At 44.4% G+C, this 144,179-nt stretch overlaps 2 protein-coding genes across 3 annotated transcripts in view; one reads left to right on the forward strand and one right to left on the reverse strand.

Moving 5' to 3' along the window:
- Nucleotides 1-20,568: 20,568 nt before the first annotated feature.
- On the reverse strand, nucleotides 20,569-87,437 carry MLXIPL (MLX interacting protein like). Its single transcript, XM_066599728.1, has 17 exons — nucleotides 87,166-87,437; nucleotides 65,079-65,185; nucleotides 63,853-63,935; nucleotides 63,605-63,694; nucleotides 60,199-60,243; nucleotides 57,936-58,113; nucleotides 57,340-57,420; nucleotides 36,126-36,262; nucleotides 33,700-34,186; nucleotides 32,156-32,217; nucleotides 29,956-30,184; nucleotides 29,512-29,585; nucleotides 29,311-29,430; nucleotides 27,265-27,392; nucleotides 26,042-26,165; nucleotides 22,429-22,558; nucleotides 20,569-21,351 (listed from the first exon to the last, which is right to left on the reverse strand). The coding sequence occupies exons 1-17, from the start codon at nucleotides 87,396-87,398 to the stop codon at nucleotides 21,230-21,232; spliced, it is 2,430 nt and encodes an 809-aa protein (XP_066455825.1). The 5' UTR covers nucleotides 87,399-87,437; the 3' UTR covers nucleotides 20,569-21,229.
- A 55,592-nt stretch (nucleotides 87,438-143,029) lies between these two features.
- The window catches only part of VPS37D (VPS37D subunit of ESCRT-I), a 21,712-nt gene continuing 20,562 nt past the window's right edge, over nucleotides 143,030-144,179 (forward strand). For both annotated transcript variants that reach the window (XM_066598616.1, XM_066598617.1), the window contains exon 1: nucleotides 143,030-143,351. In XM_066598616.1, coding sequence (XP_066454713.1) covers nucleotides 143,094-143,351 — 258 coding nt within the window. In that variant the 5' untranslated portion in view covers nucleotides 143,030-143,093. The remainder of the gene's footprint in view (nucleotides 143,352-144,179) is intronic.

Below are 144,179 nucleotides of genomic sequence, written 5' to 3' on the forward strand. Positions count from 1 at the left end.
TCACTCTGCCCCCACTAAAAAATTTAAATGACACCCTCCCCCCCACCACAATCAGGGCTTATTCACATGAGCGCATATATGGCACGTTTTTATGCCCGACTGTATATACGCGACCATCTGAGGCATTGGTTTCCAATGTATTCGTTCACATGGGCGATTATACAGCGCGTGAAAACGGCGACCTGCTGAACATAAAACATAATAGGCGCCGACGCATATACAGCCAAAACGATAGTTCTGAAAGTATGAACAGGCAAGAATACGCTAACTACCTCTGTCTGTGATCGCCGGACAACGTCCATTCCGGCGATGATACGCCACGGGGGGAACATAATACACTCATATGAATAAGCCCCTAATCTGTATTGTCCCACATAAAAAAATGTACAAGCTGCATTTTCCCACACAGTAATTAATAAGCCGCACTGTCCCCCAACTACAGAGTTAAAGGACTTTTCCATGCAAATACTATTGATGATCTATTCTCATAGGAACTCATCAATAGCTGATTGGAGGGCGTCCGTCTCTCCGGACTGATGAGCTGATCGGTCACCCGCTGTCAGCACCACAACACACCGGGGTCGGAGCAGAAGCAGATGGCTCCCAGCCCGGTGTAGTGGCCGGGGCTTGTCATTGCAGGTGCAGTTCTCATTAATATTAATGGTGTGAGCGTGTCTTACACGGAGCAGAGCAGGCGGAGTGTCCTGGAGCTGCAGCATAGAGCCAAGCCAACTGAGCCATTTAGCCGTCTTATCTACAACCAAAACTAAGGATTCACCCGGAGGAGCCCCCTCAGCCGAGGAGGAAGCAGAGGAGGCCTCTCTGGAGCTGTCGGGGGAAATCCCATTTGTGGCCTCCTGCGAGAGCTGAACAGCGGCCTTGTTTTCGGGACGAACTTAGTACATTGCGCCCCGACAATAAACCAGCTGCAGCTGCTCTCTAGTGCACAGGAGGGGTGAGTGAAAGCATCGGGCTGTAAGAGAGTAACCCACTCATCTGACACCCAAATAAGGGTTAACTGCAAGACCTCCAAAATCCCCCTGCCTCCCCCTTCCCATTGTAACGGGTCTGCTGCTGATACTCAACCTTCCTCTAAGGAAACCAAGACTAAATGAAAAGAAGATAAAGACTCTTAGCTCTTTTTCTGCAGTGAGTTCTGACACTACGGTGTCTTTTATGCTTTATTCTCCTTTTCACATATTAGCCATATTTAAACAAGAAGACCTAAACCCCGCCATATTATTAGGAACTTGAGCTGTGAGCCGATTCACATCCAGTCTTCCTAGAGAGGCCATCATTTTCTTGGATTTAACCCCTGATTTACCTATACCCAAATACCCAGCTGCAGCAGTATATGACCTTCTTGCTATACATTCACGTATAGACTAATATAGAAAAGTTCAAAAATCACTATAACTTGTTGGCCTGCCATCCTGGGCTGCCATCTGGTGGTGGTGCGGCAGCGGGTCACTGGCATTACTATATTATGTCTGTACCCCAACAGTGAACAGGCATAAATGTGGCTGCAGCATATACCACAGCCCCTCGCTAGGAAGTCATCTACGGCTTACTGAATTGCAAGTCCAGCACAAGGAGGGAAACCCTGCAAGACGACTTGAACCACGCGCCCCCTGGGAAGGAGCTTGTACATGGTGACAGGGGTGTCTGAAGTCCTTCCTTAAACTATGCTCTGACTCCGTCCAGGATCTCAAAAGGGAAATTTATCACGTAGTGCTGCGATCAAGTTCCTGGAGACACCTGTATTAACAATTACCGGAAAAGGCGACGGACAAGGCAGATTATCACAAGCTACCACACAGAGCACTGACGGATTGTTTTGCAGATCATCTAAACGACAATCATAGCCAGATGGCTCCATCTTCCAAAAGCCCTATCACCGACATGGCAAGCTATTTTGCCGCAAGCGAGCGGCCAAGCAACAGTACTCTGCCGTCACCCGCGGTCGCGATGTCCTCCTTACACGATGCATTGCTCACTCAGATCCAAAATATACTTAGGGAAGAGCTCCAAACGTTTATGCGTGACCTCTCTAAGGAAATAGGCAACCTGGGTAAACGTACAAATGACCCGGAGCTGAAAACAGGCAAAATCATTGATGCCCGTGATCAAGAAAGAACAAAGTGGGACGACTACTCAGCTAGGGTGGAAGCCCTCGAATTAAAGTGTGAAAACCTAGAAAACAGGAGCAGGAGAGCCAACATCAGAATCAGAGGCCTCCCAGAGAACATCAGCAACTTGGAAGAAGCTGCCACCAATCTGTTCTCTGCGTTATTGCCCCATGTCGCCCACGAATCGTTCCGCATGGACAGGATCCACCGCACCCACTCGAAGCAGTCTACCCCGAGGAGGCCACGAGACGTCATTCTCACACTTCATTATTCAGAAATGAGGAACCAAATCCTTGCAGCAGCACGAGATTTGAATACGCTCCCGGGGGTTCCTTCGGCGGTGCAGATCTTTGCAGATATTTCACCATTGACACTAGCTAAGAGGAGAGATCTACGCCCAATCACGAGTGCCCTTCAACAGGCTGGCATCAGGTACCGATGGAACTTTCCGTTTGCTCTCTCGGTCTGTATAAATCAGAGGTCATTCCTTATCCGATCCCTGGAGGAGGGACGACGCGTCTTGGTCGAGATGGGAATCCCCCATAGTTTGAAAGGCGGAGGATCCACCAGACACCAACAACCGGCCAGGGTCCGGTCTACAGTTTGGAGATGATGACAAACATCGACCTGAGATCTGCTTCGCCTGATATGTAATGTATGGTCGGGCTCGTGCCTCTGCCCCCTCCCTCTCCCCGTGTCCGCCAACGGATTGTCGGCTGGGAGGGGGAGTGAGGGGGGGGGGCAAAGGATGCAAGACAATCACTTCTTGAGATTGTCTTTTGACTTCATCTACTCTTTCCTTCCTTTTGCATCATTCGGTCTTCTCCCCTGAGGGCACGGCCTGGCTTCTCTTTCTTATGTTGTATCCTGGGAGACAGTGTGAAATTCTTGAAATCCCATAGTGATTTTAATGTTGTTATTATTGAACCCAGGACGGGACAGAGAGACTTGATGCTCTCCCCATTCCAGAACTCGGGTGCACTCCCCATAATTATAGGGGTGCATGCTCGACCTGGACTAATCAGGGTTTCTTTAACCCAGTTACCTCCTGTTTTCACAATGTTTACTATGTTGTTTTCCAATACCATATCAAAGGTTAATTATGCTTATGTGTTTACTAAGTATTCTAGGTTGACCACCAAGCACTCATACCTCCCACTCATAATATCCAAACCGTCTCAGCTAATACTCTCCCCACACAATGGTTGTCATAATCTCCCATAATGCAAAGGGATTTGATTTCCCTGCCAAGAGGTGTAAAGCCTTTTTACAGTACCTCAAAGAGAAAACAGATATAATTTGTCTCCAGGAGACGCTGTAATGGAAATATTTTAATGGCTATTTTGTAGCCATTAATCCTTGATTCTATATGTATATACATATCTGAACAGGCTTTAATATATCAAGTAGGCCCCACATTCTAATGAACTAACCCCAGACCTGTTCTACATGTTTATCATGTGTAAGTAAGAGAATGGTTTTGATGTTTGTTATAACACCAATCAGTCTGTCTTTGTGGAGCCAGCCATATACATATCTATTGTCTAGGAGGTAGACCTTGTCTGACTAGATCTTATCACTCTATAGAAACTGGCTACTTCAGATGGTGGGGGTCTCAGTTTGATAACATCTTGGTTTGCAAAGCTTGGAGAATATGGCCTATGACTCAGCAAGTTATACTAGTATAAAGGACAGGAGAGGGTTTGAGAAGCAGTAGCTTTTGGAATGGAGGAGTAGTAGCTGTTGGAATCTAGGAGGAGAAGCTCTTGGAATCTCTGGAAGGATGAGAAGCTCTGGGTAGTCCGGACACTTCAATACCAGATGAGAATGTCATCTGCTGAACCCCTAGAAGAATAGGGAACCTTTGGTGATGGTAATATGTGATCTGTAATCTTTTAGGTAATAATGTAACTTGCTAACTTTATACTTTGTTATGTAACATCTACAACCTTTATGCTTTGTATATAGCTATTATCATTTGTATATAGATATTATCCTTTGTATATAGATCCGATAGTTTACAAACGTAGGACAATTATTCACCATTATGCTCAATTATCATTTGGTTTTAATAAATTCTTATTGTTAAACCTTTTATAGTGTCTTACTCTCTTTAAAGCGTAATCTGAACTAAGTCTTGCTCCTTGCAGCAATACAGACGCGTTTCTCCTCTAGTTCCGCCCTAAGATAACTCCACTCCAAGTACTCCAGGGTTTTCTCGTCTGTGGCCCCTGAAAAGCATCAGAGAGTATGACCAAAACCTCATTATTAATTCATATGCCCCAGTTAACTGCCCCTTTTAAACTCTTCTCTCATATTGCAAACAAGCTAAAGGTTTCCCATAACTCCGATATATATTGGATGAGCGACTTTAATATGACACTCACACCTACCCTAGATCGCTCCTCCCCTGGGCCTGACAAACTCAGCATATCTCAAAGAGCATCCCTGAATGCTACTATATAGAACTTGGCTTTAGCACATACCTGGATAGAGGTGCATGACCCGCAGAAAGGTTACACCTTCTACTCGCATCTACATGGAACATACTCCTGTATAGATTTGTTCAAACGACCAAAAAGGAGTGATAATCGTTACATGTAAACGCGGGCATTGTGCACTTTTTGTTTGAACGATGATTTTAAGGTGAACCTAAAATCCATCGTTCATCCATTGAGAGATAAAGCAAACATATTTACCTCTCGGTAGACCGCACGCTGTTATCTACGCGTGAGCCAGCAGATAACATTGTAACCTGCCGACAGCCACGACAAGAACAATGCAGCTGGGCGTGTGATAAATCACATGCTAGGCTCTGTAAACAGCTCCTAGAGGCCCTTTACATGCAAATGAAGATGATAAAGTGTTAATGGCTATTAGCACTTTATGCAAATAGATTGCAAAATCTTTCAATCTTTCAGTTGTTTAAAATATTCTTTGCGTGTAAATGGGCCTTTAATCTCCTGAGACACACCAGATAATGATACCAATAGCATCCTATATACAAATGAGAATAAATGTTCTTACAGATGCAATAATGAGGGGAAACCTACAGGATATGCTTCATGTTTGTTTTGTTGTTTGTTCAATTTATAGTCTTAGGATTGTTTTTACTAAAGTCCCCCCTGTGAGGGGTATTCTTCAGCTCTTTATTTTGTAAAGTTATGTAAAAGTCAAATAAAATCTTTTGAAAAATTTTAATGAGAAAAAGTGCCCTCTTCAACAGCCTACAAGTTTGCATGATTTATAGCACGTGTCAAACACAAGGCCTGCGGGCCGAATTCGGCCCGCTGCCTTGTTTTCTGTGGCCCGCGGGGTCCCGACAGCCGTTCACTACTGAAGCGATTACCAGCTGGGGTGCCACAGCTCCCCGCTGGTAATCACTGTTACCGCTGATCCCGGCGCACACTGATGTCAGTGTGCAGCCGGGATCCTCCTCTCCTAAGTCCCCTGCTCCTCAGTTCCGTAGGAGAGGACTCGAGGAGAAAGCGTGCCGGGCTACACACTGAAGTCAGAGTACATCCGGGCTTAGCGTGAGCAGAGAGGGAGCGACGCTGACAGCAAGGAGGAGGTAAATATATGGGTTGGGGGGAGGGAAGTTTAATATTGCTGAGGGGGGGGAGGGGGAGAGTTAATAATGCTGAGGAGGGGGTTAATATTGCTGAGGGGGAGTAGTTATTATTGCTGGAGGGGGGGGGGGAGTTTAATATTGCTGAGGGGGGGTTTAATATTGCTGGGGGGCTATTACTACTGGGGTCACTGTGGGGTACCCTGTTACTACTACGACCACTATAGGGGTCACTATTAGGACTCGTTCACACGGGCATAATCTTTATTTCGGTCGCACAAATACGCTGCGTATTTGCGCAATCGAAAATTGCTTATGCCTGCATATTTGGGCACGCAAAAAAGAACGCAGATGGTGAAATGGTGAGCAAATATGCAGTGAATACACAGGTTTCTGCGCATTTACCACGTATTTGCGCGGCCCATTCACTTCAATGGCCTATTGGGGTGCGTAGTACGCAACAAAATAGGTCATGCTGTGTGAAAATATACATCATGTGAATAAACTCAATGAAATCAATGGCTTCTGTTCACTGCATATTATGTATGCAGGTACGCTTGTGTGAACGAGCCCTTACTATACTGTCTTACAATTGGCCCTTTGAAGGTCCCCAATAGCCTGATATGGCCCTCGGTGAAAATGAGTTTGATACCCCTGATTTATAGGCTGTTACAGCAAATGTGGACCGATATGCTGCAGGATACAATATAGAACCTGTATGACTCCATGCCTGTCTGTATTATATCTTGTATCCAAGCTAGAAAGCTAGAGGTGGCCTAATAGGTTACTAGAGCCTCCATGCCTGCCTGTATCACATCTTAAATCCAAGTTAGAGGTGGCCCAACAGGGTACTACAGCCTCCATGCCCCGCTACCCACCTGTATCACATCATGCATCCAAGTTGGAGGCGGTACAACAAGGTATTACAGCCTCCATGCCCCCCATATTAAATCTTACATCCAAGCTAGAGGGGGTACAACAGGGTACTAGAGACTTCATGCCTGCCTGTATCACATCTTGTATCCAAGCTACAGGCGGTACAACAGGGTACTAGAGCCTCCATTCCCGCCCGTATCACATCTTGCATCAAAGCTTGAGACGGTACAACAGGGTACTAGAGCCTCCATGCCCGCCCATATCACATCTTGTATCCAAGCTACAGGCGGTACAACTAGGTACTAGAGCCTCCTTGCCGCCCATATCACATCTTGTATCCAAGCTACAGGCGGTACAACTAGGTACTAGAGCCTCCTTGCCGCCCATATCACATCTTGTATCCAAGCTACAGGCGGTACAACTAGGTACTAGAGCCTCCATGCCCGTCCATATCACATCTTGTATCCAAGCTACAGGCGGGACAACAGGGTACTAGAGCCTCCATGCCCGCCCATATCACATCTTGTATCCAAGCTACAGGCGGTACAACAGGGTACTAGAGCCTCCATGCCCGCCCATATCACATCTTGTATCCAAGCTACAGGCGGTACAACTAGGTACTAGAGCCGTGATGGCGAACCTATGACACGCGTGTCAGCATTGACACGCGTGGCCATAGTCGCTGACTCGCGGCCGCTGTCGGCCGTTCACCCCGTTAGTGAATAATAGCAGGGGCCGCGGCTCCCCTGCTGGTATTCACTAACCAGTGCTACTACAGGTAGCAACGCTGATCCCGGCGCACACTGTCAGTGTGCAGCCAGGATCCTGCTCCCCCTCCCCCAACGTCTCTTACCACTTGGTTCCATAGGAGCGGCCGGGGGAAGAGGAGTACAGCAGCACACTGACGTAAGTGCGCGCCGGAGATCATTGCTGCTAGCCGCGCGGAGGCCAGCGGAGGAGCAGAGCTTCCAGGACGTGGATGGGGTAAGTACGTGGGTCTCCGCTGTGGAGGGCCGCTCTCACTGCTGGGGAGGCGCTATCGCTGCTGGGGGCCGCTGTCGCCGCTAGGGGCTCATCATTACTAAGATAAGTGAGGTGGAGAGGCGAGGGCCTGTGCTATGGGTGCTTTGGGTTTATTAAATACAGTTAGACATTATAATTATACATTTTTGTTATTTAAACTATAAATATTGCAAATTTATGGTTTTTTTCTCGAAGTGACACACCACCCGAGTTATGCTCGTTTTTTTGGCGAATTTTGGCACACCGAGCTCAAAAGGCTGCCCATCACTGTACTAGAGCCTCCATGCCTGCCCATATCACATCTTGTATCTAAGCTAGAAGTGATACAACAGGGTACTAAAGCCTCCATGTCTGCCTGTATCACATCTTGTATCCAAGCTAGAGGCAGTACAAAAGGGTACTAAAGCTTCCCTTTAAGGGTTCAGTTTTCCGCAATAAATTTTATCTTTTTGTTCTAATATTGTAATCAAGTTTAATTTGATTTCAGCAACTCCCTCTAGGTACTTGATTGTGCAATACACACCAGTATGCATAGTACTATACATATTGTTACACCAGATTCACAATAGGTGATAGACACAACTCGCGGCCTCCTCCTCCCTGCACTATGACCTCTGCACAGGTTACAGAACATGCCTAGTAAGTCTCCCATAGAAGTGAATGGGTCCCCTTCCGTCCATTGTGTGAAAGGCTGCTGTAAAGCATATCTCTGTAGCAAAGGCAAGATGGCAGCCCCCATAGTCACATACAGAAAAAGAATTACAACTGGAAAATTAATAACACATTAGAAAGGTGGAAAATGAATCACTATCAGGTTTTAACCCTTTCCAATCCAGTGTCAGACCTTATCGGACATTCACATTTCCCTGCATAGCTCCGATTTTGTTAAATTCAAAAGCCCACCATTATTTTGGACTACATGAAGTCTATTGGAGGAGTGGGCAGAGCTGAGCAGTACTGAGGATCCTACAAATTGTGGAAAAAGGATTCTTCTGCTGATGGAAGTTGCAGTTGTGAACAGCTACATCTTTAGTCCTTAAATAAGGAGAGGGGGCCAAAAAATGACGACCCTCCTTTTGTACAGGAAAAACCTCTTCACTCAGCATGTGGGCAAAGTGAGGAACACGAATAGGAGAAAAGAGGGGGAAGACCATCAACGTCGGAGGCTGAGGAAAGTCTAAATGGGAAGATGCATTTCCTAATGCAAAATGAAAAAATTGCTGCACAATCATCATCATGCGTTGTGACACACACAGAGCTACCCGTCCCTGAGGTGATCATTTTTAGAATACTCAAAGACTTTTTAGATACTATGAAGTACTGCAGTAACATGGTACCAGGCTTCTCCTTCACTGTTGAATATGTTAGCAATATCAGATCCGTTGCTTGATATCTCCGCCATTCAGTTATCTGAAGTGCCTGTTTCACCGCATTCGAGCGCCATACATTTCATAATGCCTGCGCTTGGCATAGCAGTTTATACCCATTCACTTGAATGCGACTGAACTGCTCCAAGGCCTTGTGACCGATGATCTTGAAGGGGTTTTGTCATTAAAAAAAAAGTCTATACTCTCCTATTCCTCCCCACAATCTCCTTACCACATTTTCTCCTGGCTGAGCTTCTGCAGTGTCCCAGGTCACCTCACTGCATGCTGGCCATCTTGTTATTAAGGCTGCATTCCTTCCGGCCAGGTCAGTGAAGGTCAGGTCCCTGTGCTGTAGCTTCGCTGCCTAGGAAGGAATTGTAATCTATTCCAGAGTCAGCTCGCATGAGCAATCTCTGAGGCAGATAGGCAGTCCCCCGGCTGGCCTGTGAGCTGTGACATAACGTACATTGGTTGGCAGGCAAAAGACTGCCAACCAATGTACGTAACCTCACAGGAAGGAGAGGAATCAGGCAGCTCAAGGTAAAGTGACCCCCCCAGACTAACGGGGAAGGAATAGATAAGTATAGAATTTTTCCTTTTTAATGACAGAACCCCTTTAACATCACAGGCCTGAGAAAAGGCCTGGTGCTCTGCCAAGTAAGCTTATCTCCTTGGGTCCTGAGTGGCAGATCCCCACTGATCTGATATTGATGATCTATCCTGAAGATAGGTCATCAATATCTTAGTCCCCAAAAAAAACCTTTACCACGGTACGTGTCAAGTTCAAGTTAGCTACATCTGTAGTGTTACATGGCGGCCATTCAGATTACTAGAATCCTCCAGAGTGTGAGCTACTGCTAAACATCATCTTTGTTTAGCTCTATAATATTAACAAATGTAAAGTGTAATATTGATGTTGTTATATGTATCCCCAAACCTGCAATGGTCGTCCACCCTACTTTACTTATGGTTGTAGACCTGGTTTGAAGAGTCTTTTATTACATGCATCAATGGAGTATTCCGTTTCTTCCAAAGATCCAAGTAAGGTCTCGTTCACACAAGCACTGTCTGCATGCAGTATAGGAGCATGAAGACATTGTGGCTATGCTGCACTAAAGATCGCGTGAACGGGTGAATTCCAGCTATTTGAAGTAGCCCGTTCACATGTTCCGAGGTGCGGGGTGCATGCTTTCAGCTCCCAATAGGAGTCTATGGAAAGGACACACCAAAGATAGGTCAGGTCCTATCCTTTCTACCAGCACGGACCTTAGACTCAAGCATTGCAGTCCCATGGCCTATCTTTGGCAGCTGCGAGTATTTTGCGTGCCTAAAATTCCTTCATGTGAACGTTTCTATAGGAAACCATTGGTTCTGATAGAAGCGCGTTCTGTGCGCGCCTATACTGCATGCAGACAGCACTCATGTGCACGAGGCCTAAGGACTACTCTCTCTTTTAAACCTTACTCTACATCTCAGATATCTCGTTTCTAATTCTTTCAGGTCTGACGTAAAAGTTGAGATTCACGTTCTCCTACCTCTCAAAGTTAATAGCTATAAATCATGTTTATTTGCCGATGAGAGTTTTGATGTTTTAACAGGCCTTCTTTGTGCTGCCATGCAGGTGAAAGATAGTCTGTAGATGGGGAGGAAGGGCAGGGGTGGAAGTGGGTGCAACTGTTCTAAGTTTTTGGAGAGGGAATACCCAAAACTAGAGATGAGCGAACGTACTCGGATAAGCACTACTCGTCCGAGTAATGTGCTTTATCCGAGTACCGCTGTACTCGTCCTGAAAGATTCGGGACGCGCTGCGGAGCGGGGAGCTGCAGGGGAGAGCCGGGAGGAACGGAGGGGAGATCTTTCTCTCCTTGTCTCCCGCCCGCTCTGCCCCGCTCCCCGCTGCGACTCACCTGTCAGCAGCGGAGCGCCCCGAATCTTTCAGGACGAGCACAGCGGTACTCGGATAAGGCACATTACTCGGACGAGTAGTGCTTATCCGAGTACGTTCGCTCATCTCTAGCCAAAACCATTGGTTATGAAGTCTTCCAGGAAGGCAAAAATCATTGAGCGGAATGAGTTATTGGCACCAAGGGACAGGGCACACAAGGGGGACTGTATTCCTTTTGTATCTACATTTACCCCCTTTAGTGGTAGGATCTCTAACATACTTAGAAGACACTGGTCTTTAATTGGAAAGGGATGTACCAACATAGACAATTTATGATCCCTCCTAGGAGGTCTTCTAGACACGACTCTAATTTGAAGGACAGGCTTGTGCGATCCACCCATAAGATGGCTGGTACATTGAAACGTTCCCTTTTGGCACCTATTAGGACAGGCAATTTTGCTTGTTTCAGTTGCACATGCTGCAATAATCTTTTGAAGGGGGAAACATTTAGTCATCCTTTTACAGGTAGTTCATTTAATATTAGGGGTAGATACACTTGCACATCTTTGTGTGTAGTATATGCTATTACAGGTCCTTGTGGCTTCATTTATGTGGAAGAGACAACAATGGAGGTTTGCTCCAGGATAGGGAAAAACAAGAGCACTATACGTGTTAGGGCTCTTTCACATGAGCGTATAGACAAGGGGCGGGGAGGGTCAGGAGCTTAGCTGCGTCTCCTCCCATTGCAAACAGCCAGAGGGGAGAGCAAAGGTGAGCCGGCGAGGGAAAGGGAAGGGGCAACGGCATGCCATGCCATCTGAAGGGGCTCGCAAACGTTAGATTTGTATCGGCCGGCTCTGAAAATGGCGGCCAATATATGCTCGTGTATAAGAGCCATTAGGTTGTGCAGCTGGGACCTGTGGTTCTACGAGTTCCAGGAGCACAGCTTCACAGGTGTGGTATAATTGAACTGGCTGGGTGTGAAGTTTCTCCAGCCAGCCAATCGCCACAGGCCTGTTACATATAAATAACAGCCTCTCTGGCTAGAGGGAGCTGGCTTCCTCATTCATGCGTGTAGTTCTATTGGTGTGAACAGTGATGTGTGTCTGTGCAGGGTGCCGGACATGTAGTGTGATCAGTCCTGTTCCATTTTGGATGCACTACAGGATGTGTTGATGTGAACTGTGTCCTGTGTGGCTGAATCGTTTGCTATCTTTGGGTGAGCTAGATCCTTAGGTTGCAGCGCGGGGCCGTCCTTAACGGGACGATCGCCCTGCTTGCAGGCAGGTATCATATGGAAGTTGTCGCGCTAGAGTAGGGACCCGCGAGACATTGAGGACCCGTGACATGGGCTTAAGTGGCCAATTCACAAACTAATACCTAGTACTTTTATAGCTATTCTATGTGTGCAGGTATGTATGGTGTCTATTTTGGTTGTCAGTTCAGTCCTTATCTTAGGTCTGCCCATGAGTCCAGTATGCAGTTCACTATCCCTTGGTGTTTTGTGTGTGCGTTTGTGTAGTATCACAGGTTACGCAGCGAGCGTGTCTCGTGCAGACGGGATAATACGTACTGGAGCCAATGATTTGGCGGTCCCCAAACCTTTTATTGAAAAAGGGCACTTGGTAAATCATTTGCGTTTTCGTGTGATTGATGCTGCTCTGAAAAAGAAGGAATGAAAATGGATTTTTCTTGTGGTCCCCAACCTTTTTGGCACCAGGGACCGGCTTTAAGCAGGACCATTTTTACAAGGCCCAGCAGGGTGGGGTGGGACATGGGCAGGGATTTGGTTATATGGGGCGGGGTTATGAAGGGGGTTGGAGTTTAGTGCATACTTATTTAATTATGACATTTAGAATGTCCTGGCAGTACACACATAGGGCAGTATAATATATCACCCTCCCCCCCCGCCTGGCAGCACACACACACAGAGCAGTGGGCAGCATATAATCTATCCCCCCCTCCCCCCAGCACACATATAGGGCAGCATATTATTTATCTCCCCCCTCCTCCCGGGCAGGATTACCTTGAAAACTGATCAAGGTCTAACAGGTGTACAGGTGCGGCGGCGGCTGCTGCTGCTTGCACAGAGGCGGCTCTTCTTCCTACTCCCGGGATGCTCTGTTGTTTGGTGCCACAGCCCTCAGCGCTTTAAGAAGACGCTTTGTGAATGAGCTCTAATAGTGACCCTGATAGTGTCCCCAGTAAAAAATAATGACCCCGCAGTGGCCCAATTAGTAATAATAACCCCCATAGCAACATTATAATTATAAACCCCCCCCTCAGTTATAATAAGCAGCCCCCCCCCCCGAGTAATAGGCAGCCCCCACTCCTCAGTAATAAGCAGCCTCCCCCCCCCTTTAATAGGCAGCCCCCCCAGTAATAGGCCCCCCCCCCAGTAGTAAGCAGCCCCCTCCCCAACCCATATACTTACCTCTTCCTTCCTGTCAGCGTCGCTCCCTCTCTGCTCACGCTGAGCCCGGGTCACACTGACGTCAGTGTGTAGCCCGAAACGCTTTCTCCCTGAGTCCTCTCCTGCGGAACTAATGAGCAGGGGACTCGGGGAGAAGGATCCTGACTGCACACTGACGTCAGTGTGTGCAGGAATCAGTGGCAACAGCGCGATTACCAGCGGGGAGCCGCAGCACCCCAGCTGGTAATCACTGCAGTGGTGAGTGGTGTCAGCACGCTGCGGGCCACATAACACGAGGCAGCAGGCCGGATTTGGCCCGTGGGCTTCGTGTTTGACACGTGTTCCCGGCGGTGCCGCGGACTGGCGGGAAACACCTAACGGCCCGGCCCCGGTCCGCGGACCCCTGCCCTAGGGGATTAAATTTGGAGTATAATGTTTATCCATATAAGATTCTGTCTCCCTTACTGATTATCCTCAGTATATGTTTTATACATGGATTTAATATTATGTTAGGGCGCCTTCACACTGGCGATTGCGATGTCGCTACGAGAAAAATTGCAGTTTTGTTCATGAGATGTTTGAGCGTCAGCGATGCGTTTTCTTGCAAAAACAATCGCTGCCACTTGCAATTTTCTCACATGATTTTCTCAGGCAAAAGTCAATAGGACTTTCCATTATTAAAAATGCATTGCACAAAAAACACAAGTTTGTGCTTTGCTATGCAATAAAAAAGGAGGCTCCAGAGGGATACCTGGGAGAGAAAAAAAAACGCAAAAAGATAGGACATGATGCAATATTTTTTTAATTTTTCCTCCTCGCAACATCACGAGTGAAAACATCGCAAATGTGAAGAAAACCACTGAAAAATCACTGGTTTTGTAATGCTGCATTTCACTCACTCTCGCATCACTTGAAAGTCGCGCTGTTTTATCGCCAGTGTAAAAACGCCCTTAGGGCACCTTTACACTAGTGATTGCAATGTCACCACGTGAAAATCGTGACCTTTTTTACAGTGATTTTTGAGCATCAAAGCTGCTTTTTCTTGCAAAAACATCGTTGCAACTTGCGATTTTCTTGCACTTTTTTTAGCGCGAAAGTCAATAGGACTTTCTAATGTTAAAAACACATTGCATGAAAATCCCCATTTCCTGCTTTGTGAAGCGAAAAAAAAAGGAGGCTCCAATGGGAAACATGGGAGATAAAACACAAAACGCAGAAAGATAGGACACAACGCAATTTTTTTTTTCTCGCAACATCACCTGAGTGAAAACATTGCAAATATGAACCATTGGTTTCGTAATTGTGTGTTTTCACTCACTCTCGCATCGCATGATAATTGCTCCATGATGGGTGCGCACGCTGAGACTGGAATATTATTTGCTATGATGTAAGTCTATTGGCTCAAGATTTAGTGGGGTGGACTTGCTTGGGTGTGGCTCATTGTCTTAATTAGTTTGCACCACTATTTATATGTGTCATTTAACATGTCTGTATGCTTGATAAAACACATGCAAACAAAATTCTGCTAAAGATCATTCAAAAACATACGGCCTCCTTCCTTGAAGCTGATTTTCAAGCTGGGTGCCGCATGGGTCATGGCAAAGAGGTGTGAACACCACAAGGACATATACCTGTGATTTATAGACTACAGCAAAGCTTGTGACAGTGTTGAACATGACAAGCTGTGGAAATGCCTAAAGCAAATGGGAATATCAGAGCATCTGGAAGAATTGATAAGATCACTTTATCAGAACCAAGAAGCCAGTGTCAAGGCTGCCTTTGGTAACGTTGACTGGTTTGATTTTAGGAAAGGCGTCTGACAAGGCTGCATTTTATCCCCAGCCCTGCTCAACTTGTATGCCGAAATGATCATAAGGCGATGCAATCTGGATGAATCCCAATTGGAGTGAAAATTGGTGGAAGAAACAAACAATCTTCGATATACTGATGACACAACACTACTTACAGAAAGTTAAAAGAACCTTGAATACCTAATTTGAAGAGTCAAAAAAAGAAAGGGCCCACATGGGACTGTATCTCAATATTAAGAAAACAAACATGCTGACAAGAGCAAGCAATGTTGTACCACACATAACAATCGACAATGAAGAAATTCAATCAGTCCAAGATTTCACTTTCCTTGGATCCAAGATTGACTGCAGTGGCGAATTGGGGCCTGAAATCAAATGAAGAATCAGCCTTGGCTGTAGTGCAATGCAAGGAATGGCGAAGATATGGAACAGCATCAGCATTACAACAAAGATCCGAATACTCATTTTCCCAGTAACTACATATGCATGCAAAAGCTGGACACTCAATAAAGAAAACATAAGAAGGATGGAGGCCTGTGAGCTGTGGTGCTGGCTGCGTATGCTGCGCATAACATGGACAGAGATGGTTACAAAGAAGGCGATCCTAGACCATGTCAGACCAAAAGTATCACTAGACAGCAAAATGACCAAAGTATGAAAGCTGTTGCTTGGTGATGTCATGCAAGCCAATTCTCTGGAAACAACATTAATGCTCGGCACAGTCAGTTGGTCCAGAAGAAGAGGACACCAAACACCACGCTGGCTAGACATAATCAAGGTTGACACGAACAGGACTGCGAAAAATCTAAAGGAAACGGCCAATAACAGGGAAGCATGGCGCATGCTAATCCACAAGGTGATCGAAAGTTGGCAATGACTGAACAGCTCAATCATTATCAAACTACTAATGAGCACTTGACCTTGAGTATGTATGTTTTGTGTGTGGGTGCTTCGCCCCTGGTGACATCATCTCAGGTCCTACAACATATATAACACACAGAGCCTGACTGACAGAAGAACAACAAATTTAGGGCTGTTGGAAGGGGAGGACAAAAATAACAAAAATGAGAATACAATTAAGCAGTTATTATTTCAGACACAACTCAGTGGTCCTGACAGAAGACACCGACCTACTTCCACCACAGAGATCTAGTGGGCTAAAGGACCTGTGGTGATATCACTGCTGTGGGAGGAGTCATTATGCAGTTTGTAGAAAGTACTATATACTTGATAAGCAGGCAGCAGCCACCAGGACCTGTGATAACGTCACTGTCATGTGATCACCTGTTTGGGTGGAGTCAGGGATCACATGACCAGGGGCTGATCACTGTATCCAGGAGTCCGCTGAGCTGGTGATGTCTAGAAATGAGCATGAATGTACGACATCTGTGTGTGTGTAAGTGAATCAGGATGCATGTAGTAGAGCTGTGTGTGATTTGTGGGGATCATAAAAGATGTACCATGTAGTAGAGCTGTGTGTGTGTTTGTAATGTGTATGAATCAGGATGCATGTAGTAGAGCTGTGTGTATGTGATGTGTGGGGATCATAATGGATGTACCATGTAGCACATTCGTGTGGCGCATTGCGCCATCATAAACACTGGTAGTATAATTTCCTAATAATTACTAGTCATTCTTGATAAAGACTGTCTGTTACCTCTGTGAAGTCAGCACCCCATCTTTAAAAAAAGTTTATTTTTTTTATAAGTTCTGGATGCACCCCAAAGAGTTCTAGAGTTCCCAATTAATTTTAAAAATAGTTCTAGCAAATTAGGCGAAAAAATCAACAAATGTATCTCTGCGGTGCTAACTTCCAAAAATGATATTACTAAATCAGCGAGAACTTTGTAAATATTGGTTCTAGAGCTTCGAGCATTAAGAGTTTTCTTCAGAACTCTTGAGGTGCTACCCAGAACTCTAATAAAATCGCAGGATTTCCCAAAAAATTATTTACACATAATAACTGAATTTTTTTTGATCCGGCATTTGAAAATCAGCGAGAACTTTGTAAATATTGCTTCTAGAGGTTCGAGCATTAAGAGTTTTCTTCAGAACTCTTGAGGTGCTACCCAGAACTCTTATAAAATCGCAGGATTTTCTAAAAAATTATTTACAAATAATAACTGAAATTTTTGGATCAGGCATCTAAAAATCAGCGAGAACTTTGTAAATATTGGTTCTAGAGCTTCGAGCACTAAGAGTTTTCTTCAGAACTCTTGAGGTGCTAACCAGAACTCATAAAATTGCGTGATTTCCCAAATTGTTTTTTACACATAACTGAAATTTTTGAATCCAGCATTTGAAAATCAGTGAGAACTTTGTAAATATTGGTTCTAGAGGTTCGAGCATTAAGAGTTTTCTTCAGAACTCTTGAGGTGCTAACCAGAACTCATAAAATTGCGTGATTTCCCAAATTTTTTTTTTACACATAACTGAAATTTTTGGATCCAGCATTTGAAAATCAGTGAGAACTTTGTAAATATTGGTTCTAGAGCTTCGAGCATTAAGAGTTTTCTTCAGAACTCTTGAGGTGCTACCCAGAACTCTTATATAATCGCGGGATTTCCCAAAAAAATATTTACACATAATAACTGAATGTTTTTTTGATCCGGCATCTAAAAATCAGCGAGAACACTGTAAATATTGGTTCTAGAGGTTCGAGCATTAAGAGTTTTCTTCAGAACTCTTGAGGTGCTACCCAGAACTCTTATAAAATCGCAGGATTTAAAAAAAAAATTTTTTACACATAACGTTGAAATTTTTTGATCCGGCATTTGAAAATCAGCGAAAACTTTGTAAATATTGGTTCGAGAGGTTCGAGCTTTAAGAGTTTTCTTCAGAACTCTTGAGGTGCTAACCAGAACTCTTATAAAATTGCGGGATTTCCCCAATTTGTTTTTACACATAACTGAAATTTTTGGACCCGGCATTTGAAAATCAGCGAGAACTTTGTAAATATTGGTTCTAGAGCTTCGAGCATTAAGAGTTTTCTTCAGAACTCTTGAGGTGCTACCCAGAACTCTTACAAAATTGCGGGATTTCCCAAAAATTTTGTTACACATAACTGAAATTTTTGGATCCGGCATTTGAAAATCAGCGAGAACTTTGTAAATATTGGTTCTAGAGCTTCAAGCATTAAGAGTTTTCTTCAGAACTCTTGAGGTGCTACCCAGAACTCTTATAAAATTGCGGGATTTCCCCCCAAATTATTTACACATAATAACTGAATTTTTTTGATCCGGCATTTGAAAATCAGCGAGAACACTGTAAACATTGGTTCTAAAGCTTCGAGCATTAAGAGTTTTCTTCAGAACTTTTGAGGTGCTACCCAGAACTCTTATAAAATTGCAGGATTTCCTAAAAAATTATTTACACATAACTGAAATTTTTGGATCAGGCATCTAAAAATCAGCGAGAACTTTGTAAATATGGGTTCTAGAGCTTTCTGAGATTTCTGAGATTTCTCAGCTGTCATTCAGCTGAGAGCTGCCCCTGATTGGTCCCTGCGCTGAGCCAATCAGAGGCAGCACTCACTCACCCATTCATGAATGGGTGTGAGAGCTGCCTCTGATTGGTCAGGCGGGGATTTTAAAGTCCCGGCTGCTGAATACTACTCTGAGCAGTTCAGGAAAACTGCCGGCCGGCCGCGGCTGAACTCCGTCTGCCGGGACCAGGTGAGTATATATATTTTTTTGTTTTTACACATTTCTGGATGAATTTCAGGGAAGGGCTTATATTTTTAAGCCCTTCCCGAAAATTCATCATGAGATCGCCTGCAGCTCATTGCTTTCAATGGAGCCGGCTGCATTGCCGGTTCCATTGAATTCAATGCGCTGGACAGCGCTGAACTGCTCCGGCCCGTTTCTATTGAAACGCGGCTGGGAGCAGTTTTTGCGGGCGATTTTTCGGCCCCGGTCACGCGATTTGCGGATGCGCATCTGTCTTGTGATCCGCAAATCGCGGGAAAAAAACGCCCGTGTGACCAAGGCTTGATTTTCAAATGCCGGATCCAAAAATTTCAACGTTATGGGTAAATTATTTTTTTTTGAAATCCCGTGATTTTCTAAGAGTTCTGGGTAGCACCTCAAGATTTCTGAAGAAAACTCTTAGTGCTCGAAGCTCTAGAACCAATATTTACAAAGTTCTCGCTGATTTTCAAATCCCGGATCCAAAAATTTCAGTTATGTGTAAAAAAAAATTTGAAAAATCACGCAATTTTATGAGTTCTGGTTAGCACCTCAAGAGTTCTGAAGAAAACTCTTAATGCTCGAACCTCTAGAACCAATATTTACAGTGTTCTCGCGCATTTTTAGGTGCCGGATCAAAAAAAATTCAGTTATGTGTAAATAATTTTTGGGAAATCATGCGATTTTATAAGAGTTCTGAAGAAAACTCTTAATGCTCGAACCTCTAGAACCAATATTTACAAAGTTCTCGCTGATTTTCAAATGCCGGATCCAAAAATTTAAACGTTATGTGTAAATAATTTTTTTTTTTAAATCCTGCGATTTTATAAGAGTTCTGGGTAGCACCTCAAGAGTTCTGAAGAAAACTCTCAATGCTCGAACCTCTAGAACCAATATTTACAAAGTTCTCACTGATTTTCAAATCCCGGATCCAAAAATTTCAGTTATGTGAAAAAAAATTTTGGGGAAATCTCGCGATTTTATAAGAGTTCTGGGTAGCACCTCAAGAGTTCTGAAGAAAACTCTTAATGCTCGAAGCTCTAGAACCAATATTTACAAAGTTCTCACTGATTTAGTAATATCATTTTTGGAAGTTAGCACCGCAGAGATACATTTGTTGATTTTTTTTGCCTAATTTGCTAGAACTATTTTTAAAATTAATTGGGAACTCTAGAACTCTTTGGGGTGCATCCAGAACTTATAAAAAAAATAAACTTTTTTTAAAGATGGGGTGCTGACTTCACAGAGGTCTGTTTTGGTTGAAACGTTGCTGTTTTTTGACTTATGGAGGAATAAAGACTTTTTCTACTTTTAACCAAAATGCCATCACATCTTCTCTCTATTTTGCTCTAAGGATTGGTCCTTGGGATTCTGGTTCCTGGTGACTGTGCATCAAATTTCCCCACTATATCAGTGCTCAGGATTGTGCTGCTGGCATCATGTTTATTTCTACTAGTATGATGCTTGTCACACAATGTATGTGATGCTGGCCATGAACGCTACGAGAGGAACATTCTGTTGAGTTCTTTAAATGGCTTGGCCGACTTATAAATTCCATGTTTTTGTACCTGCTGCTGCTTTATAGTAGTGTCAATATTCAGTTTTACATTTTTGCCTTCCTCTGGATCAACATTGAGTGGGGTGGGGGGGGGGGGGGTGAGGGTAATAGGTTGAACTGGATGGAAATTTGTCTTTTTTCAGCCTTACGTACCGTGTTACTATGTTCCTTCCAGATTGGCCCACTAACATTTTTAAGCAGCAGCTCACATAGAATATAATTATTGGTCCAGGATATACGACAAACACATAATCAACTTTAAGCAAGAGAATATATATTTCACAATTCACAGGTTGACTTTCATACAGAAAATCTGGAAAAAATCTGCAAAATATTAACACTGGATGTATACTGAATGGGGTATAAACACTGAACAATGGCTCACAGAGCTCACTATGACATCGGGATCTTTCAGATTGTTGAGGTCTTCATTATAGGACCAAGAAAGAAAGTACAAAGTTAAAAAAAATTATAAACAGCCACTAAAAACATTCACGCACAGACAGAAAAATTATCTTAAAAGAAAATCAGCCACACTATGGATAAAGCCCGGGGTCCAGAGACTCAAGCCAATGGACTTTATGCACCATGTGTACAAAGGTCTTCCTTGATTGTACAGCACTGGACATTTGCTTTACTGTGCCTGCCCAGACGATTTGACATGTCGTCTGGGCAGGCACAGAGGCGTGAAACATACAACCATTGCCATAGAGGGGCACAGGATCCAGAAGTATGCATTTCCTCAGGTAGAAGCAGGAGCTCCGGGGACATGGAGAACCTCACTTCATTACTGTATAAAATTCAGCCATGACCAATCTTCTGTAAGACATGCTGGACATTTTCAAATTTGTATGTTACAGGTTAACCGTATACAAGCCAACTTCTTAGACATTCAGCAGTCTCTTATGTGGATTTAGAAGCAGTCGTTTCCATTCTCTCCCTGTGTGACTGCTTGCATTGCCTGCTCCGGCATCAGGGACGGGTCCGTGAGAATGGACGTTGAGGTACTGAGCTGGCATAATGAATTTAACACCGCTAGATTGAAAGAAAGAAGAAAAAAAATGCAGGTTATTTAGGATATTTCAAACAAATAACACCATTTTAATGGTCTGAATGTAGTTGGTGTGCGCTCCTAGCATACTCCTCTGGAAGCTGCAATTCCTTCTATTTCCCTTCATACTCAAAAGCCAGACTTGGTTCTGGGCCCCCTTCGATGTGGCTCCAGGTATGTCAAAAACAGGGAACTAGCATTAAAACTTATCACTGCTAGTTATAAGGGGTTGGCCGAGAGGTTTTTCTTTTTTAAAACCATTTTTCCAATGCAACATAAACAGACATATACTCACCTCTCCTGGCTCCCTGTATCTTCCGTGCCTCTGCTCGGTGCTCCATGCTTGGTGTTTCCTTATAGGCTGCAGTCAGCTTGTGTACAGGACGTTTCAGCCAATGACACAGCTCTGTGATCAAATGCTGAGCTCGGACATTGGCTGCAGCAGCCTGTGATGTTCCGTAAACAAGCTGCTGCAGCCCGTGAAGCTTATATCAATGCTGGACACAGCAGGAAGCCCGGAGAGGTGAGTATATGTCTGTGTTATGTTGTTGCATGGGTACATGTTTTGGAAAAAAAGAAAACTTATCAAACAACCCATTTAACACTGGGGAAAGCGCTATAAGACCCATTCATGCCTTTAATACACTTTTTAACCTTTTAATGCTTAGTGTTACTCACCACCACCTGTCTTTAATGAAAATGACCCCCGTCCCAGTTAAAAAAAGACTGTAGATCCCTTGGTGTAGAGCAGTGTTTCCCAAACTCCAGTCCTCATGGACCCCCAACAGGTCATGTTTTCAGGATCTCCTATAGTAAGGACACCTGTGGCAATGTCTGAGGACTGACTATAATTACATCACCTGTGCAACACGGAGGAAATCCTGACCTGTGGGGGTCCCTAAGGACTGGAGTTTGGGAAACACTGGTGTAGAAAGAGTAGAAACAATTACCGCACCCACATGAGAGGCTTGCGGCTTTGAGGTTTGCATGAACCCTAGGTATATCATACAGTATGAGCACTACATGGCCAATAGTAAGACAAGTGCTGCTTCCACACTCACCAGGTCTCAGTGCAGGCAGAGAGCAGTGCTGGTCCAGCCACTCCAGTGATGTGTCTCTTAGATCTGTCATACTTGCTGTAGAAACCATATGGTTAAAAGATTCAAATAAGGGACGGAATAGGATGCTGAACTACGGCCAGTTCAGGAAAAACAGTGTCATTCTTTTTTCTCATTACAGTACATATAAACCTAAAACTTCCAATACTTATCGCACACACTGCGCCTGGGCTCTACTGTGATTAAGTGCTCCCAATGTATACTGCAAGGTTTGCCAAGAATATACCAATGTAGAGTTGTTTTGTGAACCCTTTGGAATTATCCGGATTTCTGCATTGATTACCACTAAAATGTGGTCTAACTTAACCCTTTCCAATCCACTGTCTGATGTCTAAAGACATTCTGATTGTAGACTGTACAGCTCCGATGTCAGAAGACATCCAGCAGGGTATTCTTACTGTATATAACTGGACGCTCTGTTGTCGGGGGCCACTCCAGCATGTCACATACCGCAGTACTGGCTCTAGCCAGCAGATGACGCCATTGTATAATGGCAGAAAGAGAAAGCCCCCTAGGAAACCCTGCATCCAAAATTGGATTGCAAAGGGTTAAGGTTGGGACATTGACACAAAAATATCGATAGTATTGACTAATCGCTGAAAAAACTATTGATTATTGTAAAATATCGGTGGAAAACTATTGATATTTCGATATATCGACTTTTAAAAATGTTGTATAAAAATAAAACAGGTCTAGGGTTAATAAAGCAACAAATCAACAACAACAAAAATTATAGTTTTCTTTAAAACTTTAAACTGTTGAATTTATTATTAACTTATAACTATTAATAACAGGAAAACATATTAAAGGTACAAATGAAAATAAAAAATTACAGATGAAACCTAGAATTAAAATTAGTTATATGGAAAGAAGTTTTTTTATCATTGGCCCCAATAATTGTTATCTAATGAGCCAAGAAATATTAATTTGCTCACATGCTCTCCCTTCACAATGCTCCTTCCAGCAGACATGACCGGGAGTGCAGAGAGATGATTGGAGGTAAACACACTGAAACAAGGTACTGCCAGCTACAAGGAAGCCAGAAGATGGACACTGGACCTGACGGGATGTGAGCATGATCTCTGTGTGATTGTGGGGCTGTGTGCCCTGCATTTTTTTCAAGTTGCCACTGAGGGACCAACGGTCTCCATGGCAACTTGTAAACAATGCAGGGCCTGGTAATGCGAACGCAGTGCCCCGATTGCAATTGTAATTGCATTAGATGGGTCTCCTATCTTTTCTGTGGGCACTGCGTTTGCGTTAGATGCTGAACGCACGACATGTCGCATCTCCTTTTCTGGACGCGACCTTCGTGCGCTCAGCGCAGCTCTTCATCTGCATGCGGAAATACTTTCATTTAGAAAGCATTGCCCACAGCCATCGCGTTAGACACAAGCGTTCAGAGCCTGCGTTTAACGCGATGAACAAACGCATGTGGGTAAGGGGCCGAAGACCCCACCTTTTCTGAGAGTCGTTTGGCCTGGAGCAAACCTTATTGGTGACAGAGTCCCCTCACACTTTCCAAAAGTTTATAGAACTTGTTTGTAAGTTCATTAGTGCCTCGAGCAAAACTACACCCTGTGCCAACACAGAGGAAAGGGCAGAACGTAAAGAAGGACTATCTGGTCACCGGACCACAAGACACGTTCTTCTTTACAAAAATCGATATTATGTCGCCTTAAACTATCGATGTTACCGATATATCGGTTTTCGATGTCCCAACCCTGGTCTAACTGTTATTTAAGTCATATTTATAGTCAACCACTATCTAATAATACACTAACAGTCTTTTATTGAGCCCGCTGAGTGAGTACAGTCCCGTGCTGCATAAACCACATGCAACCGAAACACAGGCCAGCCATGGCATTCAACAGCTGGAAGAGTTTGCCAGTACGAGGGCAGCATAACCAGCAAATCTTCCAGCTACTGGTGCCGCAGGAGCGTGCAAAACCTCGGCTACTTATGCAGCATCTGAACCGCATGCTAAACATCTGCAGCGTAGGGACAAATTGATTCTCCAAGAACAAATTGGCAACAGTTGTTCCAGTTAAAGGGATTGTGCCAACATGCAGAACCGGTTTTAGAATGTGGGGCCCTCGGCGATCCACTGATTGCCCAGAGTCCTACTCCTGGCACACAACTAACTTTGCTAGTGGGAGCTGTAGCCAAGGAGGCATATGCCTGCAGCTGCCACTGAGGGATAAATGTGGTATTACAGGACAAGACTCCGTCCGGCCAGGCAAACCCAAGAGATATTCTGGCCATGGAGGGGGAGTCTTAAAGGGGTTGTCTCGCGGCAGCAAGTTGGGTTATACACTTCTGTATGGCCAAATTAATGCACTTTGTAATATACATCGTGCATTAAATATGAGCCATACAGAAGTTATTCACTTACCTGCTCCGTTGCTGGCGTCCCCGTCTCCATCTAATTCTGACGTCTTCTTGCTTTTTTAGATGCGCTTGCGCTGTGCGGTCTTCTCCCCTTCTGCTCGGTCCAGGCACGAGCGGCGTTCTGGCTCCGCCCCCTTCTAAGCGTCATCGCGTAGCTCCGCCCCATCACATGTGCCGATTCCAGCCAATCAGGAGGCTGGAATCGGCAATGGACCGCACAGAGCCCACGGTGCACCATGGGAAAGGACCCGCGGTGCATCGTGGGTGAAGATCCTGGCGGCCATCTTGGTGAAGGAAGAAGAAGGAAGACGTCGCAGAGCGGGGATTCGGGTAAGTAATATGTTTTGTTTTTTTAACACATCCCTTGTGGTTGTCCTGCGCTGAACGGGGCCTATGGAAAAAAAACCAAACCCGTTTCGGCGCGAGACAACCCATTTAAGCGAAGGACCCTACTATATGACATTCTTATGACTTGACAGGGCATATGAACATGAGATGCCATCTTGGCACAACCCTTATGGGGAGATGAGAGTACAAGTAATTGCACATTAAATAAAAGGAACAAAGGCCTGATAATTCCAACTAGTTCACTTATACAGAATGTGTCAGGTGATCTGTATGTGGATTTACCCCAGTGAACTAGGCTAAATTTGCACGCGGATATACAGCTGCTACAAATGGTAATCCGTGGCAGATATTCATGTTAATTCTCAATCAATAGAACTGCTATGGGAATGCGTGCAGACTACATGCAGCCAGCGGTCTGGCTGCACGGTCCGGGCTGACTTTCAGGAGCAACAGCACTGGATCGGGGAGCTAGGTATAACAAATACCTCCCTGGACTCCAGGGAACCTGCCGTATGAGCACTATAAATCAGTTTATGGTGCTTGTACCTGGTGACAGGTTCTCCTAAAAAAAAATTTTTTTTTGGGGGGGGGGGGGGAAGCTTAATTAATTACATGGTCAGTGCAGAGATTATGGCTGCATATCTGTAGCCATAGTTGACTGTATTGCTCTATAGACTCATGAAATGTCTACATTTGTAAGGTTCCTGCTGCGCTGTCCAGCTTACCATCTGCACAAGTAGAGCATGGTTAGTGGAGTAAATAGTATCATGGATGTAACGCAGTAGCTTATTACCAGAAAGCCAACATATAAGGATACTAGCCAAAACTTCCAGTTCTGTAGGGTCCTGCTCTGGACATAGTTCTGGAACATCTGACGCATGTGCTGGAAGCGTTGATGTGTTACGGGAACGCCGGAAGCTGGGAGCTGCTGCTGGCAAACGCTATTAGAAGGAAGGGGGGGGAAACAAAACATACTATAATGATGCAGAAAGACAAGACATTAGGTTTTATTCTATGGCCCTAACCTACTAACCCCCATAAACTTTAACATATGTAACTGAGTACCACACTGCAAAAGCTGGGCTCCCTGAGTGGTAATTAGTAGAGCGTAACGGAAATCCCTCATAAACAATGCTGACAAATTTGTTAACTTTATAAACGGTTAGTAAACAGATCAATCATTTCTGATGTCACTAGGTATATAATAATCACTCATGGAATAGTCTACCGCTGGATATATTTTTAGGGTGGTTTCATATCTGCACTGGGGTAGCAGAAAAAGGGAATCCTCAGCGGCCAAATGTCTAAGTCTTTGGACGAAACCAAACAGCGCTGGACGGACCCCATTGACTATAATGGTGTCCCGTCCGCTTTCCACCCAGCTGCCCGGCTTTTGGATGGAAGGTAAAGCCCTGCATGCATTTCTTCTAATATCTTGAGCCGGATCTGACGGAACGTCCGGCTGGAGGTTCCAACACAATTGTGAAACCGGCCGTACGATTTGGTCACTAAATTCCCATTCTAAACAATTCCAAACAGCAGAATAAAATCAAATTTCTGCCACTACAGAATGATAAAGACCACTCAGTGGTAACGTCAAATTCCTGGGTTCTAGTGCCAATTCTACTGTATATCACAACACACTAAGTTACCACCATACTTCAGGACTTCACCAATAAGTTGGGGCTATACAAATAACAAGTCCCTCCCTCCTTTTTTTTTTTTTTTCAATTCCTGCTTTCCCGCTGTCAATGGAAGCCGTCCATGCGGGAACGGCACTGAAATGGAGCATGCTGCGATTTGATTTCCGCATCCAAGGATCCACAAATCAAATCCACATGCTTTAATTCAGGTGCGGACGCCAATGTTTCCCTATGGGTGGCTTGATTTGCGGATGCCCTATCAAACCGCCCGTGGACATTGAGCCTTACAGTTAGAAATCAAAAACATTTTTCTTTATCATTTAACGCAAAATACGTGTAACTGAGAGCTTCTTATGTTGATAACTTATTGCTATACGAATGGTTGCTTCTTGCTTACGTGATGGTGTCACTGAGCTCCTGTACCTGACCGCGCAGGCGCTGGGATTCTTCCTGTAGCTGCGCCCTCTCCTGCTGCAGCTTACTGATATATTCACCCGTCTTCTGCAAGATTGTGGCCTTGCTGAGCTAAGAAGATCAGTATTGTGTCACTGACATAGCTAGAGCCAATAAGGCCTTATTCATACATTTGTAAGCCAAAACCAGAGGAGTGGATCCTAAACATCACATGGAAATATAGTGAAAAACTTAGACTTCTTTATATCCACTGCTGATTTTAGCTTTAAAATACAGATACAAAATACTGATCAAATCTGCAATGTGAGAATAAGACCTAAAAGCCTGCAGTTATCACGAAGAGTCAAACAAGTCGACACATTGTGGCCATGTTACAGGGGCTGGAAGGGTTAAAGTCTGTCACTTTTATTATTTTTGATATTCTCACGTGCAAATAACGCAGCGATGGCCAAGCCTGTACAAGTCCCTTATTACCCAACACAACTCTGTAAGGCTACAGTTAGGCAACAAATCTGTAATCCTGCATCAACAGATCCATTTTCATTGGCGACTCTAGAGACAGCTGGGAGAAGTTGCTTTTCATTCGATGTATGAGAAGAGGGGGCATTTGGAAGTAATTAACAGGGTTCCCTTTTGCAGGCACCACCAGCATCCAGCTGTAATTATGGGGCAACCAGGCAGCACCTCTTCAATTTCCTTGCAGTGCCCCCACAGGGAAAATGAAGCATTACACAATTCTTATTGGCATGGCTGTCCATGTGTTGCATAGATATGCTGTCTCCTCCAGGATTTAAAGGGGTTTCCAGGGTTAGGAAGACATGGCTGCTTTCTTCCACACACCCTTGTCCATAGGATTGTGTCTGGTAGAGTAGCTAAGCTCTATTGAAGAGAAAGGGAGCTAAGCTGCAGTACTAGATACAACCAACGGATGAGGATGGTGCTGTGTTTAGAACAAAGCACCCATGTTTTTCTAACCCTGGACAATCCCTTTAAGGACATTAGGGTCACATGCTGCAATACCAGAATGCACTGCCAGCTACTATGCCATAGAGGGCAGCAGTGAGAACGAAAATACAAGTGTATCACATCTGCAGTGCATCTTTTTAGATTTTTAGTTTTGTAGGTCTACCATGAATGCCCCCCTTCAAAAGTTTTCGAACGTGAACTGTTGTATCTAAACGTGTCACATTGAAGATATGCGGATTACAATAGAATTGTTTTTACGGGGTTTGGGGAGGTCTGTTTCTAAGTTTTGCTATAGGGCCCCATGATTTCCATGTATGCCCCTGGCTGGATAGACCCCAATGACTATAATGGGGTCTGCACAGCTTCCTTCCTGACCACTGGCATCTTCTCAGATAAAATAGTGCAGCATGCTGAGCTATTCAGTTCATGATTTGGGGATGGATCTGCACTGAAGGCCCCAAACAGCCACCAACAGAGACGTGAACAGTGTAAGTAAGGAGTGTAAGTTTTAAAAAGGTAAAAACAATAGCAATGGCATTGCTCTATCTATCTGGAGCTTCAGATCGGCAATTATGAATAAATTAAAGATTTCCACTGATGAAGTAAAATTGTCCAAAAATAGCAAATCAGCTGTTAAAGCAGCAGTGATTGGCCATTAAGTTTTTGGGCATTTTACCGTTTTGTGGTCATTTTTTCAACAGAAAGTGATGCCATATTGGTTATTATCACCTTTCAATTAACATATATTAACATATATAAAAATTATGGCAAAACTTTCACTTTGTTATTAAATGAACGTGCTAACAAAATGATAATACTGAAACAATATGGCAACATTCCTGTCCGGGTTCAAAAATCTCTGTGATAGGAAAAACATACATACCAGACTTTTGGGTGCTGTTCTAACTTCTGATATACTATTTATGGCCAAGTTTATGTTTTAGGTGGAAATCATCTTTGATCGTGCCCACATTTTTACTGGAAGCTGGCCAAACACTGGATGGGGATAAGTAGTGGAAGGTCACACACCGGCACTATGTGCACCAACAGACGCATTTGATACCTTGTTGTTGTGCTGTCCATGTAGATTCGTCACCAGATTCTGCAGTGTGTCAAAGCCCAGTTTAATGTTACAACGCCGCTTCTGCTCAGCCGAGATATGCGTTATACGTCGGCTCTCCACCTAAGACACACAGCGGTATTATAGACATCGTTAGGCCATCATTTTTCATCAACTAGTGTTGAATAAGGAAAGTCTACTCACCTTCTTACCGCCGGTTCTGTTCCAAGAGTTAGCCTGTGCACATGGTACGGTCAGAGAATCTTTGCGGTCATCACCTTAAATGTCAAATAAGGGGGTGAAAACGTGACTTAAAAGGGTTTACCAGAAAACACTTTTATGACCTATCCATAGGACAAGTGATAAAAGTAATCTCCCTCTAATGGTGGCTGCAGAAAGCAAATATGTTATCATTTACATCCACGTCTATAGGAGATCTGGAGCTCTGTGATCGGAAAAACAGCGGTGATCAGATATTTTAAGAAAGTAGGAGAACCACATTTTAGACCCAAGACAACATGATAGAAAGTAGAGATTAATGCTAATGTATACCCTGGAATTATATAAATGGCTGCAATACTTATTAGAATATCAAATTCCGAGAAAGAATGTAAATACCCTGGCCATGTATCAGGACAATGTACTCACCACAGGTGGTGGTCGGCGACAGTCTTTCGGTTTTAGGCAGCAGGGGAGGACCCGTCACGTTTGTGGCTCCAGAAATTGTTTTGTTGCTTGAAGAACAGAAAACCGGGCTAAGAAATATCGCTGTAGGGGCAGCAAAACTAAAGACTCCTCTGGTGGAAGGTGGAGGTTGAGGTGGAGGTGGAACAACAGCAATGCCAGGGTAAGACCTTTCATCTGATCTGTCACCTGTCTGGGTTATAATAAAAACATTGTAATTTAGTATTATTCCTGTTCGGCAGGGATTTCTGTTGGAAGTAAATGATCTTTCTGTCCTGAACGCACTAATTAGGCTAAAGAAATACATTCTGAAACCAATCATCCTATACAACCACTTTATTATTACTCTTTTGTCTTCTTTAAATGGGCCAAACAATTATGACCCAAGTGTATTACCTAATAATAATTTTCCCAATCTAAGCCCTCAAGGAGGTGGCCCTATACAACTATGCAGTGAACACTTCATAGACAACTGACCCTAGTACCATCACTCTTTATGTAGCCCCACAGCAACCTACATCCCATTTTCCCGAAAGGGTGGCAGTCCAGCAGTGGGACGGTCACCTATCGGCAGTGTTTGCAATAGACTCTGGTAGCTATTGAGTGGGGCTGTTAAGGACCAGGGCACCATTACCTTAAAACCAGGTGCTCGAAAACACCATCAAATAAATACTGCTATGGCATATACAGCAGCCAGATATGCAGTGTCACATATCATCCTGTTAAACATTTTCATACAGCATGAAATCGTTTTAATGTGTCTAGAATTTCTAGCTAAATATCCAACTTCTCCAGATAAATATTGCATACTGATAAATCAGGGCAACCCAAGAACAAGACAAACTGTTGTCACCCCATCCTCCTTGCTGGATTAGGGAAGTGAAGGGAGAATCTCCGACACCGGGCTTAGGGCTTATTCCCACGAGCGTATATCGACCGGTGTTTTCACGGCCGGCCGATATACGCTTCCACCTAGGTAGTCCCCCCTTCTCTCCCACTCACCGGCTCTGTGCTTCTCTCCTCCACTCCTGCGTTTGCAATGGGAGCGGGCGGGACTGGAGGTCGGTGGGGGCCAAACGCTGCTCTGTCCCGCCCACTCCCATTGCTGGCTATAGACAAGTGGCGGGAGCTTAGCTCTGCCTCATCACCCCCACTCCCACTGCAAATTGCTCGGAGGGGAGGAGAGAAGCAGAGAGTCGGGGAGTGGGAGGGACAGCGTATATCGGCCCGGCGTGAAAACCCAGCCGATATACGCATTTCTGAATAAGCCCTTAGTATGATTTTCCCCAGAGCACTCAATACACAAAGAGGTGCCTGCCTCTTCATGTATTGAGCACACCCCCGGCATCACCGAACGTCTGCTCAAAAATGTATGCCAGGTCCGACTTCATATTGTTCGAGATTTTTAAAAGGATATGCATTCAGGTTTCATTTATATGATGCTTACTATATATACAATAAAAAGGGACATATTAAACTTATTCTGCAAGTCAGTACAATTACAGGGATACCAAAAATTTATATTTTTCTTCTGTTTTACTACTTTTTTGGATTTGCTTTGTGTCACCATAAATGTATATTTCAATTGAGCTATGAGAGGGCATGTTTTTTGCACTTCAGGCTGTAGTTTCTACTATATGTTTTCTGGTGTTCACCATACAGGATAAATAGTGTGGCATGTTAAAGTTTTGACTTTTACTGAAGTGGCGATACCATTCTTTTTTTGGTATTTGTATTTTTAAGTACACAATGGTAAAATGGTTTTAGGCTTTTAATTTTAAAAAAGGAGCTAAATATAAAAAGTAGTAATTTTTAAAATATCTTTGAAAACTTTTATTAAACTTTATTTTTTTAAGTCCCGTTAGAGGGCTTTACCATATGATCACTTGTATAATACACTGCAATACCTCTGTATACATTGCCTTGCAGTGTGCCTAAGATGTCAGACCCAGGGGCATTCATTAGGCTACCTTTTTCAAACCCTTTGGATTGCATGGTCGTTATTGACAGTCACAGCAGCAGAGTGTCAGCTGCCATATAAAGCGGACTAAGCTCATATTGGAAAGGGTTAAGTGGGTAAATAGATTGGAATTGTAACACTTTGTTAAAACCGGTGTTCTACTTTAACAGGCGGCTAACCAACATCCAACTGCAGAATAATTACCTTTGCATTGAGTCCACTGGGTCCACAAGATGACATATTTGAAGAAGCGTCTGTGTTAGGTGCTAAAAAAATAATAATATTCTGAGAAATAGGAACTAGAAAGATTCCACTTCTTCCAGACAAGCACATATATTTTGTGGCAGTTTCAATTTTGTATGAAATGTGAGCAAACAAAATAAATATAATGTATAGTAGTTGATTTTCTGAAACTAGTCATTGATTTCCAAGTAGGAAACTGGACATACACATAAAACAAAAAAAAAAAACATATTACAAAAAAAAAAAAAATCGCTGAGTTCTGTTATTGGCCGCACCGCTTGCGACATCCCGTAAACCGGGGCGGGGCTGTAGACTGCAAACAGAGCAGTGGAGTGAGCAGCGGCGCGGGGAGAGGCGAGTATAAGCTTATTTGTTATGTTACTGCATGGTGAATGGGATTTACACAGGAGCTTCTCTTTAAAAAGGTTGTGCCTGCACCCATTTTTTTCTTTTAGTTTACTCTGCACACGCGCCCTCCTTTGAGGGTGTGACAGTTTTTGGGTTTGGCTGCAGTTTTTCAAAAACAGTTTACACAACCAAAATTAGCGTTTTCCTTCCTACAAAAAGGAAGACAATATCTTACGAAGATTCTTGTTTATAGACTTTAGCTTCCTAGGAAGTGCTCCACCCCTTCTTTTCATTTTCCCCAAAAAATTTTTTAAGGATATGTGTGTGTGATGTTACCCAGTACCCTCTTTTACTCCTGTACATCATTCAATCTGCCAGTCTCTGGTAACCGGCTCTGCTGACCCAAGATGGCTGTGCCACTTATTAGACTACCCGATGCACACTGAGCACCGGTAGTGCATTAGTAGTCTATGGCATGGGTCAGGGAGGGGTATCGTTTCTCCTTAGGGAGAGCACCTAGGTGAGTGAGGAGACTAAGAAGGCCATCCATGCTCCTCTGGGAAACAGGAAAGGTGGGACAATACTCCTGCAGCGCCACCTATTGTCTAAGGTATGACATGCTGCTTGGGTTGGCCAGCATGCTGCTCAGGCGGGCAGCCCTAGTCAATCAGGTAGTAGCATATAGTGTGCATCGATCAGCAAAAAGCAGCACTGTGGCCTTCTTGGCTCATCAAGGACCCCAGGGATCAGCGGCTGTATGGGAACAAAGGACGGCACCAGGCAATATAACCCACCCCTCAGGTCCTGGGACAAAATCTTCAGAGATTATCGACGAATAGACCAGCATTCAGGAGCTTCTTCAAAAAATATATACATCTTTATTCCTCAGCAAAGAGTAAGCTGCAACGTTTCGACCCCCCTTAGGTCTTTTTCCAGCATGCCTTGAGAGTCGCTTCAATTGTAGCTGGGTACAACTGTTTTATACAGTTTTTTTCTTTAGTTGTTTTTTTTTTTTAAGTATAAGGCACGTCACCAGGTGAGATTTATTTTGACCTTGTAGCTATATATGACCTATTGTCTGTTCTGCGTTATTCCTGGATATTTCACAGTAACCATCTACCAAATAACATCTTTCTTCTGTATGGGCTTGCGCTTACCTGTAATCTGCTGCTGACTGACAATGGCGAGAGATCTTACTGGTGTCTCGGCAGAAGGTCTTCTGGGTTTATTAGATGCAACATGACCATTAGTTTTGGGGATGGGAAAAACATGGGGAGCGTCAATAGGTGGTGAAGATTCTGTGTAGAGAGGGTAGACGTCTGCATGGATAGAGGGAGGGGGAGCAGGATTTAAGATGGTAGCATCAGGGGCCACAGAATTATAGGGATGTTTGGGGCATGTCACTGGTGGGAACAACAGCTCTTGATCTTGTACTGGTAGATTTGGAGAAATGCAATGAATGGGTAAAGCTGGGGCAGAAGGGAAGGATTCAGTGGTGTATCTGTCACTAGATTCTGGGTAGTGGCACAGTGGTTTGGTCTCAGTGTTTGTAGGGGCACATGGTATGGAGGCAGCGCCATATCCAGTTGGCAGTACTGGGGTTGGATAACAGGAATCCGACCGGGAGATATAAGAGCTGTTGGGCTGATAAAATAAAAGCAGTTAATTACACATATCAATGTATATCATATACACACACAGTACTGTGCAAATGTTTTAAGCCACCTTCCCACATGCGTTCAGAAAACGCAGCTCAAAAATCACAGCATTTTTACTGCGATTTTGAGTTGAGAGTTTGAATGCGCGTGACAACGTTTGACAGCGCTTTTAACATCACGCACTTTTGTTAGCCAACAACAGGTATCATATTAACAAGATTATAGTGGTTTCTCTTGCTGGGAACAATCACATTTACAGCGCTTTTTAATGCACCCCATCAAAAAGTGTTAAACGCGCGAAAATAGAACAGAGCGCTTGAAAATTGCAGCGTTAGAAATGCTGCATTTGAGCGCAGGTCTGCGAGGCCCCATTGAAATCAATGGGAGCGTTGTACCACGATCAGCACAGCTCTTGGGATGCTGCGCTAATCGCTGTAAAAAGTGATATGTATGAGATTACCCTAAGGCAGATGTGGAAAAAAATGCGGCAAAATAAGAATGCTTACAAAATAGAAGTGTTAATAGTTTATTTTTGTCAGTTAACAAAATGCAAAGTGACTGAACAAAAGAGAAATCTAAAAATCAAAATCAGCATTTGTTGTGACCTGACCACCCTTTACCTTCAAATCAGTATCAGTTGTTCTGAGTACACTTGCAAAGTCAGGGATTTTGTAGGATTATAGTCAGGTGTAAAATAAACACATTGTAGCAAATAGGTGATAATATTCAGCATTTTTATATTTAGGTTGAAACACTCCTACACAGCTGAAACAGAAACAGCTGTGTAGGAGGCTTAAAGCTGAGTGAGGAACAACTACAAAGGTGAAGTTGTAGAAGACAGTTTCATGTCATAGGTCATACACCATGGCAAGACTGAGCAGAACAACAAGTCACAAGATGGTTATACTATATCAACAAGGTCTCTCCCAGGCCAAAATTTCAAAGCAGACTGGGGTTTCAAGATGTGCTTTTTGAAGAAGCACAAAGAAATTGGCAATGTTGAGGACCGTAGACACAGTGATCAGCCAAGGAAACTTAGGGCAGCAGATTAAAGACACATCATGCTTACTTCCCTTTGAAATCCAATGTTGTCCAGCAGTGCCCTCAGCTCAGAAGTGACAGAAACCAGTGGGACCAGACCAGGTACACCCAACTACTGCTCAGAGAAGTCTAGCCAAAGTGATCTTCATGGATAAATTGCGTCAAAAAACACATGACTTCCATGTAGAAACAAGGCCAACCAAACTGTGCAGAAAAACATAGGATCTGGGGTACAGAAACATACCAGCAGGTGCTCTAAACTGATGAGTCAAGATCTGAAATATTGAGAGCAGTATAATAATGAATTTCTGCAGACAGCAGTGAAGCATGCTGGGGGCAGTTTGCAAGTTTGGGGCTGCATCTCAGCAAATGCAGTTGGGATTTTGGTCAGGATTTATGGTGTCCCCAATGCTGAGAAATACAGGCAGATACATATCCATCATGCAATACCAACATGGAGGCATCTGACTCGCTCCAATTTTTTTCAGATTTTTCTTTTCTTCATTTACTTTGCATTTTGTTAATTAATAAAAAATAAACTATTCACAGTGCTATTTTTGAAAGTATTTTTACTTTGCAGCATTCTTTCCACACCCACCTACCTAAAACCATTGTACAGTACCATATACACACATATGTCTATACATGTATGTAGGTGTTTGCACGTGTAAAAGTTATATTTAGTCACATAACAAAAGACTGTCAAAGTACGAGGGTGAAGTGAATAAGAGGAAGGATTCAGACAACGATTATAATTTGTGTAGGAGGAACTGGAAAGGTTGATCGGTAAAAATAATCAAGACTAAACGAAAGTTAAGAAAAAGCACATGCAGAAAAAGTGTTCACATAAAAGGTAAAAAAAAAAGAAGCAAATATGTAAGAACCTGTGGGATTCTTGGGCATGTAATGGTAGAATTTGGTTGACTGGAAGTTCCCTCATTATATGTTGGGTAACCTTGGGTTTCTTCATAACAAAGAGGAGGATGTTGAGAAGGAAGACATCGGGGACCACCGAAGAAATCTTGGAACATAAATAGAAAAAGACTATTATTAAACAAGACTCAAACTTCAGGCAAATAAGCCACCAGTGGGAAACATTAGGTTATATTGTATATACTAAAGCACATAAGGTGAAGGAAGCCTAGAAATCCACTTTAGGTCTGTACATAGAAATATGAAGAAACACAAAACCTAACAATGAATGACAAAAGTAAACAAGACATAGTTGCGCCCTTAACATTTGTCAGTCTGCTCAATTTTCTGTACGACCTTGAAACAGACCGACTCGTAGAAATCCTGCCGAGAACTCAGGGGTCTCTTGCTGATCCATTCCAATTTCAGCTGGTGAGCGGATGAGGGGTTGGTGCTTAATGAAGGGGGTAGAGCATACTGCAGACAGAGCAGAGGGGGGAGGCTCCTGCTGCAGCCAGGTATCTTACAATAAAAGCTAGGCCAGTGACGAGGAGGAGGGGGAGACATAACTGATTTCAGGCACAGATTTTTTTTTAAACTTTTTTAGTGTTAATTGTAATAGGAGATAAAATAGAAATCAGAGACAGGAAAAGATTAAAGGAAGGAAGTGCTGGGATACATTTTTTTAAAAAGTTTTCGGAGCATTTTTTTGTTTTTAGTGTTCCTCTAAAGACCTACATGCTTGTCACGGTTCAATGTTAAAATAAGAAATGGAACCCTTGAGGGGCTTCTACATGGCTTTAGAAGGCAAATCCTATGCATTAGTGTTCACCCTGATAATACGGTTCATGCAATTGCTAATAAATAATAGACATTGGCAGCAAGCAGCCTAGATTTCAAACCAGTCAGCACCCACACGCCAGTCCAAATAGTTCAATAGTTTTAACATTTGTAGCAATAGCACCATTTGAGTAGTTGGGTAGGAAGCAACAGTCTATAAAGGAAATTTCACAAAATATGCATATTACTGCTAATAAGCTGTTTAGCAATGTGATTACAAGCGTGTACTTAGTATATGGGCAGCGCATGCTGCTGCTATAGGGCTCTTAGAGTGAGGGTGCCCAGCCAAGCTTGGCTGCATCCTTCATTGCGTTTTGACAAACCTGTGCAAGGATCCTTGCTTGTCCAACAATATTGGCAAGCATTCTGCAGGAAATTAACCAAAGGATCTAGGAAAGGAAATGCGGCAATTACGAACAAAGTCCTACTATCCCCGTTGGTTAGGGGTGTGGTAAACAGGATCAAAAGGGGAGCCCCATTTCAATCTTTGCTATGCGGTCCCTCACCTCTGTTTACACCATAGGTGCTCTACCCTAGTCCATTCTTACCAACTACATATACTTGGGGAGGCTCAACCTACATTCCATTAAAGATCAATGCTCTACAGAGTGACCCATATATAGAAGGATGCAGTGCAGACCTTGTGCCTATTTGTCCAGATTTCATACAACCTCCATCTAAAAGAAAGTTCTCAACATAAGTATCCTTTTCGACCAGCTGAGTTTTCAGCTCAACCTAATGAGTGTTGATTGAAATAAATGCAGATTAGAGCTGGTTTTATTTTTCTTCACAAAGGCGGAGAATCAGCTTACGGAACACACATTATTAGTTATGATTGCAGGTTCCTATATCCTGGCTTTACATCTCTCCGTCCACATGGGGAGATGTACAACTCATGAGCGAGTATTTTAGGCGCACTGAAAATGAATGAGCAGTCAATGAATGAGTATTCACTCACTCATCAGATGATTCTTTTACATGGTCCAATTGTCTGGCGAGTGAGGATTGAGAGGGGTACGTGAAGGACACTGATGAACAGCCACTCAGAAACCCCCGTTATATTAGGGGTAGGAAGGTCTTCCAACCTGCAAGCCATACGCGATTAGCATTGCGTATGGGCTGCGGGTACCCGCGTCATAGCTTAGCGACGGCGCAACAAATACAAACATTGAAATGAAGTCAAAACTGTACTGCGCACGACTGCCTGCGAGCCGCCACAGTCATCCGCAATACAGAAAATGCAGATATGCAGGATGACCGGCCATGATCACAGCCAGAATCCGTGGCGGACCTCCGGCATGCGAAATCCAGTCCACCCATGCGAGCCCGGCTTAAAAGGACCATTAGATTACAGATTCCCTACATAAAACAAGAAGGTATTAGCACAGAACTCCCAGTGTGTAGTAACTCCGATCTAATGAATGGTAATAGAGCAGCTAAAGTTCACATGTCACAGAACATTCTTTTTATGGATTGTTGGTAAATAGTATCTGATGTAACATTTGTAAGAGTTGTGAAATCGAAAACTTCCTGCTCCAGTGTTTACGGTCTAACCTTGGGGAAGGAAGACAGAGGAACCTGACCATATCACATGAAAAAGGACATCTGTTAATGTCAAACTGAGTTAAAGGGCCACTCAACTTGTCTAGACATCATGTGCTGTAACAGGAAAAGTAAGTTTCATTCAACTACAATATACAACACAATTAAAACAAAAAAAATAAATAAAAAGGCACGGTATATGCCAGATCACAGGTCATTGACACAGATTTCAACCAATGCCACCCAACGAGACCTCCCCAAAGTGCAATTGCCAAACTCCTTTTCAAATTCTGAGAAACAGGTTCTATAGCTGATAAACCAAAATCCGGACGACCAAAAGCTATTAGCTGATGAAGCATCAGGAACTGCTAAACGTTTGGTTTATTAGCAACATAACCCATTGTTTGAAGTCTAGAAAGAAGTTTGGCAACTTCACTTGGGTAATGGGAGGTCTGGTTGGGTGACATTAATTGAGATCTGCAGCGATGATACGTGTGCTTGGACATAAAAGATGGTCTCCACAGGTTCTGCTTGAGATAACGTCATCATCATGCTTGCATGAGAAATAATATTTTGTTAAAATGAAGCACAGCATTATTTCTCTGCCAGTTTGATATATTACGCACCTACCTTTCCAATGAATAAATGAGAATTGTATCCAAGATGACGGCATTCAAAATGGCCGTCACGTGGGTGACATATCCTAACAGGTTTCTCCCTTCTCCTGCAGCTTGTATGCGAAATGGGATTACCCTCTGCCAAACCTTTTTTTTAAATTCTGTATGGGTATTTCCACACTTTTGACATACCCGTATATTTTTTCTATATTGTAATGTTGTCCTGTGTCTACTGAACGATAAGAGGCCCAATTATCTACAGACCATTAGAAATCCTTTTTAATAAAAACCTCTTATACAACCACTATTTGGCCATTTCACTGTTTCAAAACCATAATGAACAACATTAGTCATAGTTTATCTACACAAATACAGGGATAACTAGTTTTATTTCACTCATTGTCTGCTGTCTGTAGTCAAAAGGCTCCACACAGATCAAAAGAAGGCAGCAAGTGCATAAACGGAAGAAGGATTATTTTTTCTGGGTATTGGAAAACTCAGTTCTGCATAGTGAGGGCACACTGTCAAATAGGACAGTGGTGTTCTGATTGGGCATCAATTTTATCTAGAACTTGGGATGTGTGCCAACACTAGAGGGCAAGGAGCTGTGGCAATTGATTCTTTAGTTTAGTTTTTTTTTTTATTTTGGAAACCTGGCACTTTGCTTACTTTTACTGGTGTAAAATGTAACAAACACATAATCTAATAACACTTTCCAAATTGATAGGCAGCAACAATTGCTTCACTAAGATTCTTGCTGATCTTAACACACGCCTGAATTCTCCAGACCAGCAAAGTGCCAAAACTGTTTTTACAGAGGTGGTCAAACTTGGTGGTAATCGATTAATCAAGGACATTTGATTTATCAGCACCTGGCTGCTACTTACTCTCCTAGTTCCCATATTGGCAGTAAAGGAGTACTTAATTTTTCACATACTACTTTTGCATTTTGACTTAGCTTTTGTTAAATAAATAACAAGGTGCGATTTGTCATGTGGTGGTGTTCATCTGAGGTTATATTTTATCTGGTTTTAAGACCTTCTAAGGACCAGATATTTTTTTTAATTATGTCTTGATACAAAAAACCATAAAATTCAACGAGGGTGTACTTAGTTTTTGTCATAACTTGAAAGTTATTAATAAATAAGTAGCATACGATGTGAAAAGGTCACTGGGTAACTGGTAGGTCAGCCTAGGCTCCCTGGAAGTCAGCTACCCTCTGAAAGGATGCAAGTTAGTCACATGGCAAGGTGGAGTAATGTTCAAAAGAAGGAAATCAAAGTGAAAGTCATTCCCTCCCAGAGGAACCAAGCTTGGGGTGTACTGGAAAATTAAAAAGTACCCTCCAACTCCCAAAGTGTTTCAAAACCGATTGCTCAATGTCCAGATTTCTAGAGAACATTAACTAATTTGGAGGTTTATTAGATAATAAAAAAAAAATAATGTGATTGCATAAACAAAAATATTTAACTGCATAGAGACTGTTATTACTCAAGAATGTACAGAATCTAATATGTACCGGACTGATGGATTTACAATAAATGGATAAAGTTATGGTAAAAATGGATGTAGAACCCCAGAGAAATAATACAAAGATTGTGGATAGGAATCTTGACTTTAAAAGCTGTACATGCAGATGTAGCAAAGCTTAACTTGACACTTACAGTAAATAATGGCCCGTTTAGATGGAACGATTATTATCGTTCAGAAAATAGTTCAAACTAGCAAAACTGAACTGTAATTGTTCAGTTTAAAAACAGGCAACAACTGAACGACGAGCGAGAATCGTTAAGTTCTCGCTCGTTGTTCAGGCTCAGTTGGCATTAAAAACAGCACTGGCTCAGGCACTTATCATGCTGTTTAACCCTTTAACACTACAGCATGTACAGTTACGTCCTGCAGCTTGGGGGTATGTATGAAGGGGGATCCTGCTCCATATAATGCAGATGCCGGCTATTTCTTACAGCTCCGATAAGCCCCGCTGCTCAGAGTTGTTAACCCTTTAAATGCCAACGTCAATTCGGACAGCAGCAATTAAATGCCACGACTGATGTTCGGGGGTCCTGCACTGCCCCCTGCGATAATATCTCATGTTGCCGTGTGGGTGTTATGGAAGCCGAGGGCCTTCTGAAAGGCCCTAGGGCTGTCATTGCAAATTGCCTATCAAGCCATTTTCCTGGGGTGGCTTGATAGAATGCCTGTCAGATTGCAATTTAATATAATGCTATGGCATTACATCATACTGCAGGAGCGATCAAAGCAACACAAGTTCTTGTCCCCTCTGGGACTAAAAAACAAAAAAAGGGAAAATAAGTTTGAAAAATAAGTTTTACAAATTATTAAAAAAAAATAAAAAATAAAAAGTTAACACCCCCTTTTGCTATTTTTATAATTAAATGATCCAAAATATAAAAGAAGATTACATATTTGATATTGCTGTGTCCATAAAAGTCTGATCTATCAAAGAAACATTTAACCCGTGCAATGAATAAAGATAGATAGATAGATAGATAGATAGATAGATAGATAGATAGATGAGATAGATGAGATAGATAGATAGATAGATAGATAGATAGATAGATAGATAGATAGATAGATAGATAGATAGATAGATAGATAGATAGATAGATAGATAGATAGATAGATAGATAGATAGATTTCGTTGCAGTGAGTATGCTGTAGAAACAAGATGCACACAAGGATGTCGGAATTTTGTTTTTTTTCCATTTCACTTCACTTGGAAGTTTTTCAGTAGATTATATGGTACATTATATAGCACCACTGAAAAATACAACTCATATCATAAAAAACAAGCCCTCAGACATCTACGTCGATGGATACATAAAGAAGTTATGATTTTTTAAAAGTAGGGGGGAGGAGGGGAGGGAAGGAAAAAACGAAAATGAAAAAAAAAAAAAAAGGCCTGCGTCCTTATTGATCGTTCACATAGGAATATGAAACGCTAAACGACTAGTGAATGAGAATTGTTGTATCACGTGAGATAAAGTGTTGCAGCATGTTATTAATGTTAGGTACATTTGCCATCTCTGTATTTAAGAAGGCATAATAAATTATTCTCAAAATGAACAAAACTTTTTCTTTTTTTTAATGTGTGTCAAATCTGTTATGGGAAAACCAGAAACTACTAGATTCGGACCAATTTTGAGGTTTGGGAGCTCCTGTCTGCCCTGGATCCTATTCTCTTCAATGAAGAGTGATGATCAGGGGGACTCCAGAAACTGTATTTCCACTGATTTTCTCACACCGAAAATGTTTTAGTGGCATGTTATTAATCTTTCCCTACACAGGTTCCAGTTAGTTGACCATATACATATAGCAACTTGCTCTATTCAGGATAGAAGTGACCTAAAAAAATCTAAATTATGTATAATGTGACCTATTTCTTCTACTCCACTCATCCTACAAGCAGGTCTTCAATGTAAATCATTCCTAAGGACTCTGGTTTTCTTGTAAGGAACCTACGAGTCTTATAAATCACTGTTTATAAAATGGTTCTATAATTGCCTTATACATACAGCTACATCACCAAAGTACATAGGATTTCCTCTATATGGGTTTCTGGAGGTATTCGATATCATTGATCTGCATTCTTGATCATGGAAGGAAATGGATTTAGAATCTCCTAAGGGAATGAGAATAAGGTCTTATGCAAAAGACCACATGACGGATCCACAGGGGTACATTCTATGGGCCTGTACTGGATTACATGGTGTAGATTTGCTGTGGGAGAATACAGTGCCTCACAAAAGCATCATATGGCGACTTATGATGCGAGGACTTCGTGCGCTGCCACACACAGTCCGGGCACATGGCATTGCCAAATACGTGAGCTCTAAGAGGGAAAGTTTAGATATTGTATGGATTTAAGATTTGTAGGATTCTCCTAAAGGAATAGAGGCTGTATGAAAGTGATGGAAAATTCCACACAGCACTCGAGGTTGAGAAACAATAACTAGCATGAGCTCAGGGTTATCAAAGTTTAAGTCTGTTAAAGGGACCATGACATGAAAAAATATTTTTCAGCAGATTAGAAGTATTCCTCTTTGCATTTTTAAAGACTATTTTTTGCAAGGATGAGTATTATTTGCAGCAATGTAATAATGGATAACAAGTAGCTGGGAGTTAAAGAATATTTGGTACTGGTTGAAGGAAACATGTGGGAAAGTTTACTACAACTCTACTTTAGATTTCCAGTCAATATTCTAAAGTTGCAACAATACCGCAACTTGAGAGCAACTTCAATGTATCCCTATATTAAATAAAGTTGAAAGCAACTTTGTAAAAATAATGACCAATTAATTATGGTTTCTTGAGTTGTGGTAATACCATGAGTGATTCTGTTGAGTCTTAAAGGGGTTGTCTCGCAAAAGCAAGTGGGGTTATACACTTCTGTATGGCCATATTAATGCACTTTGTAATGTACATCGTGCATTAAATATGAGCCATACAGAAGTTATACACTTACCTGCTCCGTTGCTGGCGTCCTCGTCTCCATGGATCCGTCTAATTTCGCTGTCTTCTCGCTTTTTTAGACGCACTTGCGCTGTGCGGTCTTCTCCCCTTCTGCTTGGTCCAGGCACGAGCGGCGTTCTGGCTCCGCCCCCTTCTACGCGTCATCGCGTAGCTCCACCCCGTGACGTGTGCCAATTCCAGCCAATCAGGAGGCTGGAATCGGCAATGGAACGCACAGAGCCCATGGTGCACCATGGGAGAAGACCCGCGGGGCACCATGGGAGAAAACCGCAGTGCATCCCTGGGAAAGGACCGGCGGCCATCTTAGGGAGAAGATTTTTTAAAGTCCTTATTTCGTCGGATCGGTAGGTAGCAAGCGGTTTAAAAACCGCTTTAATTTGCTATTTTATGCCGGGGGGGGGGGGGGTGACAGGGGGAATGGGGTAAGGTAAAATTTTGAGGTTTGCCGCAAGACAACCCCTTTAAGGCCCTTTTACATGCAACGATTAGCTCTCAGAATTTGCCCAAATGCCCGAAAATAAGGAATAATAATAGTTACATATAATGCAGGCATCGTGCAGTTTTCGTTTAAACAATGGATTTTAGTACACTTAAAATCCATCGTTCACACCTCTGAAAGACTGAGCAAATACATTCCATTTGAATGTACTTCGCTTTTCTTTCAATAGGCTGCAGGATGTTCTTTCAGCGACAGGTTTACACTAGCCATGAGGAGAAGAAAGGGATATGTCGGCAGCCGTTTGCACAGCTAGGAGTCTGTTTAAACACATACTGGGCTCTGCAAACAACTCATACAGGTCCTTTTAAATGCAAATAAAGATGATAAAGTGTTAATGACCATTAACACTTTATGTAAATAGATCGCTAAAACTTTCAGTCCTTTGAAACATTATTTTTGCTCAGTTTCAACCTGCATAAAAATCATTGCTGGTTCGCTCACTTCTTGTTACATCTAAACACTCCCTCCTCAGTGTTTCACATAGGCGTGTGAAGCATTAAAGGGGTTGTCCCGTGCCGAAACGTTTTTTTTTTTTCAATAGCCCCCCCGTTCGGCGCGAGACAAACCCGATGCAGGTGTTGAAAAAAAAAAACGGATAGTACTTACCCGAATCCCCGCGCTCCGGTGACTTCTGACTTACCTTGTTTAGATGGCCGGCGGGATCTTCACCCTCGGTGGACCGCAGGTCTTCTGTGCGGTCCATTGCCGATTCCAGCCTCCTGATTGGCTGGAATCGGCACACGTGACGGGGCGGAGCTCTGAGGACCGGCTCTCCAGCACGAGCAGCCCCATTCAACACGGAGAAGACCGGACTGCGCAAGCGCGTCTAATCGGGCGATTAGACGCTGAAAATTAGACGGCACCATGTAGACGAGGACGCTAGCAAAGGTACAGGTAAGTGAATAACTTCTGTATGGCTCATAATTAATGCACGATGTACATTACAAAGTGCATTAATATGGCCATACAGAAGTGTATACCCCAACTTTGTTTCGCGGGACAACCCCTTTAAGTGAGAAGTGAACAATTCTCAGCAGTGATCTGCCTGTCTAAACATTCACTCACTCGTGCGCTCGTTTAAACGAGAATTATTAGACAAGATGTGCCATGCTAATAGACACCTACCCAAAAAAGACTGAACGCTGCCATAAAGTTGAAGAGTACATCAACTAACTATTAATTTTAGGTTGTGAATATCTATACAACCACATTATTTTTTTAATTTTTCCACCCCAAAACACTTCAGTTTGTTTTTCAATAGAATTGAATAGATAACGGGACACATGGATGGTGGAAATAAATCCGAAATTATTGAACTTTGTCGGATTTTTTAGCATGATAAAAACATAGCCTTTTAAACAGGGTGTGTGTAGACTTTTCATATATAATATATATATATATATATATATATATACATACATATATATATACATATACATACATACATACATACACACACACACACACACACGCACACGCACACGCACACGTTAATTCCACAACTCTGGACATTGTAAAACAGGTGTTTAAATACTTTACATAGGGAGAACTACAGGAACAATGAACATTGACTTAAGCCCCATTTACACACACAGATGACCGCTCAAAATTCGTCAGAAACTGACAGTTTTGAGAGATCATTTTGCATTAGCTTCATTTGCATGTATTTAGAGAACAGCTGGTGGTCTGTCCTCTAAATACAATTACTTTGTTCTGCCGAAGGCTGCTGGCTGCTTACAAATGCTATCAGCGCTGCCCACGGAGAACACAGCATGCCCTGTTATCAGGGACCAAGGATTTTATGCTGACTTGAAGTTAGCGATGAACGAAAACTGCACAGTAAGTGCACAATTAGAACGCATTTACACGCAATGGCCATTGTTCAAAAGCCGTCGTTTGGATGAATTTTGAGTAATAATCGTTGCATGTAATCAGCCCTAACTAACTTACTGATTGTACACACTGATACAAAATGATAGAGGATCCTGCTCACAAGGGTTTACAATCTGCAAGGGAAGGAGACAGTAGGGTGTCCAATCTAGCCGTCTATTCTATGCAGCTCTTTTCATCTCCCCAATTAAAATTGTTCCGGTACTATCATTCTTCATTCTACACTTATTAACATAAAAATGTCCTGAGACACCCCAGTCATCCTGTCTGTACACGCTGCATCGCAGTCTTTCCTCAGGAGGTAGAACGTTGGAAAGTTTTCCTGGTATATACCTCCGACAGAAGGCTCCAATAAATGCCACTATGTAGCCATACTGTAGCATAACTTGTTCATTAGCAACAATGTTAAAAAATGGAATACTTTTAATACACATAGTCCTTCATCCGCCTCAGAAGCATCAGTGCATAGAATATAGCCCTACACAAATATTCACCTACTTATGGGAAGACGAGACGATGAGTTTGCAGCATAAAGGACTAAAGAAAGCAAAACCCAAATGTAGGATGCCATATAATAGTGACTGAGTTTTGTTACCTGTCACTCCCATTGTAGTATCTATGGACCAATTCTGCAGTCCAGCCATCTGTCACAGTGAGACAATCCTTATTCCTTTCTTTTCTCTGTCTCTCTGTGGTTTCTCTCTAAATTCCTCCTTCTTCAGCTTTAGTGTCACACACTTTCACAAATCTCAATCTGTTTCTTTTCCTGCAGGGGTTCCTCATTTTTTTGACTTTGAACCTATGGCATGGAGCAGACTTTTCTGATGTAGTATGTGTGTACATATATGTATATATACCTTGCTCCTAAGGAACATATGATGTACCCAAGATCGGCTTAGAGAGGTCATTGAATTAATTCTTTGAGTCTTTCATTTCACGGCAGGCCTTATTTCTAAGACGACTAGTAGGCTTGTGAGCTCCAGACTACTGTAAATTCTGAGTAAATGGGGAGAGGGCTAAAAGGTTTGCTTGGGAATTTTGACATTATTTTAATGGCAGGTTGTTTCAGTCACATAGATTAAACAGAGCATTTCAGGTAATAGGAGCCTAATACATATATCCTGTATGATCAATTCCCAGTATAAATGCAAAGGTTCTGTATTCACACAGGCGATTTTTCTATACGAGTTCTGCCCAATTCTGAGATGGACAGAACTCGGATGGTGAGAAGAAGAACCCATTCATTTGAATGGGTTCATTCACAGAAACAATTTTTCTCTCGAACCAATAGTCCAAACTAAACAAAAAGTCGCTGCATTTCTTATGCAATATTACGAAGCAGTTGGACTTTAACCTTATCACGTCAGCAATACAAGATGAGAACCGTGAGCCTAGTGTGACTGCTCTAGTGGCCAACGTGAAAACTAAAGAAGAAGAAAAAAAAGCTTAAAACATTTTAAAAGTTTCAAATCACCGCTATTGGGAAGGCATTTGGAATTACAGAAGAGTGATTAACAAGTTATATCCCGTTTGGTAGAGACTTGAGAGAAGAACAGATGCTTTATTCTTAGGCTGGGGTAACATGGAACAGAAATCCCGCAGAACAACCCCACCGAAAAACTTTGTTGCCTGCATTTCCGCTGTGGCCGTCTCTCCCCATAGAGAGGTCGCTGCGGAAATGAAAAAAAAAAAAAAATTGACATGCTGCATCTTTGTTTTCCACGCCGCATGTCTGTTTCTGCGTGACTTGGCCACAGCGTGTGGACGAGATTTTTTGCAAAATCTCACCCACTTTGCTGGCAAATCCCGGGATTAGGAGCTGCAGGCGGAATTGCCTATTGGACATTTCGCACGGAAATTCCGTGGCAATTCCGTCCCATGTGAACCCTATAATAACAAATTCCACAGCACAATTGTGCACATAAAGGGAAAAAAAAACCAACAACTTTTGATTATAAGAGAAAATAAAACCTCAAACAGAGGACAGCATCAGTTAGCAATACATAAATATACCAGAGGCTGTAGAGGAAAGCACCACTAATACCTCAAGTGAGCTGAGACGCTTGCTGATCTCAAGAAAGGAGGTCTCCTTTCCCCAGTCCTCCTCACTGTGGCCTTACTGCACCCCCCACAGTGAAGAGGAGTCCGAGTGAAGCACTTGTTGCGCAAGCGCATAGATGCTCCATTCATTTTCAATGCAACTGTTGGAGATACTTGAGTTCTTGCCACTTGGCTATTTCAGTCAGCACCAGTAAAATGGAGTGCCAACCATAAATGTTCACCCAGCTCTTCACTTATTCTAATGCCACTGCAGGGTGGAAAAGAGACCCCATAGTGACAGGCAAAGGGGGGACATGGGTCCCGAGACCCCCCATCAATCAGCAATTTATCCCCTTTGCTATGCAAAACTTGGGAGTCTGGTTCAACACTCTTTTTAGGCAAAAATCCCCCCCCCCCCCCAAAAAAAAACCCCACCAAAAATTTTAAAAAAATAAATAAAAAGCCAATTTAATTCCTTACTGCCGCAGCCGTTTTTGGCCTTTATAATGCTATGGTTTTGTTTTTTAGCATCCCAGTTTTGTTTTTGTTTTTTTTTATGGGGTAAGGAGAGGAGGAAGTTGTAGAAAGAACAAGCAATTCTGCAACGTTTTTTCTCTATAGTGTTCACTGTGCAAAGTGGGTAACATGTTAACGTTAACCTGCACCTCAATATAATTACAACAAAAACATATATATATTATTTTATTATTATTATTATTTTATATATACTATATACATATAAAAACTATATATATATATATATATATATATATATATATATATAAAAACAAATATATATTTTTTTTATTACTTATGCGCAGCAAAAAAGGTTTTTGTATTTATCATTAACTAAAGAATAAATAAACTGCTTGTTGCGCTGCCACATTCTAAGAGCGAACTTTTTTTTTTTTGCAGGATGAGCTGCAGTTTTCACTGGTACAATTTTAGTATATATGTAATACTTTGTGCACTTATTTACTTTTTTGTGAAGGACAAAACGGTGTCGCCGCAGTTTTTTGTTTTTCTGTCAATGGAGTCGTGTATAGTCTTGATTTCGTGGAGCTGTAGTTTTACGAGTGACTTTTTGGGGTACATATAGCTTTTTGATTGATTTTTAATTTTAGATTTTTGAAAAAGGTAGAATAAGCAAAAACAGCTATTCTAGCATTTTAAAATATTCTTTAAGCAAGCTTAATAAAAGTGATATTTGTATCATTTAGGTAGTTACAGACACAGTGCTACCAATTATGTGTGTTTTTAAAAAAACTTTTTTACATAATAACGGTAGGAAAGTTTTTTTATTTTGCTTTTTTTTTTATTTTTAAGATATTTTTTAAAATGCTTTATTTATGCGCAGTATAACATTCTGCTAGAGAGACAAAAGACCAGACTGGAGCTGTTATCTTAGGACAAGACGATAGGTTTATACCAAATTTTGTAGAGGATTTGCGGTTGTCTATGCCACGATGAACTGCTGCGGTTCTGAAGACGAAAGGATGCCCGACACTTGTCCCTTTGTGTACTCGCTGTCATGCTGCTGCACAGGAGCAAGTGTCACTGGCTCACTCAGCAGGGGGCCGGGGCGGCTGGAGGAGATTTCTCTCCTAGCTCTCCCCCGCCCCTCTCCAGTCAATCAGCAGCGTTCGTTCAGTACGGAACGGCTGCTGTTCACCCTAAACGATCATCGTTCAGGGTTTTATGCAGCTAAAAAACCTGAATGATGATCGTTAAGTGAAAACAGCAGCCATTCAGTACTGTGTTAAGGGAATGGAGAGGGGTGGGGGAGAGTGAGGAGAGAAATCTCCTCCAGCCGCCCCGACCCCTGCTGAATGAGCCAGCAATACTCGCTCCTGTGAAGCAACACGCGAGCAAGTCCACACAGGGATGAGTGTTGGGCATTGTTTGCCCGACATTCATCCCGTGCAAATGGGCCTTTAGAAACAAGTGGAAGATAAGCAGTCAATGTAAAATTTGACAGAATTGCATCAGCCAGGCTTCTGTAACTCTCTTGAAATGGAAAAGTTCCAGAGAAGGTTGGGGAAGGGAGGGGGGAGGGTCGTGTCTGGAAGGAGCTATTTCTTCCTCTCCTCGAGTACTTACACTCACACAGCCTCGTGTTCCTCATATCCTCTTTCTTTGGGTGTCATGTAATTTCTACAAAATGTGCACTTTGAATAGTTGACCAAAATAGAAATGCTGCCCATAACTTCTGCTGCGGCTTTTCTCTGCAGGCAGTGCTTTCAATACATTACTAAAATGATAACCGAAAATAGGAATAGGAGTGGAGTGTAAATATTGTCCTTATGTGACGAGACACATTTGCTGCACTGTTCACAGCTACAAATACAATCCCTACATAATAAACCCTGGTAAAATGTGTAATAATCACCCTTCTGTTGCAAGTTGGGTTATGATCATGTTTCTCTAATCACAAACTCTGTATGCTTAAAGGGATTTTCCAGGTATTTTTTATTGATGACCCATCCTCAGGATAGCTGATTGCTCCGACCCCTTGTAGTGGCCGGCACTACAAATTGCAGGCGCAGAGCGCATTACTATTAATGGGTTCTGTGCCTGCACTTACCAGCGCTAGCCACTACACAGGGGTCAAAGCTATCTGCTTCTACTCTATATGCTGTGTGTTGTCGCGTTGACAGCTGGTCAGTTGGGATTCCGTTTGACGGACCCTAGCCAATTAGCAATTGATGACCTAGCCTGAGAATAGGTCATCAATAGTATTGTCCTTGGAAAACTTCTTTAACGCCATAGGACGCAAGTTTACATCCTAGCAGGGTGGTACTTAACCAAACAGGGCGTAAATGTATGTTCTGTGGATGGCACGAGCTTAGAAGTGAGCCATTCCGATTGATAGACGGCCTCCTGCTGCAACAGCAGGGATTGATGAAAACAGCGATCCCTGCTGTTAACCCCTACATACCACAATCAACGTATTCGCGAACGGCCAACGTCCCGGTCTGTGTTGGCTGGCAATTGTGAATGTAAGTGATAAGGCAATGCAGTACAAAAGTACTGCAATGGATTAATAATAACGATCATAGCTTTTATGGTTCAAGTCCCTAACAGGGACATAAAAAAATGGGTTAAGAAAAACAAGCTCGTCATGTAAAAAAAAAGGCCCTCATTGAGTTCTGTACCCCGACAAATAAAAAAGTTGTGGGGCTTTGAATGCAATGATGTAAAAATAATAAATAATTTTTTTTTTAAAAATGGCGCACCTTAATGCATGTATTAAAGAAACACAGGCAAAATTCTCCAAAACATAGCATTATTGGATGGAATTTCAAGAGTCCACGGAATGTAGAACCTTGTTCAAGCGCTAACCCCGATGCAAATCAAATTTATCTCTCTCTCTCCAATTCATCTAAGTAATTTAAAAATTGTGTTTTTTTTTTCTCATCTCTCTCGTTCCTCTTCCCCTCCCTCCTTTTCTGCCTTTTCGCTCCTCCCATACCATCATCCTGTGCAGTCAAAGTGGTTACAAGAGAAAAAAAAATACCTTGCTTACAGTATTATCGAGCACTTAAGGCTGGGTTCACACAGGGGGGATTTCACGTGGTTTTGCTGCGTTTTTTCTGTTACGGTTTTGCCACAGAACGGCTTCTGTGGCAAAACCGCTTTAAAGCTGATTTTTGTTTTGTGTATTTTGTGCACTCTTTTGGCTCGGAAAATCCATGCTTTTTTCCGCAGCGCCTTTTACTTTTTGCAGCATATTTTAGTGCGGATTTTGCTGCGTCCATGGAAGCCTATAGACAAAAGCGCTGCTGAAAAGTATGAAGAGTTGACATGCTGCGTCTTCAAAAACTGCGCTGCAGCAGCATTTTTACACTGCCGCAGTGCAGAAAAATTCCATCCTGACTTTGCCTTGTACTGTAAATGCTGCGTTTTTTCGCAGCTGCAGATATGCAACTGCAAACCGCAGCAAAACTGGAGCAAATCCGTCTCGTGTGAACGGACTCTTGTATTTGAAAGTGAAAATATTATTGTGCAAACATGGAAAAATTTTAGAAAAAGAGTTAATAATTTTGGTATTGTTGTAATAATACCGACCCTACTGTTGATCGCATGTTGTATAGTATGTTGGGCACCGCAGGGCAATGGGGTTGGTCCACCTCCCTCTGGCCACTATCTGTTGGTGTTATTTTAAGTAGCTGGCCTGAAAGGCCTATGAGGTACAAATAGGGCAAGATGGTCACAATCACTCTGATTTGTCCTTGTTGACGTTGGGAGTGACTGGAATGGCAAGAGTGGCTGGCATGGGCTGAAGAAGCTACTGATGCAGCCTAAAGGATATTGTCCTTCCAATGAGTGATGGAGACCGCCATTTGACTGAGCCGTTGAGCACTGTATATATCCAGAGGGGGTGCAGACGAATGAGTGGGGTGGGTGAAAATCTAGAAGAAAAATAAAAACCACTACAGAGGGAGTAGGGACATGGCTGTAAAGGTATATAGCCCATCCGGCTGTTCAGAGGATGTGACAGGTCCTCATTAATGTGCAAGCATAGGTCCTCCATTTTAAATAACTGGATAACCCCTTTAACCCCTTAGTGACAAAGCCTGTTTGCGCCTTAGTGACGGAGCCAAATTTTGGAAATCTGACGTGTCGGTCAACATAGCATAGCTCCGTAAAGGCTTTACATAGCCAAGTGATTCTGACATTGTTTTTTTGCCACATGTTGTACTTCATTTTGGTTGTAAAAAGAGACCGATATAATTTGTGTATATTTATTAAAAGTACCAATATTGGAAAAATTTTGAAAAAAATTGTCATTTTTTCACATTTTCAACTGTAATATCTCAAATATGTCCAAACATACTGCACGAATTTTTGATAGGATATATATTTCCATCTGTTCACTTTATTCTGGACACACATTTGAAAAACCATTGGATAACGTCGAACACGTGACTAGGAACCGCTCACCGCGGCCCCCCCATGAAATCTCCAGGCTCTCGGCTAAGTTTTGTAGCCAGGAGCAGGGAGATTTTAAATTACCCTGACAATCCACTGCTTTTGCGCATGCGTCCGCCATTTTGACGGCGGGCGCGTGCGCAGAAGCTGGGGTAAGGTCCGCGCATAAATCCGGAGGCCTTAGGTACGTACTTTGGCAAAATCCATAAAGGAGTTTAAAAGGGGACTTGATGTCTTTCTGGAGAAGAAGGATATTACAGGATATAAATATTAGATTAAGTGTCAATCCTGGAATATAGGCAGGTAGGAACTATTAGGGGTTGATCCAGGGAACAGTCTGATTGCCACTAGGGAGTCGGGAAGGAATTTTTTCCCCAAAAGGGCTAATTGACTTCTGGCCTTGGGGTTTTTTGCCTTCCTCTGGATCAACACAGTAGGATAGACAGGCTGGACTAGATGGACAATGTCTTCATTCGGCCTTACATACTATGTTACTATGTTACTATGTTACTTTCATCCTCCCTCACAGATATGATCCGTGGGGGGAGATGAAACGTAAGCTTTTTTTTTACTTTTTAAAACTTTTTACACCTTTTTTTACTTTAAATGATCACTGTTATCCATAGGAGAACAGTGGTCATGTCCCTGGTGACATCCCTCTGCTCCTGGCTACACATGGCAGCCAGAAGCAGAGGGATTTTGAATTTCCTGGGGCTCGAGCCCCTCTGTGCACGCGCCCGATGATTCACATCGGGCGCGCATGCGAAGAGGGGTGACTTCGGGTCCCGGAAGACCAGGACCTCACAGAGGAGCCGAGGTGAGTATTTTCACCTCCCCTCATGGATCCGATCCATGAGGGGAGGTGAAACTGTCACTTTTTTAAAAACTTTTTCGCGATCGCCGCTATCCACTGGATACCTTCAGGAGACGGGAGCCAGGAGATTTTGAATTTGCCGGGGCTCCCGGCCTTTTGCGCATGCGCGTGACGTCATACGTCTGGCGCGCATGCGCAGAAGAGGGACGCCGGGTCCCGGAGGACCCTTTCACCGCGGCACACATCGGGGAAGGCAGGTGAGTACTTTCAGCTGCCCTGATGGATCCGATCCATCAGGGCAGCTGAATCTTTAACTTTAATTACTTTTTTTGAACTTTATTGCGATCGGCACTATCCAATGGATATTGCCGGGGGAGACTGCCCGTAGCCCAGGATGACAGCTTCATGCTGTCGGCTACCTGCGGGCACCGACAGCATGGAGCTGTCACGTCCTCAGCCAAGTGGGCCTTAATCCTAGGAAGATGCATGTTTCTACGTCCTCTAGGATTAAAGCCCACTTAGTGAGGACGTAGAATCACGATGGGGCCGTCACTAAGGGGTTAATGCACATACAATCAGGTCTTCAGATAGTCTATACTTAGGATAGGCTATTAGTGTTTGACTGGTAGAGGTCAAACTCTCGAAACCCCCGCCAATCAGCTGTTTGAAGGGAGCATGGGGCTCCTGCAGGCGCTAGGACCCTTCATTCTTTACACTGGTCTGTACTGCACGCTACCATACTTTTAGAAGTAGCCATGCTTGGTTTAGCAGCATTATACTCTTTAACCATTTTAGGACTGTAATTGATTCAATCAAATTTGAAACCATTTAAAAGCATGGGACAAATCTGTCCTTTAGTTCTCAAACAAGACCATGTCTGTCCATTGGCTGTCTCTGGTATTGCACTTCATTCCCATTCAAGTGAATGGAGATTAGCTACAATACCAGACACAGGCCATGGACAGACATGGTGCTTCTAATTCTGGACAAGCCCCTTTGAAGTGTTTTTCTGGGCAAAAATGATTGATGATTTATCTCAGGATAGGTCATCAATAGATAATCGCCAGGGACCCTCTGTATGGGATCCCCAACAATCACCTGGCTGTCAGTGTATCATAGGAGACAGAAGTGGAAGTGAACTAGCTGGCTTCAATCCCATTGAAAGCAGCGGAAGCGGAAGCAGCCATTACACTTCTGCACCAGTCTATGGTGTCGGAGGCGGAAGTGCCAGAAGTGTAATAGCTGGTTCAGCTCCTGTTGCTTTCAGTGGGAGTGAAGCCAGCTAGACCACTTCCCCTTCTGTCTCTTATGGTGCAAGTACGGTCCACTGCACTGACAGCCAGGCTGGGCGATCAAGTGATCACTGGGGATCAATACTCAGACAGTACCCGGCGATGTAACTATTGATGACCTATCATGATGACAGGTCATCTAGATTTTTTGGACAGAAAACCCCCTTTAATGAGGGTTCCAGTGTTAGAGTTTAAAGGGATTTTCCAATTAAAGACCTTTAGCCCCTTATCCATAGGATATATTTGGGATCAGTAGTGTGCAACTGCTGGGACCCTCAACAATCCTGATACTGGCGCACCCCAATTTCTCATGTGCATGGAGTGGGGGGGGTGCATGCATGACCACTGCTCTATTTACTTCTATGGGATTGATGTGCTTGGCATTCTCTCTCTGTCCCATAGCAGTAATCACACATGCGCCCCTCTGCTCCATTTACATGGGGCATTCATGTACTCTAGTATTGGTATCACTAAGGGTCCAAGCAGTTGTACACCCAACGATCAGACATTTATTCCCTTTCCTGTAGATAGGGAATAAATGTCTAATGGGAAAACCTATTTAATGCTAAATGTCCAAAATAACGTTCATACAACAGTACAAAAAAAGTGCTCCAGCAGTGACACCTAGCATAACGTCATTACAATGCTACATATTTCTAGTGGTTCACATGCAGTTGCCCAATTTCATATAACCAATAAAGTCAAGCTCATAGAAACAGCTGTATAAAGCTACCCGACAGTAGCGTTCAGAAATTCTTCAAGGTAATTCACATATTGCCTTGCCAAAAAATAGTGTCAATGCAGTGCGCCCTGAAAGTAGACTCGCATATAGTGAGCAGAATGGCTTTTACCCTATAATAGATACTTGGTGTCTTGAGCATATTGGTTACTTCGGGGTAAGCAGCTGTTTTCTTCTATAGACGGCAAGAAAAATGTCTGCCTTGTATCAAGTGAAGATATTAGAAGTTTAACCAAAGGCAATATTTCTTGTCTGTGATACAGCGTCTATTAGTTACCTGTGGCTGTCTTCACTTATATTGATACATTATACTGTCTTTCAAGAGGACAAATCTCATTAGGAGCCCCTTTTTGTACTGTATACCAGGCACCATACCTTGCATATAATACAAATCTAAAAGTATAGCGAATTACTGAAACTTTGAAACGCCTCAACTAAGTAACTTCCCAAAAGACTTCTCATGAAGATCATATATACACCTTTAAGGATAGGGTCAAATGGTACGTTAAAGGGTACGTGTGTTGCCTTACCCTCTCATTTGCTGCTGTATACACCCAGTTTTAGGTCTGTAAGTTATGATTTTTAGATGAGCTGAAGGTTGCAAGTTCAATCCCCGCCTGGTTTAGGTAGCCAGCTCAACTTTAACTCAGCCTTCTATTCTTCTGAGGTTAGTAAAATGAGTACCCAGTTTGCTGGGAAGGGGGTGTAATAAATAAATAACCTGAAAGCGCTGCAGAATAAGTTGGCGCTATACAAATAACAAGTCTTCCCCATTTTTCTGCTGTTCTACTGTTTAAAATCCACTTTCATGGAGGGTGTGTATAGCAAGCCTAGCATTTTGCCAGTAGTTCACTGTCCTGAATTTCCTTACCATGACTTTCTATACTGCATTGCACAGTTTGTGATTCAATCCACAAGAAGGAAGTATTTGAATGCCCTCTCCTCTGCTTTCTTAGCACGATTCAGGCATTTAGAGACATTATGGCGAAATGGTTAGCAACTCACTCTAGCATGTGCGCACACACAGAGTGTAACAGCAGGAGAGGCAGAGATTGTGGAGATAGTTATCATAGTGTCTTCAGATCTCAACAAGTAGGTACATGGAGGTCAGCATTTCTAAAATGTGCAGGCAGAAAGAAACAATACACCACAAAAGCAACATTTTGACTCTGCAATAGAGTTTTTTTTCAAAATGTCTGAAAGTGTCTAGAAACACATAGTAAATGCTCCTCTCCTGGTCAGTACTGGATGCAAAGTCCTGACCTTTAGACAAGCCTTATATTTCTATACATTGTAACAAGCTAAAGCCAGGTCTTCTCAGGTGTGTGCCACATAAGTATTCTCTAACTAAAAAAAAAACAACTGAATTTATTCTGAAAATACAATTTTTGGGGTAAATTTTTTGGTTTAAAAAAAGAAAAAAGTTTGAAATGGGTGGATCATTTTATCTAAAACAATAAGAAATAAAGAACACATTCCCAACATACCTGATATGTCCATGAAATCATCCAGGCTAGGCTGTAGCGTCGCTAGCTCTGGTTGGATCATATCTGCATTCCCAACATAATCTGTAAAAGAATTTACAACTGAATAACTAAAAACAACTACAGAGGAAAAAACAAAAAGCTGTTAAAATTTGGGACATTCACTTTAACCCTTTCCAATCCACTGTCTGACCTCTGAAGACATTATGATTTAAGGCTGTACAGCTCCAGTATTGGAAGACGCCCGTCTGGGTTCTCTTACTGTATATTGTCAGCCTCTCTGCTGTTGGAGCCTATCCAACGTATCACCTCATGCAGTACTGGCTTTAGCCAGCAGATAGCGCCATTGTATAACAGCAGAAAAAGAGTAAGCTCCCTAGGAAAACCAGGATGCAAATTGGATTGGAAAGGGTTAAGCGTGAAAAAGAATTACATTCTACAAATATTTGGGCATGACATCCTATGGGTATATTGGGGAGAAAATGAAAAGTAACAAAATGCAAAAAATCCCAAGTGATGTTTACAATGTAGAATGGCTCCTATACTATAAATTCACCAAAATACATCAAGAGACATGAAATGCACAAAGCAATACATACCAAAATCTGGATATTGATAAGAAGGGGGCAGGTTTTGAGTGGTGGTGAACAGGGTGTCAGAGATATCAGTTAAGAAATAATCCAGATCATACAGCATATCCTCCTCCTTTCCACGTCCTTCTTCCATAAGTGGGCACACAGCAAACATCTCTCCCCCTCGCCATGCAGAAGCGCCATGCTGCCAGAAAATGGGATCTCGTTATTGTTACTTTTCTACACCACGACAAATGTTATTACATCCATGATCTCCTCCCCATAATTCTATCAGATAACAGTTAAGCTGGTTTCACACCCACGTTGGGGGTTCCGGTTTCCTGCTCCGTTCAGGGATCCACGGCTCGGACGGCTTTTATTGACTTCAATGGAAGCCGCTTGTGCGGGATCCGCAGCAAAATGGAGCATGCTGAGTTTTCTTTTCCAGACTATGCTTGAATGCATTTGCGCACAGCCTATGTATGCCTATGGGCGGCTTGATTTGCGAATGTTCTGCATGGGTTACCAGCGTGGATTCCGCAAATCAGATCCGCCCGTAGACATGAGGCCTAAGTCTGACCATTGTCTATGTGTATAGCACCCCTCACTCTCCACCTCGCCATACCGTACACATCTCCAGCCCCTTTACCTTCTGTATCACCCCATTACTTGTAGTATGTAAGCTCATTGGAGCAGGACCCTCACCCCTACTGTCTCCACCAATTGATTACTACACGTAACAATGTTTTTCTTGTATCTTTGTTTTTTGTCTCGGTTTTCCCCTGTTACTTTATGTATACATTATTAACCCGTTAAAGACAAGAAGTTTCTCAAGTTTTTCTTCTCAGTTTTTTTATCCCCACTACTTTTCTGTCGACATGGCTGCATGAGGGCTTGTTATTTGCAGGATGAATTGTATTTTAGTTCTATTTAATGCTCCACATAATATATTGAAAAAGGTTTAAAAATTTCTAGAGCAACTCATCACCTAAATTTGGTCTATAAATACATACAATATACTGTTACTTATGCACTGTAGTATGGAACCAGGAGTTACCTTTATCTTCTTCCCAAGTGTTTCCTATGCGAAAATATTGGGCAATAGGTTTCTCCCGCGCTATATACTAATGAGCTCTGGACCGTCCGATGGATGTTCCACCTCTACCAGTGGTCCAGCTCTTTTCCAGCCATTTATTTCCCCCTTTCTTGCTGAGTGACGCCTACAGCATAACTATAGGGGATGCAGTTGCACCCTGGCCCAGGAGCCTTAGGGGGCCCATAAGGCCTCTCATCTCCATATAGTGAGCCCAGGACTATTAATAAAGCAAGTTACGCCTCTGACCTTCAGCTCTTCACGCTGGAGATGTCATGCGTTCGACCTTGCATACGCCTGTGCGGCACTGTGTGTTCAGGCATATGCGCTGCGACTCATTTCCAGGCGGACTGCGTGACATCATTGGGCGCACGGTTCCTTATTACAGCGTATACACAACCATGTATTGTGTTTATAGACCAAATTTAAGTGACAGACTTCCTTTAAGTGGGGCGTAATAGGGCGAAAAACCCACAAACGTGCCACTGCAGTAAAAATAACACTTTAACTTTATTCTATGGTTGTCTGGAGTGACGTCTATTGGGCATAACTGAACCAAACTTGGTAATCGTACTATTCAGGGCATGCAGAAGCAATCCATCCAGAGAGTTAAAAGAATTTCTGCAAATCTGTCAAATGCAAAAGAGGCCCAATGACACCGAGTGCACTTAGAAGGATGGTGGCGGAATTCAAAGAAACAGGAAGTGTGGGAGTCCCACCCGGAAGAGGACAGAAACCAATCCCTCATCCACAAACAGAAGACGTTGCTGCAGCTGTTGAGAGGTCTATGGAGAATATGCAAGGGACAAGCAGTGCATGTACTTTTCAAGATAGACATCAACAGTGCTGAAATATTTTTTCACATGGATCACTTCCACATGTCCTGGATAGTATTATTACAAGGCTTGGTTCAGTTACATCCTCTATACATCTCTGAGTAGGCATACTTAATTATGATCGCCCTGTATATGTGGAAGCTTTCCATTGAAAGGAATGCATTTTATGACTACCATGTATGAGAATATCATCAATAGTCCTTGTAAAATTAACTTCTATTCATTTCAATACTAAAAAGGAACTGAGTGGCTATTCCCTTATAATGCTGCTGGTCCCCCCCCCCCCCCCCCCCACATCTGCTAAACAGCCCTTTAAATATCTATACTCAAAATTCTTTGATTTGTTACGGATGATGACAACCTTTTGTTCTTCAAACAACGTTCCATGCTGTTGAAGCTTGCGGAGCTGTAAAAGTAAAGTTACAGCAAATTAGTTCAGTACAAAAATTAAATTAAATCACACCTTATATATTATATGTTCATATAAATTCACAGTATTGTCAGGCTTTTCAAACAATGCTATTTTTTGTTTTCACAAAAAAAAAATAAAAAAATACCTGACCTCACGTCTAAAATGCCAAAGACCAAGTTGACATAATTTTTTTGTGCGTCATTACTGGAAAAATATAGTAAATAAATGGATATAAACTTTACAACTATCTGCTTATTCATTATTAACGTTTCTAAAAAAGAACTTTGAACCTTATATCACCTCTAGGACTTTGGAGTGCCACCTAGTGGTCACAGAACATAAGTGTATGTTCTCACACATGAAAAGCACAATTTATGGGGCAGCATGCTGGCTCAGTGGTTAGCACTGTTGTCATGTAGTTCTGAATTCAGATCTGATCAAGGACAACATCTGCAAGGAGTTTTTATGCCATTTTATGTTGATCTCCTCCTGGTGTTCCAGTTTCCAGCCACACTCCAAAGGCATCTAGATAAGTCAACGAGCATCCTATGAAATTCAGCCAAGTCAATGCATTTGAGATAAACTTGAAAATTAGACGGCAGGCCATACTGGGGATAGGAACTGAGAGGGTTCTGTTCAGGTTTTCTGTATCTTTACTCTATTTTTGGAGGAGAAAAAATAAAATAAAACCGAAAAAAACGATCCGTGTTTTTCTCAATTGAGTTCAATGGGGCTTCAAAAAAAAAAATGGAAAGCAGAAGGAAGGCTTCAATTTGCCTCCGTTTGGTTTAGGGTTTTTTTGGACGGGAGAAGAGCGCAGTCAGCAGCGTTATTTTTTGTTTGCTTTTCCTTTTTTTTTTTTAAACAGATCTTTTTTTCCAGTTTATTTCAGTTTCTGTTTTCCAAAAAGCAAAGAGTCGAAAACCCCCAAACCAGCTCTGTCTAATGTGTTAGTGCTATATAAGAGCTACAGGAAATAAAGTCACTTTCAAAGGAATATCATTTGTAGTTCTTTTATGCGCCACCTAGTGGTCAAATAACATTGCTGTGTAGTGTTATCCTTTCAAATGAACAAATTCATTTACCGTAAGAAATATTTTAGTAGAAATATAAGCCATCTATAATCGTATAATCAGTGAAAGGACGGACAATGATAAAAAGCGTAATCTCTAAAGAAACAGCACATGATACACAGTAAAATGTAACTTGTGAACATGCGGGCTGATGTGTGGTCATCATGTTATAGAGCAAAGGGAGCAGAGATTTACATCTGGAAGCTGAATTCTGGGTTTTGTTTTTACAGCGGTACAAAAAGGAAAAGATAACTTTTCTGCGTCCGTTTTCCATCTTTTAGGTTTGTTCTACTTTTGTACAATAAAAATTCTATTTCTGGAAATAATTTATTTTTGGTGTTGCTGCATTCAGAGAGCCGAAATATTTTTTACTTTTCCCCCCATGGAGCCGCATGAGGACCTGTAGGATTTATTAGTGTCATTTCAGAGTACATACTACAGGAGAATCAGGCTTGGTCTAAATCAGCCATGTTGTTCTCAGTCAGCCATCTCTACTAGTATACTGACTAGGTCTGGACTCAGTGTTAGGATTCTATTTATCCTTACACTTATGTAAGGCCCCGGAGGTCCACACATACTCCCACCTCAATCACTGGTCGCCTGTGTCTGCTCCCCTCTGTAGCCCGACTTCAAAATGCATCCTTCTCCCAATAATAACTGTGTGAGCCCAGAATAAAGACCAACTGTGGTAGGATGCTCTCCCGCTTACACAAAATGATGCCATCTGTTTCCCCACTCTGCTTGAGATGTGGTACAGAACAAAGGACCATTCTTTATGTATTTTCGAACTGCCCGATGCTGTTGGGCTTCTGGTCTAAGGTGTGGCATATCTCCTCCAAATTTACGGACTTTACTCTCCCAAGGTCCGTATTATTCTTCTTCCATCTTCGAGACCTCCTCGCGTACTCCTATAGGCGCTCTGTGGTGAGACACCTGGTTAACGAAGCGAGGACGCGCATCTCCAAACTATAGCAACTAACATCGCCTCCTATCTCAACGTGGCTCACATGCTCCACATGACCCCCCCCCCAATAAAGTATAGGCCTCATAGTTTAGTTCACATCAAATAGGACTGTCACACAGTGATAATGAAGGAGATCACAGCTCATCCTCCTGACTGTATACTTATGGTCTGTAGCTTATTTAGAAGAATATGGAAGGTAATGCTAATTAAAATTACCATGTCTCCAAGGCAGAGATGTTACACCTCTAGCTGATTATGTAATGCAAGATTACTTGGTTTCTCTTGCTGGGAACAATCACATCATGCTGTGCTGATGCATCATGGGATTGATATAACAAAGTAGTTAAAGTAGCATCAACATAGTGCCTGATAAGCATCAGAGAAGAGGCTGCAGTTTATGGAAGCGACTGCAATATACATAGGAGACGTCCAAATTGTGTTTTTGCCAAAGTGGTCCTTTAAAAAACAAACACTTGTTCTCCGGATTGGTGATTTCTAGCACATACAACGTATTATTCGCTTTTTACTGGAGGATAAATAAACTAAAACAGCATTTTGGCTTAATTTTTCTACAGTGTTCACCATGCGGGTTAGATAATGCGATAATCTTATTTACGGTTATTGATGCGGTAATACCAAATATCTAGTTTTAGCTTTCATTTCATAAAAATAAAGAACTAAGTTTTTTTTATAAAAAGCACGTTTATTTTTTTTGTAAAATTTCAATTTCCTGCACTTTAAAAAAAATGTTTTTCTAGGTCCTAGTAGGGGAATTTGAACATGTAACCTTCTGATTGCTCATATAATACACTGCAATACTTCTGTATTGCAGTGTATTATTAGTATTTCTTGATTGGGGCAGATCCAGTAGCCATTATTTAGCCTCCAACTGCCATGTAATTCTATCAGCCCCAGCAATCTGATTGGCCGATGTCACCTCCTTGTTACCACTTAGAGTCTGCAGGTCAGCATTGACTGTGACAGAAGAACGGTTAAATGGCTGGGATGGCCAATTATTTCTGATCCCAGGCAATATAGCGGGGTGTCAGTTATATAATATAATACAGCTGGCACCTGCAATTGATGGCACAGGCACAGCTCCTGAGCCCGCACTATCACTGCGCTGTAATAATGCTTCGGCTTCTGCAAAGTGCATGCGAGTCACGCCGTACTATTACATCCTGGTGTTATGTTTTCCCAATCTCTGCACCAAGATCAATATTAGAGGATGTGCCCTGTTTGGACTCAAACCCAAAACCCAGTGCTGCAAGGTACACTGCTAAACACCTACATGACTCAAACATTTAAAGTCTCTTACGCGTTTCTTGTAGTAAATTCTCCACTTGTTATACTCCTTCATTACCACTTCTATTCTCCGTTTCCAGTAGTTCCCCTCCAGCACCACAGCCTGCGGACCACAAAGAAAGTACAACTGTACTTACAAGGAACAGTCATTCATGCTAAAGAAACTTTAATTCACACATGATAAGCACTCTATTAATTATGGGTCTATAGACTCCAGACGTCTCCTTCTGCTTTCTGTGATGTTCTGCTTCAGGGTCTTACCTCTGGTTTACGGTGGTCATCTCCTTCTAAGCCATCCAATGGGGTGACAAACCCACACACTGGGGTTTTCCTTTTTTCTACATCTATAAGATAATAAAAATGAAAATGTCTTGTATTACTTCCCATTTTGTTTGCGCTGAGTCTCTGTTTAATCCATTTAATTCCAGTGGTTTACTTATATGTAGATTATGTATTAAAAATTATCTCTGGTTTCTCGACAACATTCTGGCCCAAGACAGGAAGAGGTGGGAAGTATACAACCTGCAGTTTTTCTCTGCTGTCCCTACGATTCACCAGCTTTGGTACTTTCAATCCATCGAGTGGGCAGTCTAAAGTCACCCATTGACAATGAGTGGAGGATACCACCCATTTGACAGATTTACAGTGTCAGAGGCCATTTACACGCAATGATAAATCGCTTAAACGGATGAATGACTGAACAAACTGACGACTTTTTTGCATAAAATTACACATACAGATAATCGCTCTATTTCCTTCATCAATTAAAGCAAACTTTAGTAGAAGTAGAACTAGTAGTTTGCTCAGGTGGACGTGTTTTTATGCAAGGGATTATCTGGCTGGCAGGATTCCATAGTCTTCTCCAGGCATGAGTAAACAATGTACTCATTGTGTATGCAAGGCAAACACAATGAGTACATAGTTTACTCCCCCAAATGCGTCAAGCCGCTGAAAACACTGAAAGATTTCCATTCAAATGGAATGAATTTTGAACTGCTCAACAAATAATTTTATGCCCGCTAAAAACCAGCGCTAAACGACAAGTGAATGAATAGTGCGCGACTGTCCGTGTTTACATATAACGATTATCGCTCACTTTTTAACTGTTTGAAAGAATTTTGAGTGATAATCGTTGTGTGTAAATGTTCCTTAAGCTGACTATGTTGATCAGAGGACACAACTGGTGTTCAACAAAGTCAAGTTTTGTACTGGAATTGCAATACAGTCCCAGCATAGCACCATCATCCCTTAGTTCAAAATGCTCATGGATGTCCTAGTGGGAAAGCAGAGAAGACATTATGAAGGTAGGGTAAACAACCCCTGCTTGTAGAGAACACAGGTGTTGGAAGGTCATCTGAGCCCACTAAGCTTCATCAAGAAACTAGTTGCAGATACCACTCAGGCCCAGGTTTTTGAATTTCTTCAGGTAAGATAGGCTATTGTGGTTAATGGTAGACAATGACATCAGCGGCACATCTTTTACTTACATTGTAAGTACCAAGCTCTCCAGATGGCATTATTCAGACGGATCTTATCTCTCCATAATAGTCTTAAACCCTTGAAGTTCTTCCACTTGGGAGATACTAGTTTGCCACTGAAAATAATCACACCGTGTTAAATGAGATTAGTGTTTAAATTTACAACCTTCTGGGGCTCACAATGTGAACACAATTAATTAGCACAACTAGATTAAGTTTCTTGTTCTGATGAGAAAGAAAGGCAAAATACAATTTACAAAAAGGCTGGTGTCACACAGTGTTTTTTCAAAAACCCAGTGTTTTAGCGGTATTGATGCAGGGAAGTTTTCTAAAGCAAAAAATGCCACATCTGGATGCGAAAGACGAGTGAAAACAGAAGTGTGGAGGGGGTGGGGGGAGCAATCCAGGAAGAAGTAAGCAGGTTTCTTTGTGGAAAAAGATATATTTTAAATTACCTAGTCATCGGTTAAAAAAAAAATAAATAAATTTACATAATCCCACAGTAACACTGCTGCTGATGCCAGTGTGACTGTGGGAACTAAGAAAATTTTTACTGTCAGCCAGAGGTTCCCCACTACTAAGCGAGGGCCATGGAAGAGGCACCACTACTAAGCGAGGGCCATGGAAGAGGCACCACTACTAAGCGAGGGCCATGGAAGAGGCACCACTACTAAGCGAGGGCCATGGAAGAGGCACCACTACTAAGCGAGGGCCATGGAAGAGGCACCACTACTAAGCGAGGGCCATGGAAGAGGCACCACTACTAAGCGAGGGCCATGGAAGAGGCACCACTACTAAGCGAGGGCCATGGAAGAGGCACCACTACTAAGCGAGGGCCATGGAAGAGGCACCACTACTAAGCGAGGGCCATGGAAGAATCACTTACTATGGGGGCATGAAGAGGGGCATTGGGGTTGGTTAGCAGCAGGATGGGAAGAGTGTGCAGAGACCAGTCATGACTGAAAAAGTCTTCATGACGGCTTTGGCCCAAATAAAGAAGTAAAAGGAGAGTGGACCTCACCAGGGTTTTGCTATGGGGCCCAATGAATTCTATGTTTGCCCCTGATTTCACATGTCTGCTACAACTTCTCTAAGTCGCGAACAAAGCTAAAGTGGAATACAGTAATTCTCTATTTAAGAGGCAACAGAATTCAGCGTCATCTGGTGTTTGTTGAGTTTTGAGTTAAATATTTGCTCTTGTTAAAGTTCAGAGAGCATCAAACATCCAAACGTCTGCAAAGTAGCCCTATGCAAATAACATGATCTCTTTATGACCAGTGCTTCTGAAACATTGCTTGTGCATTTAAAGGGAGTTTGCTAACCAGTTTTCGATTTCATCAGTTAAAAGGGAATGGGTCATCAGAAAATGACACATTATGTAAATACTTCCCCTACCTGCAAAATGAGCTCTGCATAGGACATGTCTAGAACAGTCTCCCATACAAGTCAATGGGTGCCCTCCTGGCCATTGTGTGAATGGCCCATGAGTCTGCTATAAGGCTAATTCCACTCGGGCTAGTGCAATATCGGGATGTGAAACTCAATCAGAGTTGGGGATGGGGGGGGGGGGGGGGAGGAATATTGCTCATGTGTATGACTGAATGGGGTTCATATTAGTGTGTTTCGCATCGCACAAGTCTCACATAATATTCTCGGCCATGTGAAACCCGCCTTAAGCATATCTTCTAAAGTAAGGTGACCAGACGTCCCGGGACCTCAGAGGGACAGGTATTTGTCCCACTTTTGTCCCGGTGCGATGTCTGGTGACATCTGGTCACCATTAAAGTGATTACCAGGTGAGGTGCCGCAACTCCCTGCCTGGTAATCGCTGTGTAGCGCTGCGGACCGGATGCACACACTAACAACAGTGTGTGCATCTGGGATCCTCCTCCCCTCAGCTCTCCACTTTGGTTCCGCTAGAGAGGAGATGAGAGCAGAGAGGAGGAGGCGCTGCTGCACACACTTCTGCCTACCGTCGGCGCTGTGAAGACCAGGAGGAGGGCAAGTATATGGGTCTCTGGGGTGGTATAGGGGGCGCTTTTATTGCTGGGGCTTCCATGGGGAGGAGAGGTAACTATTATTGCTGGGGCTGGTATTATTGTACCTTGACGCCACCAGAAGGTAGGAGTTTGACAGGAGGAATGCCCCTCTCATACCCCTAGCTCTCGATTGGTGGATTTTTTAAGGCTGATAGCAGCATTGTTGGCATGGAAGTTTGACTGGCCTGGAGGTTTAGGGTTGGTTGTCCTGTAAGGCTTACATAATATGTAAGCCTCACAGGAAAATAAACCCTCACCCTAACCCTCTAGGGTAGGCAACATGAAATGCAGACGCTGCTGCTAATCCCTGTCCTGCAGCAGTCGCCGCCAGTGGCTCTCGTGCTGCCACCGCCGATACCTGACCTCGTGCTGCTGCTGCTCCCTCCAGCCTCTGCTACCAGTGGCTGTGGTCCTGCCACCAGAGCTCAGTCTCTTGGTGCCGCTGATGCTGCGTCTGCAGGTGCCAAGGCGCCCGCCTCTTCTGGGGCCGCTGGCACTGCGTTGCCTCCTGCCGGCACTCCCTCTGAGGCCGTCCCAGTCTGTACGGATGCAGCCGATGGCTCTGGCGCTGACTCTCCTCAGGCAACACTCCTCCAGCCAATCAGAAGCTGGGGGCATTACTGCACGTCAAACTCCTGTATTATGTCGCCACCCCTAACTTCCAGTGGCGACATAATACAAGAATACTGCTGGTCACTATCATTATTGCTGGGGATACTAATGGGGATGGGGGTCACTATTATTGCTGGGCATACTGATGGGGGGGGGTCACTATTATTATTGCTGGGCATACTGATGGGGGGGGCACTATTATTATTGCTGGGGATACTGTGTGTGTGGGGGGGTCACTATTGTTACTGCTGAGGATACTGTGGGGGGGGGTCACTATTGTTATTGCTGAGGATACTATGGAGGGGTTCACTATTGCTGGGGATACTGTGTGTGGGGTCTCTATTATTATTGAGGGGACTTCTGTGTGTGTGGGGTGGGTCAATATTGCTGGGGATACTGTCTGGGACTTGTAATATAAAGAGATGAATAAAGTGTCCCCCCCAGCTGTCCAGTATCTGCCCACAGCCAGATCTGATAACTTTTGGCGCCAAAAGTTAACAAAGGACGTTCGCTTAAGACAAAGAAAAAATGTAATTTAGAATTTATGAAAGATCTGTACATCGCAGCCCGTTGACGAGGATATTTTGCAAAATGTTGCATTACCGCCAATAAGATGCTGGGACTCCATTCTTTAAGAGATTCTCAGAAACCGAGAATCATGTATCTTGGACAGGATACATCCGAAGCTACTCATGTGTGGACTCGGGGCGTAGGTAAAATCATGACTAAAAATATGGCGGGCCTATATTCCCAATCAGCCAACCGCATGTGAAGATATGACTGAAAGTAGGGAATTATGATTTTTCAGAGTTCCTACAAATGTAACCCTCCCTGCTCTGTATGACCTCAGATGGGGCGGGGAGAAGGTGTGTACTGAGGGATCCTTTAAAATTTGGAGCCCACGGACCCCAAATGGACAGCCCCTTGGAGGTCACATACGTGAGTGCTGTCCAATTTCCTGGGCGGGACTCCATGCCAAAGAATGGTAACACTTATTTTAATCCCTGTAATTTTACTGTCTGTGATATCATATGTAAGTCTCTTGCCGATTATCTTGTAATATCATTTTTGTATTTTTCTGTAAAACAAACGCTGCTCATATTTGAGAATCAAACCTTAAATTAATTAGTGAGCATCGTCCGTGTTAACACGAAGCCATATTCTCCGAAGATTGTATTCATAAATTGGGTTCCAATTTACCGTTAAGAAATTGGTGGTGGCAGCGTTTTGTATGTATATTGCATAACTCTGGAGTGCGTTAGAACGGATCAGGTGAGCGATTTGAGCTTTCGCGTCACATGCGTGCAGGAGTGCGGGAAAGCTGGGTACAAATCAGCCTGTATACTAACAACTGCCTGCTTGCAATACTGCTCAGCGATTGAGGACAGAGGTGGGATCGATAGGTATCGTCTCTTCTCCTCTCTCCTCCTGTCCAGTGTGGAACAAGCTGGTTTGCAGTGCAGGGCCAGGTGGATTGCTGTAGAGTGGTGGATGTAGGTGATGGTCGCTTGTCCAGTTTCTTGGAAAGTTTGGTACCAGTCACTCCACAAACTAAGCCTTCCTGCTCGTCTCGCTTTGTGAGAGGGGTCACTATTCTTGATGGGGCTTCTGTGGGGGGGGGGGGGGGGGTTACTATTATTGTTGGGGCTGGCATACGGGAGCGATAATACTAGGGCGATCACTAATATTGCTGGGGCTGGTATGGGGGAGCGCTAATACTACTGGGGCTGGTATAGTGGAACACTAATACTACTGAGGCCGCGCTGCATGTGGCAACACACCTTAAGCTGACTTAGGGTATGTTCACACATAGCGGAAATGCTGCAGAATGTCCGCTGCGGAAATTTCCACAGCAAATTCTGCATCTTAAAGAACAGTCAAGATCTGTAACATTGGTGCAGATTTTGAATAGAAATCAGCTGCAGATACGCAGTGGCGCTTCCCTCAACTCCTCCGAAGGCTTCCTGCTGTCAGCGCTCCCCAGCTTCTGGTTCCCAGCGGCCTGGTCAGATGCAACTGCGGCTTGTCAGGTGAGGCCACTACAGGCCGCTGGAAAACGGAAGTCGGGGAGTGCTAACAGGGGAAAGCCACATAGTATGAAATCGATTTCCAGTCAAAATCCACACAAATGGGATGGATTTTGACTGTTTTTTTGGATGCAGAAATGCTGTGGAATTTGCTCCGTCTTTTTTTTAAACCGGCCCTGCACTTTTTATAACGACAGAGGCAAAATCATAGGTCGTGATAAGCCCCGCCCCGACCACACCCCTCTGCCCGCTTTGACCCTGGGAAAATCTGGTCACCTTATTTAAAGGCTTTAAATGCTGTTAAACGTAACTCAGAAAAGATGGCTGCCCCCATAGTCATATACAGACAACGGAATTAAAAAAATAAACTACACTCAGAAGAAAAAAAAACATTAGAAAAATAGAAAAATGTTTCACCATCTGGTTTTAATTACACACACAAAAAAAAAAAGACTGAAAAGGGACTAGATCACCAATTTCATGTAGGCATTTCCATACTAGCATGTGACAAGAGCTGTTGTGCTGTTAAGGAGGCATTTGCAAAGGACATAACCGAGGAAGAAAGACCAGACCTCATTCACACTGTGGGGTCTGGACACATGCAGTCATTTCTGGACACCTGAGAAAGTCTTAGAACTATGCATGGTTTTGGACAACATGCCCGTTTTTCAAAAAAACTAGTCATTATGTTTTCTCCCTATCAACTTCAATAGGGAAAACAGCAATCAAGGAAAATTGTGTTGTGGGATGATTTAGGCAAGTTATGTCACGGTCATTGAAAATATTATGTGGGTACTTTCTGGATCTGTTATTTGAGCACTATATGGATGTATTACTTTTCCACTGGCACTGAGCACCACTCTGGCAATGATATTTGGGAACTAATTTTCAGAACACCATGTATTATTTAAGCATTGTATGGCAGTAATAATACATATATGAGGTTAGAAGATATTGCCTGCCAAAAGTCTAAAAATGTTCTGCAATATAGTAAGCTAATTATTTAACACTGTCATGATAGGCACAGTAGGTGGCTTAATTTGAGAGTTTTAAAGGGGTTGTCCCGCGCCAAAACGGCTTTTTTTTTTCTTCAATAGGCCCCCCATTCGGCGCGAGACAAACACAAGGGATGGGTTAAAAAAAAAAGTTTAGTACTTACCCGAATCCCCGCTCTGCGGCGACTTCTTACTTACCTTACCAAGATGGCCACCGGGATCTTCACCCACGATGCACCGCGGGTCTTCTCCCATGGTGCACCGTGGGCTCTGTGCGGTCCATTGCCGATTCCAGCCTCCTGATTGGCTGGAATCGGCACACGTGATGGGGCGGAGCTACGCGATGACGCGTAGAAGGGGGCAGAGCCAGAACGCCGCTCGTGCCAAGACCCAAGAGAAGGGAGAAGACCCTTCTGCGCAAGCGCGTCTAATCGGGAGATTATACGCTGAAATTAGACGGCACCATGGAGACGGGGACGCCAGCAACGGAGCAGGTAAGTGAATAACTTCTGTATGGCTCATATTTAATGCACGATGTATATTACAAAGTGCATTAATATGGCCATACAGAAGTGTATAACCCCACTTGCTTTCTCGGGACAACCCCTTTAATCCCCAACCACACTATGTTTTTTCACATTGCTTTTATTATACCTAAACCTTTAGATGAATATTCAGTATCAGAATGTGTACATATATATTCTGCATTTTCTAGTACTCTCCCTTCTGTGCAGGCACTATTTCTAATTTTTGATTTTTTGTGAGCCGGTGGGTGGAGACCAGATATTATGATGTCTACCATAAACAAAAAAAAAGATCTTCCTGCCCTATCTCACTGTAGCACACACTCAGAAGCAGCACGGAGGACATTATACAGCAATACTGAGCAGTGTAGATATGAATCAATCACTGGGGCGAGATAAAACATTGGAATCAGTAGGGTCTCTAAAGCTACTCTCACACACGGCATTGGCAAAATGCTGCAATTGTGATCGCGGTGTTTTGCTGTGGTTTCTAGCAATGTTTTCGAAAACAGGTTACTGCATTCGACTGCATTTTTTAACGCACCCCATCATTTGGATGAGTGATGGTACGTTGAAAAGCACAAAAATGTGCCAAATTACAGTGGACAGCGCTCGAAAAAAAAAAATCGCAGCCCCAATGTTGGATTCATATCTGTACTGCTCAGTATTGCTGTATAATGATTGGCTGAGCCAGTGGCACTCGTGATCCAATCACAGCACTCACTTGCTGGAGTCGGGGTATTCTAACCCCGTTACCAGGAAGAGAATGCTGTCAGCGTGGAGGATACGGCAGGTATTGCTATTATTTTTTTTTTAATCTAGTGTAGCTTAGTGCTTATTTTCGGGGGAATGGCTTATATATAACCCCCTCCTCCCCCTGAAAATCAGGGTAGGGATTATTATCGGGGAAACACGGTAGTATTTAGAAACTCTTGCACTGAGAATGAAGAATTATTTTAGAGGAACCAGCTAAGCTTTGCCCAAATATTTTACAGATTCACAGTGAAAGAATATTGGCATTGAGTTATGTCTGGGTGAGGGGAAGCGCCATCCCGAGAGCCGTTAGAACAATTGACACAACTTATCACCTACAATTCTTTAATCCAACTAGGTTTTTCTTTGTTCTAATTCTCTTTAAGCAGTTTGACTAAAATGTCATTTTACATGAAAACTTTAGGACACCTTCAGAGCTCATTCACATGGGTGTATTTTCTGTCTTTGTGCTGTCCCTATATCTTACTGACTGAATGCGGGCAGCACAGAGACCCACTAAAGTAAATTGTTATAGTCAGCATTTATGTGGACTGATGTTGCATGTTTCAAAACAAAATGCAGCATGTGCTATCTCAGTCTATTCATGGACCAACATCTCCCTTGAAGTGTATTGGAGCATACAAAATAACCCAAAAATACAGCGGGCTCGAATGTTACATGCATGTGTGCTGCGTTTTTTTTTTTTAAACATGTTGCCAGGACAGAGTGAAAACAAAAAAAAGTGACATCAGTTGGGTCCTTTTTACATTTTTTTTTTTTTGCACGCTAAGGCTGGATGCAGATGCCCGTAAATCGGCTCGGTTTTCATGCCGAGCCGATATACGTCGTCCTCATCTGCAGGGGAAGAGGATGGAAAAGCCAGGAGCAGGAAGTGAGCTCCCACCCCCTCTCTGCCCCTCTGCACTATTTGCAATGAAAGGAGGTGGGACAGGGGCAGGGCTAAGTTCCTAGGATTAGCCCCACCCCCATCCCGCCTCTCCCCATTGCAAATAGTGCAGAGGGGCGGAGAGGAGGCAGAGAGGGGGCGGAAGCTCAGAGCACTGCTCCTGGCTCTTCCATCCTCCCCCCCCCCCCCTGCAGATGAGGATGACATACATCGGCTCGGCGTGAAAACCGAGCCGATATACGTTCGTGTGAATCCAGCCTTAAAAACAGATGGCACACAGATGTAAAGACACCCGTATATATGCAGCAAAAAAAGCATGTAATACACGTAGTCACATGCAGTGAAGTTGATTCGTTTTCACAGTCCAAAGTTGCATACGCCCACGTGAATGAGCCCTTAGAATAGGTCTGCCCTATGCCGTCCGACTCATGAGGCCCTCTGCCAATTCAGGTCTGTTGTTACTGTCTTTTGGAGCGGTCCTAGGTCCTATTAAGATCCCACCAAGAGCACAAGGAGCAGCAATTCAGAAAGAACTCAGAAAGAACGCTCTTTTGCTATAACCCAAGGGTAATAGCAAAAGATCTACAAGAGACTGCAAAAAAAAACAAAAAACTTCTGCTCATGTGTCTCCTATTAGATGCAAATAAGGAAGATGGAACAATACCTCTGCAGCGCCACCTATTGGATGGCAGAATTCCTGCAAATCAATGTCCAACCCTTTCTACAGGTCTTTATAACAATGGTTGGGAATTGAAAGCCAAGCCAGAGTCCATACACAGACAGCTGTTTCAGGGTGTTTCACTGATGAGGTGTTTGCCCCTCATCAGTTTGCAGTAGGATTCTGGCTTGGCTAGTGAGAGGCCTGTGATGCGGGTCGGGAAGGGTATCATCACTCCTTAAGGAGAGCACCTAGAAGGTGTGTGGAGACTTATAAGGCCATGAGAAGAGCAATGAACAGGAATGGTGTTCATGTAAGGTCACTACATAGGAAGCTGCTGCGGTAAAAAAAAAAAAAAAAAAAGTTATTGCGGCCCGTCTCAAGTTTGCCTGAAACCACCTGGATGTTCCACAAGGCTTCCATAATGCTATGTTAGGAGGAGAAAAAACATGTCACACCAACACCAAAACATCATCCCAACTGTGAAGCATGGAGGAGGCAGCATCATGGTTTGGGGCTGCTTCAGGGCCTGGCCACTTTGTGATCATTGAAGAAACCGTGTGTTCTAAGGTGTATCCAAACATTTACAGGAGAATGTAAGGGCGTCAGTCCATGACCTCAAGCTGAAGAGATGTTGGGTGATGTAACAAGACAATGACCCAACGCACACAATTAAATCAATAAGAATGCTTCAAAAAGATATGCATTTTGGAATGGCCAAGTCAGGGTCCTGACCTTAAGGTCACATTCAGACGGCCGTGTGAGAGTTGCCCGCTAGATTCTCAAGTACAATTCACTTCATACAGCACACGCACACCGGCCTGTGCGCTGTCCAAGCTGCTCACACCCCGCACATAGCATGTGTTATTCCCATCCACGTGTCAGATGGCTCCTTTGTATAGCCCGATAGGCTATAATTGGTCCATGTGCTGTCCTTGAGATAGACAGCTCACGGACAGAATATTCACCCATGTGAATGTACCCTAAAAGCCACTACAAATGCTGTAAAATAATAAAAAAGAGGAACTCATTTTGTTCTTTCGCCCAAAGATTCAACACTGCAGCTTCATTGGTCCTCCTGGTTTTGTTGGGTTGGGGCTTTCCGGCACAACTACGTCTCTCCGTTTCGTGACGGAAGCAGAATAACTGAACCGATACTGTTTTTTCCCCTATTGCTTTCATTGTTTTTTCAAAAACCAGTTTGCTGTCCGTCTGCTTGCCTTCCATTGGGTTTCCATTTTTTCCTCCGTAACAATTTATTCTGGGGCCCCTCTGCATGGCTACGCGTAAATATGACCTGACCCACATTCACAAACTACTTGCTGCTGCATTCACCATATACAGCAATAGAAAGCTGACGGATAGTGATGCGCAAACGGGAAGTCTACCAAAATCCCTAAAACTGTTGTATAACGCTGTCTAATAGCAATAATAGCCTCAAGAGTTATACAGGGCTTTTATAGTTCTTAGGCTAGATTCCCCATATGGGAAGCCCGCAGCGGATTCGGGCTGTGAACCCGGCAGGTGACCCTGCGTTCGGCGTGTAATTGTATGGCAGGTCACCACGTACACACGCAGGTGATTTGCATTTCCATGCTTATCAATGGCGTTGGTACCAGCAGCTCATATGCAATTTAATTGCGTATGGGCTACAAATATATGTGGAACCATAGAGTACAATGGGCTCTATGGTTGCAGATTCCACAGTAGAATAGAACATGCTGTGTTTTATTTTCGGTGAGCGGATTACGCAATGCCGATCTGCTAATGTGAGTGGAATTGTGTAATCAATGTATTTGATTGAACTGCGTATTACCGCGAAATCCACAATTCAAATCCGGTCCAGTGTTCAGGACTAGTATTGAGCGAATCGAGCCAGTAGAACCCCATTTTGGGTAGAACTTTGTTTGGTTTGGCACGAATGTGAACTGAGTTTTTAGCAAAGTTCGACCTGAAACAGGGTTCCACTGGTTCGGTTCGCTCAACACAAGTGGCTGCATTTGCATGTCTCCACTGAAGCATATGGAGAATGCAGGGATTGGTAGCCTCTTGTTTACCCAATATGTGCAGATCCTGTGGCACAGCTCGTGCGGGAGGTGGGGGTCGGGGCCCAACCTGGCTCAGAGCTCACCGGGGGATTCACCTATTCCCCTGTGGGCCAGTCTGAGCCTTTGTTTAGAGTCTTCTAACAATGGGAACTGTGCGGGTTACTAAGCGTTAGTCGTTGAGCCACCATTCTCTGCTCTTATCAATGGAAAATTTCCTGTTTTGTGACAAGTTAATGAAGAGTGCAACCACCATATGCTGCCGTTAATTACTGCATACAAGTGAAAAACATTTATGACAGACTCCTGATGTATCTTAGCAACGTCATCATTGACGGATGTTTGGCTGGCTGCTTCCATGGTTAGATATGACGGATGACAAAATCAGACAATATCAACTAAAGGAAGTAGATCCAGATGAACACAGGACTGAGGCTGGCAATCTGTACATGCAGCTACATGGTTCATATCTCACAGGTGACTTATTGCTGACTTCTTCCTATGAAGGAAGAATGTTCACGCAGCTATTCTAAGGGTTGGCAAGCTCCTGTGTGCTAAGAATGAATGCAGGAATAATTAGTGGCTTGTTTCTTTTCATTTTTATCTTTATTAAGAAAATTCTAACTTTAAGAAAATATTATTTTTCCTTTTCAGATGCATTCCACAACTTTCGGAACTGTAACGTGCAGCTCTTAAAGGGCCACTCTGGCAAATACACATTTTTCCATCCATACCCCCTCATCTGATTGCCTGTCACATTCTGGAGGTCTCCTCTGTGTATTGCAGTCACTTCCATGCAGTGCAGCCTCCCATCTGATGCTTGTCGAACACCATCTTGATGCTGCCTTTACTTTCACATCAACCCCATGTTGCATGAGCACAACATTACATGATCCACTACAGTTTATACCATCTTGGCAAGACTTCCATTGGCATTTGTATTCTATAGTCACCTAAATAAGCTATAGACCGTAATTATACAGTCAGGAGGATGAGCTGTGATCTCCTCAATTATACCTCTGTGATCATCATCAGTAACTGTGACAGGAGTGTCTGCATTCCCCTCTAGGTGATTTTGTGCTACACTCCATGTTATAGCATCACACAGGCTAAGAAACTGACTAAAAACTAAACACATTAACCCAAGTAAATCTCAGCTGGTCAGAATTGAGATCGCATGAACATCTGAGGAGAAAGAGCCAGGAATTTTGGACAAAAAGCAATAACTTACCAAGGTAACACTAGCTCACTTATATATACTGGGGGGGATAGCTACATAATGAATGAAAAGAAGAATCACCGGAGTGACTATTTAAAACAGGGTGTCTGCGACTTTTGGGGTTTTTTTCTATTCATGATCTATCCTCAAGATTGGTCATCAATAGGTGGTCAGCAAGGGTCTACCACTCGGAATCCCTACCAATCAGCTGATTTGTGGCACTGCTGTCAGAACAAACAGCTCAAAAAGCAGATTGCGCTGTCCATATTGCAGTGGCCAGATTCGGTAGTGCAGGCACAGCTATCCCGAGTAGTTACTGACACGTTATTGAAGAAAGCTCCAATAATAGCCGCTACTATGCTGAACTCCAATGCTGTACTGCCCAGAAGTTATTATTGCTGGGATCACAGTTTTTCTTCTTCAACAAAGTGAAGGTAACTACTCAGTAGTTGAGTGGTTTTTTGTTTTAATCATTCGCGGAAGCACATCCCCGGTTCACACAGAATGTGTAAAGAATGCTGAGAATTAGAACGTTTCAGGCCGCATAAAAGATGTGATCAACAAGAGGAACAAGCGTTTGTTCATTCATCAACTGATACAGGGAAATGGTCAGATGACCAAGTGTTCTGACGAATGCTTGTTCAGTCATTGGCTCATGCAAAAGGGACTTGTTATTTTTATAGCGTCAACTTATTTCGCAACGCTTTCAGGTAATTTGTTTACTATCCCCCAGCAAGCTAGGTATTCATTTTACTGACCTCGGAAGGATGGAAGGCATTCTGCTGCCTTAACACTCTGCACCACATTGGCCTAAAAGCATTCTATAATTAGGATGTTACAATTAGAATTCTTGCCGGGTGCTATAATTTGTAAAGCCTTTTTGAGCAGCTAAAATATGTTAGTCTTCCCTACTGTAAAAGTGACAGGTCTTGTCGCTGTTCTGGGGTACCCTTAATCAAGGGTCAAGCAATCCTATAGTTCTTGGGATTGATGGTGGGAAACACTGACCTAGGCACTAAAACCCCCCAAGAAATAAATAATGGCTACAAGCTTTCTAGTGCTGATATTTTGTAAGGGGAGCCTAAACCAAGGTTGCAATGGGCCTAAAGAACATTTTCTTCATCAAGCATTTTTATAGCTAAACCGCCATAGACATATCTAAATTTTCTCTAGCATGAATCCTAAAGAACCTTTCACACATAGAGATTGTCCACTAATTTGGTCCCTATAAAGTTAAACTGATAGGCTCAAAGTAACTGACACACTGAGTCTGGGGATATAAGTTTGATACTTACCTTCCCCGCCGTTCCCCCGTTTTCAATAACACCTGTCACTGAATGCATTGAGTGGACAACACAGGCGCGTGCAAAGTAGTCCTCCCATTCTATGCACGTGACCAAGTAGCCTGCTCATTTTATTCAGCGGCGGGTTGGAGCACTGACAGTGGGGGGGGAACTTACTGCTCATAAGGCCGCCTGCACACGACCGGGTCGGATTCCACATGCGGGATCTTGTAGAGAAATCCGACTGTGCCCAGCCGGCATCCGCACGTACCCGTCATTTTTTCTTCTATTCTGTACTGCGGATGGTCTACACAGAGAGCTGTCGGACATGCGCAGTAGAGATTGTCCCACACCATTTCTAAGTGCTGACACGGAATCCGCTACCTTTCTGCAATGTCAATTGCAGAAGGGCCGTGGGTCGGGCGGCTTCCATTGACTTTCATGGAAGTCGTCCACGCGGAATAGTCTTAAAAAAATGGAGCATGCTGTGAGAAAAAAATTAAATATCTAAATCGAAATTGATTTCCGTTCGTGTGCAGGATAAAGAGTTTTTCAATAGCATGCTATGGGCGGTATATGCTGCAGAATCCAGGGGCGGACGCCCACTCTGGATTCCGCAATTCAAATATGCTTGTGTGCAGCTGGCCTAAGCCTTATCAAGTGTATTTATGGTACAGTAATGATTATATAGTACAAAATATAATAGCCCAGCTAATGCCTTTGAACTACTCTTTCTGATGCTTAGTAAATTGGTATTACTACAGTGAGACCAAAGCAAAGCCAAAAACAAGGGGGGGAGGGAAATATATAAGTTGTTTTTGTATAGCTCTACCGTGTGCATGGGGCCAAGGGCTGGATTCATACATGCAAGTACATGCAGGTTTAATAAAGTATTTGGCACAATTGTTGATGCAGTCTTTTGAGCAGAAGCCAGATGTATACAGAAAGTACCTCTGCTCTCTATTTAATCCACTGGTGTTTGGCTACAAAATCTGCACATGGGAATCTGGATTTAGACAAACATATCAGAAGAGTTGCAGAAAAATTCTTAGTTAATTTTTACAGTTGCCAGAAAAAGTAACTGAACCTATTGGAATCACCTGGGTTTCTGCATTGATTACTAATAAAATGTTGTCTAATCGTTATATAAATCAATCAGAGACATAGATAATAATCTAACCAATAACATGCAAACAGTGGCACCATTCATGCCTTATTGAGCAGCATGACCTCAAGCTGAAGAACCGTTGTGTGATACAAAACAATAACCCAAAAAACACATGTAAACCAGCTAAAGGCCCATTTAGACACAAAGATTATTGCTCAAAATTCGCTCAAAAGCCGTCTTTTGAGCAATAATCGTAACTGCACTGACCGTGCAGTTTTCGTTATTCGGTCGCTAATTGGTGTCTTCAGCGTGCTGAAAGATGAAGATGAGCCTTATCAGGGATTCACAGCAGGATACAACTGATACTATTGTTTCAGCTGTATCCGGCTCCCTGATGACAGGCTGGGTATGAAGAACAGAGCGGCCCAGCTCTGTTCTCCATACCTGGCACGGAGCGCTCGGCTGTATAACAGCCGGGCGCTTCGTGCAGAAAACATCTAGATGCGCATCCTCCGCTCCGAGCGCTCGGCTGTATAACAGTCGGGCGCTCAGAGAAGGGGGAACAGCTGGATGCAGAAGACAAGAGGGGGACACTCCGCTTGTCTTCTGCATCCTCCGCTGGCAGCGCAAGGTGATGGCTCATCTTGAGCAATCATATTGCGCTGTAAATGACACAACGATGATCGCTCAAAAGTCGCTTGAGTGACAACTTTTGAGCGATTATCGTTGTGTCTAAATGGGCCTTAAAGAATGGTTCAAAAACACCTTTAACCCTATTGAGATGCTGTGGCACGACTTGAAAAGGGCTGTGCACACAAGGCATCCTAGAAATATTGATGAACTGAGAGACTTGCATGGAGGAATTGTCCAAAATATTGTGCAGCGACGAGAAACATTTGGTGGAGCAGACTGTGCTAAAGGGTACATGCAGGTTAAAAAAATGTAAGGGGTCACTTACATTTTTCCTACACTGTGGATGCTTACTCAATGTGCTCAGTAAAAGACATGAAAGGTTCAAATGTTCATGCATCTATATTGTCATCCAAGTCACAATTCACCAATGCAGAAATCCAGGAAGTCCAAAGGGTTCACTTACTTTTTCTTGCATCTGTATTTCCTATAAAATAACAATGCTGAAGTACCTTTTCCTAGAACCCTGCATTGTGCCTCTCTTTATATCTCCTGGAAATACATGAATATTAATTGACTAAATTAATATATTAGTTAACTAAAACTGATATCTCAGGAGAACTAGTCAGCCCTCATTAGGAAAATAGCTTTCAGGTGAAATTACCCAGTGACACTAATTTGTACTTTGAACATTTAGAAAGCCACTTAAACTTCATCTAGTACAAGTCTACTTTTAAATCCCATTATCTACTATGCTATAGATATAGAAGGTTATGGGTGTTACTATACAAATGCTTAGATCACATGATCCCCAACCCTACGTGACTCGTTCAAGCTTCCCATAAACTTGTCCAAACTGGAACTACTGGATGCACCATCAGCTTGGCAAAAGTAATGTTTACTTCCTTCTGTGTGACATTATTTGGCCATACAGCACATTTCCAACAGGATTTCCAGCATGTTTTTTTCTTCCTTCAATAATTTACACATTTGACAAGACAAGGTGCAGAATCTTTAAAGGGGTTGTCCTTTTTAGACAATTCCTACATTTTAGAAGCAGTTCTTGAATGGATTTTCTGGGCTCAGGATAGGTCAATAGTTAAATCATCAACGACCTACCGCTTGGGATCCCCGACATTGAGCTGATCACTCGGGCCCACAGTCAGTGCAGCCGGCCAGGCGTGCATCCTAGTGGGCGCGAGAGGAAGTGCCTTAGCTTGCTTCACTCCCACTAAAATCAATAGGAGCTAAAGCCGGCTATTAAGGTATGTTCTCAAGACGAAATTCCCTGCAAAATTTTCCGTGAATTCTGCCTAAACTAAATCGCAATTTGTGGCTTTGTGCGCGTTGTTTGGCGCTGATCCGCACAAGAAATTACCCCTGTAGTTAGGCAAAATCAGCGTGCAGAACTCCAATGCGGAAACCCAACAGGGCCCCCAACTATAATGCTTTATTCATAGTACTGGGCTCCTTATATGGAGAGGAGAGGCCTTATGGGCCCCCTAAGGCCTCATGTCCACGGGGAAAATAAGAATTAAAATCCGCAGCGTTTTTCCCGCAGCGGATCCGCGCCTCATAGGAATGCATTGACCATCTGCGGGTAGATAAATACTCGCGGATGGTATTTAAAAGTGAATTAAAAAATTTCTGCAGCATGAAAAAAAATGGACATGCTCTATTTTAGTGATCACTCGTGCGGGAGCTCATAGAGCACATAGAGCTCAATTGATCTCCTGCATGAAAAATAAAAGACAATTAAAGTGCATCCGCACTGCATCCGCAGCCCAAATCCGCGTTACAAATCCGCAGCGGATCTGATTTTCCCCGTGGACATGAGGCCTAAGGCTACTGGGCCCAGGTGCAACCACATCCCCTATAGCTACGTCAGTTCCCTTACACTTCTGGCTCCAACAGAAGGACGGGTAAGTGTAATTGATTTTAATGGGAGTGCATCCAGCTAGGGGACTTTGCAGCTATTTCCTATGATGCACGTCCAACCTGCTGCATTGACAGCAAGCCGGGCGATCAGCTCATTGCCGAGGATCCAAGCAGCAGGTCCCCAGTGATTAACTATAGATAACCTATCTTGAGGATAGTGCAACAATAGTTTTTACCTGGAAAATCCTTTTAATAATAAGCTGATCCCAAGATGTTCCCCTCCATTCCCTCCTGGTGCTCATCAGGAATATCTGGCAAGAAGTGTTCTACCTATCATTGCAGAACCACCACAGGGGAAATTAAGCATTGCACAGTGCTCATTCATATCAATGGTTTGGTGCAGGAGAGCATAGGACAGGTCCCCCCGAGCAAGACGCTACATCCCAGTAATCACTGAGAATTTCCTATCAGGGTATTAGAAAATTGCTTTTTTTACTTATGCAACCCCTTCACGCTCCAGGACGTACATTTACATCCTGGAGTGTCGGGGTATGTATGCAGAGAGGCCACGGGGCGACCTCTCTGCTTACAGCGCGGGTGTCAGCTGTTAACTACGTGCTTTATTCATTGTACTAGGCTCCCTATATGGACGAGAAGCCTTATGGGCCCCCTAAGGCTCCTGGGCCCGGGTGCAACCGCATCCCTTACATCTCCTATAGTTACGCCCCTGCAATCATTTCTTGGGTCATGCAAAGACTGGCATGTGGCAATAAATGCCACCAGACTTTCTAGTCTACAGTGCAGTGTTTCCCAACTCCAGTCCTTCAAGGCACCCCAACAGGTCATGAGTGGAGGTGGCGCTCGTTACTAGGCAGCTAATGTTCAGGCAAAAACGATTATTTAGAAGGCGACTGGCAAAGGTTGATATTCTCCATCATGTCGCTGCTAAGCAGAACCTATAAATGTATTTCATCATCCATCACAGTATAAAAGGTAATGAGACACCAGGATTATCTTTAGTTTTTTTCTATCCACCGCTTATCTGCAAATACGGTCATTCGACAGCTGGGCATAGTCATTACAGATCTTCATAGCGCAATGTGAAAGGTTTTGCGGACTTGTTTCCAATATCTGATTCCAGAGGTTGTCCGCCTACATTGACTATCAGGTAAATCTGATAAACATGAATAAAGGTGCGGAGCGAGAACTGCTGAGCTTTTCCTTTATGCCTTGGGATGAAGACCCGAATTAGGGCGAGCAATATACAGTACACTGTAAGTGAATGAGACTTTAACAAACCCCATTCACTTACAGCAGAAAAAATGACAATTCCATTGGGAAAGTCCGCATGCAGATTTTGGTGTGGATTTACTCTGTGATGACAGACTTACCTGAACCTGGTCTGTGCCAAAGCAATCAGTTGCCACCTCAGGGATAGAATGGTAATATATTCCTTCTGGGCGAGGTTACAGACTTCTTGGGACAACTATTGGGGGTGCTGCTTCCACCAAACCCCGCTGAATGTCTACTAGTATACTGGATGGAGAGCAGCGGCAATTCCATATCCGTGTTTTTCTTGGTGAGGTGCTGTTTCTGGCCCATAAGGCGTTAGGATTGTGCTGGATGGACAGGAGACCCCCGACGCTCCCCCAATGGCATGATCTAGTCAATTCTATTCTCCCATATGAAAAAAAAAATAGAATACACAAATAGAAAGTGCCCTGATAAATTCTATAAAATCTGGGGAATTGGGAGTGGCTCATCTAACACAACCACCACACAAAACGCATTTCAGCAATTAGGGGACCAAATGAGGTTTTCGACCCATCCAGGTGCCATTTAGCCCTTCACAGGTATGATGCTAATATCCCAAACTCTGCAAACTATCTTTCCAAGTACGCTATGTTATACAGTATATATGGCTTTAAGTAATTGTAACCGATTTGTATACCTGAACCATGTTACACGCAGGTTTGTCACTGAGTAATAGAATTTGATATGTTCGGTTATTCTCAATAAAACGAGTTATGAAAAAAAAAAAAAAAGGTAGAAGGATGGTACGGTGCCAGCGGTGAGTGGGCTTAAGGGTGTGTTCCCACAGAGCGGATCAGCTGCAGAATCCACAGCGAGTTCGCAAAAAAACAACACAGCTATAGCGCTAATTAGCATCCCGTATGGTGCGTGTCTTCAGCATGCTGAAAGACGAAGATGAGCCTTATCAGGGATTCACAGCGGGATACAGCTGATACTATTATTTCAGCTGTATCCCGCTCCCTGATGGCAGGCTGGGTATGAAGAACAGAGCGGTCCAGCTCTGTTCTCCATACCTGGCACGGAGCGCTCAGCTGTATAACAGCCGGGCGCTCCGTGCAGAAAACATCTAGATGCAGCATGTGAAATTCCACAGAAGAGAATTGACATCCTTAGATTTAAATATGAGGCACATAGACTTTCTTTCACAAGAAGCGATGGCCTGTAAGAAATTGCTGCACACCCCATTGTCATTCGTCTGCACGGACAAGAATAGCGCATACAACGTGCAGAGTCCGTGTATATCAGACAGGTGTCCGTGTGCCATCTGATGGAGTTGTGACTGACTTTAAGCGCAACTCGCATGAGCAGTCTAAATTTGGCCTAGGGCTGGTTTGACAGCTCTTTGCATAGTAATACTGAGAAACCTGTCAATCAGCAGCAGGGTGAGCACTGTATATATGTATATTAACCCCTTAAGGACGTGGTCCCCACCCCTCCCCCACACTATTGGTTTCTCCTCCTCACTTTCAAAAAATCATAACTTTTATTTTTCTGCCAACACAGATGTCTGATGCTTGTTTTTTGCGGGACGAGTTGTGTTTTTCAATGGTACCATTTCCTGTATTATAGAATGTGCTGAAGATTTGTCAGTGGAGGGGAATGGAGATAAATGGCAATTCTGTCATCTTCAGGGTGCTGAGTGGGGGGGATGGGTGGGAGTGTCTTGTTTTCACGGTGTACATATTGTACAAAAATGACATAACTTTAATCCATAGGTGAGTGCGATCACGACAATATCAAATTTTTTATTTTTTTTTGCTGCACTATAAAAAAGAAAACAAAACGGATTTTGATGGAAATTATGGGGGGGGTGGGGGTGGGGATTTTCACAGCAATCATTGCAGCAATCAAATTCCAAAGTGAAAATCTGTTACATTTAGGGCTTATTCACACGTCCGTATATCGGCCGGCTTTTCACGCCCGGCCGATATACGCTGTCCCTCTCTGCAAGGGTAGGAGGTGGGCCTGGCAGAGACTGAGCTCCCGCCCCCTATTCGCCCCTCGCCACTGCTTGCAACAGGAGGGGGCGGAGCTAAGTTCCACTCCCATCCCACCCCCTCCCATTGCAAATAGTGGCGGGGAGCAGGTGAGAGCTAACCGCTCTCAGCGCTGAGGCTATCTGACAGATAGGCTCACCGTGGAGAATTGCGGCTAATCGCAGCATGCGGCAATTTAAATCCTGCGAGCAGAGAATCACTATGATTCTTCGCTCGTGGACAGCGGGACCGCGCTTTCCATAGCAGTCTATGCAAAGTGTTCACTGCGTTTCCAGTGGCCAGATTATTGCCGTGGGGAACGCAGTGGAAAAAAAAAAAATAAAAATAAAAAAAAAAAAAACGCCCGTGGACAGGCAGCTTAGTAAAATTTTCTTTTCTTTTTTTAAGGCCTTATGTCCACGGGCAAGCACGGATTCCCCTGCTGAATAGCCATGGACATTAAAATACAGTTTCTTACCTCTCCGGATCCAGTGCAGGTCTCTTTCGTCGCGGCCGTATCTTTTTTCTTCAGCAAGGTGGATGCATCTGGGGGCGCCGGACGATGCGCCTGACACATGCGCAGTGCTTACTTTTTGTTTTTAAATCTCCTGCTTTCCCACGGATCCGCAGCCCGTCTACAGTGACAGCTGCGACTGTGCCACGGATCGGACAGCTTTTGTTGACTTCAATGGAAGCCATCCTTGCGGGATCCGCAGGAGGAAAATGGAGCATGCTGCGATTTCTTCCCACGTGTGCGATCTCCACGCCGGGGGAAAAAAAATATATGCATGCTTTAAATTGTCTTGCGGATGCTAACGCATCCCTACGGGCATCTAGAGCTGCGGGTCTCCCGCACGGATTTTATAATTAAAATCCCCCCGTGGACATTGGGCCTTATTATTATTTAAATAACAAACAAACAAAAAAAAACAACTTTGCCATATTTGTAATAAAGAATCTAAATAATAAAACGAAAATACATATTTGGTATCGCTGCATCCATAAGTCTGATCCATCAAAGCGACGCATTATTTGCCCCGCACGGTGAACGTTGTCAGAAAAAAATAAGGAACGCCAGAAATGTCTCCAAGAAAAATTGCAATTAAAAAGCCATCAAAAAGTCGTATGTGTTCCAAAATGGTACCAACGCAAACTATAGGACGTCCCACAAAAAATGAGCCCTTAATTTAAAAAAAGCTATTGCGCGCAGAAGATGGTGGGAGAAAATAATTTAAGAAAATTAAAAGTATTTGTTAAAAAAAAAAAAAAAAGTACTATGGCAAAAATTTATATAAGTTTGCTATCGTAGTAATCGAACTGACCCATAAAATAAAGTTATCAGGTTATTTATGTTGCAGTGTGTGCGCCATAGAAACAAGACGCACTGAAAGATGGCGGAATTACATTATCCACTCTCCACTTCGAATTTTTTATTGCACCAGATGGACTTGCATTTTCAGGGAAGTGATGGCCAGTGGTTTCAATAACAAAACATACTCAGATTGCATTGCATGCGAGTGTGATTTATTTATTTTTTTGACGGTCCTATAGAAAATAATGGGTGATCCTTGAAAAAAAGATTATTCAAAAATAGTGATTTTTTTGACCTCAGAGTATTGGTCTACGAACAAAAATAATAATATGTTACTCATGTGTACTATTCCTTTGAACTCAATGGGTTGTTTTCACGTGCGACTTCTGTTCATCTCGCAATTTACACGGAAAAGTGTAAATCCAGCGGGTTTATTAACACCTCATTCACTTACATTGCACCATACATAACTGTACACTCCGCTGTCTGTGAACTCACCCAAGAAGTTACTTCCTCTAACTTGGCACAAGGAGCAGCAAGCAGAGATCTTGAAAATGGTACAGAATTGAAACACAAAAGTATAGATAAAAGATGTGTGCGGATGACGGTGCAGGTTATTACAGGTGACATGATGGCCTTTCCTGCATCATCATCCACAGCACACTCCATACACAATGATGTAGTCTAGAATTAACCCTTCCCTCGCCAGTACACAACACACGAACACTCCTGCGGAGCAGAACTTCCCTACTACAAGCACTGATCAAACTTCGCCCCTCTCCCAGGACATGCCCACCCGTGCCAGTCACGTCTCACCTGTATGCCAGGCTCATGCACTCGAATAACCGGGTGAGCGTGGGATCAATGCTGCCGGCTTGGACACTTCCCGATCTGTCCGGCTCCTTACTCCGATCATTGTGCGGGGAAGAGACCATAAAGTGCCCGCTGTGAATAATAACCTGCAGCCGGGGCCGCAGCCCCTCGGTGTCCGAGTCGGTGTCGCTGTCAGGAGCGGGGCCCCGAAGTTGCCCGGAGCCGCGGTCGTCCATGGTGCCAGGAGTCCGAGGAAGTGACAGCGAGAGGCTGCAGGATCGTGAGGCCACGCCCCTCCCCTGTCAACCACCAATGAAAAAGACAATGGAACGCTTCCTTCCCAATACCCACCAATCACAAGGTACAGCGCTTCAAGATTAGCATAACCACGCCTCTTCCCACTACCTGAGAACTCCCGTGTGTCATAGGTGTGCAGTCAGGTGAGTGTTGGGTTTCCCCACCCCGAGTATGGAGCGCAGCCTGCGGCCAGGGAGGGATCGCAGGATCTAGTACAGAACAGATCTCCTTCAACTGCGCCAGTAGATTCTTACTGCGTTTTATCTGACAGCTTCTAAAGTAAATGGAAAATGAGAGTCTGTAAGGTTGTGTAATAGTAAGAGATGCAAGCTGGCACAAATGGCATACTACAACAAGCCAGCTTGCAACTTATAGTTGGAAGACAAAGTTAGTGAACCTTTGGAACTACCTGGATTTCTGCATTGATTACTACTAAAATGAGGTCTGAGTGTCATCTAAGTCATTATTGTAGATCGCCACAATCTAACTAAACTAATAACATGCAAAACGTTATACTGTTCCTGTCTTTTATTGAGCACAATAGTTCTATATATTTGTCAGTGTCTGTTTGCTGGAGCATCGCGCACAAACTGTACGACTGGCATGAAGTTTTGCACATGGTATAATCTCGACCCGGAGAAAGTTATAGGCTAAAAAAAAAAATCAGAAATGTTGTCTTGGCAACCTTAATTGCATTTTTTTTGCCTTTGCTTGAATTTTAATGCAGCAACCCCCAAACACTGCTTCTGGTCGCTCCATTGAAGACAATGGTCTGCCGGCACCCCAAAATTGTTTATCAGGGAAGAGCTTTAAATATAAGCTCTTCCCTGAAAAACAAACATTTTAGTGTAAAAAAATATATATATACTCACCTGTTCGCCACTGCCCAGTCCGCCGCAGGGATGAAGAATTGTTTTCTTCATCCCCGCTGGGAATAAAGAATTGCCTGCTGCACCTGTCACAGATGTGACAGATGTGGTAAAGGAATTCTAAATCTCCGCGGGGAATAAAGGATTCCCTAACACAGCTGTTACAGATGACAGCTGCGGTAGCGGATCCAGCTGCCGGCATCCAGTAATTATTTTTCAGGGAAGGGCTTTAAATACCTCTAACTGCATTACAGAGCTGGAGACAGCACAGAGAGGACGCTGCTGAGCCCCGCCACCTGAAGGAAGGTGAATATGTGGTGTTTTTTTATTTTTTACACTACTTTGCTCTCTTTTTCAGGGAAGGGCTTATACCTAAGTACTGGGTGCCGGCAGCTGGATCCGCTACCGCAGCTGTCATCTGTGACAGCTGCGGTAAGGAATTCTTTATTCCCTGCGGGGATTTAGAATTCCTTTGCTGCATCTGTCACATGTGTGACAGGTACAGCAGGGAATTCTTCTGAGGAACGCATGCGGCAGATGTGTTCTTCATCCCCGCGGGGAACACGGCAGCGGTGGACAGGTAAGTATATTTTTATTTATTTATTTTTTACACTAAAATGTTTGTTTTTCAGGGAAGAGCTTATATTTGTATACGACGCAATCAGATTTTGCGTTTTAGATATAAGATGCCAAGCCAGTGCAGGACCTGTTTGGGCAGAAGAACAACGGCCGCACTTAAAGTAGCAGCCGCTTGAGTAGCTGCAGCGCCGGAGCACACTAATGCCCGACTCAAGAATCAACGCAAGCGGCCGCACAAATTGTAGAAACTGATGAAGTGAAGCATGGCCGACATTCTTCAGACCGAGAGAGACACTCAGTTTTGAGAAGAACAGCTTGGAAATTCTTGAAGGGGGAAGCTTTTAAATACAATACAAACAATAACTACGAGTGTCATCCCAGGAAGTATTCATTCTCTAAATGCCAATGATTCCATCAGATATGCCAGTCGATTTCCAGCGTCTTCAGTTCCAGGTTTGTTTGGCAAAAACACAGGGCCAAAGCTTGAAGGTGGCTGGAATTAACCTGTTTTTCCCATAGTCAGTTGTACGTGGCGGTTTCAAGAGTTGGGAAATATTTTTGTTTTTTTTCGCTCCTGATGGAAAAACCAGAAACATTGTGTATCAAAAGGCCTCGTAGTAAAAGTTATATAATAAAAATGTTAGATGCAAGGATCATTAAATGTGTCTATTTTTAGTTAATACATTACATGGCATTAATCAGCATAGGTGACCTTCTATGTATTTATGTGTACACTCTGATATCATCTTTTCTTACTTAAAATGTCACGTTCTGTATTGCACGCGTTCTGTATTGGATACCCGGACTAGTAGTTCCATATAGAGAGCATGAAAACACATAGAAGAGCTAGGGCTCTATCGAATTTTGTTTTGTGCCCTCAAATGTAAAAAAACTATATACAAGTAGGACCCCTAGTTTGCTGTTTATTTTTAAAGAGTCAAGTCACATTATTACAACCACCGGCTAATATCCAGTGTTAGTGCAAATCAATCTATTTGCTATGTGATTTGCATATGGGGTCCTAATTCAGTTAGAGGATAGCTGTGTCTGGGAAATAACTTCCACCACAACACAACTGGACGTGATCAAAAGTTATCTATTTATTGATTGACAGGCAGCAGTTTTTATAGAGGCGCATGCCTCAATTACAATAATTCTAATTTTTGTTATAAATCATTTATTACTATTGGTCGATAAAATATTAACACAAATATGAATATTCAAAATAAAGAATTTAACATCTAAAATGCCAAAGAAACACACACAGGCGCAGTGGAATCATACATGATTGGCTTCTCAGAACACGGGTACACAAATGAAAAAGAATAAAATGTTTAGTATAAATATTTTGGAACATATGTGAACAGCGAGGAACATGTCATCTCGACACGGGGGCCAGTCTGGAGGCCTTTTCATATCTTCTGGTATCTCCGGCCTCTGTGATTCACTCAAGGCTTTGTGAACAACTATTTAGTATCTGTAGTTTCTTATTGTGAAGGGAAAATCACAATGCATGAAGGATCATACACGATGGCTACGGCATACAGAATGGGGTCATATTCATTTCACTAACACCAGAGTAAGAGCCATGTGCCGCACGGAGAACAGCTAGACGGGCTGGGAGTGATTTAGTAAGGTAAGTTGTTTTAGGTATCTCGAGCCATGCTGACTGCAGTTTATCCTACAGTTGCTAGAGGGTGAATGGGAGAGGATACATAAAGCGCATGTGACAATCAAGGTGGTCCCACAGATACTCAATTGGGTTCAAGTCTTGGAAGTCTTGGTCGTGCTCTACCAACCACTCTCGCACATTTCTAGGCATGTAACATGTCACATTGTCTTACTTGAAGATCTCATCTGCCCCAGGGAAGACAATTACATGTATGGTGTATATGATCTGTAAGGATAGATTCATAACCAAATTGGTTCAGAGTTAGAGTTGAGCGAACGTGCTCGTTTAGGACAATTACTCGATCGAGCATCGCCTTTTTCGAGTAACTGCCTACTCGGCCGAAAAGATTCAGGGGGCGCTGGGGGGGGGGGGGGGGGGGGGGGCGAGGTGGAGCGGAGGATAGCACGGGGGAACAGGGGGGAGCTCTCTCTCTCCCCCCCCCCCCACTCCCCCTCGCTCACCCCCGGCGCCTCCCGAATCTTTTCGCCCGATTAGGCATTTACTCGAAAAAAGCGATGCTTGATCGAGTAATTGCTCTAAACGAGCACGTTCGCTCATCTCTATTCAGAGTGCCTTCCACATGGATGAGTGGACCAGAGGATTCCACGAAAATGCTTGGAGTCCAATACGCAGTAGGATTCACTGCACTGTTGTTTTAGCCACACGTCTGATAGCTGCCTGGTTCATTTTTCATAGTGCGCTGCTCCACTGTAGGATATCAGTTGACCCTCGTGCACCTTTGTAGCTGACATTTACATCTCAATCAATGGCACGTGGTGCTCAGCAGTTTACACATTGGTCAGAGGCGTAATTTGAAGCTCTTGGGCCATATTGCAAAACCTGTAACAGGGCCCCCAACTATAATGCTTTATTCATAGTACTGGGCTCCCTAAATGAAGAAGAGAAGCCTTATGGACCCCCTAAGGTTCCTGGGCCCGAGTGCAACTGCATCCCCTGCACCCTCTATAGTTACGCCAGCGACATTGGTTATTCCCAATGGTTCCATTTGCCCATTGGGAAGTGGGCAATACACTTTTACCCATGACAAGTTATATGTGAGTAGCCAGCTTATCGCACACCATACGCACCAAGCTACACAATGCAGACGTTGAAAGTAGGAAGTGGTCATAATACTGTGACTCCACTGTGTCTTTTCATAGCCCTCCAGAGTGCCAGCCTTAGCTTAGACGGCACCCTATATGGATATTTTTTTGCGCTTCCAAATAAGAAAAAAACATATACTTTCATAATCCTACACAGTATCGGTCTTAGGTTAGATGGCACGCTATGAGGACATTTTTTTTTTGTGCCCTCAAATAAAAAAAAAACTATATATGATTGCACTGGGAGGCTATTAGGCTTGTGAAGAAAGCAGCAAGATAGCAGCATAGCCACACGGGAACAGCGTAGTGAATAAATACTGTACCAAGCTCATTACATAAATACAATATAAACCAATCTTGTTACATAAATACAATACCAGAACCAAACTCACTACATAAATACAGCACAAACCAACCTTGGTACATAGAAACAATTTAAGAACCAAGCTCAGTACATATCTACAGCACCATAACAGCTCAGTGAATTGATACTGTACCAGAACCAAGCTCATAACATAAATATAGCACAAACCAACCTCGGTGGATATAAAAAGTCAGCACGCCCCTGTTAAATTGCCATGTTTTTGTTATGTTAAAAAAATCTGACAAAAACGAATCATTTCAAACTTATTTCCACCTTCAATGAGGGTCTGTAAGCTGTACAATTCCATTGAAAGACAAACTAAAATCATTTAGGGTGGAAAAATAAAAATAACTAAAACAATGTGGTTGCATAAGTGTGAACACCCTCTAATATTTGGCGCTGTGGTTGTGTTCAGAATTAACCAATCACATTTAGGCCGCCTGCACACAGCAGAGCTGGATTTCACATGTGGGAGGCCGCAGCGGAATATGGCTCTTCCCCGGCCGGTCACCCCTAGTACCTATCTTCTTTCTTCTTTTTTTCTGCACTGCGGATGGTTCAGCCGGTGAGCCGTCGGATATGCGCAGTACAGATTTTCTTTTCAAATGTTTATTTTTCCCTGCACTGTCGCTGGGCGATGACACGGGGCCTGCGACCTTTGCGCAATGTCCATTGCGGAAGGGTCCCGGGTCGGACGGCTTCCATTGATTGACTTCATTTTTCCTGTGGAATTTGCTATTTATTTCGGCTCCGAAAGCAGCTGTTCTCCATAGGCTGTAACGAATGGTATTTGTTGTGGATTCGTGGTGTGGACACAGATTCTGCAATGGAAATCCGGGCTAAAACTTATGATAAATAGTAATCAGCACACCACTGGCATTATTTACAGTGAGTCTGTTCCAGTTGGATGGTCCTGGCAATTTCTTAGTTGCATTTTTCAGCAAAAGCTGTAAAAAGCTTTCAACAATCAGATCCCTTTGATGTGCTGTAAGATATTGATAAGGAGAAGAGGACCTAAACATTTTCAAGGCATTACATATATCGTGGAACACAGTGAATACATCATCAAGAAGTAGATTACATTTGGCACAACAGTGATATTACCAAAACTGGACGCCCCTCAAAAATTGATGAAAAGACCAGCATTATTAAAGGAGCTGCAGGAGTTCCTGGCAAGTACTGATTGTGTAGTGCATGTGACAGCCATCTCCCATATTCTTCATATGTCTGTGCTGTGGGGTAGGGTGGAAAGGCGGAAGCCATTTCTAACAATTAAAAACATCCAAGCCCAAGTTTGTTTTGCCAAAAGCTACATCAAGTCTGCCAGAAGTATATTGGAGAACGTGTCATGTCTGATGAGCCCAAGGTGGAACTTTTTGGTCATAATTCCAAAGGGAATATTTGGTGCAAAACCAAGTGAAACATGGTGGAGCCAGTATTATGCTTTGGGTCTGTTTTTCTGTAGCTGGAACTGGGCCTTAGTCAAGGTGGAGGGAATTATGAACAGTTCCAAATATCAGTCCATTTTGGCACTAAACCTTCAGGCCTCTGCTAAAAAGCTGAAGATGAAGAGGAATTTCCCCTTTCAGCACCACAATGTCCCAAAGTATACCTCCAAATCAACCAATGAATGGCCTCGCTAGAAGAAGATCAAAGTTTTGAAATGGCCTAGCCAAAGCTCAGACCTGATTCCCATTGAAAATCTATAGGTTGTCCTGAAGAGGGCGCTACACATGAGATGCCCTCACAATCTGATAGATTTGGAGCGCTTTTGCAAGGAAGAGTGGGCAAAGATTGCAAAGATTGCAGAGTACAGATATATACTCTACTGAACACTGAATTACAAAGTTATATGGAGGATACATTGGTATATATATATATATATATATATATATATATATATATAGCTATATACCACAATATAAGCTACAGGCAGCATCTGGTGCTTGCTTAGTCCAATGAAATATGTCCATGGTATTGAAGAGTGACTGTTCCAATGTGCACTAGTAGAACTCTGTATATTACACAAGTCTACAGGTCAAAGCACTTGTCAGGGTTATGTCTTAAAGGCAACGAGTCAATGACAGAGACAGATCGATCCAGTAACTGCTGTTATCAACAGTTTATACTTTTATGCCATGTCATTCTTAATGAACTCTCTTTACTAAATGACACCTTAACTCAATAAATATATCTATAACAGCAGGGAGGAGCATTCACTGCATGAGGTGAAGGGAGTTCTTGTCTCTGATATTGCACAGTAGGTGGCACTACTGAGACACTTTTTGTTTTCCACATTTATTGAATTGGTACAGATTTGGCATGTTGGACTGAGTTACCTTGGGCCCTCCAGTCCGTTGCTCTCGATGATTCCTCCCTGACTGGATGTTGTTGATCAATGCATAACTCTGAGTTTGCTGTATTCTTTGTTAGACGGTATTAGCCAGACGGGACAATATTTTTGGGGGTCTGTGTGGGCTAATAACATATCTGAGTTGACCCAATATGTTGTCCTTAAACATGGCCGCGTAATATAGTGACAGATCCACTTTAATATTTATGGCCAAAAATACCATGCTGATCTTAAAGTGTTAACATATTATGTATTACATTTACCAATATATATATATATATATATATATATATATATATATATATATATATATATATATATATATAATGTAGTTTTTTTTGTACATACGCAGTATTTCATTCTGCCAATATTAAAAAATACAGCAAAATCATAGTTTTGACTTAAATATTTAATATCAACCACCTATAAAGCTAGTATTATCCCTTAGGCCATTCTCACACGGGTGATCCGTATTCCACATGCAGAAGCCCGCAGCAGAATCTGGCTCTGACCCCGGTTGACGGCCCTGCGTACCTTCGCTTTTCTGTATTGCGGATAACTGCGGTCGATCATACACAGTACAGATTTTAAAAATATTTCTTTCCCCGTGCCAACGCTAGGCGATGCAGCGGGTACCCACAGCCTATCCTCATTGTTAATTGCGGATGGACGCAGAATGGACAGCTTCCATTGACTCCATGGAGTCCGTTCGGATTCCACACAAAAATAGAACATGCTGCGATTTTAAATCCGCTTGCAAAATCGCATTTGCTATCCCCTCATCTGAGCAGACATGCAAATGTTCAACTTTTTCATTATGTGCAGAATACGCGGGTGATGAACGCCGATTCCGCAATTGAAGTCTGGTTGTGTGAGACCAGCCTTACAGAGGGCATATATCAGCTTATACAAACCTCATATCACCCTGTTTTGACCTTTGTAGACTCTGTTTCAATATGACTTCTGTAGGGCCTGATACTTGCAGACGTCATATCAGCCCCAACAGAATCTGGTGGACCGACTCATTGCCACCAGATCGGACTAACAAGGTCGCAACTACAGAGACAACAGATGCCGGAAACTGATAGCGCAGCACGGGACAGGAAGGGTAGGACCAGCCTTTGATTAGAAGGGGCTCCCTTTTTTAGCTGTGCCCTGCATCCCTGTACAGTCTAACCTGTGCAAAGAAAACAATAAAAAAAAACAAAGTAAACTCACCTAATCCCATTGTATTTGTACCCTCCCTTGTTTACCTGGCGCGTGAGGGGTCATCTCCCATTGGCTGACGCTTCTTTCCTTGTTCCTGCCAGCGCCTATCTCACAGCGCTGAAATACTTCCTGGCCTCACAGCAATGTGAGGAGCGCAATGTAGCCCCACCCACAGCGCGCATGACGGGAAGGGGGACGGACGCATGCGCAATCGCCGTCGACTCTCCAAGAACGTCACAGGTTAGACATGGCGCGTCACTCGTAACGCGTCGCCCACTGACCCTGGCAGCAGTACTTGCAGTCAGGCAGTGGTCGAAGCAGTGGCGAAAGCTGGAACTTTGCCAGCTTCTGCACTGCGATAGAAAGGCTGCAGAAGGGACATCAGAAGAGCAGCAGGTTCCTGGTGAAAAGTCCAGTAAGGCACAGGGGAGTATACATTTTTTTATTTTGCTGACAGAGCCCCTTTAACCCTTTGAGTGGCACGCCCAGAAATTTTTTCGGGACGAGCTCCACTGCCCATAGGGATATAACCCAGAAGATTTCCGGGCTATGTTTCACTATGGGAGCTGCAGAGCACACTGCCATAAGCTGTGGCATTGTGCTCTGCCTGCACAGACCCACACAGAGCAGTGCAGGACTTTGAAAAACAGAAGCAGGAAGATACTGCCGATCTGCTGGGAGGATCTGCTGGCAATCTCCTGCTTCTATTTTCAAAGTCCTGCATTGCTTCGTTTACAGGTTGCCACAGAGACCATCGGCTTGTCAGAAGCCAGCCAATGGTCTCTGTGGCAGGGAGAGCTGGTGCTTGGCTGTCAGAGGATAGCCGGGCACCAGCTCTTACACAGCAGAGAATGGAGAAAACCTCAGATCTCTGCTGTGTTAATCCTTTAAATGCTGCGGTCTATGCGACTGCAGCATGTAAAGGGCTGTCACCATCGGACCTCCGGAATGTGATCAAAGGGGCCTGATGGGTCTCTGTGGAAGTCCCTAAAGGGCCAAAAATAAAAAAAAATAAAAAAATAATTAAAAAAATAAAAACACTTGTCTCCCTTTACTTTGTAAAAAATTAAAAACAAAATTACACATGTGGTATCCGTGCGTCGTAATGATCCAGAGAAGGAAGTTAGTACATTATGTAACCCCTTAATGACACGGTCCCTTTTTTTCTTTTTTCCCCTTTTCTTTTTTTCCCTCCCCCTGTTTAAAAAATCATAACTCCTTTATTTATCCATCGCTGCCGCTGTATGAGGGCTTGCTTTTTGCGGGACAAGTTGTATTTTTCATTGGGGCTATTTAAAGTACCATATAATGTACTGAAAAACTTTTACAAAATTCTAAGTGGGGTAAAATGAAAAAAAAAAAGATATTCCACCATTTTTCAGTGCATTTTGTTTCTACGGCGCACAAACTGCAACAGAAATGACATGATAAATTTATTCTATGGGTCAGTAGAATTGCTACGATACCAAACTTGTATAGTTTTTTTTTTTGCTGTAGTACTTGTATTTTTTAAATTTTTTAAATTTTTTTCTGCTGCATCTTCTGTGCGCAATAACTTTTTCATTTTTCTGTCGACATACTTGAGCAAGGGCTCATTTTTTGCGGGATGTCCTGTAGTTTACGTTAGTGCTCATTCAGAATACATATGACTTTTTGATCGCTTTTTATTGCATTTTTTCTGGGAGACAGGGTGACTGAAAAAGTGCATTTGTGGCGTTCTTTATTTTTTTTTTCCGGACTACGTTCACCGTGCGGGGTAAATAATGCACTGCTTTGATAGACTGGACATTAACGGACGCGGCGATACCAAATATGTATTTTTGTTTTATGATTTAGATTTTTGTATTATAGATATGGCAAAAGAAGGGTGATTTAAACTTTTATTACTTATTTAAAATTTTAAACAGTGAAAAAGTTGCGAAAAAGAAAACAACTATAACAATTTGGTATTGGCATAATCGTACCGGCCTGTAGAATTACTTCAATACATTATTTATACTGCTCAGAGAATGCAGGGGAAAATAAAAATAAAAAACATGCCAGAATTATAGATTTTATTAATCTTGCCACTGGAAAAAATGGAATAAAAAGCGATCAAAATCTCACATGTTCCAAAAAATTAGATAAATGAAGACTACAGTTCATCCCGCAAAAAACAAGCCCTTCTAGAGCTCTGGCAATGGGAAAAAAATTAATACGGCTCTTGGAATGTGGCGACACAAAAGCAAACCTTTAGGAAAAGAAATATTTTAAATGTACAAAAATAGCAAAACATATAAAGCTGTATATACTTGGTATTGCCGGAATCGTGCTGACTGTTATCACATTATTTATTCTGCACACTGAACGCCGTAAAAGTGAAATCCAAAAAACAAATGGCAGAATTTCTTTCTTTTCCCCCAATCTCTGAACAATTTTTTTACAAAAGTTATGCAATACATTATATATACCCAAAAATGAGGCTATCAAAAAGTACAACTTGTCCCGCAAAAAACAAGCCCTCATATGGCCGTGTCAATGGAAAAATGAAAAAGTTATGGCTCTTGGAACGCAACTGCAAAATTAGTTGAAATTAAATAATTGGCCCATTTAAAAAACCTGCCCTGGTGGGTCTGACAGGGTGGTAAGAAAGCCGCCACTCAAGGGGTTAAGGAACAGACTTTTTAGTGACTTTACCCATGTGGTGGTTTTAATGCCCTATTTTTTTCCTTCAGCTACCAAAATATTTAATTTGCTGTGCTTTTTTCCGTGACATATAGGGCTATTTTTTAAATATGTGTTTCACTGACTTTTTCCCCCATTTTTTTAGTTTTATTGGGGGTATAGAGCTAAAAAAAATGATTTTTTTTAACATTTATAGTTTTTTTAAAAAATTAGTATATTTACGCTAAAATAAAGTATGCGAACAGGTTCATCATTATGATTCGGACGTTTTGATATATAGTATGTATGGCTTTGGATTACAGGGCGCATATGGCGACAGTTTTGATTGGCGTTGGCTTTGGGTTATTTTCTTTTTTATGTATATAACTTTTACTTTATTCTGTAATTTTGTTTTACTGATTTATGTAACAATTTTTTTTAATATCTATGTCCCCCATGACATCATATAAGACCTCTAGGGGTCATTTACATGCTTTTTAAAAAAATTTTATTGTACACTTTTCCACTGTAGCTGACACACCCATAGGAGCTCCAGTTACAAGAAAACATCCCCCGTAGTGACAATAGTCAGTGGCAGAGCTAATCAGGGTCTGCTGTGACCCTGCAGCTCTGCTGTATCAGGGGATCCCGGCAGCCGGCTCACGTAGTGGAAGGACGATTTTCACTTTCACTTTTTAGTACATAGTACTCATTGAGCACTGTGTACTACAGAATGGAAAAGGCAGAAAGGGTTAAAAACCATTCCTGCCTTCTCCCAGGGGTTCTCAGCTGTCACTAACAGCTGACAACTCGACCTACTTCTGATTTATTGCAGAAGCAGAGGCTTTAAACCCCGGCCGTATTTTTTACTATTGAATGGGTTTAAAGCCCAGGACCAAGCACCATAAATTTACTGTACTTGGTCCTAATTTTTTTTTTATATATCATTAAAATGCACCTCATTTTAGTAGTGTAGTATTACTCCCCCCAAATCATCTCTACCTTCTGCAATGTCATATCTCCCCTCCTACCAGTATAATCCGCTTAATATCATCTTGCTTCCCCAATATTAGTTCTCCCCCAAGATATCTACCACTCCAGCAATATTATCTATATCCTTCAATATTATTTAGCCCCTCCCTCTAGTATCCACTTCCCTCACAGTATATATGTTCCTCCCCACAGTATATACATATATATACATCTCCCACAGTGTATAAATTCTCCAAATATTTCTTCAGGTCCAGTATTTTCTCTCTCCCTCAGTTTATATCTCCCCTCCATAGAGGGTCTTTCTTCTTTTTAGCAGGTTACAGGAATCTGTTTTTATCTGCTCTTCCTTCCCAGCAGCTCTCACAGCTCCTATGCTGTGCAACATATGTGATGAGCTTCTCTCTTGTCACATGACACAGGAGACGGGAGAGCCATGGAGAAGGAAGAGCAGCTGATAACCTAGTCCTGTTGTGTGAGATAGTAGAGAGCCAACTGGATGGTAAGCGCTACCTTCTATGAGGAAAGTAGGTTTTGTAGGCACACAGCTAAGACCGACTCTGAGGGAGGGAGGTGGAATCAACACTCATGGACAGTGTTGAGTTCTGCAGAGGAAGCCCAGACGACTCAGTGTCATGAAGCTGGTCCGCATGAGGCTGAGTGGGCTTGGAACTGGCTAGATAAAGCAAAGGGAAGGCAGTCCACTGTGTTCCTGACATGGTCAGCCCACAAGGAATCTAATCGTTTGAGCATATGGTCAACTCGGTCTGCTAGTGGTTTAGTGTAGTCACCAACCAGGCACCAAGTAGCTGGGTGAAGTTGACATAAGGAAGACTATGTTGAAGGTCACCTTTGTTGCTCTCCTGCCGGACAAAAATGACTGTCCCAGTGTCATGCACTCCATTTTCTGCGACTATCTTCATGTACCTGGCTCTTGGGTCACTTTGCCTACAGATTTAGCAAATATTAGCTTGATACCTAACACAACAAAATCCATTGGAAAAAGTCCAATTAAAGTTTACTGAAACTGTACAAATACTGTATAACTATATATATAACATTAAGGCCCAATGTCCACTTGCACGCACGGATTCCACTGCTGAATCCCGCAGCGGAATCCAGCTGTGCCTGCAGACATCAGGAGAAAAAAAGGTCTTATTACCTCCACGGCTCCAGCGTGGATCTCCTCTGCTCTGGCCGGATTTATTTTCTTTAGCACGGCAGATGCGTCAGGAAGTACCAACAACGTGCCAGATGCATGCGCAGTGTTTTTTGTTTTTTTTAATGTCCTGCTTTCCCACGGATCCGCTGCACACCCACAATGACAGCTGTGCCGCAGATATAACGGCTTCTATTGACTTCAGGATCCGCAGACAAAAATGGACGCACGAGGACATTGGGCCTTATTTCTTAAATTTAGGAAAACTTGTGAGCCCCCCTCGCAGGATAGAATAAACTGGTTTGCCACACTATGCTTACACCTTGCCTATCCACACTCACTAGATTTGCTGCAGATTTTGCTAAGGTTGAAATCTGCTGCGATTCTGCGGCAAATCTACAGCACAATTTGCATATAAGATATGAGGGTTTGGAGCAGATTTGTCAGTGGCAGACTTATGCACAGTCAGCAATATAATATCACATAGAATTCTGACGTTGTATTAGGCCTCACTCATATGAGCGTGTATGAATCCGAATTACGCAGGTTGTTTTCACGCGGGAATACACAACAAGTACGCATGTGAATACGTACGCAAGACAGGGTTTTTTGAGCGTCACAATGACAGTCCATGGGATATTAGTACTGTGTAATACATAGCGAACATACGCTCGTGTGACTGAGCCCGTATAGTTTACTAATTACATATTTAAAAAGTACAAGTCTCCTTTTTGGGACTCAAAATAAAATAAAAATAAATCAAAGTTTTCTTTAATAAATGACACAAATGAAAACAGTTGATTAAACATGATTCTTTAGCTAAATAGTTAATTATTCACTAACAATGTACGGGCTTATTCAGACGTGCATATATCGGCCGGGTTTTCACGCCCAGCCGATATACGCTGTCCCTCCCACTCACCGTCTCTCTGCTTCTCTCCTCCCTTCCAAGCGATTTGCAATGGGAGTGGGCGGAGCTAAGCTCCCGCACCTCCCTTTGTCTATAGCCAGCAATGGGAATGGGCGGGGCAGAGCTGAGTTTAGCTCCGCCCCCTCCCATCGCCACTGCTGGAGTGGAGGAGAGAGGCAGAGAGCTAGTGAGTGGATGAATGGGAGGGAATGGGGGACTGTTTCGATGGAAGCCTATATTAGCCGCTCGTGGGAATAAGTCCTACAACAGAGATATTTGTAAAACAAGTGCAATATATCAATTGTCATGAATGTTGAACTGTGGGAGAAAAAAAACTAAAATCATAATGCTGGAAATACTTTGTTCCTGTATTTTGCCATTATAAAAAAAATTTAAATATTTAATTATAAATACCCCAAGATTCTGCTCAGTAAATGTGAAAATAGAAAATTTATGGCTAAGAGAACACAGGCAGGCAAAAATATTTCTGTGGTTTGGCTTGGCAAAACTGGCTTGGTCCTTAAAGAGTACGTCAGCCCCTGTGAGCCCCATAAACTAAAGTTATGAGCCCATAGGAGCTGAAATGCTGAATCCAGGGATGTTTTATACTTACCCTTCTCGGTGTCCCCCTGCTCTTCACTGTCAAAGCCTGGGCTGAATGCACCCAATGGACTACTTAGTTGGGGGAGAGGAAAGTATATGGCTGCTTCATGGGGGATGTCCTATGGGTTTAATACTGCGGAAGATCATGCAAGTGATGTCACAAACCTTTATATTACTGTGTAACTAAAAAAGGTGCTTGACAAATTCTAACCGCACACACATAGAACATAAAAGTAAATGAAACACAATAAGTAGAAAAGGATGTTTCTAAGAAGATTGTATAAAGATTGTCAAACAGCATTTAATGATTTGTCATGATAATGTCTGGGAAAAGTCACATGACCTGATTGCCAGCTTCATCTATTGGAGAGAAAATAAGTACAAAGGTCTTTGTGAACAGCTGGAGCAAACACTGATGTGGAAACAGCTCCGAGTTAACTCCTTCATAGCTGAGAATGATTATTGTTGTGCCAGTCACTTGCTTGGGGCTATGTTAAATGTGTTAAAGATTTCCTATATTAAAGGGGTTGTTCAGTTAACATTAGAGATGAGCGAACACCAAAATGTTCGGGTGTTCGTTATTCGTAACGAACTTCCCGTGATGCTCGAGGGTTCGTTTCGAACAACGAACCCCATTGAAGTCAATGGGCGACCAGAACATTTTTGTATTTCGCCGATGCTCGCTAAGGTTTTCATGTGTGAAAATCTGGGCAATTCAGGAAAGTGATGGGAATGACACAGTGACGGATAGGGCAGGCGAGGGGCTACATGTTGGGCTGCATCCTAAGTTCACAGGTCCCACTATTAAGCCACAATAGCGGCAAGAGTGGGCCCCCCCCCCTCCCAACAACTTTTACTTCTGAAAAGCGCTCATTAGCATGGCATACCTTTGCTAAGCACCACACTACCTCCAACAAAGCACAATCACTGCCTGCATGACACTCCACTGACACTTCTCCTGGGTTACATGCTGACCAACCGCCACCCCTCCCCCCCACAGCGCACACCAAAGTGTCCCTGGGCAGCCTACAGCTGCCCTCATGCCACACCACGCTCATGTCTATTTAGAATTGCGTCTGCCATGACGAGGGACCGCAGGCACACACTGCAGAGGTTGGCACGGCTAGGCAGCGACCCTCTTTAAAAGTGGCGGAGCGATAGCCCACAATGCTGTACAGAAGCAATGAGAAATAGAATCCTGTGCCACCGCCATCAGGAGCTGCACACGTGGGCATAGCAATGGGGAACCTATGTGCCACACACTATTCATTCTGTCAAGGTGTCTGCATGCCCCAGTCAGACCGGGCTTTTTAATTCATAGACACAGGCAGGTACAACTCCCTATTGTGAAGTCCCTGTCGACCCACAGCATGGGTGGCTCCCTGGAACCCACCGGTGGTACACAGAAATATCCCATTGCATTGCCCAACACAGCTGAGGTAGTAATGTCGTGCTTAATGCAGGTGGGCTTCGGCCCACACTGCATGCCCCAGTCTGACTGGGGTTCTTTATAAGTGTACAGATGTAGTAAAAACTCCGTGTGCACCTACAGCATGGGTGGGTGCCAGGAAGCCACCGGCGGTACATAGAAATATCCCATTGCATTGCCCAACACAGCTGAGGTAGTAATGTTGTGCTTAACCCTTTCCAATCCAATTTGTATATGGTTTTCCTAGGGGGCTTACTCTTTTTCTGCCGTTATACAACGGCGCTATATGCTGGCTAAAGCCAGTACTGCATGAGCTGACACGTAGGATAGGCTCCGACAGCAGAGAGGCTGGCAATATACAGTAAGAGAACCCCGACGGACGTCTACCAACAACGGAGCTGTACAGCCTTAAACCCTAATGTCTTCACAGGTCACACAGTGGACTGGAAAGGGTTAATGCAGGTGGGTTTCGGCCCACACTGCATGCCCCAGTCAGACTGGGTTTCTTTATAAGTGGAAACAGATGCATTTATAATTCCCTGTGGACCCACTGCCTGGGTGGGTGCCAGGAAGCCACCGGCGGTACATAGAAATATCCCATTGCATTGCCCAACACAGCTGAGGTAGTAATGTTGTGCGTAATACAGGTGGGCTTCGGCCCACACTGCATGCCCCAGTCAGACTGGGGTTCTTTAGAAGTGTACAGATGTATTAAAAACTCCGTGTGCACCTACAGCATGGGTGGCTCCCTGGAACCCACCGGCGGTACACAAAAATATCCCATTGCATTGCCCAACACAGCTGAGGTAGTAATGTCGTGCTTAATGCAGGTGGGCTTCGGCCCACACTGCATGCCCCAGTCAGACTGGGGTTCTTTACAAGTGGACACATGTAGGTTAAACTCCCTGTGGACCCACTGCCTGGGTGGGTGCCAGGAAGCCACCGGCGGTACATAGAAATATCCCATTGCATTGCCCAACACAGCTGAGGTAGTAATGTTGTGCGTAATACAGGTGGGCTTCGGCCCACACTGCATGCCCCAGTCAGACGGATTCTTTAGAAGTGTACAGATGTATTAAAAACTCCGTGTGCACCTACAGCATGGGTGGCTCCCTGGAACCCACCGGCGGTACACAAAAATATCCCATTGCATTGCCCAACACAGCTGAGGTTACGTCAGCTGTAATGCAGGTGGGCTAAAAATTAATTTGATTACACTGTAGGCGAGGGCCCACAAAAATTGCTGTATCAACAGTACTAATGTACATCCCAAAAATTGGCCATGGCCAGCCAAGAGGGCAGGTGAAACACATTAATCGCTTTGGTTAATGTGGCTTAAGTGGTAACTAGGCCTGGAGGCAGCCCAGTGTAACGAAAAATTGGTTCAAGTTAAAGTTCCAATGCTTTTAAGCGCATTGAAACTTATAAAAATTGTTCTGAAAAATTATTTGACTGAGCCTTGTGGCCCTAAGAAAAATTGCCCGTTCAGCGTGATTACGTGAGGTTTCAGGAGGAGGAGCAGGAGGAGGAGGAGGAGGAATATTAGACACAGATTGATGAAGCAGAAATGTCCCCGTTTTGGATGGTGAGAGAGAACGTAGCTTCCATCCGCGGGTGCAGCCTACGTATTGCTTACGTATCGCTGCTGTCCGCTGGTGGAGAACAGAAGTCTGGGGAAATCCAGCCTTTGTTCATCTTGATGAGTGTTAGCCTGTCGGCACTGTCGGTTGACAAGCGGCTACGCTTATCTGTGATGATTCCCCCAGCCGCACTAAACACCCTTTCCGACAAGACGCTAGCCGCAGGACAAGCAAGCACCTCCAGGGCATACAGCGCGAGTTCAGGCCACGTGTCCAGCTTCGACACCCAGTAGTTGTAGGGGGCAGAGGCGTCACCAAGGATGGTCGTGCGATCCGCTACGTACTCCCTCACCATCCTTTTACAGTGCTCCCGCCGACTCAGCCGTGACTGGGGAGCGGTGACACAGTCTTGGTGGGGAGCCATAAAGCTGGCCAGGCCCTTAAAGACTGTTGCACTGCCTGGGATGTACATGCTGCTCGATCTACGCACATCCCCTGCTACCTTGCCCTCGGTACTGCGCCTTCTGCCACTAGCGCTGTCGGCTGGGAATTTTACCATCAGCTTGTCCGCAAGGGTCCTGTGGTATAGCAACACTCTCGAACCCCTTTCCTCTTCGGGAATCAGAGTGGGCAGGTTCTCCTTATACCGTGGATCGAGCAGTGTGTACACCCAGTAATCCGTCGTGGCCAGAATGCGTGCAACACGAGGGTCACGAGAAAGGCATCCTAACATGAAGTCAGCCATGTGTGCCAGGGTACCAGTACGCAACACATGGCTGTCCTCACTAGGAAGATCACTTTCAGGATCCTCCTCCTCCTCCTCCTCCTCAGGCCATACACGCTGAAAGGATGACAGGCAATCAGCCGGTGTACCGTCAGCAGCGGCCCAAGCTGTCTCTTCCCCCTCCTCCTCATCCTCCTCATGCTCCTCCTCCTCCTCCTGTACGCGCTGAGAAATAGACAGGAGGGTGCCCTGACTATCCAGCGGCATACTGTCTTCCCCCGCCCCCGTTTCCGAGCGCAAAGCAGCTGCCTTTATGGTTTGCAGGGAATTTCTCAAGATGCATAGCAGAGGAATGGTGACGCTAATGATTGTAGCATCGCCGCTCACCACCTGGGTAGACTCCTCAAAATTACCAAGGACATGGCAGATGTCTGCCAACCAGGCCCACTCTTCTGAAAGGAATTGAGGAGGCTGACTCCCACTGCGCCGCCCATGTTGGAGTTGGTATTCGACTATAGCTCTCCGTTGTTCATAGAGCCTGGCCAACATGTGGAGCGTAGAGTTCCACCGTGTGGGCACGTCGCACAGCAGTCGGTGCACTGGCAGCTTAAAGTGATGTTGCAGGGTGCGCAGGGTGGCAGCGTCCGTGTGGGACTTGCGGAAATGTGCGCAGAGCCGGCGCGCCTTTACGAGCAGGTCTGACAAGCGTGGGTAGCTTTTCAGAAAGCGCTGAACCACCAAATTAAAGACGTGGGCCAGGCATGGCACGTGCGTGAGGCTGCCGAGCTGCAGAGCCGCCACCAGGTTACGGCCGTTGTCACACACGACCATGCCCGGTTGGAGGCTCAGCGGCGCAAGCCAGCGGTCGGTCTGCTGTGTCAGACCCTGCAGCAGTTCGTGGGCCGTGTGCCTCTTATCGCCTAAGCTGAGTAGTTTCAGCACGGCCTGCTGACGCTTGCCCACCGCTGTGCTGCCACACCGCGCGACACCGACTGCTGGCGACATGCTGCTGCTAACACATCTTGATTGTGAGACAGAGGAGGAGGAGGAGGAGGAGGGTGCTTTAGTGGAGGAAGCATACACCTCCGCAGATACCAGCACCGAGCTGGGGCCCGCAATTCTGGGGGTGGGTAGGACGTGAGCGGTCCCAGGCTCTGACTCTGTCCCAGCCTCCACTAAATTCACCCAATGTGCCGTCAGGGAGATGTAGTGGCCCTGCCCGCCTGTGCTTGTCCACGTGTCCGTAGTTAAGTGGACCGTGGCAGTAACCGCGTTGGTGAGGGCGCGCACAATGTTGCGGGAGACGTGGTCGTGCAGGGCTGGGACGGCACATCGGGAAAAGTAGTGGCGACTGGGAACTGAGTAGCGCGGGGCCGCCGCCTCCATGATACTTTTGAAGGACTCCGTTTCCACAACCCTATACGGCAGCATCTCAAGGCTGATGAATTTTGCGATGCGGACGGTTAACGTTTGAGCGTGCGGGTGCGTGGCGGCGTACTTGCGCTTGCGCTCGAACACTTGCGCAAGCGACGGCTGAACGGTGCGCTGAACTACACTGCTGGATGGGGCCGAGGACAGCGGAGATGAGGGTGTGGGTGCAGGCCATGAGGCGGTAGTGCCTGTGTCCTGAGAGGGGGGTTGCATCTCAGTGGCAGGTTGGGGCACAGGGGAAGAGGCAGGGGTGCAAACCGGAGGCGGTGAACGGCCTTTGTCCCACCTTGCGGGGTGCTTGGCCATCATATGTCTGCGCATGGTGGTGGTGGTGAGGCTGTTGGTGTTGGCTCCCCGGCTGAGCTTTGCGCGACAAAGGTTGCACACCACTGTTCGTCGTTCGTCAGGCGTCTCTGTGAAAAACTGCCAGACCTTAGAGCACCTCGGCCTCCGCAGGGTGGCATGGCGCGAGGGGGCGCTTTGGGAAACACTTGGTGGATTATTCGGTCTGGCCCTGCCTCTACCCCTGGCCACTGCACTGCCTCTTGCAACCTGCCCTGCTGATGCCCTTGACTCCCCCTCTGAAGACCTGTCCTCCTGAGTAAGCGTTGCACACCAGGTGGGGTCAGTCACCTCATCGTCCTGCTGCTCTTCCTCCGAATCCTCTGTGCGCTGCTCCCTGGGACTTACTGCCCTTACTACTACCTCACTGCAAGACAACTGTGTCTGATTGTCATCGTCCTCCTCACCCACAGAAAGTTGTTGAGACAGTTGGCGGAAGTCCCCAGCCTCTTCCCCCGGACCCCGGGAACTTTCGAATGGTTGGGCATCAGTGACGATAAACTCCTCTGGTGGGAGAGGAACCGCTGCTGCCCAATCTAAGCAGGGGCCCGAGAACAGTTCCTGGGAGTGCTCCCGCTCCTGAGCAGGTGTTATTGTAGTGGAGTGAGGAGGCTGGGAGGAAGGAGGAGCAGCAGACAGAGGATTCGGATTGGCAGCAGTGTACGGCGCAGAACTGCGGGTAGACGATAGGTTGCTCGAAGCACTTTCTGCCATCCAGGACAGGACCTGCTCACACTGCTCATTTTCTAATAACCGTCTCCCGCGTGGACCCATTAATTGGGCGATGAATGTGGGGACGCCAGAAACGTGCCTCTCTCCTAATCGCGCAGCAGTCGGCTGCGACACACCTGGATCAGGAGCTTGGCCTGTGCCCACACCCTGACTTGGCCCTCCGCGTCCTCGGCCGCGTCCACGTCCTCTAGGCCTACCCCTACCCCTCAGCATGCTGTATTACCAGTGATTTGATTTCACAGGCAGGAAATAAATTGGCGCAAGACTGCAGGCCAAATATAATTTTTGCCCTTTTTGGAAAACGAAAGGCCCCACTGCCTCTAGTGAATGAATTATCTAAGTTTAATAACTGTGCTGTGTCCCTGCTTATGTGTCACAGAACGTGAGGGTAGCAGAGTTATTATAACTCTGGCAGAGCAGGTATTTTTTTTCCCAATTAAGGAAAGCAAATGGCGAAGCCAGCAGTAAAGCGTAGCTGGGTGCGTATGATTTAGCACTGTTCTTCACGCAGCTCACACGTCTCCACCGCCCGTAAGGACGGACAGAGGCTGGACAAATAGATTTGTTTTCAGTTTTTTCCCACCAAAAGGCAGCACTGCGTATATTCTATGAACATGAGAAGTTTAATAACTGTGCTGTGTCCCTGCTTATGTGTCACAGAACGTGAGGGTAGCAGAGTTATTATAACTCTGGCAGAGCAGGTATTTTTTTTCCCAATTAAGGAAAGCAAATGGCGAAGCCAGCAGTAAAGCGTAGCTGGGTGCGTATGATTTAGCACTGTTCTTCACGCAGCTCACACGTCTCCACCGCCCGTAAGGACGGACAGAGGCTGGACAAATAGATTTGTTTTCAGTTTTTTCCCACCAAAAGGCAGCACTGCGTATATTCTATGAACATGAGAAGTTTAATAACTGTGCTGTGTCCCTGCTTATGTGTCACAGAACGTGAGGGTAGCAGAGTTATTATAACTCTGGCAGAGCAGGTATTTTTTTTCCCAATTAAGGAAAGCAAATGGCGAAGCCAGCAGTAAAGCGTAGCTGGGTGCGTATGATTTAGCAATGTTTTTCACGCAGCTCACACGTGTCCACCGCCCGTAAGGACGGACAGAGGCTGGACAAATAGATTTGTTTTCAGTTTTTTCCCACCAAAAGGCAGCACTGCGTATATTCTATGAATAATAACTGTGTTGTGGCCCTGCCTATACAATTCTTTCCCTGCAGTATCAATGGAGGGTGGAATGCTCTGCAGAGGCGATTTTGAGAAGCCCAAAAAAAATGCAGCACAGCTAACAGCAGCCTGGACAGTACTGCACACGGATAAATATGGCCCTAGAAAGGACCGTTGAGGTTCTTGAAGGCTACACTCACTCCTAACACTCTCCCTGCCTATGCAGCACTTCTGTCCCTAATGCCAGGTGCAACGGTCTGCAGAGGCGATTTTGAGAAAAAAAAAAATCCCACTGCTAACAGCAGCCAACACACAGCTATCAGTGGCCCTAATAAGGACCTTTGGGGGGTCTTGAAGCCTACACTAACTACCAATTCTTTCCCTACAGCAGCTCCGGTATAAACAGCACTGTCCCTCATCTAACTCACACCGCATCTGAGGCGAGCCGCGGGAGGGGCCGACTTTTATATTAGGCGAACACCTGATCTCGCCAGCCACTCACAGCAGGGGGGTGGTATAGGGCTTGAACGTCACAGGGGGAAGTTGTAATGCCTTCCCTGTCTTTCAATTGGCCAGAAAAGCGCGCTAACGTCTCAGGGAAGGAAGTGAAAGTAACCAGAACACCGCATGGTGTTCGTTACGAATAACGAACATCCCGAACACCCTAATATTCGCACGAATATCAAGCTCGGACGAACGCGTTCGCTCATCTCTAGTTAACATCCCTTTAAGGCCTTGTTCATATGGGCTACAAAATTTCATCACAAAACGCATGTATGTGAAGCCCATGGTTTCCGATGGGTTCTTTCAGGCTACAAAACATAAGAATGATTTTGTAGCCCGTGTGAATGAGGCCTAATAGATCTGTCTGTAGTAAAATAATAAACAGAGCTATACATACCTATACGCTCTGCAGTCTGGCTGTGGTCTGGGAATCTGTTGTGACAGCAACCATCACCAAAAGTCAGACGACCGCTGCAGCATCACGTTTCCAAACTCCTGGCATCATGGCAGTCAGGATGTGAGTGCCGATGCCAGGAGAATGAGCAGTGACGGTGCAGCATCTGATTGGCTGCAGCGGTCACCTGACTTACAGTGATGGCCACTGCCAAAACAAACACTGGGACCACAGCGGGACTGCAGTGCTGGATCCCGTTGGCAACAAAGGGGTAAGTATAGCTCTGCTTATTATTTTACTACAGACAGCTGTGTTAAAGGGATGTTGTCTGGTAAGCAGACTACTCCTTAAGGACGCCCTTTTTTTTCTAATTTCGGTTTTTCCTCTGCCCTTTTAAAAAATCATAGCTCTTTTATTTATTCATCAACACAGATGTCTGAGGGCTTGATTTTTGCAGGACAAGTTGTATTCTTCAGTGGTAACATTTAAAGTACCATATAATGTACTGCAAAAACTTTTAAAAAATAATAAGTGGAGTGAAATGGAAAAACCCCCCGAAATTCCGCCATCTTTGAGTGTGTCTTGTTTCTACGTTGTACACACTGCAATAAAAATGACATGATAACTTTATTTTAATGGTCAGTATGATTACTACAATACCAAATTTTATACATTTTTTTTTTGCTGCACTACTTTTATTTTTTTCAAAGATGTTGAATTTTTTTTGGATTATTTTCTGCCTCCATCTTCTGACAATCATAACTTTTCTATTTTCCCATCGACATAGTTGTGCCAGGGCTCATTTTGTGCGGGACGTCCTGTAGTTTCTGTTGGAATACATATGACTTTTTGATCGCTTTTTATTCAATTTTTTCTTGGCGAAGGGGTGACAAAAAAAAGGCGCAATTCTGGTGTTCTTTATTTCTTTTTCCTGATGACGTTCCTCGTGCGAGGTACACAATGTGTTACTTTGATAGATCTGACTTTTATGGACGAGGCGATACAAAATATGTATTTTTGTTTTATTATTTAGATACTTTTATTATAAATGTTTATATTTTTTTTTAATTAATAAAACTTTTTAAAATTATTATTTTTTTAGTCCCCGGAGGACAAGAACATGCAATGCTTTGATCGCTCCCAGTGACTATCCATGAGGGTATAGACCTCTGGCATTATATAGCTCCTTTGAGCTATACGTCAATTGAGATACAGCGCCCAGACTAGCTAGTGTTATTTGTATAGTGCCAATTTATTCTGCAGCGCTTCAAGTAACTTATTTATTACTCATTTTACCAACCTTGGAAGGATGCAGGGCTGAGTCGACCTTGTGTCGGCTACCTGAGCCATGCAGATTGAACTTGCAACTCGTGAGCAAGAGCTTAGGGCTGAATTTCTGCTGCCTCAGCACTCTGCGCCACACAAGGCTCTAGTGTGCGCACTAATAGGGGCAAAAGCTTTATGGATTGTACGGCTTAGAAGGGTCTGATTACTCCGGACTGAGACAAGTTAGGGGAGAATCTCCTCCAAAAGACTCTGGTTTCCTCGGTGGTTTAAAAGTCATTTCTATGATAACCTTTTGAAGTGTGATCTTTGCTTGTGAATACAACAGTACCAAGTATGTGAAGTTATTGCTGAGTTTGGAGTGAGACAGAGGTAGCTGGCAGTTCGTTGGCAGTTAGAATTAGTTGTACTTTATTTTGCTGGTGTGAGCTGTCCCATCCTGTCTAGCCCTGTGCAAATACATTTTTATTTTGGTTTCCTTATTTTGTGTTGTATCCTGATATAACCCGGGCACCTTACCCGCGACCTGTTACATTGTAATGTTCCCATTACTAAAGGCCCATTTAGACACAATGATTATCGCTCAAAAGATGTGGCTCAAGCGACCTTTGAGTGATAATTGTTGTGTCATTTGCCGCCCAAGATGATCGCTCAAGATGAGCGATCACCTTGCGCTGCCAGTGGAGGATGTTGTTGGGGTTCCTCAGGGTTTGGTCTAAGTCCTCTTCTCTTTTCTATCGATACAGTCCCTACTGGCCAAATGCATTAAAACTCAATAGTATTTGTGTAACAGAACAGATCAGGGTCTTTGGGGTTTCCAAGTACCAGACTAGTACTAATGTAATCTCCTAAATGATACCTAACAAAACAACTTAAAGCGACCCTCCAGTTCTGGACAAACAGAGATGACCGAACTACTTCTCCGACCGCCTGCTGCACACTGTTCATTAGTATGCATTGGTAGTCTAAGACAGTGTTCCCCAACTCCAGTCCTCAGGGACCGCCAACAGGTCATGTTTTCAGGATTTCCTCAGTGTTGCACATGTGATGTAATGATTGCAGATGCCTCAGACATTGCCACAGATGTTCTTACCATAGGATATCCTGAAAACATGACCTGTTGGTGGTCCCTGAGGACTGGAGTTGGGGACCCCTGGTCTAAGACACTACTTGTGGCTCTGACTGGCCAGTACGGCTCAAGTGGGCAACAGTGGTCAATCAAAGCAGGTGTAGTGTCTTAGGCTAATGATGCATACTAAGGCCGGTCTCACGCGACCGTATCCTAAAACGCTGCATGTAAATTGCAGCGCTTTACTTGGGTAGGGAATCACGTATCCCCGCGTATTATCCTGTTTTTGCTTGTGTATGCCTGTGCATGTACACCATATTTTGCGCACGCTGTCATGCACCGATTTCCAGGTTCCTTCTTTTTTTTTTTGTTTAACTTTCTTCTCATGTCTCCTAGTAACGTGTAAAAAATGCCATACATATGTAATGTAAATGTGTATGTACTGCGTTCCAAACGCACCCATAGAAAACAATAGGGGTGTGTGCGCATAATACGCTGTAAAATAGATCCATGGTGCGTTCTTTTTTTATGCGCGTAATATATGCAAAATATACGCAGGTGTGAGTGTAACAATCAAAATCAATGTATTTTCATTGATGCCATTTACCGTGTTATACGCATCCGTACATTGCGTGTGTAATACACTATACAAATATGTTCATGTGAGCCTGGCCTAAGGGCTCATTCACATGAGCGTATGAGAACAACGCAGCCTATTCGCTCTGCAGGCAAAGAGCAAGCAGAGATTGAGTACGGGCCGCGATTGGCACTGTGCATGCCCGGGATTCTGACGTCATGGACATATGCTGTGCGACTTTTTTTTTCAAGCTCCCTGCTCTGTGCAGAGTGGGCTGTGTACTAAACGCTGTCCTGTCGGAGTGAAGGGGCAGCATTCTCATATGTTGCACTCTTAGGGCTCATGTCCACGGGCAAAATATGATTTAAGATCCGCAGCGGATCTCCCGCATGCGGATCCGCATCCCATAGGGATGCATTGACCACCCGCGGGTAGATAAATACCCGCGGATCGTCAATAAAAGGGATTTAAAAAAAAATGGAGCATGGAAAAATCTGGACCATGCTGCATTTTCGTGCGGGTCTCCCGCGGGGACGGCTCCCGCGGGCTTCTATTGAAGCCTATGGAAGCCGTCCGGATCCGCGGGAGACGTAAAATAGGAATTTAAAGTATTTACCATCCGTAGCGGACCGGGAAGGTCTCCTCTTCCTCACGGCCGCATCTTCCTTGCTTCGGCTCGGCGGATGTGCCCGGCGCATGCGCGCGGCACGTCGACGACGTGCCGGCGACGTGCCGCCGGCGTCAGGAATTCATCCGCCGGCCGAAAATGAAGATCCGGCCGTGAGGAAGAGCAGAGCTTCGTCGCCCGCGCCGGATAGGTAAATGCCTTTAAATTGCTATTTTCGGGGCTCATGTCCGCGGGGCAGGAGGGACCCGCTGCAGATTCTCCATGGAGAATCTGCAGCGGATCTGATTTTCCCCGTGGACATGAGGCCTTAGGGATCACTCACACGGGCATATTTTTGTAAAAAAATGCAGCATGTCCTATTTAGCACCATATACAGGCTATTTGCTGTATGCTGCGTATTACTTCTTGTATTGTTTTTTTATTTCCTGTCTTCACTCTTGCTGTAAAGGAGAACAAGAAGCAGAACTATTACCACAAGAAGGTCAGTGCTGCCACCAGCTGGTGGAAGAGTGCACTGCAATGAATTGCTTTGGAGGGGGTCGAGTCCTCAACAGTTAAAGCGGTGGTAAGCCTAAGCAAAGTTTGAGATGTAGAGATCTGCTTGCGTACGATGGAGGTTTTCAAAGATCCTAAACAATAAAAATAAGAGGATTTTCAAAAAACTGACCCCACTGGACCACAAACTGTACTGAAAACGTGGGAGCTTGCAGTTTTTCTTCTCTTATTTAAAGGGAACCTGTCAGTAGTTCCATGCAGCCTGACCAATCGACAGCATGAACTGAGGGCAGGCACAGCGATTACAGTTAATTTTAAAACACTGGCGTTTCAGAAAAAGACATGCTTTAAAGTCGGCTGCACGCGAATGGGTTGGATTCAGGATGCGGTACCCCCACCGGAATCTGACCCTGTGCCTGACCTGTAACTCCCGTACCTTTAGTTTTCTTCTTTCTTCTGCATTGTGGATGGGCGAGCCAGCAGCCATGCGTAGTACAGATCTTCCCACGCCGTCGTTAGACGTTGACGCGGAATCCCCAACCTTTTTTTCTTAATTGCGGTAGGGCCGTGGGTTGGACACCTTTCATTGACTTCAATGGAAGCCGTCCGAGCAGAATCTGATCAAAAATAGAGCGTGCAGTGATTTTTCCTCTGCGAGTGGAAAATCGCAATTGATTTCCATCCGTGTACAGGAAAAAGCGCTTTTCCATTGCATGCTTTGAGCGGTATTTGCTTCGGAACCCGTAGGCAGACGCCTGCCCCAGATTCACAATGCAAATTTGCCCATCTGCAGCCGGCCTAAAATGACTCTCGGAACACGGCTCCTTGCTGACTTCACCTCACCCAGATGGGCTGGACTGGCACAAAGTTAAAAGAAGTATGGTAGCGCTACCCCAGAGATGGGCGAAGGCACCAATATGTCTGCACCATTCACAGTACAAGTCGTGTGAACTAAATTTTAAAAAATCTTATCTTTGTGCAGCAGAAGATAAGCGTGTCTATTTGTGATGCAGATTATGACCGTGGATTTCAACTTTGGAGGCAAAGCCGAAACCAAATTCGACTTAAAAAGTGCACCATTTAGGCCTAATTCCCACGGCCGGATTTCCGCGGTGTTTCACTGCAGCTATTAGATTCTGTTCTATAGAACCTAATAGCTCAATGTACATGCTGCGGAATTCCACCACGGAGCAAGAAATTACCCGCGGCATGTCCTATGAGCCGCGGGAGTACGCGCAGATAGCTTCCCTTGTAGTCAATGGAAGCTGCCTGTCAAGCTAAACTTCCGCTGTAGCACAACGAAAGTATAGCGTGAATATGCTCCCCGCCCACTGCCGGCAGCGTCATGTGACACCGCCGTCGCATCATGCGCTGTACTGCGCATGCGCGCCGGAGCGTCATGCGGGACTTCGACCAGCGGATCTGGAGGTAAGTACGGGGTCTTTGGGGGTGGGGGGGCACTTTGACAAACTCTGCTGCGGTACTCCACTTGGGGAGCCCGTCACGGCCGTGTGCATAAGGCCTAAGATGCGGATTTACTGTATATTCGCTGAACTGTATACTTTTTACTGTGGAAATGCCTGCAGTGAGTACGGCCTCTGTGGAAGCACTCTTAGGCCTCGTTCTCATGAATGTTGGTTTAATGCTCAGATAGCCGCGCTAAGAAAGTGGCTATCGGAACGTTAAATCACGAGAATGAAGAACAGCCACAACCAAGTCATCATCCCAAAATTCTCGGCCGCCAGAAGGATTCTCTTCATTGTTCTAGTGGCCGCGGGGATTAAGGAAATCCCTGTGGGGATTCCCTTCATTGTCCTAGCGCTCCATGCTGCTGAACTCCCTCACCCTCCGTTTGCCAGACGGTTCCATAGACTCCCATAGGAGACTATGGAGCTGCCAGCGTTGTGCCGTCAAAAAATTGTGCCTATGTCCTATCTTTTGACACACAATTTTTTAGGCGGATCTAAAAATCGTTCATCTGGAAGAACCCATAGGAAACCATAGGTTTTTTTGGATGCGATTTTTTTTTTGACACACCTACTCTGTGTCGTTTTGACTCATGTGAAAGAGCCCTTAGGCTACAAACATACATGTGAGAATCTCCTGTGAGTTTTGTGCATAGCAAGACGCGCAAAACTCCATAAATTGAGCGCCACGGCTCAGCCAATCACTGCAGCGCTTAATGAACCAATCACATCCATTCAATACGATGGCTGTGATTGCTTCATCGAGCACTGCAGCGATTGGCTGAGCCATGGTGCTCGAGAACCAATCAGAGCCAGAGCTTCCAAGAGGCGGGATTTTTGAACCCACTTACCAGGAAGCACTGGCTGGAGACTGGGAGGAGAAATGCGCCTGTTAAGTAATGTATTGTTATTTGTTTTCTTTTTAAATGTAGCCAAGGCTTTCTGTTGCATCGGCGGTGTGATGCAACAGAAAGGAAGACTCCATAGGGGAACATGGGCTATAAAACATTGCAAATCACCGCAATATTCAGCATGTCACTTTTTTTCTCGCAATATCGCAGGCTACTAATGTGAAAGAACCCATTGGAAAGCATATGCTTCACATACATGCGATTTGTAGCATTGTCGCAACGCGAATAAATCGAGCGATTTTGTTGCCTGTGTGAAAGTGGCCTGAACAGAATAATGGCCTTTGTTAACTGCAGCCAATAGTATTCTGTCTGTAGAGCAACAGGTTGTTCTTGGTGTTGATTTTTGAATCTTGAACGACTGCCTGTTTACTGTGAAAGGAGGCGGGCGGGCTAGAATGATCACCGGCCCGCTACGCCTCCATTTACTGAGCGATGCTTGTTCCTATGTAAAAGCACAGAAACGATTGTCGCTGGGATGACCTGTGGGGCGCAGATCCCATGTAAAGGAGCCCTCTATCTGTCTACTTATGTATAATGTTGAAAAATGAAATAAATATTATTCAAATTAAAAAAACACGTAAAAAATGTCTGTATGAAAAAAATGCCACCAAAGAAAAGATGAAATTTACCCCCCAAAAGTCAAGAAATTGTTTAAAGAAAGCCTTTGGTGGAGTTCACATGGGGCGGAATTGCTGCAGAATTTCTGTGCAGACCCTCCGTACGGATATTCTACGGCCTTTACAGTACTGCGTTTCCCCGAAAATAAGCTCTAGCTAAACTACATGAAAAAAAAACATTAATACTCACCTAGCCCGCGGCGTCTGAGTCCTTCATCCTGGTCTCTGGTGCTGCGGCAGGATGCCACGTCCTCTGCTCTGGCATATCACTCTCTTTCTGATGACGGAGCTTTGAATACCCGACCTCCAGCAAGCGAGTGCTGTGATTGGATTGAGCGCCAGCTCTGATTGGCTGAGCAATGGTGCTTATGAGCCAATCACAGCACTTGCTTGCTGGAGGCGGGGTATTCAAAGCCCTGTCATCAGAAAAAAAGTGATATGTCAGAGCAGAGGACACGGCAGCCTGCCGCAGCTCCAGGGACCAGTAGCGCAAGGAATCCAGATGCCGCGGACCAGGTGAGTATCAGCCCCCCCCCCCAAAAAAAAATAAGACACTGTGCCTCTTTTGGGGCAAAAATAAATATAAGACAGTGCTTTATTTTTGGGGAAACATGATAGCAGCAAAGTGAACGAGATTTTGAAAATTTCATCCACACGCTGTGGAAATAACCCACACAAAGCCCATGCGGAAATTGGCTTGCGGTGTGGAATTTAATTCCGCAGCATGTCAATTTTATCGCCGTCTTAATGAGGGGGGAGGGAATTTTGTTTTAAAACCTGCACCAAGGTGCGGAGATGTGGTGGGGTAGTGCGGGGAGCGGGGCCTAGTTGACTAGAAGTGGACCCAATATGTCAGGTAATTCTACTGTACCTTTAACACACGACTTATTGAATATTACTCCGAGGCATTGTTTGTTTGTCTGTTTGTGATTATATTTTTATGTTACAATTTCTATAAACAGAAGATCCCCCTGCGAGGGGTGCAAATCTGCTGCTCAATCTGTAACAAAAATCTTACAAAATTTCAATAAAGACCTTTGGAACTAAAACCTGCACCAAATGCTGCAAGTCTGAGGCTTTCTGTGGCTGATCGGCAGCGGAATGCTTGCTGTGGACATTCCGCTGGAAATCAGCCCTGTGAGGACCCAGCCATAGGGCCTATTCACATGACCGGATATACGTGGCTAATTTAGCCATGTTAAAAAATCGCGACCATCTGAAGCATTGGATTCCAAGGTAATCATTCAGATGAGCAATTTTTAGCAGCATAAAAAAATGGCTGGGAATAACAGGACATCGGCGACCGGAAACGGTGACCAATTTTATATAGCGCATGAAAAGATAGGTCTTGCCCTATCTTCTGCCGAGACACGCTGGAGGCTCCCATAGACTCCTATGGGACCTGAAAACAAAGGGAGGGGGAAAAAAGTTACCCTACGTACAACGCTAGGAAAAAAAGACAGATGGTTCTATTTAAGTATTAGCAGTCATTCCGAGGATTACTGCCGCCTGAGGGATTTCTGCACTACAACGTATTTGTTTCCGCACTACAGCGTATTTTTTTTCCCGATGCGCCGCAGTCGCTCAAGTGAATGGACGAGAAAACGCTGCAAAAGCTCGGGACTTGATTGCGGCTATTCTTTATTCATGCAATTTTTAGCCATGATTGGCCAAGGGTTAAAACGTTTACGGTCGCGTGAAAGAGGCCTTGGAGTTCTTTCACACATACCAGAATATTTTGTAATACACAGTGAAATATCTTGCTGTGCGGAAAAATCTGCACCAAACCACACATGTCTAAGGAATTCTTAATACGAGGGTATGTGCAAAAGCGCTCGCCACAGCGCAACTTATTGGCACATGAACAAGGTTAGATGAGCCACATTTGCGCACGTGTGTGCACATAGTACTGTACTGTTTGCGCACACAGGGCCAATCCACATGGGCACACAACACACCCTTTCTGTGGATTAAAAGTCTATTAGCCTAATGAGGTCCAGATGTGTCCTTTTCCCCATGTTTTTGCACAGTGTTTTATGCATACCCTTGCATATTTGCTCACCTCCCATAAACGTCTATGGGAGCCTCTGCTACGCAAAATGCGGAAAGTCAGCGTAGGTCCTACTTTTTTTTTCGTGCCTGCGAAATGCATATGCAAGACCTGCTTATGAGAATGAACCCATCGAAATCAATGGGTTCTATTCTCTGTGTTTTGAGCGTATATTTTACACACGCAAAAACATGCGGAATTACGGTCGTGTGAAGGCCCTAATGTGGGTTTTCATGCAGATTTGAAAATGGCTTAAAGGGGTTGTCCCGCGCCGAAACGGTTTTTTTTTTTTTTCAACCCCCCCCCCCCCGGTCGGCGCGAGACAACCCCGATGCAGGGAGGTAAAGAAAGCTTACCGGAGCGCTTACCTTGATCCCCGCGCTCCGGTGACTTCAATACTTACCGCTGAAGATGGCCGCCGGGATCCTCTGTCTCCGTGGACCGCAGCTCTTCTGTGCGGTCCATTGCCGATTCCAGCCTCCTGATTGGCTGGAATCGGCACGTGACGGGGCGGAGCTACACGGAGCCTGCATTCTGCACGAGCGGCTCCATAGAAGACAGGAGAAGACCCGGACTGCGCAAGCGCGGCTAATTTGGCCATCGGAGGGCGAAAATTAGTCGGCACCATGGAGACGAGGACGCTAGCAACGGAGCAGGTAAGTATAAAACTTTTTATAACTTCTGTATGGCTCATAATTAATGCACAATGTATATTACAAAGTGCATTAATATGGCCATACAGAAGTGTATAGACCCACTTGCTGCCGCGGGACAACCCCTTTAATTCAGTCACAAATATGAGTGAAAATACGCATGTTGGACATGTGGATTTTTGGAGCAGACTTCCGCAGAATGCTCTGAGGTGTATTGTGTGATATTCCTGCACTTGTGAAAACATCCTTAGTAGAGATGAGCGAGCACCAAAATGCTCGGGTGCTCGTTGCTCGAGTCGAGCTTTCCACGATGCTCGAGAGTTCGTTTCGAGTAACGAACCCCATTGAAGTCAATGGGCGACCCGAGCATTTTTGTATTTCGCCGATGCTCGCTAAGGTTTTCATTGGTGAAAATCTGGGCAATTCAAGAAAGTGATGGGAACGACACAGCAACGGATAGGGCAGGCGAGAGGCTACATGTTGGGCTGCATCTCAAGTTCCCAGGTCCCACTATTAAGCCACAATAGCGGCAAGAGTGGGCCCCCCCCAACAATTTTTACTTCGGACAAACCCTCATTAGCAAGGCACACCTTAGCTAAGCACCACACTACCTCCAACCAAGCACAATCACTGCCTGCGGGACACACTACTGCCACTTCTCCTGGGTTACATGCTGCCCAACTGCCCCGCACGACTCTGCGTCTGCAGCGCACACAAAAGTGTCCCTGCGCAGCCTTCAGCTGCCCTCATGCCACACGCTGGCTTCATAGCCACACCACCCTCATGTCTATTTATAAGTGCGTCTGCCATGAGGAGGAACCGGAGGCACACACTGCAGAGGGTTGGCAGGGCCAGATAGCGACCCGCTTTAAAAGGGGGGGGGGGGGGGGGGGGCGATAGCCCACAATGCTGTAGAGAATCAATGAGAAATTGATGTTCAATCTTCATTCCAATCCTGTGCCACCTCTGTCAGGAGCTGCAAACGTGGGCATAAAGGGGACTCCGCTGCCAGCCCAGCACTTCTACACATCTCCACAATGCAGCAATACTCGGTGTGGGAAGTATGTGAGCGGGCCCTGGGTCAGCCTCTGTCCAGCAAACACCTTGTGTGGCCCAAGGTGCTGCGAGTGACATAGCAATGGGGAATCCATGTGTCCACACACTACTCATTCTGTTTGGGTGTCGGATACCTCATCGACAACGCAAGGGGTAAACCATCTGCACTCTGCAAGTCTGTCAGTGTTTTGGGGACAGACAGGTACAACTCCGCTATGGCAAGTCTGTGTGCACCGGCATACACAGACGGTACAGAAAGAAATCCCATTGCAGTGCCCCAGATAGCTGGTATTGGTATTCCACTATTGCTCTATGCTGCTCATAGAGCCTGGCCAACATGTGGAGCATAGAATTCCACCGTGTGGGCACGTCGCACAGCAGCCGGTGCTCTGGCAGATTAAACCGATGTTGCAGGGTCCGCAGGGTGGCAGCATCCGTGGTGGACTTGCGGAAGTATGCAGAGACGCGGCGCACCTTGCCGAGCAGGTCTGACAAGCGCGGGTAGTTTTTCAGAAACCGCTGAACCACCAGATTGAAGACGTGGGCCAGGCATGGCACGGGAGTGAGGCTGCCATGCTGCAGAGCCGCCACCAGGTTGCGGCCGTTGTCACACACGACCGTGCCCGGTTGGAGGCTCAGCGGCGAAAGCCAGAGGTCGGTCTGCTCAGTCAGACCCTGGAACAGCTCGGGGGCTGTGTGCCTCTTGTCGCCTAGGCTGAGTAGTTTCAGCACGGCCTGGTGACGCTTGCCCACCGCTGTGCTGCCGCGCCACACCGACTGCTGGCGACGTGCTGCTCACATTTCTTAATTGAGGGGTAGAGGTTGCGTAGGAGGAGGGGGAGGGTTTAGAGGAGGTGGCATAGACCGCCGCAGATACCAGAACCGAGGAAGGACCCGCTATTCTGGGTGTGGCTAGGACGTGTGCGGTCCCAGGCTCTGACTCGGTCCCAGCCTCCACCAAATTCACCCAGTGTGCCGTCAGGAAGATATAGTTGCCTTGCCCGCCAGTATTTGTCCACGTGTCCGTGGTTAAGTGGACCTTCCCAGTAACCGCATTGGTGAGGGCACGATTGATATTGCGGGAGACATGCTGGTGTAGGGCTGGGACGGCACACCGGGAAAAATAGTGGCGACTGGGGACCGAGTAGCGTGGGACCGCCACCGCCATCATGTTTTTGAAAGCCTCCGTTTCCACAAGCTGTATGGCAGCATCTCCAGGCTGATTAATTTCGCAATGTGCACGTTTAAAGCTTGAGCGTGCGGGTGCATGGTGGCATATTTGCGCTTGCGCTAGCGACAGCTGGATGCTGCGCTGAGAGACATTGCTGGATGGGGCCGAGGACAGCGGAGGTGAGCGTGTGGGTGCAGGCCGGGAGGCGCTCGTGTCTGAGTCCTGAGAGGGGGGTTGAGGCACAGGGGGAGAGGCAGTGATGCGACCCGGAGGCGGTGAACGGCCTTTATCCCACCTTGTGGGGTGCTTGGCCATCATATGCCTGCGGATGTTGGTGGTGGTGAAGCTGGTACTGGTGGCTCCCTGGCTGATCTTGGCGCGACACAGGTTGCACACCACTGTTCGTCGGTCGTCCGCGCTCTCACTGAAAAACATCCAAACCTTTGAAGACCTAGGTCTCTAGGGTGGCTTGGCGCAAGCGGGTGCTTTGGGAAACAGTTGGGGGAGTTTTCGCTCTGGCCCTGCCTCTACCCCTGGCCACCCCACTCTCTCTTCCAACCTGTCCTGCTGCTGCACTTGCCTCCCCCTCTGAAGACCTCTCCTCAGTTGGCTTTGTGAACCAGGTGGGGTCAGTCACCTCATCATCCAGCGGCTCTTCCTCCGAATCCTCTGTGCGCTCCTCCCTCGGACTTACTGCCCTTACTACTACCTCACAGATAGACAACTGTGTCTCATCATCATTATCGACCTCCTCACCCACTGAAAGCTCTTGAGACAGTTGCCAGAAGTCCCCAGCCTCATCACCCAGATCCCGGGAACTTTCCAAAGGTTGGGCATCGGTCACGACAAACTCCTCTGGTGGGAGAGGAACCATTTTTTCCCAATCAAGGCAGGGGCCCGAGAACAGTTCCTGGGAGTCTGCCTGCTCATCAGAATGTGTCATTTTCATGAAGTGAGGAGGCTGGGAGGAAGGAGGAGCAGCAGCGAGAGGATTCAGCAGTGGACGGCGTAGAAGACTGAGTGGTCGATAGATTGCTGGATGCATTTTCTGCCATCCACAACAGGACCTGCTCACACTGCTCATTTTGTAATAAAGGTCTGCCACGTGGACCCATAAATTGTGATATGACGCTGGGCACCCCAGAAACTTGCCTCTCTCCTAATCCCGCATCAGGCTGCTGCGATTCACCTGGACCAGGAACTTGGCCTGTGCCCACACCCTCACTTGGACCTCCGCGTCCTCACCCGCGTCCACAGCCACGTCCTCTAGGCCTACCCCTACCCCTCAGCATGGTGTATTACCAATAGAGCAGACACAGAGCGGTCTGAATAATTATGCAATTAGTGGCGTGCAGTTGGAGGCTGACACGCACACTTATGTTACGCACACTGCAGTCCGCAAAAAATTATACGCTAGGCTGCAAAAAGGTCTAGCTGGCTAATAGTGAGCCACTACAACAGTAATGCACATGTTCACAGGAAGCCCAAAGGAGGAGTGTTTTTTTCAATTTAAAAAACAAACAAACAAAACAGCAGCCTAGATAGCGTGTATATGTCTTTCCCTCTATCAGCGGCTGTGGCCGTATGCTGTGCGTGAAGTTGGCGGGACGCACAGAGCGGTGTAAAGAATTATGCAATTATTGGCCACCACTTGGAGGGTCACAGCGGTTATGTAACGCACACTGTAGGCTGAAAAAATTATACGCTGGGCTGCAGAAAAGCCTAGCTGGCTAATAGTGAGCCACTACAACAGTAATGAACACGCTCACAGGTAGCCCTAAGGAGGAGCTTTTTTGGGGTACTTATTGACAGGATTCTACACTACCACTGTCCCTGCCTAACCAGTACTGCCCCTATACTCTGTTTAATTGGCTGCAGACTGAGAACGCAATAGTCTGCAGAGCCCAAGATGAAAAAAAAAAAAAAAGTGCAAAACTGCTCCCAGCTGCCACAACAGTAATGCACACGGTCAGAGGTAGCCCTAAGAAGGACCGTTGGGGTACTTGTTGACAGGATTGTACACTACCACTGTCCCTGCCTCACCAGTACTGCCCCTATACTCTGTATAATTGGCTGCAGACTGACAATGCAATAGTCTGCATAACCCAAGATGAAAACAAAAAAATTGTGCAAAACTGCTCCTAGCAGCCACAATAGTAATGCACACGGTCAGATGTGGCCCTTAGAAGGACCGTTGGGGTTCTTGAAGACGCTAACACACTCCCTATAGCAGCAGCAGCAGCACTCTCCCTAATCTCTGCCAGCGTGTGTCTGTGGCGAGCCGCGGGCGGGACTGCTTTATATACTCGGCGGTCACTTGATCTCGCCAGCCACTCACTGCAGGGGGGTGGGATAGGGCTGGAACATCACAGGAGGAAGTTGTAATGCCTTCCCTGCATGTCTATTGGCCAGAAAATGGCGCAAAACATGCAGGGAAGGAAATGGAATTGACTCGATGACCGCGTGGTGCTCGTCTCGAGTAATGAGCATCTCGAGTAATACTCGAGCGAGCATCAAGCTCGGATGAGTACGTTCACTCATCTCTAATCCTCAGGCTTCTTTCCCACGAGAGTATATCAGCTTGCCGGCTGATATACGCTGTGATCTGATGCATTGGATTCCAATGCATCAGATCACATGGCTGTATTCCTGAGACGTAAAAGCGCGAGGCCAGCCGAATATAGCACCGGGCTTTTTACGTCAGGCCCAAAAGATAGTCCTGGAACTATCTTTTAGGCTGGAATACGTCGGCCGCTGTATAGGCTCCTATGGGAGCCCATGGCAGCGGCCGCAGGTGGTGAGGAGTTTAGCAGCGTGACTGCTAAACACCCTCCCTCTGCTTTTCTCCCCCTGTGCAGGCTCACCTGTCCTCTTCTCCCTGCTGGCTCTCTGCAATGGGCGGGGGTTGAGCTTAGCGCCGGCCCGTCCTGCCTCCTCCCGTTTCTGGTAGTGGACAAGGGGCGGGACATGGGTAGAGCTAAGCTCCCGCCCATTGTCCATAGCTATCAATGGGAGGAGGCGGGACGGGACGGCGCTTAGCCCCCCCCATCCAATTGCAAATAACGAGCAGGGAGAAGAAGAGAGGTGAGCCTGCGATGGGGAGGGAAAAGGGGCGACGGAATGGTAGTCTCGGTGCATATGCGCCAGGACCAATGCCATCTGAACGGGCACACAAACGTTTGATTTGTGCGCCCGTTCACCAATTTTATCTCTCCCAACATAGCGTATATCGCCCGACCGTGAAAACAGACGTTCGATATACGATTGTGAGAAAGAAGCCTTATGCAGTATGAGTGGAGATGTAATACCAATATATTATTGTGAATAACCTTTTGACCTCTGCAGCCTACTGACGATCATTTTCTGTCCCATTTGACCTTTTAATTGCTTTACAAAAGGTTTTGTTGTGTTAATAGGAAAATATGTTTTTAATGGCTTCAGATAACTTGTAGAAACTTCTCACAGCCATGTTCCATTTGGCTACATCGGTATATCCATCTTGTCGTGGATGAGCTTTGCTTGAAAAGCCTGAGGAATGTGTTTCTCCCAAATCGGCTAAACTTGAGAAATGCAATAACAAAAATAGAAGAAATGCAGAATGTATTGCTTAAAAAAGTAATTATTTTCCTCCCCTATTCCTACAGTATATGCATTGTGCATGTTATACAAACAAAATATATTAATTTGTTTTCTGACCTTGTAAAAGTAGTTATAGGGAAATTTATTAATGTATTTAATGTAGTGAAATTAAGTTCAGCTTCTTGTAATATGTTTAGCATTTCTTCAAGTTTCTACCAAATTAGTTTCACTAAATGGCATGACCACGAAATTGCAATTTCTAAAGCAAAGCCTACTGGGCTTACTTGGAAGAGATAATTAAGGGAATTTGACTATGGTGCAAATAGAATATCCTTGCAGCTGTAGAGGAGCAGAATTATTTGTATATGTTTTGGGTGATTAGGTGTATTTTTAAAGTGGGGAAGTATTTCTAAACAACCCATCTTCATTGAGAATAGAGATCCTTCTCCATCAGGGGCAGACTGAACATGGGGGCAGGGAGACATGAGACCCCCGGGCTGGGCCTCCAGCAAATGACAAAGAGTACCTGCACTTTGACCTTTGGAGCACTGCTGCTCCGTTGGCCTTTTTTGGCTCCTTCTGGCAGGTGAAGGCGGCCCCTTATAGCGCTATACGAGGTTGTCTTCAGCTGCCAGAAGGAGACATAAAAGGCTGATGGAGCATAAGCACTCTGAAGGTGAAAGCACAGGTACTCTTTAAGGTATGTCCCGCCGGTGGTAGAGGTTACCTTCAGGCGAATTCATAATTGCACTCTTAACATGGCAACCATGCTCTGCCTGTTCATGACTTCATCAAGTATCTCTGTAGCATGTGCTCAGGCCATTCATAATTACTGGGTCACACTCAACTGAACACACTCGGAGTTGTCAGAAAGTTGTAGGGTTGAAGGACGATCACAAATATGGTGGCGTCCAGCCTTTAATTGTACAGTGTTGAAATGGATGCAAAGACTGCAAATAAAGATGTACCAATTGAAGGACACAGGAGGGTCTATATAATTTGGGCACATATTACTAATTAGGGGCACAGAGGGGGCCATTATTACTAAATAGGGGCAGAGAGGTGTCACTATTACTAAGTAGGGCCACAAAGGGGTCACTATTACTAAGTCATGCCACAGAAGTATCACTCTTACTAAGTGTGGCCAAAAGGAGGCACTATTACTTAGTTGGGCCACAGTGGGGACACTATTACTTAGAACCACACCAGGGGCAGTATTACTTAGTGGAACCACAGCAGAGGTACTATTACTTAGTATGACCACAGTTGGAGCACTGTTAGTGAGGTCACAGTGAAGGTACTATTACTTAATTGGGCCACATCAGGGGCAGTATTACTTAGTGGGACCACAACATGGGCACTATTACTTAGTTAGGCCCCTATTACTTGCTGGGACCAAAGCAGGGGCACTATTACTTATTGAGGCCACAACAGGCCCATTATTACTATATGGGGCACTGGGTAATTAATCAGGGGTTGCGTCAGAAAGATGGTGCAGAGTTAAGTCATAGCTGCAAGACATTTCAGTGGCAATGTGGGCCCAGAGAGAAGGAAACCAAATACGGATGACTCTGATCAAAGAGGATGACATCAACTATGATCACTGGAGGTAACTGCAAAGTAATCCCTATCACTGTGTAAAGCCGGTATTTATATAGTAACTATAATTTAGAGGTATACTAGAGTAGAACAGCTGTATCTTAGCCTGCTGTGTAGCAAAGGTTGTTTTATAGTTTTGGGCAAGTATTGAAAAAATTCTGCAACGTAAGAATGCTTTCAACAACAGAAGTGTTAATAGTTTATTTTTGTCATTTAACAACATGCAAAGAGAATGAACAAAAGAACAATGCGAATTAAACCAATATTTGGTGTGACCACCACCCTTTTCCTTTAACCCCTTAGTGACGAAGCCTGTTTGCACCTTAGTGACGGAGCCAAATTTTGGAAATCTGACATGCGTCGTTCAACATAGCATAACTCCGTAAAGGTTTTGCATATCCAAATGATTCTGACATTGTTTTTTCGCCACATGTTGTACTTCATTTTGGCTGTAAAAAGAGACCGATATAATTTGTGTATATTTATTAAAAGTACCAATATTGGAAACATTTTGAAAAAATGTCATTTTTTCACATTTTCAACTGTAATATCTCAAATATGTCCAAACATACTGTACAAATTTTTGATAAGATATATATTTCCATCTGTTTACTTTATTCTGAATGCACATTTGAAAAACTTTTGTGTTTTTTTTTTTTTTTTTTTTACCATTTAGATGACGTACAAATTTAACATTACTTTTCAGCATTTTGAGGAACACTTTGTTTTCCTGCACCAAGCCAAGTTTGCAAAGGCTCATGAGTGTCTGAATAATAGATACCCCCCCAAATGACCCCCTTTTAAAAACTACACCCCTTAATGTATTCACTGAGGGGGGTCATGAGTATTTTGACCCCACCTTTTTTTTTCAGGAATTAATTCAATTTAGAGGAGAAAAAAATAAAATTTCATATTTTTGCAAATATGTCATTTTAAAGACATTTTTTTTCCTATAGTGCCCATGAAAATGAGGATTTACACCCCAAAATGGATACCCCTGTTTCTCCCGTGTTCAGAAATATACCCATTGTGGCCCTAATCATATGTCTGGATGCACAACGGGGCCTAAAATGAAAGGAGTAGTCAGTGTCTCTCAGAACATAAATTTTGCTTGAAGGCGTTTTAGGCCCCATAGCACTTTTGTAGAGCTCTTGAGCGGCCAAAACTAAAGAGAACCCCCACAAGTGACCCCATTTTAAAAGCTAGACCCCTTAACGGATTTATCTAGGGGTGTACTACCCATTTTGATCCCACAGTTTTTGAATGAATTCAAGCAAAGCAAGGAAAGGAAAAAATTGTGATTTTTGTTTTTTTGTCAATTCTGTCATTTTAAAAACAGCTTTTTTTGTACAGCACACACATGAATGAAGCCTTGCACCCCAAAATGGATACCCCTGTTTGTCCCGTGTTCAGAGACACTCAATGTGGCCCTAATCTTTTGTCTGGATGCACAATGGGGCCCAAAATGAAAGGAGTAGTCAGTGGTTTTCAGAACGGAAATTTAGCATGAAGGTGATATAGGCCCCATTGCCCACTTGTAGAGCCCTTGAGCGGCCAAAATGACAGAGAACCCCAACAAATGATCCTATTTTAAAAACTAGACCCCTTAATGAATTTATCTAGGGGTGTACTGTGTATTTTTAAACTACAATTTTTGACTAAATCTAAGCAAAGCAGTAGGAAAAAATTACAATTTTCATTTTTTTGGCAGTTGTATAAATTTAAAAACAGTTTTTTTTGTACAGCACACATAGAAATGAAGACGTTCACCCCAAAATGGATACCCCTGTTTGTCTCGTGTTCAGAACCATACCCCTTGTGGCCCTAATCTACTTAAAGGACACATGGCTAGGCCTATAATGGAAGGAGCACCCGTTGGATTTCAGGGTACAACTGAATAAATTCCAGGCCCCATTGCCCACTTGTAGAGCCATTGAGCGTCCAAAACGATAAAGAACCCCCAGAAATGACCCCATTTTAAAAACTAGACCCCTTAACAAATTCATCTAGGGGTGTACTGTGTAGTTTGACCCCACAGTATTTGAATGAATCTAAGCAAAGCAGAAGGAAAAAATTACGATTTTCATTTTTTTGGCAATTTTGTCAATTTAAAAACAGTTTTTTTTGTACAGTGTACATAGGAATGAAGACCTTCAACACAAAATGGATACCCCCATTTGTCCCGTGTTCAAAAACATACCCCTTGTAGCCCTAATCTACTTAAAGGACACATGGCAAGGCCTGTAATAGAGGGAACACCCGTTGGATTGCAGGGCACAACTGAATAAATTCCAGGCCCCATTGCCCATTTGTACGGAATAAAAATTGACACCTTAAACCCCCCCCCCCCCACACACACACCCTCTGCGCCCTTTTCGGCATTCCCCAAATCTTAGATAAAAGTAATAATGTGAACTGTGTGGTATTTCCAAAGACAGGGGTAATTACGGAGGCTGGTTGGGATGGGTACATGGGGTAATAAAACCGGGTATCCCCCCTCCTCTTATGCTTTTTGGGGGTATTTCGGGACCTCAGCGGCAGGGATGGGGTGTAAAAAGTGGCACTCTGTGAGTCTCCGTAAGCTTGATGAGGTGCGTCGGTCACACACAGAGGGCGCTCAACAAGCTGCTCCTGGAACTGCAGGAAGGCGAACGTTCCCGGGGCTTCTTGTAAATTGCGTATTACAGGTAGCAATCTGAATAAAGCCAGGCTCATGCAGCCGTAGGTGGAATCCGCTTGCGGAGGCCCGCAGCGGATCCCAGCTGTGACCCTGCGTACGGCCACGTAATGTACTGCGCATAACTGCCTACTCACACAGGCGGTCATGCGCAGTACATTTTTTTTTTGTTTGTATTTCCCGCACCGTCGTTTAGCGATGACACGGGTACCCGCAGCCCGTACACAATGTAGTTTCGTATGGGCTGCGGGTATATCCACGACCATGGAGCACAATGGGCTCTATGTTGCGGATATCCACGGTAAAATAGAACCTGCTGCGTTCTCTTTTCTGTGAGTGGATTACGCAATTCCGACCCACTAATGTGAGCGGAATTGTGTAATCCAATGCGAGTCATCTGCGTATTACCAAGGATCAGACGCATGTGGAATCCGTAATTCCTATCCGGTCATGTGAGACCGGCCAAAGGTAGATCGCTACCTTTTTATCACGTGACTGGCGACCGCTCAACAAGGTCACTGCTCCAGGCTCTTGGTGACCGTTGGTCGCTGGGAGCAAGGAGATTTTAAATTTCCTGGGCTCCCCGCCTCCGGGAAAGTTCACGGAGGAAGATCGCGTCGGGGTGCAAATACGGAGGCCTCCGGTAAAAAATTTCATCTCATCTCACCGATCGCATCGGTGAGGGGAGATGAACCTTCACCTTTTTTTTAACTTTTACGTGATCGCCATTATCCATTGGATAACGGCGAACACGTGATCAGGAGCCATTTACCGCGGCCCCCCGTAAAATCTCCAGGCTCTCAGCTAAATTTTGTAGCCAGGAGCAGGGAGATTTTAAATTACCCTGGCAATCCACGGCTTTTGCGCTGCGCCTGCCATTTTGGCGACGGGCGCGTGCGCAGAAGCTGGGGAATGGTCCACGGATAAATCTGCGGGCCTTAGGTCCATTATTTCATCCTCCCTCACGGATATGATCCGTGGGTGGAGATGAAACGTAAGCTTTTTTAACTTTTTTTTACTTTTTACACTTTTTTTAACTTGAAATGACCACTGTTATCCATAGGATAACAGTGATCATGTCCCCAGTGAAATCTCTCTGCTCCTGGCTACACATGGCAGCCAGGAGCAGAGGGATTTAAAATTTCCCGGGGTTCGAGCCTCTCTGTGCACGCGCCCGATGATTGACATCGGGCGCGCATGCGTAGACAGGGACTTCGGGTCCTGGAACACCGGGGACATCGGCGGACCTGAGGTGAGTATTCTCACCTCCCCTCATGGATTGGATCCATGAGGGGAGGTGAAACTTGTACTTTTTAAAAACTTTTTTAACTTTTTCGCGATTGCCGCTATCCAATGGATAGCAGCAATCGTGGGCTCGGGGACAGCTCACTGCGGTCCCCGGTAACATCTCATGGTTTCCGGCTACCTTCAGGAGCCGGGAGCCAGGAGATTTTAAATTTGCCGGGGGCTCCCGGGCTTCTGCGCATGCGCGTGACGTCATCGTCTGGCGCGCATGCGCAGAAGATCGGCGGCAGGTCCGGGAGGACCAGATCTTCGGGGAACACTACAGACAAGCCGGGTGAGTATTTTCAGCTGCCCTGATGGATCCGATCCATCAGGGCAGCTGAATCTTTAATTTTTTTCACTGTTTTATTTACTTTATTGCGATCGGCGCTATGCATTGGATAGCGCCGATCGCAATGCCGGGGGGGACTGCCCGCAGCCCTGGATGACAGCTCCATGCTGTCGGCTACCTGCGGGCACCGATAGCATGGAACTGTCACGTCCTCAGGCAAGTGGGCATTAATTCTAAGTGTTGCGTCCTCCGGACGTGCAACCTCAAAAACACAAACAAAAGGCACAACTGTGCAAAAGGAAACAAAAACTAAGGGGAATTCTCTCCCTATCGTCCCCTAACCCAGGAGGGGGCCCTGCCTACTCGGCGGACCGACCGCTCTGATAAGTGCGAGCCCGCACGCGTGCCTGGGCCACTGACCAGTCCCTGTCAGGGAGCCCTAGCACAAAAGAAAGGTAAAAACAGAAAACCAAACAAAGCATAAAATAACTTAGCTAGGAGCTTCAGCCAAGGTGTGTTCTCCGTCGCTGTCCAAAGGTAACTGAAGGATTGACCAGCACAGAAGATCATGCTGGCACTGTTTAAGTAGGAGCCAAGCTATTCAGCACCAGGTGCTGACTGACGTTACTCCTTCAACTACCACACCCCTCAGCTCCAGGAGAAGCAAGGGCACACCCAAAACCTGGCCTGGCCTGGAAGCAAAGTGCAGGCCTCAGAACGGCTGCAACACTAAGAGGACGCATAAGACAACGTCCTCTAGGATTAAAGCCCACTTACTGAGGACGTAGTTTCACGATGGGGCCGTTACTAAGGGGTTAAAACAGCATCATTTCTTCTAGGTACACTTGCACAAAGTCATGGATTGTGTAGGATTATAGTCAGATGTATGATTAACCAATTATACTAAACAGGTGATAATCATCATTTTCATATGTAGGTTGAAATACAGCCATTAACTGAAACAGCTGTGTAGGAGGCTTAAAACTGGGAAGCAGCCAAACTCTGCTACAAAGGTGAGGTTGTGGAAGACAGTTTCATGTCACAAGTCATACACCATGACGAGACCGAGCACAGCAACAAGACACAGGATAGTTATACTGTATCAGCAAGGTCTCTCCCAGGCAAAGATTTCAAAACAGACCGAGGTTTCAAGATGTGTTGCTCAAACTCTCTTAAAGAAGCACAAAAAACTGCACAACATTGAAAGCTGTAGATGTAGTTGCCGGCCCAGAAAACGTACAGTAGATAAAAAGACACATAATGCTTACAAAATCGGAAGACATCCAGCAGTGCCATAAGCTCAGATCTGGCAGAAACTAGTGGGACTTAGGTACACTCATCTAATGTATGGAGAAGTTTGTCCAGAAATGGTCTTCATGGAAGAATTTGGGCCAAAATGTCATATTTTCAATGTAGAAACAAAGCCAAGTCACTCAACTATGCACGAGAACAAAGGAACTGGGGTGTAGAAAATTGGCAGCAGGTGCCCTGGACTGATAAATCAAATTTTAAATATTTGTTTGTGTGGAGTTTGTTCATGGAAAGCCTAGAAAGTGGTACAATAATGCATGTCTGCTGGCAATGATGAAGCATGGTGCAGGTTCCTGGCAAGTTTGGGGTTGCATTTCAGCAAATGGAGTTGGGGTTTGGTCAGGATTTATGGTGCTCTCAATGCTGAGAAATACAGGCAGATACTTATCCATCATAGAATACCATCAGGGAGATGTCTGATTGCCTCCAAATGTATTCTGCATCAGAACAACAACTCCAAACATACAGCCAATGTCATGAAGAACTATCTTTAGCATAAAGAAGAACAAGGAGTCCTGAAAGTAATGATATGGCCCCCACAGAACATTATCCAGTCTGTCTGGGAAAGCATGAAGATACAGAAGAATTTGAGGAAGCCTACATCCACAGAAGATCTGTAGTTAGATCTCCAAGATGTTTGGAACAATCCCCCTGCTGCCCAATCCTTCAAAAGAGTTGGAAGGGACCTCCAGGGTCATCGGGTCCTACCCCCTGCTCAGTGCAGGATTTACTAAATCATCCCAGACAGATATTTTCCAGCCTTTGTTTAACTCCTTCCCGCTCCTGGACGTACCTGGTACGTCATGGCAGCCTGGTACTTCCCGCAACATGACGTACCTGGTACGTCCTGGAGATAGCACGGGATCACATGTGATCCCGCGCTATCCCGCAGCGGGAGCCGGCTGTCAGTCACAGCCGGCGTCCCGCTCCAACAGCGGGGGGACATCGGAGATGCGCCCGCCGCTGTTAACCCCTTCCCTGCCGCGATCTAAGTAGATCGCGGCAGGGAAAGACTTCACAGAGGGATCGCGATCCCTGTGTGTCTCCGGCCGGAACTCGCGATGTTATCGCGAGAGCCCGGCCTGTCACCATGGCAACAGGACGCCAGACACTGGCGTCCTGTATTGCCTGTGCCTATAATCGCTGTACAAGCGATAAGGCATGGCAGAGCAGTAGCTCTGCCATGCCTTATGACAGCGATCATAGGCACAGTGATGTAAGTCCCTCAGAGGGACTCAAATAGTATAAAAAAAAAGAAAAGAAAAGTGAAAAAAAAGAAAAATGTAAAAAACAAAAATGTAAAAAACCCCTTTTTTATGCTTTTTCTAATATTAGCATAAAAAAAGGGAAAAAAAACTAAAACCCCACATATTGGGTATTGACGCGTCCGTAACGACGTGTACAAAAAGTTGAACACGCTTTTTATTTTGTACGACAAAAAGCGTTAAAAAAACCGCTAAAAAACAGAGGCAAAATGCTAATTTTTAGCATTTTGCCTCACAAAAAATGCAATAAAAGTGATCAAAAAAGCCGTACATTTCCCAAAATGGTACCAATAAAAACTACAGCTCGTCTCGCAAAAAATAAGCCCTTAAAGAGCTCCGTACATAGAAAAATAAAAAAGTTACAGGACTTTGAATGCAGCTATAGAGAAAAAAAAAGGATTTCCAAAAAAAGGGGGTTTTATTGCAAAAAAGTGTAAAAACCTAAAAAAAATATAACAATTTTGGTATCGTTGTAACCGTACCGACCCGCAGGAAAAATTTAGTGTGTCATTTATGCTGCATGATTAACGCTGTAAAAAAAAAAAAAAAATCTATGGCAGAATTGATGCGTTTTCTCTCCCTGTTATCATTAAAAAATAAAAATAAAAAATTTACGATATTGTCTATATACCCAAAAGTGGCACCGATAAAAACTACAGATCGCCACGCAAAAAACAAGCCCTTACACGGCCGCGTCCACGGAAAAATAAAAAAGTTATGGCTTTTGAAAAATGGAGATGGAAAAATACCAAAAAATCGCTTGGTCCTCAACGCCAAAATAGGCCATGTCATTAAGGGGTTAAACACTCCCATTGAAGGAGAACTCACCACTTCATGTGGTAACCCGTTCCACTCATTGATCACCCTCACTGTCTAGTCTTTCCTTGTACAGATGAGAATAGGGCTGATCCCTCTGCTCTGTGACAGCCCTTCAGATATTTGTAGACAGCTATTAAGTCTCCTCTCAGCCTTCTTTATTGCAAGTTAAACATTTCCAGATCCTTTAACCGTTCTTCATAGGACATGATCTGGGTATCACACTTACGCCGGACCCATCCATGCTATATAAACTTAATTATGCTCAACTTTTAACCAATATACAAAACCAACTGCAGAATTTAAATATACCTTTCCTATCATGGATGGGTCGGAGAAACTTGATATTCACATCTTACCATCTATTCTATACATAATTTATACAATACCAATCGCAGTCCCCAAACACTTTTTCAGAAAACTTAAAACCCTCATTAACCAATACATCTAGAATCACCGCAAACCAAGAATAGCCCACCCCTACATGATTCAAAAGAAACCACAAGGAGGATTTGGCTTTTCAAGAATTCACCACTACTTCCAAGTGAATCACCTTGCTATATGGCTCTTGTTAGTAGACACCTCAATAGATACCCCCACAGTAAACCTTGAAAAGTCGCTTCTAAAAACCCGAACACCGGTATTTACTCTGGTTTAAAAATTATAAACTCTTCCTTATCCTTAGCCCTATTACCTATGGCACAATAATGACCCTACAGGGAATTCGCAAGGCAATACCAGACCCACACAAGCTTTCTCCTATGACCCCGGCCTCCCTGGTACCTTCAATCTTAGCTAATAAAGCCTTGAAAATACCTAAAATTTGCAAAAATTTTAAATCCTCAACAGTTTATAAAACGCTTAACGACGACATAAAACTAGACACCCCTAACCAAGTTGAGACTTTCATACAAAAATGCCCACTCACTTTTCTGAAGAAGCTGGATATTTTTCCAACCACAAAAAAATTTCAAACACAGTATAGCGACAAACTTAGAGACCCGCTCTGGTTTGAAACATACTTGTCCCTCCCATCCCACTTACATAAACTGACATCGAGACTTTATAAAGGCTTACTAGTAAATTCCGCTCCCAATAAACCATGGTACCTTAGGGAATGGGAGAGAGACTTGAAGACCACCTTCTCCAGAGAAGACCCCGTCGAAATACTTACCAACTCCCACGGATTTAGTAGATGTGTTCAAATCCAGGAAAATTCCTACAAGCTTCTTACAAGATGGTATGAGATGCCTGCTAGCCTAGCTAAATTAAATCCTACGACCCCCAGGCTACTGTTGGCGTTGTGGCCTTAACAGCGGTTCTCTGCTACACATCTGGTGGGAATGCCCAATAATTACACCTTGTTGGACACAAGTAGAACATATTAACAAAATATGCCCAACTCACACCAAATTATCCCCAGTAAATATCCTCCTGTGGAAACCTTCCGCCTATTTGTAGCCCTCTAACAAAAACCCACCAACGTCCCTGCTGTCTGCTGCTAAGCTCCTAATCCCGCTTATGTGGCGCAGATCTGAGGCACCTTCTCTATCCCAATGGGCAGAGAAGTTTTCACAACTGTGCCGCTTTGTAGAAATTGCAAACTGGGAAAATGGTACAAAACACAAATTTTTAAGCATCTGGAAACCCTGGTACGAATACATCACTTCAAACAATTTCAACTTCAGTCCATGAACTTCCATGAACTTCAGCCCATGCGCTCAACTACATCATAAATTCCCCACATACTCTATTCCCCCAGTTTTTTCATAAAAGGTGCCGCTCATTTGTTAGGTGACTGCATATTTCATGTGACATCAAAAATCCTCATTGCCGTAAGTGTGCTGCTGACAACGATGAAATAGTGCGTGGGATGAATAATCATTAATCCCCCATACATCCTCAAGGTTGACTCAGGCTTCCATACTTCCAAGGTCGGTAAAATGAGCACCCAGCTTGCTGGGGGTAAAAAGATGACTGGGGAAGGCAATGGCAAACCACCCCACAAGAACATATATACTTTAATGGGAAAATTGGTGCCCATTTGGCAGACATTGGGGGGGTTATGTTAGAATCCTGCACCTCCAACAGTTTCATTGTTCGATACAACTGTATTACATATTATGTATATTTTTTAGTGACAGTCTACAGAATATTACTTTTGATTGATACAACAGAAAAAAATTAGCTCTCAGCTCATATAAGCATGACACAGGCTGTTATAAGGCTGGGACCACTGGCGTAACTATAGGGGATGCAGTTGCACCCGGGCCCAGGAGCCTCAGTATGCAGTCCTAAGCTCTCACTCACCACCTGAAGGTGGGGGTTCAATCCCCGCGTGGTACAGGTAGCCGGCTCAAGGTTGACTTAGCCTTCCATCCTTCTGAGGTCAGTAAAATAAGTACCCAGCTTGCTGAGGGGTAAAGATGACTGGGGAAGGCAATGGCAAACCACCCCGCAAAAATAGTCTGCCAAGTAAACATCACAATGTGACATCACCCTAGGAGTCGGTCACGACTCGGTGTTTGCACCAGTGGACCTTTACCTTTTTGATAATATGAATAAAGCATTATAGTTGGGGGCCCTGCTATAGGTTTTGCATTGGGGCCCAGGAGCTTCAGGTTACGCCTCTAGCTACGCATCGCATTGCCATTGTTTTCAACTGTACATGGACAGTTGATTTTTCTGTTGATGTGTAGCCCATCCTATATGTCTTATTTAAATATACACAATATGCAATGAATATGCATCCAATTTTAGTACTGCTGAAGCTCCACCATTTACTCTTTTTGTGTCTGTGAGACTAATCTGAAGACAGCATTGGTATAGTCCATGAGCTGGGAACACTACTGATTGATAGAATTAAGGGAAATGTATCACTTCATCAAGTTCTCTTCCAACTTTTAGCAGCCATAAAGCTTTTTCTGCTGCCTGAAAAGACACCAGTATTATAAATGGTAGGCGGGGACCCTGTTACAGAATGTGGACAGGGGCCCAGGAGCTTCATATTACACAATTCTGTATCTGACTTCAATATACTTTTATGTGCATTACAGATACTGTAATCATGAAGGAAGACACCAAGGGGCTGGCACCTCCTCAGCCACTTTACAGATTATATCAGGGAATGGCATACATAGCGATTCCCTATTTTCTATTCTAACCTCCTTACACAATAGGTTAATATTGGTTGATCAAACCTATTTTGGCATTGAATGGCTGTGATTGGTTCAACAAGCGCTGGCTCTGATTGGCTGAGCTGCGGTAATCAAGAACCAATCACAAACAGCGCTTCCTGGAGGTGGGGATTTTGAAACTCCAATCCAGGAAGGGCTTGCAGAAGACTAAAGACAAGTGCCGGAGCTGAAGAAGAGACACACGCTGGAGATGACAGCGCCTGATATGTGATGTATTATTATTTTTTTTGCTTTTTTGATGCAGATATTTTTGGGCTTTTAATGTAAAAGTTACATTTTCTACTGTAAACGTTACATCGCATAGCACAAAAGCCATGTTTTCGTGCGATGCGATGTGGTCCATAGGGAAATATGGGCTACAAAAAAGTCGCAAATTGCGCTGTATAGAGCATGCTGCAATTTCGTATTCTATGAATGTCACAGGCTACAAAACATCGCTCATGTGGAAGAACCCATTTAAAACCATAGGTTTCACATACATGCGTTTTGTAGCACTGTCGCATTGCTACAGAATTGTGCAATTTTGTAGCGTGTTAAAGCAACTTTACAGACACAGTACAGCTTACTAGGTTACTTTGGCTAAACTCAAATTCCACCTCCCTCCCCCTCCCTTTGCTGGCAGCTACCATAGGCTTCTATGGGAGCTTCTATTGTCGCGATCAACCGGAAAAGGGAGGGGGAGAGAGTTTAGCATTGCATATAACGCACGCGATATACGGACATAATACGCAGTGAATGGAGTAAATGAAAGTACATTGATTTTCAATGATCCATCACACTTGCGTATATTCATTGTGTAATACGTGTGTAAAAAAGAATGCAGCATAGTTGTGCCTTAGGGCGCCCACCCACTGGCGTTTTTTTACCTGCATTTTGCGTTTTTCCTGCACAGGCATAGAGATAACATGTGTTCCTGTCCACTGGCGTTTTTTTTGCGTTGCGTTTGCGTTTTTAACATAGGAACTGTCAGTTGCATATGTGTCCTTATTTTTCTCCTAATGCACCCATGAAAGTCAATGGAAATTAATGGAAAAGCCGCGAAAACGCCGCGAAAAACGCGCGGAAAAATCGCGGTAAACGCGGCGAAAACGCTACGTTTTTTTTCCCGCGGAAAACGCAAACGCCAGTGGGTGGGCGCCCTTAAAGAGAAAAACTTCTTCCCCTTCATCGTTCAAAGTCTTTTTTTTGATTCCCCATTCTTTTTCAGAGTGCCGATGCACATGAAAACGCCCCCCATGTGCAATGTATTTAGTATGGACAGCACTTCATGCAAAGCCTATACAAATGTATGGGGCTCATGCTACGTGGTACGCAGAGAAATAGAGCATGCTGCGATCTATTTCTTGGATACGCAGTGTCCACACACTGCTGCCGATCCCATTGAAAGCACTGCTTTCTGCCAAGCCCCGCAGTATGATTATCGGGGAAGGGCTTGAAATATAAGCCCTTCCCCCATAATCATCAATAAGTGTTAAAAAAAAATTACTCACCTCTCGGGGCGCTCAGACACGTCCTCCGGCTGGCTCCCCTGGACTGCTGTTAAGCTCTTTCAGCAGGCGGGGATTTAAAAATCCCCGCCTCCTGAAAGGGCTGTGCTGATTGGCTGAGGGCTCAGCCAATAGCAGCTAGTGCTTAGTTATTAGCTGAGCGCTCAGCCAATGACACATAGCCCTTAGCTATTCATTCATGAATAGCTAAGATATTGCTAGCTAGGGGGGTTTCTCTTTCTGCCATTATACAATGGTGCCATCTGCTGGCTACAGCCAGTACTGCGGTATGGGACATGCTGGAGAGGCCCCCGACAACAGAGCGCCAGTAATATACAGTAAGAATACCCTGCCGGATGTCTTCCAACATCGAAGCTGTACAGTCTTCAATCAGAATTGCTTCAGATGTCAAACAGTGGATTGGAAAGGGTTAAGGGGATCTCCATGCAAATTTGTTCGCAAGTCGAAGTATACACACCTACGTAACTTTAAACGAGGCGGCTTTTGATCAACCAGCGACTATTTTTTAGGTGAGCTGAGATTAAATGACTAGTGACTAGTAAGCAAATTATCACTCGTCACTCTATTGGTGGCCGTGTTTACATTAGGCGACCATCGTTTCAAATACGCTGTGAAAGAATTAGCCAATCCGTGCCGATGAGATTTTTTTGAATCTTGTCCGCATGGCTTGTACTGTAAATGCTGGGGAATTTCCTCAAAAAAAATCCGCTGTGGAAAATTTTGCGTGCGCTTGATTGCAGTGTATTTGTGGAATGAACAATGCTGTATTGTGCGCGCATCAACATAAGCGCTGCGAAATAAGTTGGCGCTATACAAATAAAGAATATTATTATTTTACTGTACTTTTGCGCCCACAAGGCATGTTCATGTGCGCGTGGCAAACAAAGACGCACCAATTAAAATGGCTAATTAGTAGAGATGAGCGAGCATACTCGCTAAGGGCAATTGCTCGAGCGAGCATTGCCCTTAGCGAGTACCTGCCCGCTCGAGAGAAAAGGTTCGGCTGCCGGTGGCGGGCAGGAAAGAGCGGGGAGGAACAGAGGGGAGATCTCTCTCTCCCTCTCCCCCTCCTGCTGACTGCCGCAACTCACCGCTCCCCCGCGCCGGCACCCGAACCTTTTCTCTCAAGCGGGCAGGTACTCGCTAAGGGCAATTGCCCTTAGCGAGTATGCTCGCTCATCTCTACTAATTAGTCTAATGAGATCCAGATCTGTTCTTTTCCCTGTGTTTCGCGCATCATCTTGCGTTTGGGCGCACATTTGCTTATCACCATCGACTTCTATGAGGATTTTCGGTGCGCAAACCTACATGAAAGTAGAGCTTGCAGCGACCAAAATGTGCGGAAAAAAATAGACGCACGTGAGCGAACCCATTGCAATCAATGTGTTATTCACTGCGCATGGTGAGCGCAAATTTTGCGTGTGCAAATGCGCGTGCAAATACGCCCATGTGAAGGGGGGCAAAAGGTGCCTTTAGGCCTCACACTTCAGTATTTGGTCAGTATTTTGCATCTCTCTCTCCTTGCAGGCTCCTTCACACAGTTGTACGCGCATTCGTACATGCCTCAGCGCTGCGTTTTTGCAGCACGAACTATGCTTTTTCGCGTGCCGATTGGCATATTTTACTGTACTTCTTCCCCCAGCGAGACGTTCATTTGTGTACGGCAAACAAGACGCACCGCTTGAAATGGCTTATTTGTTCCAGATGTGTTTTCCTTCCAGCGGAATTATGCAGCGTATCACGCATCTCCTTGCGTGTAGATTTGCGCACTCCTATTGACTTGAGCATGCTGCGTTTTTGATGCACGGGCGAAATGTGCGCACAAAATACAGAGATATGAACGACCCCTTCATAATCAATGGGTTTTATTCTCCGTGTATTGCGCACGCACAAATATGCCTGTGTAAAGCCGCCATAAGGCCAATCGCATACGAACGTATGTAAAAACGCTGCGTTTCTGCGCATTTTTACTGCGTATGATGTCACAACTTTTCACCCTCCCAGTGGAATAGCAACTTGCGTAAAAACCACAGTAAAACGCAGTATTAGGCCTCACGTTCCTGGCCGTATTGGTAAACCCTGCGATTTCGGGTCTGCAGCCATAGACTGCGTATAGCTGCAAGTGTACTGCGCATGCCGCATATCACGCACGGTCATGCGCGGTGTGACTCTTTTTATTTTTAAAGTCCCCGCTGTTTCATAGTGGGTTTGCATATGAAAACGCAGCAGTACGCAATATATTGCGCGTGAGCAACACTGCCTACACCAATGTATATGCTCGCGCTGCGTGGTGCGATCTATTTCTCGTGCGTATCAACACGCACATGTGCATCGATCAATGAAAGTTCATTAACTTTCATTGACGCCATTCACCTCGTATCATGCAGCGGAATACGCGGTGAAGAAACAGTCGTCGGCATGAGCTCTTATGCATGCGTGTTTCTTATGCACCCCATTCATTTCAATGGGCGATTTATGTGCAAAATATGCGCTAAAAAGATGAAAGTAGACATGCTGCGTGTGATTTCGTGTGCGTATATGTGGCCCGAAAAAAACGCTAGTGTGAGAAGTCCCATTGATCTACATGGAGGTTTAATGCCACCTATTTCACTCCCGAGAGATATGCTCGTAATATGCAGAAAAAAACGCTTGTGTGACAGCGGCCTTATGCCAACTACGCCATTTTCTCCGGTGGCGAAAATGCCTGAAACAAACAGAAACCTGCTAAAATGCAGCTTGCCGTTTTGGTTTCCGTAATAGAGCCATTTCCGCCATTTCAGACGGGAACCTGAGCGCTACATGAATGCGCCATATTTCCTAGTGATGTTTTCCTCTCATTTCGCCTAATTCCGGTATATTATACATTAAATCGCGCCCATTCTTTCTCGGCGTTGCGCCTTATATTCCGGTTTATTTTTTCGCACTGTTGTCCCTAACCAGACGTGACCTGAGGAGCGGCGCGACTAACGTCCCCTCAGCGGCCACCATATGAGCCTCCACAAGTGACCTGCACACAATCCCTGTCAGCCCTGGGAACAATGGACGACTGAGGGGAATCCCTCACATCCCTTCCCGCTAAAAGTTACTGGCTGTGTAATGCCTGGAAACTCCCCGGCAGCAGCGCCCCTCAGCACATGAGGTGACACGCAGGAAGGTGTAGTAAGACGTGTATATATATATATCTCTGTACAGGGCCGGGGTATATTTAGCTCTGTGTATAGGCAGACACAGCTCCAGGCGGCAGCTAATACACTGCGAGCTGGACACATAGAGAAGGCTACGGGCGCCCTCTGGTGGCCGCTCCGGGTATTGCGCCCCCCGCTGCAGACTGCGGGGACCGCGGGATTGAGAGTGGACCCGGAGCCCGGCAGCATGAACCCGGGGAGCCGCTCCCATCCGTCCCCGGAGCACGAGAGCGCCAAGCCGGGGGTCACCCGCCCCCATCTGTCCTCGGAACCAGGCAGCTCGAAACCCGCCGCCCGTACTGATCCTTCCCCGGAGGCCGGCAGCAGCAGCGGCGGCGGCGGCTCCAGCCCATCCGACCGATTTGGGGTGCTGAGCACCGAGCAGCTCCGGCAGCTGCTGCAGGACGAGGGAAAACTGCAGCGCATCGTCCGCCTGAGCGAGCAGGTAGTGGGGCTGCTGTGTGCAGACAGCTGTTTATGTGTCTATATGTGTGCTGCTATGTCCATACATCACCTGAGACATGGAGCAGCTGCAGACTCTGCCTGTTGAGCCACCCATCATAAAGCCCTGGCACCCTCTAGACTGGCATGCAGACCCCCTTCTATACCCTACAGCTGGGCAGCAGCATGTATCAATGGAGCTGCTCCCCTCCCTGATCATCTCCAGCTCTTCTATAGGGGCTTGCACCTGCTTGGGTATATAGATGACATTTTTTTTTGGGTGCCTTGCTCAGAGTCCAGTGCTCCTCCATCTATAGGCCCCTGTGCAGGAATGATTACCTGCAATCACTGCATTTTCATTGTTACCATCCTCATCCTCATCAGACATTGTTGCCTTTATTCCTGCACATCTGCACACAGCCATTGACTTGTTTGTAAATAAAGCCAGCCATTGCCTGGGTGTAAAGATGGGCAAGATAAGGAGGAGACAGATGGAGTTTTTCTATTGAGGATGTGCCATGCATGCCCTATTCTTGCCAGGGCCTATATCCCTGACATCTCCTCAAGATGAGGGACTATCCACACCTTGTCTACGTGCAGCTTCCTGCAGCATCACTCTCCTATATGTATACATGCATTCAGCGGCCGATGTGTTTACACAAAGCCAGAAGAAGGATCCGGCGGGATCGTGCCAACACTTGTATCCCAACAGTCCGTGTTTAGATGTATGGGCAGAGATTGTAGCAACACAGACTAGGCCTGTACCACCCACATATTCCCCAAGCCTGTAGCTCCAGTATGATGTGCACAGAACCTGTAGCGTTCTTTGTGA

This window comes from Eleutherodactylus coqui, chromosome 4, assembly GCF_035609145.1.
Source record: "Eleutherodactylus coqui strain aEleCoq1 chromosome 4, aEleCoq1.hap1, whole genome shotgun sequence".
NCBI classification, from domain to species: domain Eukaryota; kingdom Metazoa; phylum Chordata; class Amphibia; order Anura; family Eleutherodactylidae; genus Eleutherodactylus; species Eleutherodactylus coqui.

Excerpts from the sequence above, each read along its gene's own strand:
- MLXIPL (XM_066599728.1), bottom strand. The coding sequence starts at position 87,398 with ATGGACGACCGCGGCTCCGGGCAACTTCGGGGCCCCGCTCCTGACAGC. Across the intron at positions 65,186-87,165 it reads TGCATGAGCCTGGCATACAG|TGGCAAACTAGTATCTCCCA; the intron begins GTGAGACGTGAC and ends GATTATTTTCAG. Across the intron at positions 21,352-22,428 it reads TCTGCCTGCACTGAGACCTG|CGGTGTTAAATTCATTATGC; the intron begins GTGAGTGTGGAA and ends CTTTCAATCTAG.